This window comes from Lutjanus erythropterus, chromosome 7, assembly GCF_056507025.1.
Source record: "Lutjanus erythropterus isolate fLutEry1 chromosome 7, fLutEry1.hap2, whole genome shotgun sequence".
Classification (NCBI taxonomy): Eukaryota; Metazoa; Chordata; class Actinopteri; order Lutjaniformes; family Lutjanidae; genus Lutjanus; species Lutjanus erythropterus.
The window spans coordinates 34572757-34716935 of NC_139323.1; the positions used below are offsets into that span (position 1 = coordinate 34572757).

The 144179-nt window shown below is 40.7% G+C and overlaps 5 protein-coding genes across 8 annotated transcripts in view; 3 read left to right on the forward strand and 2 right to left on the reverse strand.

The window, feature by feature from the left end:
- Window positions 1-1262: 1262 nt before the first annotated feature.
- On the forward strand, window positions 1263-12072 carry LOC146324294 (retinal Mueller cells isomerohydrolase-like). The gene is made up of 14 exons (XM_084722299.1): window positions 1263-1360; window positions 3356-3438; window positions 4404-4554; window positions 5727-5834; window positions 6950-7091; window positions 7622-7769; window positions 7961-8042; window positions 8199-8331; window positions 9097-9239; window positions 9331-9460; window positions 9550-9664; window positions 10079-10173; window positions 10262-10373; window positions 11693-12072. The coding sequence occupies exons 1-14, from the start codon at window positions 1350-1352 to the stop codon at window positions 11836-11838; spliced, it is 1599 nt and encodes a 532-aa protein (XP_084578425.1). The 5' UTR covers window positions 1263-1349; the 3' UTR covers window positions 11839-12072.
- A 2801-nt stretch (window positions 12073-14873) lies between these two features.
- On the reverse strand, window positions 14874-23283 carry LOC146324295 (uncharacterized). Its single transcript, XM_084723605.1, has 12 exons — window positions 23128-23283; window positions 22336-22500; window positions 21695-21891; window positions 20202-20380; window positions 19993-20073; window positions 19397-19575; window positions 18532-18745; window positions 17498-17589; window positions 16935-17091; window positions 16132-16254; window positions 15248-15481; window positions 14874-15066 (listed from the first exon to the last, which is right to left on the reverse strand). Exons 1-12 carry the CDS (start codon window positions 23145-23147, stop codon window positions 14980-14982), a joined length of 1728 nt encoding a protein of 575 aa, XP_084579731.1. The 5' UTR covers window positions 23148-23283; the 3' UTR covers window positions 14874-14979.
- A 1638-nt stretch (window positions 23284-24921) lies between these two features.
- c7h1orf52 (chromosome 7 C1orf52 homolog) lies at window positions 24922-28819 on the forward strand. Its single transcript, XM_084723606.1, has 3 exons — window positions 24922-25387; window positions 26860-27070; window positions 27599-28819. Exons 1-3 carry the CDS (start codon window positions 25085-25087, stop codon window positions 27751-27753), a joined length of 669 nt encoding a protein of 222 aa, XP_084579732.1. The 5' UTR covers window positions 24922-25084; the 3' UTR covers window positions 27754-28819.
- A 15809-nt stretch (window positions 28820-44628) lies between these two features.
- On the forward strand, window positions 44629-112320 carry syde2 (synapse defective 1, Rho GTPase, homolog 2 (C. elegans)). Of its 2 annotated transcripts, none has more exons than XM_084723608.1 (8): window positions 44629-46831; window positions 60470-60771; window positions 62109-62505; window positions 76001-77136; window positions 86159-86285; window positions 100688-100869; window positions 103408-103639; window positions 111107-112320. In XM_084723608.1, the coding sequence occupies exons 1-8, from the start codon at window positions 44878-44880 to the stop codon at window positions 111793-111795; spliced, it is 5019 nt and encodes a 1672-aa protein (XP_084579734.1). In that variant the 5' UTR covers window positions 44629-44877; the 3' UTR covers window positions 111796-112320. The 2 variants fall into 2 exon arrangements, with proteins under 2 accessions (XP_084579734.1, XP_084579733.1); XM_084723607.1 differs by having other exon boundaries at window positions 44636-45004.
- Window positions 112321-132044: 19724 nt separating this feature from the next.
- dnai3 (dynein axonemal intermediate chain 3) overlaps window positions 132045-144179 on the reverse strand; it is a 34943-nt gene continuing 22808 nt past the window's right edge. Inside the window, exons 16-24 of one of the 3 annotated variants that reach the window (XM_084722302.1) lie at window positions 142386-142539; window positions 141931-142006; window positions 138369-138493; window positions 137404-137464; window positions 136128-136258; window positions 135803-136010; window positions 135255-135346; window positions 134787-134900; window positions 132045-132295 (exon numbers count right to left, since the gene is read on the reverse strand). In XM_084722302.1, coding sequence (XP_084578428.1) covers window positions 132158-132295; window positions 134787-134900; window positions 135255-135346; window positions 135803-136010; window positions 136128-136258; window positions 137404-137464; window positions 138369-138493; window positions 141931-142006; window positions 142386-142539 — 1099 coding nt within the window. In that variant the 3' untranslated portion in view covers window positions 132045-132157. Of the gene's footprint in view, window positions 132296-134786; window positions 134901-135254; window positions 135347-135802; window positions 136011-136127; window positions 136259-137403; window positions 137465-138368; window positions 138494-141906; window positions 142007-142385; window positions 142540-144179 lie in introns of all 3 variants that reach the window. The other 2 variants (XM_084722301.1, XM_084722300.1) reach the window with 2 other exon arrangements.

Genomic DNA, 144179 nt, shown 5'->3' on the forward strand with positions numbered 1-144179 from the left:
ATTTTGGGGTTGTGGACAAAACAAGACCTTTGAGGACGTCATCTTGGACTTTGATCAACATTTTCTCACCAAACAACTAACTGATTAATTGAGGAAAATAATCAGTAGTTGCTGCCTTAAAATCATCATATTTGGCAAAACAATTTTTACCATTTTATAGAGGTAATCCAAAAGTCACATGGTAATTGAGTTATGTTATTTAAATATTGTGATACTTGGATTATATTACTGACTACATTTTTAACAGGTAATGGAAAAGTAGCCCTGATTATAACAGTTCATTCAGAGGAGAACATGAATGTCTGTACGAAATTTGATGGTAATCCACCGAATACTTGATTAGATTTTTCACTCAAAACCCCAATTATTTTTACTTTCTTTTACTTTTATGGTGGTGCCAGATGAAAAGTCAGGACACTGAGGGAGACATTAGTGCTCATCCTCTAGAGACCAGGAATGTTTGTACAAAATTTCAGGTCCATTTATTTATCTGTTGTTCAGATATTTCAGTCTGGACCAAAGCGGCCCCGAAAGTTGATCATTCTGTCAAACAAAAAGTTTGTCCTGTTGTCATTTTTTATTTTTACACGGGCACCAGCATCAGAAGACAGATTACTGCTCCTTTTGTCCTTTACTAATGCAACCATTCATTTAAATTCACCCTTTCATTCTGCTTTTCAGCTCTTCATTTATCAAAATGACATGCGACCAAAAGAAAAAAAAAAGTCGCAGTGAATCGTTCACTCTCTCCAGTCTTTCTTTCTGTTGCTCTTCCTCCCCCTCCAGAGCTGGCAAATTAAAATAGTTTGAGTGTTTGTCGAGGCTGTCTGGAACTAATTAGACAGGATTCTGTCTACATGCATATCCAAGTACAAGCAACACAACCGACACACTGCTTTTAAAAGCTCATTTTATTAGTTTGACCCACATCATCTGTAGGTGAGTGAGTGTTTGTGTTCCCGGGTTGGCAAAGACCTCGTCTCGGGACCTGGAGAACATTCAGCGTGGAGTCGAGGGCCAGACGGCTGAAAGGAGAGGAGACAAAGCTGGCCTGTTCAACTCTGGGTTGAGAGCAGAGGAGGAGGAAGAGTGGAGGAGGAAGAAAAGGGGGAGCAGGGGAGCAACAGTCATGAAAGGAAAACCGAGGAGGAGAGGGAGATGCAGAGGAAAAGAGGAGGAATTGGGAGGGGGGGAGAGAAGAAGGATAGAAAAGGGGAGGAGAAAATGGGGTGGGGGGGTGGGGGTCCAGTTTCCATCCCTCACCACAGGAAATCTGTGTGGTTTAAATGCAAGCCGGAGTCTCTTTTTGCAGGCTGCTTGGTGTGTAAGTGTGCAGAACATACAGCAGTATGGTCAGCCGGTGAGTAAAACCTTCCCTTTTCTTTTTCTTACGCAGTTTTTCATCTTTGAGGATAAAAAACTTAATTTCAAAAAGACCTTCCTAGTCTCAAATGTATTCAGGGATGAAAGAAGAAGAAGCAGCTTGTAGACGCCACTCAGTGACGTTTGTTGTTTTCCTCGTAAAAGTTTTGATAGTGAGTCAGCTTTGTAGGTTCAGTTATGCACTAGATCTTTTTTCTGACTCTAAATGGGAGTAAAACTAAACAATGTTTATTTTCAACATGAGATTCAAGGGAAAAGGGAGGGAAGGCTGAAACCTTGAAAACATTCTTGCTAAGTTTCCACCTTTTAGTCCCAGGAACTACTTTTCAAGATTTCTTCCAGTCTGCTGTTGTCTGCATTTCCACCACAGTCTAAAGACCTGCAAAGATAGTCCAGTATTAGTCTATCACTGTTGCATGGGAAAAGCATTTACATCATTTTCTGTGAGTTGATGTCATAAAAAGTGACAGATCAACAAGACAAGGCAAGTTTATGTATATAGCACCATTCAAACCCATGGCAAATGAAAGTGCTTTACAGGAGCACAGAAATACATTAGAACAAAATGTTAAAGAACATTAAAGTTGCATTTAAGAGACCATAAAAACAGAAGACAAAAAAAGCCAATAAATAGTTAAAACATTGCAGAAATTGTATTTAAAAGATGAGGCCTGGACTTTGCTGTCAGTCCATCTGTCGTTTGTTTCCTTCTGTTGATCCAAGTGTCAAAGAACAGCGAACAAAAACACAAACTGGTTTACGGCTGCAGATTTTTTAAAAAAATGGTGGCACAACTAAAATTCCACAACCAGTCAGAATGTTCAGCACTGAACTCAAACTCCAGAGTGTGTTTTTTCAGAGCAGTGTGTTTTTGTTTTCAGGGTGACGGGCTTAGCGTTACATTGATAGGCAACTGACAGTTATAAACAGCTGATCAACAACAACAACAACAACAACAACAACAAGCTCCTGCAGACTTTTCTCTGAGTCTGGGAACGAGGCGGTGAGGGAAAACACCTCCCTTCAACCATAGCTTCTATAATAACTATAATAATTTGGACTTCTGTGCTCATTTTTCTATGCCCAGTTGCTACAGAGTGCTCCTTTAATTTAGACCCTGGTCCCAGCGGTGGAAACAGGTTCCTGCACAAGCTCCTTGTCCCTGAGGAAAGTTCCTGCATGCATTATGTTTGTTCGCTGCAAAAAGACCTCAAATCTAGTTTTTGTTGTTACCAACCGTTTCAGGTCTAAATTCAAAATAAAGGTCAGGTTTACTGGCTGCTTAAATCCTGTAACTAATTATATTTAGAGGGGTGTTTCACACAAACATTTTGTCAACTGTCTTTTCCTGGACAGTCAGTAGTTTAAGAGGGAAAAAGACAGATGGAAAGAAATAGTAAAAGAATTTCGATCACAGGATAAAATAGAGCGAGGACGATGAAAAACTGGAGTCTCCTGGGAAAATCATGAGGTTTAGTAAGTGTGTGCATAAGTTTTAATTAGTGTATAATCACCTGAAAATAAGAATTGTGTTTTCAATGAGCCCTTTAATATCTACAGGGGGCACAGGTCCTCTTTCATGGAGGCCGCCATGTTGCATCTTCATGTTTCTACAGTAGCCCAGAGCGGACAAACCAAACACTGGCCCTAGAAAGGACCTTTTATGTTTTTCCATAGTTATGGAACCAGTCTTTAGTCTTGAGGGCGGCTCTTCACATTAGGACGGTGACATCGTGTGCTTACTGGAGAGTTGAGGCAGAGCATCACTTCTGATAACCTTGAAAAAAAAATGCAAGGGGTGAACTGTTGGTTTGTTAGCGGCCATTTTCACCGCATTTCAAGCAACTACTTTGCATTTAGAAATCCCCAGATGATCGGTAGGCAGTGAGGTCTCCGTCTGGTATCGCAAGACTTGGAAGGGGAGGTCAGTGAATTGTCCTTTTAGTTATTTAGTTTTCATTTTCCTCTCCAGGGTGGAGCATCCTGCTGGAGGCTACAAGAAGATCTTTGAGACAGTCGAGGAGCTGAATGAACCGATACCTGCGAAGATCACAGGTAGGAATCAAAACAGGCTATTCTGCGTTTTTTGGTATTTTGCATTTATTTCAAACTACTGAACACTAACTCTGCAATTACATCTTCAGACTTCAAACATTTTTACAACATGGTATGTACCTTAGACCACCAGGCCACTGGAAATATAAACTGTATAAAATATGGGCACGGTCTCCGGCTCTGTTTACACCTGACATTAACAACTGTCCTGGATGGTCTGATCACAAGTGGACAGCTCTGAGTATGTGTGTGTTCACACCTGCCATTATAATGCATCTCCAGATGTGTTCTGAGATCAGATCTCACTTCCTCGCTCTATATGCAAATAAAGGGCTTCTGGACACTTATATTGAGGCTTGTTTCAGATCATTCAACCATTGTTCCACTAACCACTGCAAATTTATGTACATTTTTCAACTCTAACTAATCGCACGGTCAAAAGTTCAGCTGACTTCATGAGTGACTTTTTGTCTTCCCCATCGACCAGCCGGAAAAGCATCCTCTCGGTGCGCTGGGACCTCCTTATTTACGACTGAAGCACTGAACATGGCTGTTTTTTTTGTCAGTTTAATGTCCGTTACTGTCCATTAGGCAGTTTATTTGTTCCTTTTTTGTTTTTTAATGCCAAACTCCACTATCAGCCCACAGTGAGCCTCATGTTTTACCTGCATTGTTCGCAGCCTGAAACAACTCGCTTTAACCAGAGACTAGAATTTCAACCTAATATAAAGTCTAATTAATACATTTTTTTAATGTGCAATTGCTACATATTGCTCCTTTATCTTTTTTTCTCATGTACTGTGCTCAAAAGAGGAGTTCATGTGTGGCGTTCATGAGCTCATAAATTGACGAGTTCCATTTGAAGGCTGCGTTCATGTGCATTAGAAACTACAGTATGAGATTATGTGTTTGTGTGTGTGTGCGTGTGTGTGTGTGCGTGTGTGTGTGTGCGTGTGCGCGTGCAGGTGTGATACCGTCATGGCTGGGTGGCAGTCTCCTCAGGATGGGTCCAGGTCTTTTCGAGGTGGGAGGTGAACCTTTTAACCACCTGTTTGACGGACAGGCTCTAATACACAAGTTTGACCTGAAGGATGGTCAGGTGACCTACTACAGGAAGTAAGAATACTACTCATTACCGTACACAATCAGAGCACTTTCTTTTTAATTAAACACGTTTTTCTATGAGTATTGTTTATGTATGTGTGTTTTTACATGTTATCTTTTCTTTTCTTTATGTCTCCTTTGTTGCTGATTTGAAAAGTCCCTTTTTTGTGTTTTCTTGTGAAGTAGTTTTTGACATGGATCTGGATTTGGTGTGGATCCAGGAATTTTTAACTGTCTATCACAGTGCTCTATCATATGCAGGCTTTGGGAGTAACAGATTACATGTAATCATGGGATTATGTAATCTGTATACAAAATAAGGTAACTGTAATCCATTACAGTTACAGATAAAAAAGACAGAATCAGATTACAGATGCATTTAGTAAAAATGGGGATTATAAATAGGATTAGAATTTTAAATGAGTGAGAATAGTGAAAATAGGCTTCAGCCGGTGGAAATTTAATCATTTTTAGTCTTTTATTCAATCAATCAATAAATTGTGCACAACAATGGAAAGAAAAGCTAGAAAAATAATAAACGTAACAACGAACATGAAACATTCAGCTCTGCAACAATTAATCTATTATTAATCAACTATTCAATTAATCTAATAATTTATTTTGATAACCGCTCAATCATTTGAGCCATTTTTGAGGACGTCATCTTGGACTCTAATCAACAGTTTTTACCATTTTCTGACATTTCATGGACCAAACAATTGATTATTTTCTTATTAATCACTCGGCCGGTAAATTGATGATAGTTCCCTCACAGTCCGGCCCCTTTTTTTAAAGTATTGCACCATGATTGAGGATGATCTTGTGAATGTAAAACGCCAAAAAATGGGCATGTTACCTTGAGGCAACACTGTGCCATACTGTTTTTCACTGCTCTCGTCACTTTTGATGTGAAATCCAGAGGCAGATCTTTTATGAGATCTGATTTTTGTTAGTGCAGTGAGGTATGCAGTTCTGCAGCCGAGGGAAAGAGCTGGCATGTTGCAAGAGAGAAAAACAACTCGCACACGCAGCAGCTACAGACCACAAAAATCCTTAAACTCATTTTGAAAAGATGTTTTGGCTCGTGAGCAGAATCAGTAATGTGTCTTTTAAGGAATTCAAAACAACATTGACAGTTTGATTGCTGGTCTCTGGTTTATGATGTGTGTAATCTCTGTGCTCAGGTTCATCAGGACGGATGCATACGTTCGTGCCATGACAGAGAACAGAGTGGTCATCACTGAGTTTGGAACAGCAGCCTACCCAGACCCCTGCAAAAACATCTTCTCCAGGTATCCCCAAAACCCTGACCTTTGCAGCCCAGGTTAGCAGCTGAGGTTTGACTGGTCAAATATTGTCGGTGCTGTGCTTAACGCAGACAGTCGTTGTAGCCGTCTTGCTACCAGCATGAGCTTCCCCAGCCCAGACGTACAGATTCAACTCTCAGACTGTATGCAGCACCTTTATTATAACACTACTGCCCAGAACACAATAACATAAATCATAATACACAACATGTGCCTCTGAGTGCCCGGCTCCTCCAGCACATGTACTCCAGTCTGTTCCATTTAACCCGAAAACTCAGGCAGAGTTCTTCCTCTTTGCCTGGGCGGCGGTCATCTGAGGGCCAGCACACTAAGAGTGGCATGAAAAGGGGAGCGATGCAAACAGGAAAAACCACCAGCAGCTGAGCCAATCAACTCACTACCCTCATGATCCACCCCCGCCTCCACCTCTCTCCCGTGCAGCTGACCACTAACCACACCCACCTCCACGGTCCTGTGGACATTTACACTTATTTGCTTTATTTTTTTGCATTCCCATCTTTCACTGCCATTTGCAATAGTGACATTTTTCATCCATTTTTCTTCTGTAAGATGTGCACATCTACAATGTGCACATCTTACAGAAGTCTGCAAACGTATGATTTTTACAGCCTGCTTTTAAACTCCAGGCCTGATCACTGATTGATCACACCTGCTGCCAATCACCCACGGCAGCTCTTTGTTACCCAGCAGTCTACTGCATGTTTGGCGAGAGACGTGGGACTTTTTGTACTCTGTGTTTGGACACAGGTCAAATCCAGAGCTCTGAAACCAAAAATCCCTGCTTGTCTGCTGCTCTCTTCATTCCTCCATCAGGCTTTATACACCAGGCTCATCCTGTTTGTAGATGTTCACCACCATCAAAACCCTAAAATGGACCAAAAAACAAGAAATCAATTAAAGTTGAAAATAATTTGCAGATTAATCAATAATGAAAGCTGTTTGTTGCAGCTATACATACACCACATTATAATGTGTCAGTTTAATGATGTATTCAGGTTTTCTGCAGGGTCTGTGTTCGCTTTGATAAATCATGTTTTGTTGGATATAAATTGAGCATCTGCTTCCTTGTTTCTGTGCAGATTCTTTACCTACTTCAGAGGCATAGAAGTGACCGATAACTGTATAGTGAACATCTATCCAATCGGTGAGGACTTCTATGCCGTCACGGAGACCAATTACATCACAAAGGTTGATCCTGATTCGCTGGAGACTTTAAAGAAGGTGAGAGCTGATTGGTTTACGTGAGTGATACTCAACCTGGTCCGTTGCCCACCAATGATTTTCTCTTTAAGAACGTTAGTGAATAGTTTTACACTGGGGATTTGTTTGTTTGTTTGTTTGTTTGTTTGTTTACACGTTAGTAAATGTTAATACTCCTTGGCTGCTACTCAGGCAGTTGCATATTATCTCACAGTAAAAGAGCTTCAACATCCTAATTTGTTCTGTTCCTGTAGGAGCAGTTTATGGTTTATGTTATTACAGCTTGACAGATGTGTCAGTCAGACCCATGTTGGCCGAGCACAGCTGTATCAGTCTGTAACAGTTTCTGTGTATATGTGGTTTGATTTTTTTCTTTCTTTTTCAGAATTTAATTTGGATTCCTCTCAATTTTTTATTTTTTATTTTTACTGGCAGCAGTTTTTTTCATATTTGATCCCTTTTCTTTATTCAAATTTTCTTTCTTTCTTTCGTCAGTCTGATTCTTTCTGTGTTCTTTCTCTTTCTTGTGTGCATGTATTTATTTATGTCAGGTGGACTTGTGTAAGTACCTGTCAGTGAATGGGGTGACGGCGCACCCCCACACTGATGCAGATGGTACAGTCTATAACATCGGCAACTGCTTTGGCAAGAACTTGAGTCTGGCTTACAACGTCGTCAAGATCCCACCCGCTCAGACAGGTGGGTTTTGTTCCAAATTTAAACCATCAGCAGATTAAATAAATTGATATTTAAGCAAAAAAGCATTTAAATGTAGAATGAAGAATGAAGAAACTGGTAAAAAAGAGAAAGAGAGAAGAACTTGTCTGTTTTAACAGATGTTGATGTTGCTGATGCTTTCACTCCCACGCCGTCTCTCTGTGTGTTTCCAGACAAGTCAGATCCTCTTGAGAAATCTGAGGTGGTGGTTCAGTTCCCCAGCAGTGAGAGGTTAAAACCCTCCTACGTACACAGGTACTCAGTTATTCTTCTGTTTCTCACAGTGAACTGCTAACTGAATCCAGCTGAATCTATCCTCTGCAGCTAAACAAAGCTTTCTCAAACCAACCAAAAACCCCCTCTGAAGGTTGTTACTGCTGTCTGTCTGTCTGTCTGTCTGTCTGTCTGTAGTTTCGGTTTGACAGACAACTATTTTGTGTTTGTGGAGCAGCCGGTGAAGATCAACCTGCTCAAGTTCCTGTCGGCCTGGAGCATCAGAGGAGCAACATACATGGACTGCTTTGAATCCAACGACAGTATGGGGGTAGGCCGGGGGGACGGGGGACGTTAGAGGTGCCACAGGCCCCTCCCTCCTGGTGTTTATGTGTCAGAGGGTGAAGAGACACAAAATGATCACAAAGAGACAAAAGAGCCACAAAGAGACACAACTCAACCTCAAAGAGACATAAAGTGACCACAAAGAGACAAAAGAAAACACAAGGAGACACAAAACAACCACAAAGAGACACAAAATGGCCACAAGAGACACAAAACATCCATGAAGAGACACAACTCAACCACAAAGAGACATAAATCGACCACAAAGAGACAAAATGGCCACAAGAGACACAAATTACCACAGAGAGACACAAAACAACCACAAAGAGACACAAAATGATCCCAGACAAAAACAAACATGAAGAGACACAAAACAACCACAAAGAGACACAAAATAACAAAACAAGACATAAAACAACCAGAAAGAGACACAAAATGTCCACAGAGAGACACAAAAAAGACTATTACCAAGAGTCTCCTTTCACAGAGTCACACGTTTTGAAGCCTGACAAGGAGCAGAAGTCCAGTTTTCTCTTAGACCACTTCAGTGACATTATGTTTAAGAATATTCTGTAACTTTTGCCCAGTGACACCAAAAATAAAATGCTTACCCCAGCTTTAAATGAGCAGATTTTTACTCACAAAAGTGCTCCACCTCCTTTCTACCCCTGGGTTTAGAAAGTAAAGTGCTTAATTACATGTGACAGCCTTTACGTTTGCTTTCATGTGTGTGTGTATGTGTGTGTTGCAGACATGGTTCCACCTGGCAGCCAAGGACTCCGCAGGTTATTTGAGCAGCCACAAGTTCAGAACGTCAGCTTTTAACATGTTTCACCACATCAACACCTATGAGGACGAGGGATTCATCGTCGTTGACCTCTGCACGTGGAAAGGGTGAGTGCGAGTGACCCCTTGTGTGTCTCTGTGAGTGTTTTATGAACCGTATACTTGTCCCATCCTGACGTCTCCCTCTGTTTTTCTGCAGTCATGACTTTGTGTATAACTACCTGTACCTGGCCAACCTGAGGGGGGAGTGGGAGGAAGTGAAGAAGGCAGCCATGACAGCTCCTCAGCCCGAGGTCAGACGATACGTCCTGCCGCTGGATATACACAGGGTGAGTCAAGCTGTTTGCTAATTAGCCTAAAAGTTAACACATCACATTAATATGTGCTGTAATCTATGTGGGTGTTTGTGTGTTTTCAGGAGGAGCAGGGAAAGAATCTGGTATCTCTGTCCTACACTACAGCAACTGCTGTTCTTCACAGCGATGGCACCATCTGGCTGGAACCTGAAGTTGTCTTCTCTGGACCAAGACAGGGTAATGGCTTTATTCTTTAAGGCTCGATGTGTAATTTATTAAATCCTTCGGTTTGCTTTAATTCTTTTACTTTCTAAATGTCCCAGACAAGAATTCACAACTTAAAACAATTTAAAAATCTAAAATTTACAATAACAGGCCTAAAAATTTGCTATTATAATCATCATTTTAAATAATCAGTTACTCATTTGAATGAATCATTCCTTTATGTAAATGATGGCCCTTTAAAGTTGTGTCTCAAATTGCTGTCAGATTTTTAGAAAAACATGAAATAAGGGTTAGCTGTATCCTAAGGACCCCTGTCTCACTTCCTGGTTTAAAAAAAAAGCAAGAATACAGGTCAAGCACCAGTAAGGTTTCTATTTTTAGACAAATTCATTAAATATTATTGTTGTGTCTCTTTCTCTGTCTCAGCCTTTGAGTTTCCACAGATTAACTACACTCGGTGTCGTGGGAAGAAGTATTCTTTCGCCTACGGCCTGGGACTCAACCACTTCATCCCTGACAGGGTACAAGTGCTTTAATCTCCCCGTACGAAACAGATCCAGGAAGTGTTTGCTGACACTGATGTTGTTGTTTATTGCTGACTTGCTGTAGATCGTCAAGCTGAACGTGCAGACTAAAGAGGCCTGGGTGTGGCAGGAGGAGGAGTGTTATCCATCAGAGCCACTTTTTGTACCAACGCCTGGAGCTACAGAGGAGGACGATGGTAGGACCCACACGCACTCACACATCATTGACCCCCTCCTAAGTCCCGCCCCTTTTTGCACTGTGCTCCAGTAAGAGTTGGGAAAGCTTGACACTTGGTCAAACCTCAACATTCTCCTTTCCTGAAGTACGCCAGTGCTGGTTGATGATTTTATCAGCTTTACATTTCTTGAGGTTGGACAGCAGTTGTATGTTGTATTGAATATCTGCCGTCACTCCAATTCTGAGCTTCTTGTCACAATGTGTTGTTATATTTATTTCTCCACTACCATCTGGTGACCCCTGGAAATTATCTCGGGACCTCCTCTGAGGTCCTGGCCCTCAAGTTGAGAACCACTGTGCTCAGCTCCCCTATGCTGGAAAAAAAAAGAGGATAAATAGAAGATATTGCTAAGAGAATTTGTAAAAGAGACATGTAGCATTACATCTTAAGTTAGCTGTTAGCAATTGACCAGACATAACTAGCTAGCTAACAATTTATCTAGATTAGCTGGCTAGTTAGCTTGCACTTTGCTATTTATTGCTATTTTACACAACCAGCTAGCTACCAATTGATGTAGATCAGCTAGTCAGGTAGCTAACATTTTGCTAACATTACATATTAGATATAACCAGCTAGGTAACGATTAATGTAAATTAGCTAGTAAGTCAGCAATAATTGTAGTAACATTAGCTAACTAAGGTAGTAACAATTGGTGTAGATTAGTTAGAAAATATTTGCTAACATTAGCTATCAGGTGGAACTAGCTAGCTAACGATCAATGTAAATTAACTTGCTAGTTATCCAGCATTTTGCTAAAATAAGCTATCAGATGTAACTACCTAGCTAAAGAGTGGCGTAGATTAGCTAACTAGTTAGTTAGCATTTTGCCAACATTAGCTATCAGATGTTACTAGCTGGCTAACAATTGATGTAGATTAGTTAGATAGTTAGCTAGCATTTTGCTAACATTAGCTATCAGATGTAACTAATGGTTGATGTAGATTAACTAGCTACTTAACCAGCATTTTGCTAACATTAGCTAACTTATTATGTGAGATATGCAGTTGGTAACTTTTTTCAGATTCCTCATCTAATCTTTAAAACTTGCCTTTTTTTTTTTTTTTCCAACAAAGACAAACAACACATAGCAGATCTAAGTTTAGGAAACAGAAAAGGTCTTTATTGTAGTTGTAGCCATAAATTGTTCATATATTAAAAATGGATGGATGGACAACAACCAATAATTCAATAACTCCTTGAGTTTTAAATACCATCATGTATGATTGGACACACACACGCACACACGTGTATTCACCCAGTGTGTGTCGGTGTTGCAGGGGTGCTGCTGAGTGTCGTGGTGAAGCCGGGTGCAGAGAGACCAGGCTTCCTGCTGGTGCTGGACGCCATGAAACTGACGGAGCTGGCCAGGGCAGAGGTCAACGCCATCATCCCTGTGACTCTCCACGGCACGTACAAACCATAAGATACGTCACACTGACTCTCCCGCCAGCAAACTAGACTTTTTAATTAGAAATGGACTCCAAATATGTTTTTTGTTAATGCCAAGCTGCTGCTGAAGTTGAATAACTAAACTGTCTCTGATGCAGATGTGGACCTTTAATGTTCCCAACAGTGACCTTAAACTCACCAAGAGTGAGTCATGGTTTCTGAAGGAGACAAAAGTTTAAAATGTGTAAAACTGACCATTTTCTGTTTATGAGTTTTATCCAATTATGACTTTTTATCTCATAATTATGACTTACGATGGGGATAGTTTTTTCTTTCAGTGGTAGAAATTAGCTTACACACATACAGAAGTCCTAAGAGGGAAGTGAAAAAATAAAATTCTGCTGATCAAGTCTTATCTAATTAGTTTTTTCTCTGTTTATGACTCCAGAACAGGCGGAAAAAAGGTTTTGTCAGGATAATCCTCCTAATTTTTCTTCTGTGAAAAAGATTTTGCGAGGATAATTTCTCTACTTTACTTTCCCCTTTTCCTTGATATTACTTTTACTTTTTTCATCTGTGAAAACAGGTGAAAAGGTGAGTTTTAATCTCTCTATGCACTCTAAACACACACAACTATTCTGTCAAAACCTTTTTTCTCCCCTGTTCTTATGTTATAAAAACAGGAGAAAAAACAGTTTAGATCAGAGAAATGGATCATCAGAATATATTTTCTCACTTGCCTCTCAGGATTTATGTAGTTAATGTAATTCTTTGATCTTTACATTTTGAACTAAAGCATGTTTTCTTTCACCAGGCCCTCAGGGCACATCATAAAAAAGTACATGACATGTTATTAATGTTATTTCTTTTCCTACTTGGGATCAGGCTTGCTGCTTGCTAGCTTGGAATTAGGAGTGTCTGTTGATTGTAATGTAAAAACACCAACAGTGTAAGAACGGTATCTTGTATCTGGTGGAAGAAAGACAGTGCATGTTTCCAGAGAAATAACCTGCAGCATGAGTTTACTTCTTACAAGTTATTTTGCTTTTGATTTCATAATCAAAAAAGCGTCTGTGACGTCATCCTTGAGAAGCAAGGAGCTACATTTAAATACAAACACAATGGTTTTGCAACAGGTATTTTAAGAGATTTTTACTTTTTTTTCCTTCTTTTATAAAAATAAAAATAATTTGACATGCTGTACTTACATTACTTGACTTATAGTGTTGTTTTGACAACAGCTGCTGTAAAATAAATTCTACACATTAATGCTCCCATGAAGAACTACTACTATTTTCTGCTAGAAAGAAAATAGTTCCTACAGGAAACTGCTCACAACACAAAAAAAGTGTTTCCCAAAGATTAAGATGACGTCTTCAAATGTCTTATTTTACTCACAGCCCAAGGATTTCCTTTAGTCATGAAGGAGCAAAGAAACCAAAAAACAGGTGCAGGTATAAATCGTAAATCGGCAGATTTTCCTCTACAGTATTTTATTTATCTGGGGACCCAAATAAAACCACCTGTGACCCACCTGAGGGTCCCGACCCAGGCTTTGGGAATGACTGTCGTAACACAATTAAAACAGCACATTACTTTCGCAGTCTAAAAATTTATTTACATTGTTTTATATTCTTTGACACAAAAAACACATTACAGTGATTAATTTACATTTGTTATTATAAAACATGATTTCCTATAATGTCGTCACTTGGACAAAAATGATGACATTAACTTGATACAGACAGACGTCAACCGAGACATCAGACGGTTTGTTTCTCAGAACAGCCTGGGACGTCGTCCTTAGAAACTGTTTAGAAAAGGGCAGGCACTTAAAAAAAAAAACACGTCTTGCCGAAGCTGGTCGGGAGAAGAGTTAAAATCCTTCAGCGTCGTTCTTTGCTCTTCTTCCAATGATGAAAAACTCTCCAGTTCTGATGTAACTGTCACAGTATCTATGCTAACCTTTTCAGGAGCTGCCATTGCTTGTTTGAAACGAGTCGTTTCCATGGACGCTTCTCGCTGTCGTCACACCTAAAACCACGCCTGCAGCTGTCAGTAGTCCGTCCGAGGACACTGGCTGGCTACACCGCTTTTGGTGCGGACACAAATGGAGAACTTGAAGCCTGGCGAGATGGATTCTGACATGATCTCATGAATCCTTGAGGCATCTCCTGAGCTGGCTGAAACAGGCACTGCTGTATGTAATACAGAGGTGAAAATAGGCACCACCAACTTATGTAACGTACGTGTGGCTTGCCATCAAAAGAAACAGCAGTGTATTAACCAGTCCCTCCAGGAAGCTGCGATCGCAACGATTAACGCAAATTCAGCCAGTCCCCGTGAATTCTGCACGATCTTGCAACTTTGTCCATTCACCGCAACTTTTTCTGCAAATTTGACCAACTATTGTAGCTTCTAGCAAGTTCTAGCAATCATGCTAAAATCCTACAGGTACATCAGAATGAACCGACACGAGGTTCATCATCGTTATTAACATTTTCTTCTGGTTTTGAGTTTGAGCTCCAGAAAGATTTTGCTTCTTTGTGGAACGCTCCCCAAGTGAACGCCTTCATTTACATTTAAAGCCTTTTTTTTGGTAAGGTTAGAACAGTCAGAACACTGTGTTTGCCTTTGATTTTTAATTAATTATACAAAAAAAAAAAGACTTTAACTTGTTCCAGCAATTTCTAAAAACACACCTTAAAACATACGACCACAATTTTTTTTGAGAAAAGCTGCTGTGAAATCATTGGAAATGATTGGAAATCCTGGAGGAACTGTTTCATGAGAATCTTTCATGTGTGTTGCAGCACTGGCTTAACTTTCTGCTGGGCAAGGCACCGAGTACGTTTATGTACCTGAGACATGATGTGAAAGTGACCAAAACCCGATTAGTCACTTTGGCAGGATTAACCAGGACTCCCTCTGGAGTGTCAAGTTTTAACAAGCCAACACGACTGTAAGCCAAACATGGTGCTTTAAAATGGTACTGACCGAATTACATCAGTGCTAACGAGTACTAATTCACATTACATCAGTCTGAGAGCAAAGTTCCCTGCAGCAGCTGCAGCTAACGTCTTAGCAGTGTAACTTAACCCTCAACAGACAATAAAACTTTATGAGAGGCACAGACATCTTCAGGGCAGATGTTCGTAGGTCAAGACTGAAACTTCTACATACGCAGAGGAGCTGACTGAAGTTTCTCTGTGGAAAACTGATACTGCTGCTGTTTGATGATGTCCAGGCAGTCACAGAGAACCTGCAGACAGAATCAAAATTAAAAAAATAAAAATAAACAAATAATATTAAGAAACAGTAATGGGCACCTTCATATCTTTCTGCCTGCTCTAAATGGCCCAAACGAGTGAGAGCTCTTCCATAACAAGTAACAAGTTAAAAACTCCTTTTAGTATCTTTAAACAACATGTTTTTAATTTTACCTTCCTGGTGTCCTGAGGCAGAATGACTCCATCGTCCCAGAGCCTGCCGGAGGAAAAGTAAGCTGAGCTCTCCTCTTCCAGTTTCCTGTTTAACATGTCCTCCTGTATCTTCTTCTCCTCTTCCTCCTGCTCACCATCAGGGGGAAGCAGAGAGCCGCAGTGACCCAGGGCCGTGATTGACACCCTGGCGTTGGGCCACAGGAACAGGAAATTGGGGTCAAAAGCCCGCCCACACTAGAGACAACCAAAAGATAAGGTTCAAATTAATGTTGCGCTCCTACAGTGTTCCTGCAACCTGCCTGAGCTTCCTTGAGTCTTGGGAGGACGGGGCGGGGGGGAACAATTTGCTTCAAACATAGACTGTATATTAAACAGGATTTCAACTCATTTACTAGTTGGACTAGTTGTATCTTTCTCGCTGGATTATGTCAGTTCAGACATGTATCTCTTTTTCCTCTAGCACTGACTGCCTGCTTTGTTTCATAATGGCTGTCCCAGAGAATAGGAAGAGAACTATTAGTGTATTAATGGTTATTGATGCGCTGGAGGAGAAAAAAACATGACAGGCTACTCAAAAGAGAGAGCTTGATCCAGTGAGCCTCCTGTCAGTGCAATGGCTCTTTAATATATAAACAGCTCTTTGTTGCCACCTTCTGACATCAGTATGAAATTGCAGCTTGTTACATGATTGTACTTCAGAGAACTCAAGCAAAGCTACAACTAAGCTAGCAGCAAAGTTTGCCACCTGCTAACTGCAATGTGAACACTCGATCTCACGTTTGACGAAAATAATCAGCAGATTAATTGAAAATAAGCCCAAATTCTAGCTGGTTTTTGTTAAGACGTTATCATATAACTGCAGCAGTGTTTGCTGAGTCTCTCACCATGGCGTAGCTGTCGGCACCATGGCAACCACCGATCACCACGGTGATTTTGGGGACGGAGGCGCACGCTACCGCTGATATCATTGAACCCTGAGCCTTCAGGCGGTTACTGTTCTTCTCTGCCTAGAAGACGCACAGAGGAAAAATGTCATTAAACAAGATTATTTTACCGCGTCCTGCCTTTATTTACAACATTCATAATTTGATTCTACTTCAGTCACACTCTTTTTCAGCGTCACAAAATGTCCATACAAAACTTGATTTCAACATTTTAAAAAACAATAATAATAATAAAATAAGCATGCAGAAAAAAAATATTAAAAAAATAAAACAAAATAAATATTCAACAGACTTTAAATGAGCAACATAAACTACAAATTTATGTCTGTATAGGAAGAAGTAACATGCTCGTGTAATGACCCTGGATCTGTCGTAAATTTGTGTGTCATTTTACTGCAGCTTCAAAGGGTTTGGAAACGGATCAATGGGCGCGACAATCGATCGCGTTATCCCGTGCAGTGTGTCGTAATGGAGTTGTTGCTGTCACAAGGTGGAACTGTGAAACAGAGGAAAGGTTCTGTATGTTTTTACGCTTTTTCGAGCTTCGCCAGTATTATAAACACCACTTTGGACAGCACGTTTGTTGTTTGTTGTACACTGTTTGTGCAGCCTTAATTCTACCAAATGCCTAAATTTAAATGAATGTGACATTAAAGGCAGACTGTTAGTGATGTATTTTGAGATTTGTTCATTAAAACAAGCCCTCTGTGTGAGTGTGTGTGTGTGTAGCTGGGAGTGAATACCTGTGTTGTAGAGAGTGTTGGAGCTGCTGCCGGTGCTGTGTTCTGGAGGAAGATGAGGGGGATGTCTCTCTGGTCACACAGCTGGACAAAATGGCTGCCTTTCAGCGCAGCTTCGTACCTCAGCTCTCCGTTGTTGGCGACTATTCCCACCAGGTGGCTGACATACATACACGCATATACACAGAAAAAAATAGACACTTGATGAGTATCCCACACAAGCTATGTGAAACCCAACACTTATACTCTGACCACACACATTTTCAAATAATGAGCCGTCGCAGTTTGAGGGGTTTTATGCAACAGTTAGTTGTTGGTCAGGGGACAGCGGTGGTCCTTCGTCTGCTAATCTGATTAAAACGTTACAGAGGGCAGCTGTAAATCTCATGAGTTAGTGAGTAATAACAGCACCAGTAAGACCAAAACCAACTTAATTATTAAACCCTAAAAAACAGAAACTACATCTACAGAGATAGCTGTTGACAGCACAGTGCAAATTCACACATTTTGTCCAATTTGTGCTGACAGTCTGCGAATCTAAATCTGTGTGTGTTTGTATCATTTACCCATGGATCTTTGCAAAGCCAGTGATGAGTGTGGTTCCATAGCGAGCTTTGAACTCCTGGAAGCGGCTCCCGTCTGTCAGCCGACTGACTACCTGGACAGTCGGACAGGAAAAAAAACAAAAAAAAAACAAAAAAAAAAAAAACAGCATGTATTTAATTGTGGATTCAGTGGAACGATAACACGGCATGTTGCGTAGAAAAGCCACGTCCATTTACAAAAACAGCCAAAAAAGGCGCAATTTGTGGTAAAACTTACACAAATTTCTGATTTAAATTAAAAACTGGTTACAGCACAGTAATTATACAATATTGACCTTTTTTTGTTTTACTTTTTAGGCCATAATTCGATACAGAAATATCTACGGGAGACTGGGGGTTTAGCTACTTTTTGTTTGCCATGATTTGCCACAAAGTTTGAAATGATCATCTCTATTTAGAATATTTTCATCACTTTGCAAATTAAGAAATATATATTGTAGTAGAATATTTTTATACACTATACTATACTGATTTTCTAACAAAATAGTATAATAGAAATATATTAATTTGTATGTAAGAAAGACAGGCGCCTTGTTGTCTAATCTGCAGCAGTAAATCTGTGCATTTATGTATAAAATACTACTGCTATTACATCACAGAAAAATTAAAGAAAGATTATCTGACACTCAGAGAGGAGTTGTGCAGTTTGATTTGGTTTATTAAAAGGCTGTCTGGCAACAAAGAAAGCTGTGAAAATATTCTAAATATTGCGTACACTTAAACTGACGCTACATTTTTTTAGATGGACCTTTTTTTTAAGTGTTTAAAATGCCTTTTGTTAAAGACCCTGTCCACAGCAGTTCACTGCTTGGTGCTCCTCTCTGCTTCTCCAGACCAGCTTCTACTGTGGCTGATACACTGACTACCTCACACCACTCCACTCCAAATAATCCGAACTGTCCGTTTAAGTCAGAAGGACTGCATTTACTCATCATGTTAACTACTCGGTCTACAGAGGGGATTCCTTTGAGTATTTGTATTACTGCACACTGTACCATTTTAGCATCCAGAGTGTAGTGATAGCTTCTGGGAGCGAGCCCCATAAGCTCCTCTGAACTGTACAGCGGCTCCTCCTCCGCTTTCCTTGTCTTCATCTCATCCTCATCCTCTTCCTCGGGCAGGTGGAAGTTGAGGGTGGATATGATGTTTCTGGTGCATTCGTACGACTCCTTCTCTTCCCAGGCAAAATTGTCCACACAGCCACTCACCCTAAAACGAGAGGGGGGGACCTCATGTGATTTAGAAATAATCCCCTCGCCCTGTGTCTGTGTTTCATGCGGTGCATTCACACAGGATGAATAAAGTCTCCGCTTTACTTGAATTTACTGACATTATCCCCCAGATATGATGTCAAGGCATAATATCCCTGATTTGTCAGATGCTTGATCAGGAAAATACTGGACCCATAATTAAAAAGGATTGCTGTGACAAAATTTCGAACCATGATTAAAATTGAGTCGAACTGCACGTGTGTTAAACTGTTTTAACACACACCTGCCAGCCAATCAGAAAAGAGTATTCCCCCAGATTATAACAGCGCCACACTCAAGCATCTTTGAGAGGCGCCATTGTCGTGATCGACCAAGTGGATACGTCCCATCCCCGACTTCTACAGAAGGGCTGTTTGCATATTTATTCAAACTTAATAAATAACGGAAATGCCGCATGTCGAAACTGCACCAAATTCAACACTGCACTTCCTTGTGTCCCCAGAAATGCACCCGCCATGTTTGAAGTAGATCAGATGAGTGGTTCTTGAGATGGGCAAGTTACATACAGACAGAGATTCCTTACATTATAGATTAACAGTTTCTAAGTAATACTAATACTGTGCAAATTTGATTTAATTTATGGACCTACTCAGCGTGAAGCCTGGCTCCTCCCAGATCCTCTGGTGTCACTTCCTCTCCTGTGGCGGCCTTGACCAGCGGCGGTCCTCCCAGGAATATGGTACCTATCCGGTGCACCATCACTGTCTCTTCTGCCATTGTGGGGACGTAAGCTCCGCCTGCTGTGCATGAGCCGCACACCACTGCCACCTTTACCACCAAAATAACAATTTAAAGCAATAATATTCAACATTTCGACTGCTACAGTCTTAAAACATGGGCATCGTGCTACGTCTATGACCTGAAGCTTCTGATCAATTAAAGAGCGACTCCATTTGTGTTCTTTTCTGGGTTTTTCAAATGGAAACACCCACTTAACCGTGACCTACATACATGAAAATCAGTAGGCACACACATCAGTGGGTTGAAAAATTAAGTATTTTATGGATCTCACACATGAGCTTGCCAATGTGGCTCGATAACACCCCCTACATAATTTCAACAATGTAGCCCCACCAGTACGTTTTACTTAGATGTACAAAAATAGGTTAATTAATTAATTCATAGCCCATTTTACTTTCATCTTGCTCTGTTGAAGCAGGACTGTACTACTTTATATGTCTTTACCTGTGGGATCTTCATTGCAGACATGATGGCTTCGTTATAGAAAATCCTTCCTCCCTGGTTCTTATCAGGAAAAATCTCTGACTGAGAATTAGAGATTAAAATGGCAGTTAGTATAATCCAGCCAACATTTAGAACTCCTGAGAAGACATTAAACACTTACTATGGAGGTGTATGCATGTGCATGTGCGTGCATGTGTGTGTGTTTTAACCTGCAGTGGTAGAAAAGCTCCTCCAGAGTCGACCAGGTAAACACAAGGCAGTCGGTTCTGAATTGCCACTTCCTGTGCACGCAGCTGCTTCTTCACTGTTATTGGAAACGAAGTGCCGCCTTTCACTGTGGCATCCTGCCCGATAAACACACACCACAGGCCATTGATCCTACCGATACCTGAATGGATACACACGCAAAAATGTACAGCAAACAAGTCAGTCATACATTTGTGTGTCACATCTGCAACATCATAAGGCCTATTCCATTACTTCTTAAAAGGGCAAGATCTGAAAAAACTAAACTGCCAAGGGGCTGGATGTTGACATTTCCCATGTCTGTACAGGAATCAAAGGAAATAAAATCAGCATTTTTAGAATGATCAGTCGGCGTACCACAAGGTTAACTTTAAGCCCTCTCTTATACTGTTTTTAAGACCAAAATTAGCACATATGTGCAGTTTTTTTTAAAAAAAACATGGGTGAACCTCCTAACAATGGGCACACTGGAAGGCTGAGCCTCAGCTCGTGTGTGCAGGAGACCAGAGAGAGACCAGAAGTTTTCAGAAGTCTGTGTTGGTTCAACTCCAGGTACGTTTGTGGCTTCTAACTGAATCTCTGTGTTGTGAAGTTTCTCGTCTGTGTCGTTTGTACTTTCAGATGTCTGCCTTCGCTGTCTCATGTTCGCTTTCAGCTGCAGAGGAGTCTTGTTAAGTTCCTGCCAATGAAAGTGCAATACTTCCTGATTTTGCTGCTTCATAGTTAAAGCTGCTTGACTAAATACAAGCGCGTCACAGCTAAATACACTCCTTCAAGGAGCTGCAAAGTCAGCTGTGTTGGGCCGTAACACCAAGTCAAACCAAGTCAAGCAGCACATGCGGATGAATAAGGAACAAAAGGGGGTGCAAGCCTTCACGGCCTCCACAGAAAAGAGATGAAATTAGTGTGTTAATGCAGGTGTCATGTTTCCATTGTTGCTGATTAGATCTAGATTATAAATACCCGTGACTACTGTCAGTTGACCCAGGAATGAGTGCTCAATGTACCCTTTTTCATTGAAGGAAAAAGCCAGATGTTAGCAGGTGCTAGTGGATTTTTTGTCCAGTGTAAAAGGGGCTGTCTGTTAGGGTTGGGCGACTGGACAAAGATACTGACAATCACAGATCGACTGGGATGACGATAGTAGGCTGGAGAATTTTAACATATTGCCCAACCCTACTGTCTGTCCTGAAGTTAATTTTCAAATGTATGTGGACGAAACAATAATTTATTTCTCAGACTGTGTTACAACTTGGTCTCATACAAACAAGACACTGTTGCAACCACCTCGTAGTTTGTATAAGCAAGCCCTGAAAATAAAAAATATAGATTCTTATCATTATTGCAATATAATTAAAAAGTATAATCCTAAAATCTGTATTTGTATACCGTTGTACAAAGAATGTTCCTTCTAATAAAACATTATTGAAAAAAGGTGATTACAGTGGTTTCTGACCAGTGAGGCAGCCAGCTGAAGGGATGTCGCCGTACGGTAGACCCAGACCGGCGAATGGTGACAGCTCCAGAAAGTCCTCGTCATCCAGCAGGTGGCGCAGCCGATCCCTGATCAGCAGCTTCCGGTTTCTCTGAGTGTGTCTGATGATGGCATTTTCCCCTCCCCCTTTCCTTATCTTTTCTTTCAGCTCTACGTACCTTATAGAGAGAAAGAGATAATGATATGGCATGGCATATTAAAAGGATGGTTCACCCACTCACCCTCATGCCAACTGAAGGTCAGGTATAGTCTTTTAAGTCCACAAAACACTGCTGGAGTTTCACAGGAAAACAGCATCGCAGAATCTCCCAAACAGTTTAAGTGAATAGTGACCAGTTTTCAAATGGAAAAACAACTAAAAAAGCCTCTCCTGAAGCCCCAGCAGCAGCAGTATGGAGGCATGTTAGAGGCTTTTTTTGTTATCTTTTCTGTTTGAAAACTGGTCACCCTTCACTTAAATTGTTTGCGAGATTCTGCAATGCTCTTTTCCTGTGAAACTCCAGCAGTGTTTTGTTGTGTGGTTGATACTGCAGTAAATGACTGCATCTTGAATGGTGTGCGTTTACAAAGTTACTTCTCTAACTGAGAAGAGCAGAACCTACTTCTTATGGCAGGCGTTGCTGTTCCGGAGGTTAGCTTCATACACATGTCGGTGGATGGGCTGGAGGGGCTGCTCCAGCACTGGAAAGGCACTGCGCAGAGCTCTCCTCCTCCTGTTCGTGGAGCTCATACAGCGGACTGAACACTGCTGACGCCGCTCAGCGAGTCTGAAACACAAGATTCATACAGTACTAAAAAGTGTTACCACTAAAATGAATGGTCAGCTGTACGTCAGAGATACAAGGTATATCTCAGTTCTTTTATTTGAGGTTTCCTCGCTCCTCGCATGAACCAGCAGTTCGTCTGGATCTGGATCTGGAGTAGTTCGTCTGGATCCATCTTGCAGGCTGTCCCAAAGCTCTAATTTCTGCCCGGAGGAGCAAGGATCGAGGATATACGAGAGCAGCCTTCACGCGAGTCTTTTACCTGCCACAGTAATGTCACTGCAGCAAATATTGTTAATATTTAAGCGGAAAAACTAATAACTCTGCAAGTTTCGAGAGAAAATAATTCTCCAGACAAGTCAGTATTTATACGGCTTGTAGAAGCTAGCCACTGACATGTTTAACCCAGGAGTGACCTGGTTGACTGTTAGAAAAATATGGTGATTTTATACTTTATATACTGTTTGAACTGTATGAACTGAACGGTGAAGATATTTTGTAGAAACTTATGTACAATGCTTGCAATAAGCTTCGTGTCTGGAAAAGGAGATGTATGCCAAAGGTCGTGAAGACGTCTGAGTGCGTTTAAAATGACAAATAAATGTATGGAAAAGACGTAAAGTCTCTTACCTTGTCATGCAGCGGTACATGTCTGTCTGTCTGCTGTATTACAGCTAATCACACAAATTTTAGCAGCTAAGACTGGATTATATACAGACCTAGCTAACTAGTTCATTCCTGTAAAGTCAATAATAAATTCTTCTTCGCGCCTGCACGGCTGTAGATAGTTTGCCGGCCGGCTGTGATGAAGCTACCGCCACCTACAGGAAGAAATGTGGAGCGGCAGCAGGATTAAAGTGAAAGACTTTCTCTGCTTAACAATAATGTGAATGTACGAATTAATGAATTTCTTTATTTCGAACATGAAAATAAGAACAGATAGAAAAACAATCACGATCAACGGTGTCCTGTATGTCCTCAGCAACCCACAAATGCAGTGGTGGACAAAGTACTCGACCCCAGAGTCAAAGTGTAGATACTCCTGGTCAAATATTAATCAGCTACAAGCGGAAGTGGCTCAGTCAAAATTTTACTCAAGTTAAAGTACTAGAGTACTTGCTTTTAAAAATACTTCTGTATTCAAAGGTATAAATTACAAAGCACATTTTCTAATATTGCTAATAAGATTGCTTTATTGTTGTCAGTGCGTTTACAGAATCTTGTAACTCTCTGAAACCACTCTGCTACACAAAGTCTATAGACACACCTTTAACAACCTTCCTAGAAATGTAATGGAGTCAAAAGGACAACATTTGTCTTTGAAATGTAGTAACGTCATAAGTTTCCAAAACGACAAATACTCAAGTAAAGTATAGATACTCAAAAAATGTAGTGAAGTACAGAACTCGTTACTGTCCACCACTGCACAAATGACATCTCACCGTGGAGCTATGGCCTTTATTCAGACGAGGACAATAGTGGAAAAGCAGACTGGAGGAACCTGGGTCCCTCCAGGACTGATTCACAGAGCTGGCACCATATGAACAAATATCTTTCAGCTCTAAGGACAGGACTGAGAAATATATTTGGGTTACGTTGTGAATGTGGACGGATTTGAAATAAAGTACACACTATGTACATAAAATTTACATTCTTAATGGAACTGACAATTACTCTATTTCTTGTGAATTATATTATGGTGCATACAAATGTAGGAATAATAATTCTGCTTATTTGATTTTTGAGTTTGTTTTCTTTTTCATTGGATTGTTTGCTTTTTGGATGCTTATTTTAAATTTAACTTGATATTAGTGTCCTTTTTCTCTATTTTTTATTATTTTCTACACACTCAAAGTTTAGAAAATAAATACATCCTTAATTGAAATTACATGGTGCCATTATGGTAAGGAACGAAAACAAGAAAGTTATTGCTTTAAGATTTGAATAAAGTTATTATAATACTGTTGAAACACCAAGATTTTTTATCACACAGATACAATAAGACTCAGGATATGTGCATACATATTGTGTCACGGAAGGTAATTTAACAGTGAAAAAATAAATAAAAAGTATATTGCACAGGATAATTGCAAATGACACCTTTTATTTTATTGTCAGTCGAGAAAACATTTATTCTCTACAAAATGAAAAAACAACAACCCATAAATAAGGATTAACTGGCATTAGTTTTTGAAACATTCATTCAATTCCAACTAATCTATAAAGGTATTTGGCGTATTTGGAATTTGAATTTCATCATCGTAGCCTATGAAGATGGCGGGGTTTTAATACATTTAGCCTTGTGAATAAAAAATGGGTAAAATATGTAACTTTAATAAACCTTTCTCTGAATTTCCTCGTTTTGTTTTCACTCCGCCTGCTCCTTGGTGCGATAGCTTTGCGACAGTCGTCACGACACCACTTCACTCTGCTTTACGACTATTAAGGAGGCTGATTCAAAATGGAGTAGAGCTCAGAGGAACATACCCAACTGAATCAGTTTCAGCAGATTTATCCTTATCTTTTTTCTTTATCGTTTTTACTTCTAAAGGTTGTTATTCGTCAGGATATTAGTAACTCCTACAAAATGGCAGAAGAAAAGAAGTCGGGCTCGTTAGGTTTCTTCTCGAGCTACGATGATTTGAGCGACAGCAGTGATGGTGGCAGCGACTCGGACGAGGAGGGAGAAAGTCGACAGAAGAGACCGGAGACAGAAGCTCCGGACGGCGGGGCTCAGTCCTCCCAACAGGGGACCAAACGAGCCGCCGGTGGAGCTCCTTTACCCAAACCTGACGAGCTGTTCAGCTCCGTGTCCAAGCCCGCTTTTCTCTACAACCCTCTGAATAAAGAGATAGACTGGGACAGTCTCACGGTCAAAGCTCCAGAAGAGGTACGAATCCAAATATATATACACATACATATATATATATATGTATGTGTGTATATATATATATATATATATATATATATATATATATATATATATATATATATATATATATATGTATGTATATATATATATATATATATATACGTATGTATGTATGTATGTATGTATATATATATATATATATATATATATATATATATATGTATATATGTATATGTATATATGTATATATGTATATATATATATATTTATGTAAAAATATAAAAAATGTCACGATACTATCTACCTTCATATTACATGGTTAATTTTTCATTTTACTTCAATATTATTATTTCATTATATTATTTAATATTGTTTTATTTAATATATATTTTTACATTTCATCTTATTTTATAACAGGATTACTGCTGATTATTATACATAATTCAGACATTATTGCCAAAGCAAATTCACGCCAATTTTTTTGAAGTCATGACTGGTTACTTTTATTTTATTTTATTAAAGAAGAAAAGCATAAGTGGTTAAAAGGAACAACAAATTTTCTACAAACAAAAAAGCTGTACACATCAGATTTATTACTTAATAAAGGATGTTTTTGTAGTTGTCAGTTTTCTTGTTTTGTTTTTTTTTAAATATTGCAATAAATATAATATGGATTTTTTTATTGTCCTGTCCAGCTTTACTGATCTATATTGGTACTGGTGTAAATTATCTGATAAATATCTTCTATATCAATATCTGATTTGACAGATTGTTAAAGTATTTATCATGAATTCTTAGGCAAGTGCTCAATAAAAACCAAGGTAGGTTTGAGAAGTTTTTTTTTAGATTAAGTTTACTTGAAAAACTAAATGAAAATTTGAAGAATCAGAACTGTTATTTGTTTTTGTTGTCATAGTGATATCAGTTGGATTGGTTTGGTCATAACTGCAGATTATTAAATCAGCCATGTTTGCTCACTACATCTGAGCCTTTCTCACAAGTGTGCAGAAACTACAGGTTATATGAACTTAATTTTGATGTGAAATATGTGAAATTATTGGCTATCTTATTGGTATCAATTAGGATGCAGATAATTATGGGTTATCCATATCAGCTTTAAAAAAATCATGGTTGTTCTTGATTTAATGTTGTTTTTAAAGCACCAGTGCGTGGGATTTAGAGGCATCTAATGATGAGCGTGCAAATTGCAACCAACACCTTGCCTCGCCTGCCCCCTCCAACCGTGTGGCAGAAACTACAGTGACTGCAAAAAACTCAAAATGCCGTATCTAGAGCCGGTGTTTGGCATGTCTGTTTTGGCTGACTATAGAAACATGGCGGTGCAACATTGTGGCCTTCATGGAAGGAGGAGGATGTAACAAAAATACAGTGATTCTTATTTTCAGGTGGTTATACACTAATTAATTTTTTACCTTTGTTATTTTCTCTAAGCCAGTGTCTCACATCCTGTCTTTCTCTGTCACTTCAAGCCTGCCAGAGAGTTTAAGCCATGGAAGACAAACGCTGTACCCCCTCCTGAGAGCTACAGCGCCGAGCCAGAAAAGAAGAAGGGACCTCCCCCTGGCATGGACATGGCTATAAAGTGGTCCAACGTGTATGAGGACAATGGGGAAGATGCACCACAGCCTTACACTGGAAACGCCCGGTTTTTACCCACAGAGGAGCAGCCCTCCGACTCAGGTTAGTCCTGCAGTGCAGTGACAGTGGAACATTTTGAAAAACGATGAAATGATCACTGTCTTTGACTTCATTCTCCCCACTATTATTGCACCAGTTCAGTATAACACTATGCTCAGTGAGTAGTACTGATTTTACGATCCTATTCAATGTTGATGTGGATTTAAACACATTCTCAATGAATATCAAGCAAAGCCCAACATGCCATGTAAATAAGATTTGATTTTGAATTATCTGGGAAAGGTCTGCACCCTTTAAAGATAATCTGTTGAATGGACTGAGTAGACAAGAACCCAGGACAAAATGCAAATAAACACATCTGAATCACTCCACCCTTCTTGGAGTTAAATGGATGTTGGAAGACATAAAATTGCCAAGCGCAAGCTAAAGAAATAAGACGCATTTGCTTCACTTTCACTTTGCTTCAATTTATTGTTGAGTAATTAAAAAAAAATCATTATTTCCCTCTATCCCTCCATCCTCATCCCTTAAAATCCCCAACCCAACCACAACCTCGCCTCTGGTGATCAGATGAGGAATCAGAGAAGGGAGCCATGTCTGCCAAGAAACGTCGAGTGGAGACTTTCCAGCAGAAGGAGAAGAGGAAGAGGGACATGGGACAAGCTACCTCGGACAAGAATTTTGTAGAGGAGGAGAAAAGGATCCTCAGGCAAAAGATTGAGTGAGGCCTAAACTGCCTGCAAATAGAAATCTGTTTCTAATTTAATGATCCCCTACACTGAAAATGTGTTTTTCTTCTGTTTATGTCCTTTAAAATGTCTGACCTTCACTATACTGACTGGTATCAGTGCAGAGGTTGTCACTAGGAGATGTTTTCATATTCATCTACTGAAGAGGGAGATGTCTGTTCACTTCCTTAAGATCAAGTCAAACGTACGAGTGAGGCCAGATCCAGAATATAGCATGATGCAGAAAGAGTAGATGTGCTACCATCCCAGAGTTTTCTCTTTACTTTTTATGTGGGAAAAGCAGCATCATAGCAGATTTTCTTTTTTACATACTTTAAAAGTGTCTGGAGGGGAAACATTTTTTGTCAGCTGAGAACATTCACAGATATTGGCACAATGATCCAGTAGGTGCTATGCTGCAAACATAGTCAGGTATTTTACCTGTATGCTGACATAATTTGCAATATTGTAATATTTGTTTTGTTTTTAAGGGACTGTAATCACACTTTAAAAAAAAGTATAGTATATGATAGTCTTGTTGCAAAATTTTCAACTCAAGAACTTAAAATTCAGGTGCTTTACAGTCTGGGTTGTATTTTCATAGTTTTAGCCTTCATCCTCACCAGAGCTCCTCCAAGGACACAGGGATGAAGAATCCCACTGGACACAGCCATACAACATGTACTGCGCATCACCGAAGAAATGATTAGACAGGTTTGATCCCAGTTTGGCACCACCTTCGCTTTACTTCCGAACATGCAGTTTAGACAACAAGGTGAAATGAGACTAGTTTAAACCTGCCTGATTGCTCTTCTTTGAGCCTGTGTCTCTGTGTCTTTGCAAAGAAGATGGCGAATAAAATGTTAATCATAACCAAAAGGAATGAAGGCCAAAACAAAAAAAATATTTAACTCTAAATGAGAGTTCAGCCTGTTGTGACTAGGGCTGTGTCAAATAGTTTAAAGCATCGTTGACATTCATCTGCTGTGCAGCTTTTTTGTTTTTTTGCATGTCTGTTCATTCTGTTTGAACCCATTTGCAAATAAAGATTAGGCTACGCTAATATTATTAGTATTATACTTTTTGTAGAATTACACCCCATTTACACGCGGTATCAAAATGTGATCTGTATCCAGATGAGGAAACGGAAGGTGTAAATGCTTCGTAATCGGAGTGTGATCAGATCTGCCAGCCCATATCTGGAGGTAGTCTGGCTTTCTTTGACTTCAGATCTTAGGCGAGTGTAAACACAATCTGATAACATCTGAATAACGTATCCAGATACGTATCATATTTTAATATCATATTTAAATGGTGTTGGCTATGTAGGATTACTTCCAATTTTCCTAAACGTTTCAAGTCAAAATTTTATTTAAAAAGATGCATATAATCATTTCCAAAATTTGCAACATGTTTTTATCCAACAGAATATTCTTCTTCTGACTTTATTTGTTGGCGTTTAGTCTCTCAAATTCAAGTTTTCAATAACTTTTTCTGCAGCAAATGATTTGCTGTCATTGCACACACAGCGAGGTGTGCACCTGCATTAGCAGGCCATCTAGCAGCACCATAAATTACATTTATGTTGAAGAATTATGTTACAAAATGTCATTCAAAAACCTCGATAGAAGCTTCACATATAAAAGAATGATATTCAGCACAGCCCTAGTTGTGACAGATTGAACTTAATGTGTGGTTACTTGACTTTGCCTCATTTGTTTTAATTTAATGAGCTAAAATAACAGTGACGTCTGGCTGTGGTGGTTTGCTTGGTCAGTGTTTGTCTTGTATTATAGGAAATGTTCAATAACCATTTAAATATGACTGTTTGTGTTGTGTTAATACAGTAAATTTCCTTTAAAAATGTGATTTAAAAAATCTGTAAATCTGTTGAAACTACATTTTTAAAATGTTGCTTGTTTTTCCTGCTTATGGGCACTAGATGTCGCCCTTAAGCTACAGTAGAAAATGCTTCCTCATGTTTGTAGTGAAGTGTGCTGCACTGTGTGTGAACTACAACCAGGGTCTGTGTGTGTAAATACTGTTTGTCAGGGAGGGAGTTCTCTTCTTCGATTTGGAAGTTTGTCTCATCTCAGTTCTCTTGAGATACTTGATGCATCCAGACTGTTTATTCAGTCTCATGTACCTCGTATTATCTTTACATTAGAGCTGCAACGATTAGTCGATTAATCGATTAGTTGTCTACTCTTTAAATAATCACTATTTTGATTTGATTTGAACATTATACACCATTTTCTGACCGAACAGCTAATTGATTAATCGAAACTGAAAATGATCATTTGTTGCAGCCCTACTTCACATCTGTGTGGATTAAAATGTCTCGCATGTTTACTATTAAATCAGAAGATGTTTCTTTTGTTTCTGCCAGCAAATCTGCTCATTCAGTGTAAACAGTTGTACAAATTTTATAGTTGGTTTTCAGTGTTACACTAGTCATCATAAAAATAATTAAGCAATAAAAGGTATTTTACTGGACGGAGCTGTCCTGTCAGTTATTTGAATTATTCAGAGAGAGTTAATTCACTGCTGATTCACTGAAAAAAGACGTAAATAAATACAGAATGCAATGATTTGCAAAAACTTTACAAGCTAAATTCAACTGAATACAGTACAAAGACAAAATATTTAACATTCAAACAGATTAACTTTATTGCTTTTTGTTTTATGCCTGCAACTTGTTCCAAAAAAGTTGGTTCAGGAGCATGTTTGTGAATGTGATACATCAGCTTTTCAGTAAGAGTTTGGGAACTGAGGACACTTAACTGTCGAAGTTTTGAAAGTGAAATTCTTTCTCATTCTTGCTTTATATACGACTTCAGGCGCTCAACAATCAGGAGTCTCTGTTATTGTGTTTTGAGCTTCGTAATTCTGCACAAACTTTCAATGTGAGACAGGTCTGGACTGCAGGCAGGTCAGTCTAATGCCTGAATTCTTTTACTACGAAGCCACGCTGTTGGAACGTGCAGAACGTGTCTTAGCACTGTCTCACTGAAATAAGCAGCGATGTCTCTGAAAAATACATCGTCTAGATGGCAGCATATGTTGCTCCAATGTACCTTTCAGCATCACAGATGTGACGGTTACCCATGATGCCATGAGCACTAACACACCTCCATACCATCACAGATGCTGGCTTTTGAAGTCAGCACTGGTAACAATCTAGATCGTTCTTTTCCTCTTTAGCCCAGAGGTCACAAAATCCACACTTTTCTGCTTTGCGTCAGTCCATCTCAGATGAGCTCAGGCCCAGATAAGTCTGCAGTGTTTCTGGATCTTGTTTATTTATGTCTTTCTCTTTGCACGGTAGAATCTTTACGTGCATTTGTAGATGCAGCTACAAACAAGGGCGCGTTCACTGTTGGTTTTCAGTTTTGCCCCTTACATGCAGTAATTTCTCTGGATTCTCTGAATCTTTTAGAGATGTGGATTTTAGACGATGAACTCTATAAATTCCTGCAGTTTTGTGTCGAAAAACATTGTTCTCAAACTGTTGCCTGGACTGTTTGCCCACACAGTTTTTTTTTCTCAAAGTGGTACACCTCACCCCACCCTTTTGAGGATGTCCCTTTAATACCCGATCAAGAAACTGTCACGTGTTACCAATTAACTCGTTTACCTGTGAAAATATTTTTGAGCATTGCATGACTCTCCCCAGTCTTTTGTTGCTCCTGTCCCAACTTTTTTGAAACAATGCAGTTATCAAATTCAGAATGAGTCCATATTTACAAAAACCCAATAAAGTTTGAACATTAAATTGTATTTTTTGTAAATGTGCTTGTCATTACAGTTATCATTCTTTGTGTGGACACCCCTTTAGACTGAGAAGTCTTAAAAATGTCCTCAGTTATTATAATTAGACTCCAGGTAATAGACTATACATTCCCAAATTCATTCTTTACATTTCTGTGACCATTGGGGCTGATATAATGGTTTTCCGAACACTGAGAAAAGGAAAATTTTCCACTTTGCAACAGCTTAGTGATCAGAGGAATTCCTGGCCTATCTGTCATTGTGGGTTGACATGAAATAGTGGTAAATATGCCTCTGATAAAATTCCAGCCTCCAGGTATGTGCCTGGCCTTGTCTGAAATGCGTACCTGGCCCTGCACAACAGTCAGCAGCAGCAGACAGATCTTATCAGCCATATTTACGAACAAATAAGTCTCCTCTCCGTACTGACTGTATGAGCAATGACCAGCGAGGTCACATGCATCAGTGTTAAAGAGTTACTCATCCTGCTGTCAGAGTTTTAGCCTGAAACTTCCCAGAAAATAGATGTTTTCTATTCCTAGAATCATGTGGAAAGATGACAAATTCCAGAAGAAATTCCAGATAAGTTCCAATGTTTTGTGTTTTATTTTAACAGTGTTGTTGTTACACTCTTGATATGAGATCTACAGCAGTCCTGGACTGCAGCCTGTTTGTGTTTTTAAGATCACGTTACCAGAGGAAAGCATTTTTTCATCCCTGTGGATGTCACACATGGCTGACCTTATCTTTATTTAATAAAAGAGAACATCATGGTCTTGTGTAACACTTGGTACAATCAGAGCATCAGTCACTTAAGTCCCATAATAAGGATCTGATAAATTTCACCTCAACAAAATTCTCAGCGTCCGAATAAGTTCATTCTTTTAACTATTGTCACTTAGTAGATTGCGAGAGGTTTCCAATAACCGTTTCCTGGTGCGGTCGGGGCAGTGAAAAGTGTCAGTCACACTAACCGTTTATCACCGTGACACATTTACTGGAAGGTCGAGACCTCATGATGGCCATTGAGTATTCAGGGGTCTTTACTGAGCTGGCTGCCTACAGCTGATGACATTTTCACACAGTCAGCACAACGTCGCAGCTTGTATGTAAATTTAGTTTGTTGTCTGCTGCTGCGGGGCACCTGCAGCCAATACAGGAAGAGTATTTTACTCCCGTGTTTTTCTTTAATTGAAAAGGGTGACAGTGATGGGCGCATGAGGGTGAGAAGAGAGTTGAATGAGGTGATGCTCCCATCATGCCTAGTGCCTATCGCACAAGCCTGTGGGGGCAGCGTTATGATCTGGGGCTGCTTCATTTGGTCAAGCCGAGTTTCAGCAAAGTTATTTGTCCAAAATATGAGGTCAGCTCACTACCTGAATATACTGAATGAGCTGGTTTTTCCATCAGCGGATTTTTTTTTTCTTCCCTGATGTCACAGGCATGTTCCAAGATGACAATGCCAGAATTCATCGGGCTCAAATTGTGAAAGAGTGGTTCAGGAAGCATGAGACGTCATTTTCACACATGGATTGTCCACCACAGAGTCCAGACCTTAACCCAGATGAGAATCTTTGGGATGTGCAGGAGAAGACTTTACGCAGCCGCCGGACTCTCCCATCACCAATAAAAAAAAAAATGAATACAGCTCTGGACTGAAATAAATGTTGCAACACTGCAAAAGCTTATCAAAATTTCACATTTCCTCCCCTGAAAATACAATAAACATAAAACGTAACTCTCACCTGCAGTATGCTTCTTTATATCACCGAAGGATGCAAGGTTTCTGACTGCGGTGGAAGCCTCAAGTAGATGATCCTGACCTCGCTGAACCAGCTGGACGATCAATGAGAGACGCTCTGGTGAGTTTGGGCTGGGGGATGAGGATTATAACAATAGTTAAAAGTAAAAGGAAGACGGGAAAACTGAGACAAAGTGTACAGACAAAGGTTCTTTTTTATTAATAAATCAAGTGCAAATTAAGTTAATTAATCAATAAAGCAAGCATGCATAACACATGATACACGAAAAGACACTACACTCTGCACTACACTGCAGACACCCAGACTGGAGTCTGCCGAATGGTCCCCTGGCCCTGATCCTGCTGCAGACTCCCTGCCTTTAAACACCAGGCCCTGACTGCTGAATCACTGCAGCTGCAGGGAGGGTGAGGTGCAGAACCTGGGAACAGAAGAGCACAGAAATCAACACACACTGTGGCATGTAACACTGCCATTAGCCAGTTAGCTCAGTTAGCGGTCCTATTAGACTGGGATGCTGCCTCGGATACTGATGGAGATTCAGCAAAGAGGGACAGGAGGTGTGAAGCAGCTGAGGAGTGAATTTGTAACTTTGCAAATAATTTGTAAATATGCGTCGTCCACATGCCTAAACCTAACTGACCCAAACCAACAAAGGTAGTCAGTAGGGATGTGTGTGCTCAGCCGACTACAAGATTAAATGTCACCACCTTCAGTAGTGGGCACCATAATACTAGTCGGTTAATCTATTTATCAATATTTTATTCATGTACATGCCAGTTAAATGTTGCCACAAAGGTGCTGCTGTCCGCGACTAGTATCAGCAAAGTTGGACAGATGACAGCTTATAAAAAATAAAATAAAAAGTAGGAGAATCACCAAAGTCACTGATTTATCATCCACCATGAATGTCTGTGCAAAATTCGATGGCAGTCCATCAGATGGTTGTTGAGATATTTCAGTCTTGGTCAAACTGGTGGACAGACAGACTGATTTGCAGTCCACAAAGCCGTGGCACGAGCGCGGTTAAAGTCTGAATGAAATGGAACCAATTTAGGATGCTGGTTCCATGTCAACACACCCGCTGACTTGTTGACTTCTCTCCACGCATCCTCAGATGTTTTCTAGAGGCAAACAGTTGCTTTTCACACCAGCAGTCACGCTGATCGTGTGAAACAGATGTTCAGCAGAGAAGAAGACTTCTGTGGAGCTGGAGACAAACGGATCCCTCCAACCTGACGTGAGTTTTCACTTAGGAAGAATATTACGATCGGAACGCTCTATGTGTGAGATTACATCGAAGTCATGACAAAAATATCTAAATTCCCGTCTGGCTCAGACGAAACCACGGTCAATAAACCACAGCTTCTTCTCTCTGTCTCATATTGAGCGTGGAGTCAAATTTTCCAAGTGATGGTGAGGCAGTAACATAATATTGTAATTTACAGTAACATTGTGGTACTTGCCACTGATTGCAGCTGAATATTTCCAAAATGATCCCCTTGTTTGAAGAACCTTGCTCTGTACCACCCAAGAACATCTGCATCATCAGCATCAGACAGAAAATACAAGATAGTGATTATAACTGCAAATAACAAATCAGGAGTCAGGAGGAAAAAACACAAAATAATTTAAAATCAATCACAAATTTAGGATCAGAGAAACAAATCTGAAGAAAATCACTTTTAATCACACAGTTGGTTTTGAAACTTCGTGGTTATATATTCTCATCTATACTAATTTGCCTATTTATTATAAGATGACTTAAAAGTCTAATCTTACAGTAGGCAATACTTTTAAACAAACATAATTTCCTGTGTGTGTTATATTTTTTTGACAAATGATGGATTATTTGCCATATCTGTGGGTTTTCCTGCACAAATGGAAACTTTGAGGAACTGTTATATAATCTGGAGAGCAGCACTGGAGAACTATTGCCACAAAAATGCCAGCAAGAGAAAATACGACAAGCTGTTTGAAATGTGGAAAACTTAATATTCAAGCATACAAGACAAAAAAAATCCATGTAGTGAAGTTCAAGTAACTCTTGTCAAATAAATGGAATAGATTTGAGCAGTATCTTGAGGTAAAGCCAATTTGTTTGTACGTTTCAAAAAGGCAATTCAAAGTAAAAAAAAACAAAACAGAAAATGTATCAAGACAAAATGTTAAAGGAACATAAAGAAGTATAAAAAGAGTGAAGAGTGAAAGTGCCAGTTCAGTTTAAGATGTTAATCAAAAGCCTCAGATTTTGTTTAATGAAAAGCAAAAGAAAACAGAAAGTCTTGAGCCTCGATGTAAAAGAAATGAGAGTTGGATCAGGACTGCGGTTTTCTGGGAGTTTGTTTCAGACACTGAATGCTGCCTCTCCATTTTTAATTCTGACTTTGGGGACAGAAAGTAAATGTGTCACAGACGACCCGAGAGGTCTGGATGGTTCATAACGTACAGCGCCAGTCAAAGGTTTGGACACATCTTCTCATTCAAAAGCTTCTCACGCTGTCTTCTGTACTTGCAAACAAAGATTTAATAACATTGATGTTATCAAATCTTTGAATGCCAGTGCAGACTTTTTTGCTTTTTATTGTCAACTCTGCTCATCTGTCAACCAATACGTGTGCAAAACTTTTTTGCTCTTTGATAATTCAGATTCCTCAAAGTAGCCACCTGTTGCTTTGATAACAGCTTTGCACACTTTTGTTATAAAAAGAAAAAAACATTAAATTGAGGATATGGCTTTTCTGCTTAGGCTATAGTAGCCTGAACGCCACACTGACCCTGCGGCAAAAGACATCTTACCTTAGCAGCTCTTCCTTAAGGAACAATCTGGGAAATGTAGGAAAAGAAACTCCTTTGCTAAGGTACACCTTAGAAACCTTTGTAGAACGTTAAGGTACATCTAAACTGGGAAACTGTAACTACCTATAAACACAAAGTGGACCCTGTCCTTTCAGTATTTAACATTCAAACCAGTTTGGTACTGTGCCAGAAAGTCCCACACAGTTTTCCTGTCGGTCTAGTGATATGTTGTGGTCGACTGTGTCAAATGAAGCACTGAGATCCAATAATACCAAGATTGAAACTCTGCCATTGTCTGTGTTGGAGTGGATGTCAGTGAAGACCTTAACAAGAGCAGTCTCAGTGCTGCGGTGTGGACGAAATCCTGACTGGAAGTCGGTGCCAAGAAGTTGGAAAACCATTTTTTTTACAATCATTTTATTTTTTAAAAATGTAGTAAGGCAAATGTGTCATTGAATTTTAGTGGTATCTTAGTGTTAAAGTTAACACTTGCAAGTGAGATAGCAGCAACACAGTGAACTAATTTCCACACAGACTTTATGAGCACGAAGATAAACTTGTAAGGTGGAACACTTTAACCCTGAAGGCACTCAGAGAGAAGGAACGTTCAGAGATGACAGAGAACAGTAGCAACAGACAAGCAGCCTGACCTCTTGTCATGATAAACATGTCAGAGGTTGTCTCTTGATAATGATATGGAACAGACTCCAAGGCTCTCAGCGTGTCAGAAAAGGAGAAATCAGCCAGCGGCGGTCAGCTAACCTGGCCGCTGCTGCTGGTCAATGATGGAGGAGATGCTATCTGTGCGTATTCTGTTATCTCGATCCTTCTCCTGCGGTTTAGCCAATCAGGATTAAGTGGGTGCAGTGAGTTGTGTAAGTTTACTCACAGGGAACAGATCCTGGGTGTGATCTTCACTATTTATTCAGCGGAGATGTGCACAGATGCAGCGATACCAGCGGCAGAACTGCATCCAACACAGCGAGTGTACATGGAAAGAGCGCTAAAAATCTATACTCAAGTACAAGTACTGTCACTTTACTAAAATATTACTCAGTTACAAGTAAAAGAACCGTTAGAAAAATACTATAAAGTACAAAGTATTCTTCTCAAAAACTACTCAGACTTTTTAACCGTTTATGTTTCATACATTATCAATAACAGCAATTCAATCAAAGTGGTTTCTGTTTTTCTTAATCAATGTATCATTGACCCTGAAATATTGATCAGAGTACTTTGCTTTCACTTTCACTATTTACAGCTTCTGCTGAAAGCAGTTTAAGTTGAAGAGTCAATAAAAGGGTAGAAGTGACTCCAGAACGCAGTTTCACTCACATCCCACAAAAACCAAGGATGGATGAAAAATCATTTTCCTGACTTCGACCGCTCAGTTTAGCCTCCATGAGTCATCGTGTGTGCCTCAGAGGAACATTTTAATCTAGATGCTGCAGCTAAGGAGACCTTACTTGGTTTTATTTTTACTTTGCATCTTTATACAAACACTGACAGATGTGTCAGCCAACACGAGCAAACAGAATATTTAGGTTAATATTGCAGCTCTCAGTCGGGTTTATACTGAATGAGATAAGAGCTTATCAGGGTTTGGTTTACACATTGACCTTTTATTACAGTTTCAATATTATGTGGAGGTTGTACACTGTAAAAAAAAAACACAGGAAGGAGGGATTTAGTGGGATCAACTAATCTTTCTCATGAACTTTATTTATTAAAGTTAATTAAATAAATGCATTTTTATTTATTTTCAGAACACTTCAGACTCAATAAACATTAGTTTTTCTAATTTGAAGTCTGAAATCTAATAAAATTGAAATGATGAGTTGAATGAATAAACTGTCCAGAGTTCAATCAACTCATTAAATTAAGTTTCTAACTTCCCAACCTGCATTGTTTTGAGAGTTAATGGCCTGTGGTGCTGTTTATCCATCTAGATCTTTTTGGTGTGAGTTGCAGAGTTTTGGTGATGTCAGCAGTAGAGATGTCTGACTTCTCTCCAATATAAAGGAATTAGATGACACTCAGCTTGTGATGCTCAAAGCACCATTTATGATTTTATGAACTTTCCCTTTAAGAGCCATCATCCTGATCATTACAACAAATTAGTGAAGAACAAAGAGGGAAAAAAATCCATCAGTAGTTTTCTTATTTTGTCCAGTGAATGTGTTCATTTTAAAAAGCAATTTATTTCAGTGTGAAAAACATTGTATTTTATTTTGAAAAGCACTATGTTTTAATTTGAAAAACATATTTTATTTTGAAAAGCATTATCTTTTAATTTGAAAAACATTGTATTTTATTTGGAAAGCATTGTATTTCATGTATGCATCTGCTTGTGGACCATCACAATAAGAGTAGGCAGAATAATGTGTGAATTCCACAACAAGATAGATTTGATACTCTCTGACATAACAAAATCGCAATAAACTGTGGGTTTTTTTCATATTAATTATTTAATTACACCTATGATTAATTTAACCTGGGCTTTTATTAAAGAGTCTTATTGTCCAGTTATTGTCTAAATGGCTTTTCCACCCGATGACTTTCTGTTGGAAAATCTGACTTCTTGTTTTATAGCAAAAAACTGGACAAAAAGTAGCCAATAAAACCTTTACTCCAAAGCTGTCAAGACAAATTGTGCAAATTCTGACTTCCACAAGAAAAGCCACAACTTTAACAAGACACATATGCAGTGAGGCACAATACGAGTAGATTTTCTTCTCCAGTAGTAAAATATGAGTGAATAGCTATGACAATAACGTGACTCTGGAACGTGAAAGCTGCAGGCACTTGGCAACGGTGCTCTGACAGGGATCATCCAGCCTAATTTATACTCTGAGAAAGGCTTGTGTCCAAGGACGTAAATTTAGTTGCGGTGCGCGCTGAGAAAAAGGGAAGGCCCATAAACCGGCCGGGACACAGAGAGAGGGAACAATGGGCAGCCATCAGGAGGAGAGCCCCAACAGCTGCGGAGCCCCGAATCCCAACACACACTCACGTGCACACGCAAACGTGCACCCACATACACATTTGTACTCTTTCTACTTTTCTTCGCTCTCCGGCCGGGCCGTCTGAAAGGGGGCCAGCTAAGCAGATGTTCTGCCACTGGTTTCACAAAGGGCACAAATGACCAGTGGAGGAAAAAAAAAAACAGAGAAAAGGGAGAAAAACTTCCTCATTTTCTGCTCCACTGTTGAGTCAGCACAGAGCAAGTGCTGGTTACATGTATGTTTGTCATTCATGCAAACTTTTGCTTGGTAGTACATAGGGATGCTCCTGATCCAAAATGTGGAAAGCAGAAATAACCCCATGGAAACAGATATTTCTTCTATGCAAAGTTATTTGCAGAATCTCAGTTCCACGATTATCTCGTCATAGTTAAAAAGGGGTTGTTCCCTTTAACTGAAGGATATTTTATGCAGCCTACTACTTACTAGATTTTCTATTTCCAGAGTGAAACATTTTTTTGTTTCTGTTTTTTGCAGAATCCCCCAGTTATAGGGGAGGTGGTGGTAGATTAATACAATTTCGTTTAGCTCAAAATAAAGAGAAAGTAAGAGATGAAAACTACGCTTGCTGTTTAACAATATGCTTGCATTTGCATATGAATAGCGTTAATTTTGGAGGACATGCACAACCATCGCTCTAAATGGATGCAGGGCGCGCGAGGCAGCCATGATGTGTAGGGATGTATAAGGTGTGCATGCAAATGCAGTTAAAAACAAATACATCTGCAGCCTAAGAGAACATGGAAATATATTTCAGAATTAATTATATGCCAATATTAAATCATTTTGATGCTTTGTAGGCACAACTGCATTGCTAATGAATATTAGATTAGAAAATAGAACATTTGCCTGATTTAACAGACTTCTGAATAAACCACACCCACTTATCTGGATACAGAGACAGACAGTTTTGTTGGTTGAACAGATACAGATACAGATACAGATACAGATAATGACGTCTCTGTAGTAGCAGCAGTAGTGGTAGTGAGCTGACAAGAGGTCTGCTGAGGAAAGTCTTATCACAGCGAGATAAAAGAGACTGTTTACACTCTTAAAGTCAAACGTAGTAAAAATACTCCATTACAAGTCCTGCAATCAATGTAAAGATTTACTATCAGCACAATTTGCTTTGGGTAACGCAGGCTGTCAGAGGTGGGAAGTCACAGTTTTTAGGTATTTGTCCTTTACTTGGGTACTTTTACCTCCTACATCCTCCTAGATTTTAGATTTCATAAACAATAGTGGTTGATTAATAATGAAGACAACAACTCCCATGATCCCACACTATTTTGCAATGTCATTAAACTACGTGTTTGGCACAGAAGAATAATAACAAAAAAAAAAAAAAGGTTTCTGCAGATATAGCCACCACCATACACTTCTATTGGGTCATACTGCTTTTTAGGAAAATGCTGCTTGCAAAGGAAATTGTGGATCCATACTAAAAAATAAAAAATAAAAAAATAAAAACACTGAAGACATTTGCCAGCTATACACATTGTCATACATACATCGCTATACATGTGCAAAACATGAGAGCTTTATAGCAACCAGGTTTCTGCAGGGTTTCAACTTAAAAGACTTTTCAAAAACCTGTCAAATGTAACATAGTGTCATATCTCTTAGTACCTGAGGTCACATATAACCTCACAAGACAAGATCACATTTTCAGGAATGCGAGAGACATCTCCAGCATGAAAACTGCTCTAATGGACGTTATTTGTCAAAGACATGTTGCTCATGCCCCGCAGTGACTGTGTTGAAAATATTGCAACCCTTCAGTCTGGTGCAAAGGTTCTTGTCCTCCCTGATGCATCTAGCGTGTTTTCCCTCACAACACCCTCTCCTCTCCCTTTTTCTCTCCTTCACACACAAAGACACACACTCTGCAGCCACTGCAGGTTTTGACCTGTAAATAACTGCCCAGACAGGGTCTAGTCAGTCAGATGGGGAGGCAGGCCGAGGCGTCAGGGCCCACACGGCTCCTGCAGAGCAATAACAGATGCTTATCATGTTTTACTGAGGGCAGTGGAGGCGGTGGGGGGAGGAGGAGGGTGGATGTGGGACGCTGGGGCCCTGTCGATGAATGGCTCTGACAATAAATGCCCTCAATCATGGGTAGATGCATCGCGGCAAAAAAGGGAGACACGGTTGTGCTGGGAGAGTCTGTCGGATTCAGTGTGTGTAAGTCCAAGGTGGCAAAGGTACACACATTTCTTCACTCAAGTAGAAGTACAGATAGTTATGTAAAAAAACTGATCAAAAGAAGTCAAAGTAGAAGTATTGATTCAACTACTTTATTCAAGAAAAAGTTAAAAAGTACCAAATACAGACTCTGAAATGTACTTGAGGTATGAAAGTAAAAAGACACTTTATAACATTTTGTTACATAGTTTTCATCTTGTTAAGTCATTTTTCTTCTTGTGACATCTTTTTGTCTTGTTCCAGATTTTTTTTTTTAACGTATTTTGCGTCTTGTTACGCTATGTCATTTTTACTTTATTACATCTTTTTTCCTTGTTATGTAATTTTTGTTTTGTTGCATATTTTTGTCTTGTTATGCCATTTTTTTGTCTGGTTAGATCATTTTTCATTTTGTGACATATTTTTACCCTGTTACACATTTTTGATTTGTTTTTGGTTTTTTTTACATAATTTTTTGTTCTGTTACGTCATCTTTTCATCTTGTCACGTGATTTTTCATTTGTTAGGTTTTTTTTTTAAATGTAATGTATTTTTTTGTCATGTCATTTTTTATACATCTTTTTGTTACATCTTTTTTTTTGCGTGATTTTTTGTTTCTTACGTGTCAGTTTTCATTTTAGTTACATCTTTTTTTTGTCTTGTTATGTCGTTTTATCTTGTTACATAATTTTTCATTTTGTTATTTATTTTTTGTAATGCTTTTGTTTTGTTACGTCATTTTAGTTTTGTCACATCGTTTTTGTCTTGTTACAACTGCTATGTGTGATATGTATAGATGGATACACCAAGGAATTGACTTTTCTATGTGTTATTGTTCCATTAATTTAGTTTGGACTCAGTCTTTATTTTGGGAAGGCAGCGCACAATGATGCAAAATAAAAATAGTCACTAATTCCCCTCAAATGTATTACAACTAAAGTAACGAGCCTGTTTTGAAAATGTAAGATGTAGAAAGTACAGATATGTGTGTTAAATGTAGGGAGTAAGAGTAAAAAAGTTGTCAAAACAATAGTTAAGTAACTAAGAAGTGGTACTTAGTTACTTCTCACCTTTGGTGTAGGTATTTGAGTGTAAAGAGAGGCAGACAGCACATGTGCATGTCTCTTCCACCCACTGCAGCCTTTCAGCAGCTCATCCTCCTGCACATTCCAAGCAGAGGCAACAGCAAACAAATGGCTTAAGGTTCAAGTGAAGTATGTTTCATTCCTTTCTCTGCTGTCTCCGCCGTTCTTAAAGTCTCGGCCTGTGCTGCGAGCAGAGACAGGGGTTAGATGCAAGGTCAAAGAGGAGAGGATTACTCAAGATACACTTCAGATAAAAGGTGTCAGCTCGATAATCGTCAGCGATCCATCATGTGGCAGGGCCCTGCTTTCGGGCAGGCATTGCCATCGGAGGGTAAAAAATAGCCTTCATGTGTTTGTAATAATGAAGATGAAACTATGAAAAGACAAATGCCTCGTGACACACTCAATCCCACTCATTTGTAAAGGCTAAGATGTGATTCAGGTTATCACCGTCCTCTTTATTGTTTCTTGCTGCATGAGACCAGCATTTTTCTCTGCAGAGGGTCAAAGCACATTTTTACCCCGAGATGATGAGACCTGTTTTCCCCGCTGTTTGCTGAAATGCCTTCACAGCTACCAGTGAAGGTGGTAATTTGAAGTCCTGGCTCGCTGCTCTCCAACTGAATTTAATTCACATTTCGGGGACAAATATGTGTTGAATTTCAATAGAAAGGCTGGAGCTGCATCTCCCATACCATTACCTGAACCTACACTTACAGTCTTATCATGGGTATGAGACTTATAATGATGCATTTATACTTTATCTGTGTTACTAAGAAGAAAACATGCTGATCATACATGAAACCACCCACATCTTTTATATGCATTTGAAATACGCAGTGAAATATTTGGAATACAGTGGCAGAATGTAAATATGTACAACACCTGTGTTTTTCTTGAGGTAGTTTTGCTTTGTAGTATTTCCATTTAATGCCACTTTATACTTTTATTTCACTGCATTTCACTTGGTTAATGTAAGCTACACAGACCAAACACTAACTTACGCGACACAGATGACACAAACTAACTGTTAACATTTGTTACAAAAACTAACTTTAGTTACACAGACCCACTGCCAACTTTAACTACACAGAACAAATGCTAGTTTCACAGGCCAACTGCTAACATTAGCTATTCAGACCAACCATTACCATTTGCTACACAAACTAACTGCTAACTTTAGTTGCACAGACCCACCAACAACTTTAACTACACAGAACAAGCACTAACGTTAGCTACACAGACAAAACACTAACTTTAGCTACACAGACCAACTATTAACATAACACAAACTAACCGCTTATGTTAGCTACACAGGCCAACTGCTAACTTTGGCTATACAGAACAACTGTAAACATTAGCTGCGCAGGCCAACCACCAACTTTAGCTACAAAGATGAAACGCTAACTTTAGCTACCCAGACCAACTGTTAACATAACACAAACTAGCCACTTATGTTCGCTACACAGTCCAACTGTTAACAGTAGCTGCACAGACCAACCACCGACTTTAGCTACACAGGCCAAGTGCTAACTGTAGCTACACAGATCAAATGCTAACTTTAGCTGCACCAGCTAACTGCTACCTTTAGCCATACAGAACAACTATTAACATTATGTCCAGTTAACTAGCTAACCTGTCAATACTACAAAGTACAACTGAAAATATTTTGAGTTTTGGGATCGGTGACCAGCATGGTGTGTGTGTGAATAAGTTTATGTCAGTTTACTTGAAGTTTGAGTGTGAAGTGTGAACAGTAAAATGTGAATAATTGCTGCTATTAATCTAAAAGTGCATTTGCACAGAAGAAAGGAAGGAGTAGCTGGATAAATGTTAAAAAAAAATTGGTTGTATTTGGTACTGAGGCAATCCAAAAGTAACAAAAAGTAATCACGTTACGTGACTTTAATATTGTGATACCTGGATTACTGACTGCATTTTTAACAGGTAATTTAAATATATTTTTAAAGTAACCCTGCAAACCTGTTTTCTTGTCTTTCATTCAATAAATGCATTTTACAGTTTTAAATCAGCAGCAAACCAAACTAAATTGAATATTAGTGTCATTTTAAGTAAGTTTTTTGTGCTATTTTCTCCGAAATATTTACGTGCAAGGTCGCTGAACTTTGAGCCAGGAAAATATTCCAAACATCTGAGCTGCAAACATGAGGAGGAGGTGAGGTGAGGCGCTAGAGAGAAAGGAAGAGGGAGGAGGGCAAAGTGTGTGTGTGTGTGTGTGTGTGTGTGTCTGTGTGTGTGTGTGTGTGTGCAACAGAGAGGGAGGGAGAGTGATGCAGTTACGCAGAGAAATCCAGGCAGCAGTGAGTTTGTGTGAGTGAGGCGACAGAGCGGAGGTGACAGCGGAGAATGGAGAGGAGCTCGTCCGCCCGGCGAGCTTTGACCGCGGCCAGCGAGGAGAACCCACTCGGTCGTTCCCTTCTGGAGCCAGCGTGCTGAAAGACACCGGGAGGAGTTACTAACAGGGGGCAAAGGAAAGGAATGGCTGATCCTCTGCGGAGGACTTTACTAGCGAAACTCCGGGGGAAGAAATCCAAGAAAGGAGCGACGGTCGGCGGTGGATACGGCTCTGCTGCTGCGGCTGCTGCGGTGAATGGGGGCCGAGAAGGTAAAGAAAAAGTTTTGCAGACGCAGCGAGACTCGGTCGAGGCTCGCCCGGTGGTGTTGCTCACGGCAGAGAGAATGAGTACGTACGAGAATTGTGTTGACGGGCCGGTGGTGCAGGCAGGGGGGGTGGTGATAGTCCGGGACAGTCGCGCAGCGGAGTTGTCCGGCGCACGTCCCCAGGAGCGGAGCAGCGGGGGCAGGGTTCGGGTTAATGAGGAGCTCCTGGGGGTCTCACTTCAAAGAGCCGGGCAGTTTGGGGGGCATGCGGCGAGGGAGGGAGATAGGAGCCGCCAGGGCCCCAGATCTGGTGCTAAAATCACATTATCGGCTGGGGTCACGCTCGGAGGACCGCATGTCCAGAGGAAACACTTCGTGTCGGTGCCGCGGCAGTGCAGCGTCGGGGATTCAATCGGGTTTGGGGACAATTCAAACCACGTTTTGTACCAAGCGCACACCGGGGTGGGTAAACCAGCACAGGGGCGGGTTACTACTCCTGATAGTGATGGGACAGAGCCCAGAGACAGAGGACACTCCCGGCACATGGCAGGGACTGTAGTGGCTGTCCATGAACCCAACGCCAACTGGACTTTTGACAACAACCAAACTTTGGAGGCAGACTCGCCAGTTTGCGCGGCTCTTGTGCGCCCAAACTGTGCGGAGGAAAGCATGTTAATCAGGAATGTGGAGAGTTACGAGCCTGAGTTTGCAGGGCAGGACATGAGAGGGACTGCAGGATCTCTGCAGAGCCCGACGTTTTTCCCCACAGAGCTAGAAATCTGCGACATTAACATGTCATCCCTGTGCGCCACAGAGGAGTCACTCAGATACACTTTAGATAGTGAAGATGAGGATTATTATGATAATGAAATTCTGCCTTTTTATGAAACTATCAGAGCTAAAAGTGATGATGATAGAGTGGAGGTTGTGGAGCTGCCCAAACCCGGTCAGAATAACAGTGCACAGGAGACAGACAGGCTTAGAAACCAGCTCAAAGAAGCTTATTACCTTCTTATCAATGCTATGAATGATATCAACATGGATGTACAACAGATTAGCGGCAGTTTGACCGAGCAGCAGGCCACCTCATCCTGTAGTAGCCACTCCAGGGATAGCCTGTGCTCGAGGTTGTCTGCCAAAAACATGGACAGTGATTCCTGGTCCTCAGGAGGCGACCACAGCCCTCAGCAGGTGTCCGACACAGACTCACTGCTGCTTTGCCTCACTGGGAACCTCGAGTCAGGTGGCAAAGAAGGCAGGCTGAACAGTAAGAGTATGGTGAACCTGTCCTTGACCAAGATAAGACCCACTTTACTACGCTCTGCAAGTGACGGAGCTATCAGGTATCCACCCTCAGTCTGTGTGCAGGCCTCTGGAGCTCAAGAAATGATTGTTGAAAGGGAGGCAAAAGAGGGTAAAGTTGCAGAACCTCGGGCACTTTTTGATGCTGTCAGCAGTGATGAGCTGCTGCAAGATGCTGGCAGGGATGAAGACCGTGGCGGGCGGCTCAATGAGAGCAGCGGCTCGGTCAACAGCCTCACCGGTTCGTCCGATACATCGACACATCACGGTCACGACAACAAGCATGAGCTGACCGAAGTCCGAGCACAGGGCGCCGTCAACAAGGGGCACGGCGTCACCGTCAACAAGATGCAAGAGTGGATGCACAAGGGACGTTTGTTGTCCTCGGAGATGAAGCAGCGCATTGAGGGGTCATCTTTGCCCCGCGGCGGAGGAGGAAGCCAGGACCAGACTTCTAGCAGCAGAGCGGTTAAGTCTGTCAAGGCCAAGTCATCTGCAATCAAGTCGCCACGGCAGCAGCAGCATCCAGGTAGGAAGGCTACACGGAGTGGGCCTCAACTCCCGTGGATCCTCTAAAATCAGCCCCTTCCTCCCGTCTGATTGTTACCATCCTCCTCCACTCATAGTAAACTCCGTCTGGTGGCGGTCCACCCTGCACTGCTCCTCCTCCTCTTCTTCTGGATGCAAAGCAAAGGGACGAGACACCTCAGACCTCTTTGCTTTCCCTTTAAGATTCTCTAACCGGTGGCGGGTTCTGTCCTTCACACTAATTTAGGTGCATTTTAACACTGAATTAATTGCACATCAGGTTGTAGGTTGGATCACTCACAGTGTAGTTCAGTAACAACTAACTCACTCTCCTCTGCTAGCTGCCGTGGTGTTTTTTGGTGGTGTTGGTGGTGGGAAATGTGTGTGTGTGTGTGTGTGTGTGTGTGTGTGTGTGTGTGTGTGTATTCTTGAATCTTGATTATGAACAAAATGCTTTTCTTATTGTGATTTGATGTTCTGTTTGTGATGAGGTGCAAAAGCAGGAGAACATCTGTATCATGAAACCACTGACAGTAACAGGTGACACACTTCATGTTGTACCAAATAAGTTTATATATAGATAGATAGATAGATAGATAGATAGATAGATAGATAAAATATAATGGAGCTAGATGGCATTCAGAGCACCAAATTCAACAGCAATGTCTCTTTCCAGAAATCATGACACGATTACTCCAGATAATCCACACATCCACTTGTTGTGAGCAGTTTCATGCAGGAACCACTTAGAATGAGCCTCTCATCTATGATAAGATCCTTCTGTGTGGTGATACAATAGTACACCTGTCACCTGTATGATAGTATAGGTGACAGGTGTAGTTCGGTGGGGTTTCGCAGATGTACAATGCCATCGTTGATTGTTGTTGATAACTGAGCCCTCTACTATCAGACCATTCTGATTAAAAAGCTTTCTTATTGAAGATGCACAGTTTGGGGAACCCACAAAGCTTGATTACATTGATGGCAGTGGTGTTTCTTATCTGAAGGGCTGCTGTTTGTGTGTTTATTATTGAGCTATTGTTTTATTAGTGTTAACAGACATTTTAAACCCAGCACTGGGATGTATGTCAAATGGCCCCCTAGCAACACGATTATCTTCCATCATGATATTTCACTGTGGACATAATTCACCTTGGAGGTTGGACATCAGCGCTTGGAGTGACGTCACACCCGAGTAGCAATGCACCCACAGACAGTACTATTTAATGAGACACAAGCGCTAATAAACAGCTTTGCTACTGTTGATGCATGGAGCAACCACATTGGATTTTGAGGTGGGCGTTGGTGGGGTTCCTCCGACTTCCTGAGTCAGAAATCTGACTTCAGCTGGTGTTCCAGGTGAAATTTCCAACTGGGAACTCGGAAATTCTGACTCCCCAGTTCAAATGGAACACACCAGTAGTTCCTAGGCGAAACTGCTCACAACAAGGTCTGTGGATAAATGCATCATGATTCCTGGAAAGGGACATTGTTTTTTCTCTAGAAAAGACATCTCTAAGGCTGACGGGTAAGAGGAGAAATATGTCGTTTTCATTTTGGGGTGAACTGTCCCTTTGTGTACTCCTTGTCCATGTTGATATAATCATCACAGTCCATTTACCCACAGATTATATACACTTTTAATTGCATTCAAATTAATCTCCCTAGTACATAACATTGCACATAAATTCAGTTGTGTGGTGCATGGTTGTACTAAATGAATTACACTTTCATCCTCGCTGACCTGATTTGACTGCAAACAAGGCAGTTAGCCAGGTCAATCACAGGATTCGGAAACTGGAAATCTTTTTATTGACATTTGTTGCCCGTGGACTCGCTTTGTGTGGATCAAAACATACCAGCAAATCTTTATTCTACCACTCATACATAGTTTTATATGTGTTCGGGTGCATGTGCATGTCTGTTTGCGTGCCAGTGAGCGTGTGTGTTGCTCTGACAGTGTTTTCCAGGGTAAATAGATGACCTGCCATGTGCGCAGGCTGTTGTTGACTGTCAGTGTGCTGTGCTGCTAGAAATAGAGTGTGATGATGATCTCTGAGGCTGCTGAGCGGAAAGGCCTCTGTGTTTGACTTCCAGCCGCCGTCGGCTCACCGCAGATCCAGTTTTTACATCCCATACTCTTTCCTCCTCTACCTTGAATAAAGACAGGACTCTTCCTGATATTAGTTTCCAACTTGATTCACATTTTTTCCCCATTTCGCTCAGCTTTCCCCTCTCTGTCCCCACTGAACTTTTCCACAGATGTGGCCAGAGGAATCTGAAGCAGGAGAGAAGCCACTGCAGTTACTCTCTGTGGTGGTGATGGTGGTGTGTGTGTGTGTGTGTGTTTGTGTGTGTTTGAGAGTATAGAGCGGTGGGGTGGGGGGGGTTGGGCTGTCATGTTGCCTTCCTCCCCAGTCATTTGCTCTGGACAGCTCCATGGTAACTTGCATTTTAAAGAGACTTTGGATTGAATATTTAGGATGCCATTCCTGTTGTTTAACTTGTTTGCGTTGTGTCACTTAATTCCTCGCCATGAATGAACAAAATGAAGGGCGATTAAGTATTTATTAAGGTCAGCTCTGGGCTTATCTTGCCCCTGTGGGCCTCTCAGCGCCTCACAAAGAGCCATTTAAAAAAAGAAGAAGAAATGCCAAAGCTCTCAAAAGCTCCAGTGAATTGCTTGTCTTGGCTTGAAACTCTTCATTGAGTTTATGGCTCTACTCTTGATTTATGCAAATATTTATACTTTTCTGACTTCCTAAAAATAGTCTTGCTCCTCCCCCTGAGTGTTACTTGGAAATTAAACCTCGCTATGAAGTCATAGAGCTAAAGTATTGGCTTAATTAAGCTGCAGCTAATTTATTTCTGTCCTGACTTGTCCCTTAATTATTGTGTAAAAGATCATGTCAGTTATCACCCAAAGCTCCTTATATGTATATGTGTGAGTGAGGGATGTTGTGCACATGAGCATGCATGCACATCTCCGGTCGGTGTGTACATGCATGTTTGTATTTGCAGTCGGAGGATTTATAGTTTTGTTGTGTTGTGGCAGCAGATTGGTTTGCCGGCAGGCAGGCAGTATCCAGGCATCGTGTTTTGGCCAGAGCTGAGCTCAGGAGCGGCGTGTCAGTCAAAGCTGATGTTGAGACTGAGCCATAGACACCACAAACAGATCCTCTCCCAGGAGGCAGATATTCTTTTATTTTATTTTATTTTGAAGCTCTGTGGTTCAAACTAAGAGGAAAATACTGACCGCTTTGTAACACAGCAGTAGTGGGCAAAAAAAAAGGAAGAAAAAAATAAATGTTTTTTTGTATCTCCACAAAACAGCTTTTAAAACAATAGTTTATCAGGCAGAAAATAAGCTGATCTCCTAAAATGTTGTAGACTTAGATGAGAAGATTGACACCGCTCTCGTGTCTGTCTGTTAATTATGAAGCTGCTCGTTAGCTTAGCAATAAAAACTGGAAACGGGGGCGGGGGGGCTAGTTTGGCTTTGTCCAAAATTCAAAATATGTCTAAAGCTTGTTGATTAACATGTTATATCTTGTTTGTTTAATTCATGCAAAATCAAAGTATGAATTTGACAAGTTGTGGTTTTACGAGCAGATATGTGCCAGACTATTTCTTGGCCTGGAGCGCCGTCTTTCTGCACTCTTCGCTTCACAACATGTCAGTTTTACGAGGGATGTGCACGGTTACTTCTCTGGTCAATTAAACTTTGACACGCTCTCTAGTCAGCACCGAAACACTAGTCCGTTAAACTAATTATTATTTTATCAATGTAGAACACTGTTTAACTGTTATGTCTAAGAAAGTAAAGACCTCGTAAAACCAGTGCAGTTTGGCAGTTATTTGATCTAGAAAATGAAAAATAAGGTTGCGTGTTGGCTGTGTCACATAAAGGTATGTGAACGTTAACCTGCAAGGAGAGGAGGCCACTGGTGCTAGCACTGCTAACATTAGCTACATTTGGGAAACCAATTAGAAAACTTAGTATTTTCCAACTTTTAGATGAGTCAGCTACTCTAATTTTAAATTGTCATTTAACTGACAAAGAAATTAGTCACTAGAGGAGCATCCCTAGTGTTAACAATCACGCAAACAATATATAATATTACATCAGTGAGATTTAGAGGTGCTGAGAGGCAGATTTAGTTACCTTCAGACAGACCCATGCCAGCTGTTTACCCCTGTTTTCAGTGTTTGTGCTAAGCTAAGCTAACCATGTACTGGTTGTCGCTTCATATTAGAGTGGAAAGTATAAACAGTATAGACACTATACTGGTATGAATTAGCTCTAAGGAATGAATTTTGACTATATTGTGCTGACCAGAAGAGACAAAAAGCAGACAACAGTGCTTACAAAGGGTGGCAATACTCGATATACTTGAGAAAAGGCTTTTTTTTATGTTATTGTATTTATGTTTTGCACATTAAATGCTCTTAAAATACTTATATACTTAACTCAGATTCATTTTTCCATTTCCGGTGACATTTGTGGGATATTTATGATGTACGTTTGGTGGAAAAAAAATAGTTGTTTGGGTCAAAATAATTTGGCTTCAAGTGGGAATCAAACCCCAGTCTCCAGTGTGAAATCAATGGCTAAAAGCTCCACCACATCATCCTCCCAATGTGGACTTTGTCGCTCTTTGTACTATGTTCATCCTTTCCTTACTGTTACTTAGTGTAACGCAAACCATGATCTTTTCCTAAACCTTGCTAAGTAGTTCTGGTGCCCAGATCTAAACAAACTGTGACCGTTTCACATGGTGGTACGCAACCGTTGTACCAACAAACAAGCTCCATTCATATCGTGTTCTCAGCGGCGTATTGTTCTCTGTAAGAGACATACCTCTGCATTGCTCAACATTTTGATGACATTTATTCCTGCTTGCTCAGTAGATTCAAAGTAGCTACAGAATGAGATGCGAGTGCAGGTGTAATATAATCCTCCTTGGCTGCTGTCAAGTCATGTCAGAACGATATGGCGTCTGGTTTCTGCATTGTGCCAGCAAAGTTGTTACTGAGCTGCAGAGTTTTTTTCTTTTTTTTTTCCCCTTTTACACATAAACACACACGGCCAATGGTTGGAGGTACAATCATTTGTCTTGTCTGATGTGTCTGTACTTGGACAGATTTATGGAGGATGGTAGCTCTAAAGACAGATCAGGTGATGTAGGCGAAACTTGAGGTACCAGGGTTCATACTGGGATGGTTTATGAGTTGTGTGAGTCACATGATGGTGTCTGCAAAGAGTGTAGCAACTTGTTTAGGCAATTTTAAACGATTGATTATCAGTAAAACTAACTGGATTGTTTATTAGGTGGCAGCATTTTATGTGTATCATGATGCAGGGGTTACAATTCAATTTATCACAATATATTGCAAAACTGTCAGTAAGGTGCTATATTTCTACTTTTTTCTAATTTTTGGATAAAATTTCATAGTATAAAGAACATACCAACATATGCATGAAATCTGAGTTAAAAATTTTAACTTTTTTATGCAATCAGAGCAGTAAAGACAGACTCGTACAAAGCGGCTGTTGGGTGTTGCAACCTTTTTCCTGGACCCTCTCCTCCAGCCTCTCCTGATCCCTGTTGACACTGTGGCCCCACCCCTTAAAATATCCTGTGCAAAGGGCACAAGGGTGAATTTGGAAGGCATATGACAGGAGGTGCGTGGTACATGAAAAAGCACACAACTCTCATATTATAGTGCAGCAATAATAATTTTGTATATTTAAGTCATAATGATGCAAACATTGATGTTACTATTCTTCTGCTACATTTAAGGTAGATTACACTCTTTGTAATACAGCTATGGCTTTGTGAAACTGTGGAGAAGTAGTTGCAGGTGATAGTATTTCTGGATTTCAAAATAAATGTTTTTTAGAGCATCAGAGAGCAATAATCTGGCCCTCACAGCCCCACATGTGTCGGGCCGTGCGGTGGCTGCGGCCTCGTTGCCAGGCAAGGACCGGTTGACATGTCTCTGAAGTTTCACGTTTCTTGAACACAGAAGGAAGGGGTTTAATGTCACTTCCTGTCTCCAATACATGGTGTTGTGTCCCAGTATATCAAGTGGAGACGACATCAACAAATGATGACTATCACACAAGGCTTTGAGACATTTGGGGCAGATTTGACCATTTACGCTCAAGTTACAGCAACTTCCTGTTTCACGGTGAAACAATTTGATGCTCTTCCACGAAAAACTGAAGCTTTTAATAAGTTTTCAACGCAAAAGTGTCCAGATTGCACACAGGAGTTTGTTAAAGCACAAAACCTGTAAATAAAAAAAAAAACGGCCACTTAATTCAAAATGGCCGACCTCCTGTTGGGTTTAGGCTGTGGCTCCAGGAGGCTTGTTTGTACATCTAGGCATAATAGACATGTCTATTGATTTTTCATGTATGTAGGTGAAATGTGCTGCAGGGGCTGCTTTCATTCAACTTTTGCCACAACTGACGTGGTTGCTGAGTTTCATCAGTGTTTGAGCACCATTTGGAGGAAACACAACACAAAAATGAACCACTGCTGTGTGTCTTTTCTCACACCCTTACTGTACAGAGCTTTGTTGAAGGGCCTTTCAATGACTTGTCTTACTTTTCTCAGAATTTTGGACCTAATTGGGTCACACTGTGAGTCCATGTCTCTTTTTTTAGATTGTATAGTCCCTCCCCCGAAGTTTTCTTTTGGGCAGACACAATGAGACAGGACAGAAGATGCACTGAAAGAGCTACAACACCGAAAAGAATTTGGGTTGCAAGCCAACATATTGAGGAGGAAATGGCATTAGCAATAGCAGGCTGCGCTGCCAGGACGCCTCAACGGGATGCAAGTGTTGACATGTGATGCAACCCTGGACGACTGCAGCTCTGCACTGGTGCAAAAAGAAAAAAATCGACACTGAGAATCCTCATTACCATATGAATGAGTGTCAGCAGGAATGTATGGCACACAGCAAAAGATTCCCTCTGAAGGAGGGGGAGCATGAAACTCTGTACACACAACAAAGTGTTGTCTGTATGGAGGAGAAAAAAACATAGCTGGTGTGTGTTTTGCACTTATCAAAAGAGGCAAAAGGAATTCAGCAAATAAAAGAAAAGCTGATGGGAAAGTGGATCAAGTGTTTTGTCTCAGAGGAGCAAAAGATCCAAGTCATTCAGAAGATTTAGACATGAATATAATTGGGTTTACTGTTAGGCTCACGTGGCGCAGGTTCACACCAGCACATCCAGGAAATCAGCTTTTTTCTTTACATTCCTTTCAGCACCTCAGACAAACCCACATCGCTCCTCCCCATCCACCTCTCCCTCTCTCTTCTTCTCTACATTTTCTCACACAGACGTGCACCCTTGTATTACGTGCTCTGGCCATCTGTTACCTTCAGGTCAGGGGTGCGAGTTTTCCGTGTCCTGAACACATCGTCTTCATGCCATCGCGGCAGGCACAGGGAGCCGGGCTGTGTTCGCTCCGTTATGGAAATGTTGTTTTGCATTGTGTTTAGAGGAGGTTAGTATGTACCTGTGGAGGAGATGTTGGCTTACTTGTGCCTCCTAGAAAGCTGTCTTGTTTGCGTAGATGAAAAATTAAAGGAATAGTTCACGTTATTTCAAGTGGGTTTGTGTGAGACACTTATCCTTAGTAAGTGTATTGCCTACAATAGATGGCAGCTGGTGTTTTGGAACAACAGTAAGAGTGCACCAGTTTAAGTGTCCCTTATAGTAAGAATATTTTCACTGCTTTACCTGGCTGTCAGACAGCAGACAGAAACAGCTCTCATATAAGCCGAATAGTGCTCTCTCCAAACCAACCAAACTTCATTTGCAAAAGCAGTAATTTTACATGGCTGAAGATGGGAGTTGCTTTTGTATTGCTGCCTTGATTGTGTGACTTTGTTTGTTTAAAGGATTAGTACGGATTCACCTAACTCAATAAATTGCACAAACTGACAGGTGAGGGCTGCAGTAGACCAACAAATCCCAAGGTTTTGCAAGGTAAAAGTACTGTTTTTGCCAAAGGAGTTTGGTTGATCAGGAGAGAGCGAAATTTGGCTCATATAACGGCGGTTTCCGAGCTGAACAGGCTGTCTGACAGCACGGTAAAGCGGTGGAAATATTCTAAATATAGCAGAAAATTAACATACTGATTCTTTTTTTTTTTTTTTTTTTTTTTTTTTTTTTTTTTTTAGGAGGGACTTTTTTAAAATACATTTTGTTGCTGACCCTGTCCACAGCAGATCTTTGATTAGCCTCCTACAACAGAGCTCCTGCTGCCTCTGCAAACTGGGGGTGTACTATAGGTAAACACAAAGATTAGTATCTTATAAAAACCCACATTAAATATCCCAGCTATCCTTTTAAAGTAATAAAAATAAGTAAAAGTTCAGATATTCTGCTTTTTTTAATTTGAGAACATCCTTCCCTGAGTTTTTTTTAAGCAAACCCTTGCAATTTATTCTAATTTTATTATCATTTCATTTGTAGGTAAATGAATTGTGTGATCTTAAAAATGATCACAATTTATCAAAGCCCAAGATGAGGTCTTCTAAACTCTGCAAATCTTCAGTTTACTGTCACATAAGAAAGAAAAGCAGCAAATCCTTAACACTGGGATGCTGAAACAAGATATCAGTTATCAAAATAGTTGCAGATTAATTCTCTGACGATTGATGAATAGATTAATCAACTGATCTTTTTAGCTCAACAGATGTTCTCCATCCACAAGGGTCTAAAACGGACTTAATTATTGGCTGTTTCTATTTCTGTTTGTTTCCTTTGTGTTTTGCCTCTAAGTGTATTTTTAATTGAGTTTTTCAGTGAACACCTTTAGAAATGGTTTATCTTGTAAAAACAATGCCCCTTGAGAACTATATATTATAGTTTAAAGATTATTTTTTTAAGGAAAGCAGACTCAGAGATTCCACTATCTGCTTTTCATCAGGCTGAATGTTCTGCAGCACAGAAACCCTCTGCTAGAATCTTAAGTAGGTTTTCACATCAAAAACAATTTAAGGGAGGCAAACAGAGATGGGCTGGGGTGTGCTGTGGTTTGATATTTGACACCAGTGAAAATGGCTAAAAACCTCACTCATTAAGTCAAACCAGTGTCTTGCAGTCGTTGCTTTGTGTTGCTCCGTGTGAAGGAGTGTGACAGTGGAAGGAGACGGCTGTACGGCGAGGCTGTAAATCTGGAGCTGTGGTCTGGAATGCTGCTCGTGTCGGGACACGCTTCCTCTTCCAGTTATGAAAGACCCCTTAAAGAAGATGGCATGCTGACAACAACTCCATGCATAACCATCTCACCTCTCCTCAGTCTCGTGTTACGGGATTGCGCGTTGGCGGCAGAGTCTGCAGCTTTTGGATCCGTCTTGGTCTAAAAAATCTTTCTCTTCATTCTTTCCTGACACGTATCCCACTCATTTACACTTTTGAATATTCCTCTTTTTCTACAACTTTTCTACAACTTAAAACAAACTTAGTTTTCACCTCTTAAATATTACTTTCTTCATGTCTGTGCCTCTAAGTGACTATAAATCCAGTGCCTTTTTAATTTCTGTCAGCCCTCGTTTGATGTAGCTGGATTGGTGAGATGACAGTTGCTCTTGCTAAATATCAATTACAGGCTAAAGCATCTGCAGTTTTGTAGACTATATTTAGAATATTTTCACCTCTTTGCCTCACCATCAGACAGCCTTTTGTCATGGAAGAACCATCAATATATAAGCCAAATACCACTTTCTCCTGCCCAACCAGACTCCATTAGCAAAAACTGTAATTTTACCTTGTAGAACATGTAGTTGCTGGTCTACTGCTGCCTCAATCAGCTAGTTTGTTTTGGTGAATCCAAACTAACACTTTAAAACACTGAAGTCAAACAATAACACAAAGTAAGGCAGGAGTAGACAGGGAACTCCCATGTTCTGCAATGTAAAGTTACAGTTTTTGCCAATGGAGATGGCTTTGATATCTGGCTTATCTAACAACCGTTTTCCATCTTAGAAATCAGGGTTCCAAAGGGCTTCCTGAAGGACTGAGGTTCTATCCAGAACCATTTGCTTCTGAAAAACCCTTTTTTGAAGAAAGTATTTGTTAAAATTTCTTTGCAAGACTGAGGGTTCCCATTAAGAACCCTTTTCATCCAAACAATCTTTTTAGAAGCAAAAGCTCAGGAAGAAGTTTTTCATCAAGGGTTTGTCAAGGTTTTTTTCTTCTTCTTATTCTGTGTAGAACCCCCTCAGTGTGTTCTAGATAAAACCCTTGGAATATAAAAATGTTCTTGGTAGAACCCCCTGAGTGTGCTCTAGTTCAAATCCTTGGCATATAAAATGGTTCTCTGTAGAGCCCCCTTAGCAGGTTCTAGATAAAAACCCTTTGAATGTAAAATGGTTCTTTCCCCTGAGTGTGTTGTAGATAAAATTCTTGGAATATAAAACAGTTATTGGTAGAACCCCTTGGTTGGGTTCTTGTTGGCACCCTTAGAAGTTTGAAAAGTTCTGTATAGAACCCCCGGAGAGGGCTCTGGGTGGAACTATTACATCTTTGAAGGGTTCTCTGCAGAAACTGCCATACAGAGTTGTGTGTGAAAGTGCTATCCATGATTCTTGGTAGAACTCTCTGAAAGGGCTCCAAGTGGAGCCTTAATCAAAGGTTTTAACAGGAGACAAAAAGTGTTCTCCTATGGGGACAGCCGAAGAACCCTTTATAGTTCTAGAGAACATTATTTTTTAGGGTGGCTCCAGCTGACTATGACTCTAACTATGGATGTGTATCTTTAAAATATCATTAGAAGGAACTCCAGGCCAGAACGTCTGAGAACAAAACAGCAGATTGTTATATCCAGCCAGCCTGTTCCTTCACGTTAACTCATGGGACTCAGTGTATTAAACATGCTGCATGTTTCCCATTCACTCTGTGGCCGGCACATGCTAAAGCTACTGAGCTCCAGGCCCTCAAACACAGCATCAGCCCTAATCCAGGCTAATGCAAACACACTGCCGGCTCAGGTCATACAAACACGTTTCTGGCAGGAACAGAGCAGAGCAGAAAGGAAGGAATACTTAAAGATGTGCTTTATATCCCGGCTGCACGGTGGTTTAAACCCATGACAGAGAAACTGCGGCGGTTTGTGTTTTTGTAGTTCAAGCTATTTGTTTTTTTGGAGATTAGGAATGCCTCAAAAGTGGCCTCTGTTCTTGCCACTGAAAGCTGTTTTATAAACTCACTGGTGCCTTATATAATCAGCTGGAACTCAGAGGAATGGCATCCCTAACACAATCAATTTCATCCCACTTTATATCATACTTGGCATATTTCTCAGGGGGGTAAAAAGTCAAGCAGAACGGCAAGATAAAAGTTCAGGACTTGTTTTGTTTTGTTGTTGTGGTGAGTTGAGAGTTTGTGGTTTTTTGTGGCACTGGAGAACCACTTACCCTTCTCAAGTCCCGCCTCTTTTTCGTCTGTGTTCCAATGACAGTTGAGAAAGCTTGGTGCATGACATTTGTTTCCTGTAGCCCACTGAGATATGATAGCCTAGATATGTGCGAGGCTCGTCTATGTTGAAAAGAAAACCAAAGCTGAAGCTGTAGCTGTTGTTGCTGGGGGACGTGTTAAAGTTACATGTAGTCACATTTTAAGTTAGCTAAGGTTAGCAAACACTGTCACTGAGGTGTATGATTCCTTCTAGAACCATCTCTGGGGGTTCTATCCAGGACTGTTCCACCTTCAAAAGGTGCTGACAGGAATCTGCCCAGGGGGTTCTACTGAGAACCTTTTTATATTCCAAAGGTTTTATCTTGAACCCACCTAGGGAGTTCTACTGAGAACTTTTTGATATTCTGAAGGTTTTATCTTAAACACACACAGGAAGTTCTTCCAAGAAACTTTTTATATTACAAGGGTTTACCTAGAACCCACCAGGCGGACTCTATTGAGAGCCCTTTTTACATGATCTAGAACCCACTCAGGTTCTTCAAGAATTTCAGCAAATCCTTGAAGAATTCGTTCTTCCATAAAGGATTCTTTGGATGAAAAGGCTTCTTGATGGAACCCTTAATCTTCCAGGGAATCCTTGACAAACTCTTTCTTCAAAAAAGGGGTTCTGCAGAAGCGGATGGTTCTGTGTAGAACCTCAGCCCTTCAGGAGGAACCCTTGTGGAACCCTTATTTCTCAGAGCGCTGGAGGCACTTGTGTTAGATTTCGATTTTTTGCGAAGTGAATATATTCCCGGTCTATAATTTGGTGGATGTTCGCCTGGCGTGCGTGAAAATGCATTTCCTTGAGGAAAGGAGAAGTTGTCATTATAGCATGTGGAGGGGCTCGTCTGGGAGCTGCAGAGGATCAAAACAGTCTTTTACACGAGCCTGCTGTACATGTTAGAGCAAGACCCTGCCCTCCCCGTCACACACACACACACACACACACACACACGCTCAGAGGTTGTTTTTCTCTGACTGCATCTGCTCATCAAGCCTTATGAAAATAAAAGCACGTCAGATGATTTGTAAATGCGCTTTTTGATTTCTTGGAAAACAAATTCCTACTATCTGAGTGAAAAAAACATCCTCAAGCACATGAACACGCTTGATGCTACGCAGGAACTTTTTTTAATGCTTTCTTTGGGACATTAACGAACCACGTCACCATCTCTATTATTTGTCCTTCTTCGCTGCACACACCGCCACTGGCTGTACTTAGCGTCTCCCCCTTACACACACACGCCCTCCCCTCTCTGCTCTATTTTCACAGCTGTAATGCCAGCGGTTTCTCGCTTCTTTTTTTTTTTTTTTCCAAGTTGCTGTGATGGAAGATATGTGTGCTAAATCCCTCCATCTCCCTCTGATTTCTTTTGAATTCAAAGCCCACATATTCCCGAAGCGTCACTGAGGAGAAAAGAGGGGGGAAGTGCTCCGAGGGACCGTGGTGGTGTGATTGAAAGTTTGACTTTGGTCGTAAAAACAAAAGTTCATCCAAAAGTTATGAAACAGATCACAATCAAATGAGACAAAAGCAAAGACGTGGCTCTTCTTCTTCTTTTTTGAAAATGTTTTTAAAAGGCAGAGTCAAGAATTAGAGACGGAATGAGAGGCTATAAAATCTTAATTGCATAATTCAGTGTTTCCTCAATTGTGGTTTCTTGATACAGATGTTTTCTTCAACTTGACAGGACATGAATAGTCTGAGATTAAACATCAGATTCAATCTTTCATTTGAATTCAATAATTGATTCTTCCTAAGCCTCACCACTTTTTGCTCCAGTTGAGCAAGTTCGATACCTTGGTCAACTTCCTCTTTTTCTGTTTCCTGTACTTAGAAAAGAAAAGCACATTTGGAAAATGGCTTAACCTTAGCTAACTCAGATGAGACGCTTTTCACTCCTAGCAAAGTCCTTTAACAATTCTCAGAGTTTGGTTTTCTTTTCAAAATAGACAAGACGAGCGTATATAAAACAGAAAAGGAGAAAGTTGACTGAATTCTAAAAGAGGCAGGACTTAGGAAGGGTCATTTGAATCATGTTGATCATGCTGATGATTAGTTGCTTTTTTATGCCTATCAATTGGGTTTTTAGTGTCTCCTTGGATGAAATTATAACTCTCACACTGTTTCTCTTCCCATCACTCCATCAGCTTTCATTGAGAATGTCCAAACTCCCTGTGCTAATGGACGAGAGGTGGGCAGGGCCAGCGAGTCCTCGTCATGGCGGCCACCGCTCACCACCATCACTGTCTCCAAGAAGCGCAACTGGCTGCAGCAGAGCTCCCTTGGGAAGAATCACTGCACCAAGGAGGAGCTGCAGGGAATGCTGGGAGCTGAGGAGGAGGGCAGCCAGGGCTCCCATCAGTCGCCGCCTCCTCCCAGTCCCTCTCCAGACCACCTGAGCCCCTCAGGCGGAGCCCCGTCACGGCCGGTCCGCCTGCACCTGCCTCAGGTTAGCCTCGAGGTCTCTCTGTTAATGATAGGATGATTTTAAAAGAATAGAGCTCAACTGTGACTGCCCACTTTGTGAACAGCTCCGGAAGTGAATTTCCCATTTATTTACCCCACTGATGGTTCAGAAAATCCTTATATGCAGAGTTTTAAGCTTGTAACCAAGCAACCAACTTGAAGATGAATCGTGACTATAAAACATTGTGAGTGGAGGAACTACTTATTCCATAAATAATATAAAAATATTATTATACTTAATTAATAACTTATATTATTATTATAAAATAAAAATATCTCATAATACAACTTATTCTTAATTAATCTTTTGTCATTATTATAGTGTTTTGTGCTGTTAATAACAGTGTTGTAATATATTCAAGTTTGTATTGTGTGTCATCGTAAGTACGCTTCTTGTTCGCTAATTTTATCTACCTAACTAGCTAGCCTGCTAACAGAACTACCCACTCATGGGTATGGTAAACATTTCCATGGTAACGGCGTGCTCCACCAATCAGAGGTGTCCTTGTTACACTTTACGATTGTGGGTAATGTAGTACTTCCTAAATCTGAATGCTGTATTTGGAATATGAATTGGATTTTCACTGCTGAGTTCTGTGGTCAAAGAATATGCTAATGCACTTTTTAGCTAAAAGTAGCAAGAAAAGATGTATACTTAGCTTAGCATAAAGTCTGAAAGCAGGGGTGAACAACTAGTCTTGCTGCCAGAAAGGGCTCACTAAACACACGTAAAAAAAAACTGGAATGCAAAAACTACGTAAAAAGTTGTTTGCAGGGTGTTATGTGTCAGATGAGTTCCTCTGTAACACCACAAGTTGTCCTTTATACATGAAATAAACAAACAGGATGTAAAATGTTCATTCCTGGGCTTAAGAGGTGCTGGTAGCTGGATTTTATGACCTTTGGACAGAGCCGGGGTGGCTGTTATCCCTGTTTCCAGTCTTTATGCTAAGCTAACTGGGTACTGGTTGTAGCTTTATCTTTAACAAACAGGCATAAGAGTGGTATCAGTCTTTCTCATTTAAAGGACGATGTGTATGAATTAGGGGTATATATTAGAAGAATATGTCAGAAACTGAATATTATATTCTTTAGTATATTTTCATGAGCTGTGTTTCTACAGTAGTTCAGTTTGACTGATATAGAACTGCAGCGATTAATCAATTATTAATCAGTTATTTAATTAATCTCCAACTGTTGTGATAATTGATTAATTAGTTCGAGTAATTTTTCAAGAAGAAAAGATAAAATCCTCTAATTTCTGCTTCTTAAATGTGCATAATAAAACAACTGAGAACTTTGTCTTCTGTCTTGATTCAGGTCAGCGTCAGTCAGGCCAAGGGGTGTCCTCAACCTCGGAGCGTGGACCCAGCCGAGGAGAACGACGCTGACGATGAAGGAGAAATCTGGTACAACCCCATCCCTGAGGATGAGGAGCCGGAGTTGTCTCACCGACCCTCCGTTCGGCTGCTGGTTCCCCCTCGAGCGGAGCCCCAGAGGAGGCCCAGCAGGGGCGGGGATGCGGGTCACGGTGGCAGGAGCCTGGGGTGCACGGGGCCGGAGGCGCTCGGGGAAAGCCTCGGCGGCGGTGGTGGCAGTTCAGGAGATGGGAGTCAGGGGAATGCTATACATTCCACAGAGGCTCCACATCTGCACAGACAGATGCTCGCGTGCAAACCTCAGGAGGAGGGGGGGCCTTCCACCAGCAGAGCCACAGGTAAGGCAAAAAAATGCACACAAACACACCTCCTCTCATTCTTACTCTCCTTCCCTTTATGCTTCACTCGGCTTCTTCATTCAGCCTTTCTTTGGTCCGATGCTCGAGGGCCAATTATTGTCTGTCGTCTTGTCTCTCAGCCAGTCACCCTCGGCAGATTTTTGCGGTCGTTAACACCTTGAGCACTAATTATAGCTATTGTTGAAAATGTTCCCAATCAAAGAATCAACGGACTTATTTAGCTCCAAGTAATTCCGGCCTCACTTTAGCTTTACTTAAAAATATACAAAAGTATTTTAAGTCTGAAGTTTAAAGGAGAAATCTGTAATAGAAGGAAGGGCCGGGGGTCACACGCCTCTCTTCAACCATAGACTGCAAATTACACAGGATTTCAACCTATTTAATATACAGTCGATCAGGGAGGAAAAAACACTTCACTTGTACGTATTATGCTTCTGTTTTTGGCAATTCCTGACTTTATTTTTTAATCAGTTAGCTCGATGCTACCACGTTATGGGAATTCTCATTCACATGCTAACAGAAATTAGCATTGCACTCGCAGGACTATTATCCAAACAAATGGCTCCATTTTACTCCACGTGCTGAACATAAAGCAAAATTTGTGCTCAGACTTTCAGGAATATTTTTCCCTCTGATCTGTGGAAACAAGCTAACAGCTGCTGACTTCACATTCACTCAGCTTATGTTACTTTGTCTCCACACCCAGCAGCTACAGCAACCTCAGAGGGTCAAAAGTTAATTTAAAGGCTTCTTGTGCTGTGTGCAGTTTTCAAGGACTGCATTCATTTTGGCCTAATGTCTTATTTTATTCATTATTTTCTTATGGTGATAGCTTGATGAGGAGCAACAGCTAAAGTTAACTTTAGAAAGTATTTAATTTGTTATGTTTTATATGCAGTATGGAAATAATGCTGCTGAAATAAAACTCAAAGACTGACTGACATGATGTTCAGTGTTTTCAGATATATGATTCATGTCTCTAGAAGTGTATGACTCAACTTTTCCCGTGGTTTAGTGTCATAAAAGCAAACAAAAATCAAACAAACATAAGAAAACATAAATCTTAATATTAAATTGTAATATTTGTAGCATCTTAATACTTAATATTTGGAGTACATATTGAATTGCATTTTCCTGGCCTGATTGTCTATGGCTCCCACTCATTACATGGACCGCAGGACTAATTTTTGGACGTATATTTGCTCCTTTAAGATGATATGGCACCAAAAACAGAGTTTAGCTGACTTTAAAATCCAGGTATCATCTTTAAATCTATAACAAATATAGCCCATCTCATTTTGTTCTTGTTCTGTTGTGTTTGGTCGGAGCAGACAGGAGGTGTGGCTGTCTAATCATATCACTCCATATCAGTGTCCCTCATTAGTTAAACTCAGACAGACATTAGCCAGGAGGAATTCAGAACCGGCATTCCTCAGACGAAAGAATATCCATTTTACTTGCGACGGCAGCTCACACAGAGAGAGCTGTAAATTTTTGGTGAATAAATGTTCTCTCGCCTTGAAAGCCTGCTCATTAAAGCTGCACTTATCGTGTGTGCAGACACAAAAAATGATTCATGACCTGCAGAGTTTAGGGAAAATGACTGTAAATGAGCTGGAGTGCTCTCTCCGCACTTTTTTTTATTTACTTGTGTGCTTGGAGATTGTTGACAACTCTGGTCTACAGCGACGGCATAATGATGACAGCCAGCACACGGCTCCCTGTCTCTTAATAAGCTCAGCCTGTTTTTTTCTAACTTCCGACTTTTTGTTCTCTCTGATGTGGCAACATGGTAGTTTCAACCAATTGGCGCATCTTGAGCTGAGCCTATAATTACAACTTTTGACAACACTTTTCTGTGGCACGCAACAGCCATTTCTAGTTGTAGGAGCAAAAAGCGAGGTTTGGGTACACAAAGCAACATCTAATACCCGAGCTCCACAGTTTTACTGCAGGAATGAAGACTTGAGATAATTGTTTTCACCCTAAAATACTAGAGTTTTAAAAGTTGAAACCACAAGTTGTTGAGACCAGTTCGGATAAATGAAAGAATATATTTAAGGCTGCTGTTTTCCCCTGTTTCCTTTAGTTAAATTTAGTTTACTTTAGATAAGTTTGCACAATTAAAAAAAAAACAAAAATGGCAAAAATGGCAAAAAATAACAAATAACACACAAAGCAGGGAGAGGGAAGGGTCCATCTAAATAAGGTTGCAATCACAACAAAATGTTTCTGAAGGACTAAAATGTTGTGGAGACTAGAAGGAGAAGTGCCCGACCAAATTATATCACAATATGAAAGATAAGGATAAATTACACTATAACAGAGAGTGAGGCAGTCCCTCCAGGATTTTACAAGTTTCTTTGAGGGATTGTTGCAGCCTAAAATCCTTTTGTTTTTTGTGGCAGTTTTTCTAAAAAAAAAAAAAAATGTGTTGCATGTTGCAATGTCTTCAGGCATTTTTTACAATGACTTTTTTTTTTCTTAATTGCCCAAAACAAGTTGAGTTTTTGGTATAATTTATTAAAAATAGAAGGCAGCCTGTTCCATTAAGAATAAACCCAAAAAGGGGAGTGGCTGCTATGATTGGTGGAACTCAAGGAAGCTACAATGATTGGCCAAATTTGTGGAAAAGTTGCAGTAATTGGACAAGGTTCCAAAGTTGTGCAGAATTCATGAGGATTGGTTGACTTTGCTGCAGCTGTGACATTGCAATTTCCTGGACTGACTGTTTGGGAGACAGTTTGTATGATAAGATGAGTAACCCTCCTTATTATACCAATAGACTTATGTATTTTCTGCCAGCCAAGTGACTTTATTCTCTCCAACTCAAACTGTCATCAAGAAAAATTCCCAGAAACCTTGTAGTTGATACTTGAGGCATCTTGAGGCTTTTCAACACAACAATCAGTCCACATAAAGAAACTGTCTGTCTGTCTTCATCAGGTGTTGCATTATCTCCCAAAACAAATCTGCCCGTTACAAGGTCACAGGTTTGATTGGCGGCTGATAAACTCCTTGATCCTCACTGACTGGCGTCAAACTCCTGGCTGTCTCTGACATCACGTGTGGCTCAGCAAAAACTCTCCGTCCTGCCTGAGACTTTGCCTGCAGGATTAGGATTAAACCAGTCCCGAATGAGTCTCAGTGTACCAGTACAGGAAAGGCACTAATCATAGCGCAGCGAGCTAATTAAATCTAGGCTATGTCTGCGTGCACCTTTTGAAAGGTTTCAGACCTATTCCTGCAGTCCAGATGAAATTTGCTGCTGTCCTTAGGGCCTTTCATGGCGGGTAAGCAGATGAGTGGACATATTTGGAGGCCGGAGTTGCTTGTTCAGCAGTTTTAACGGAGAACAAATCTTCTCCTGAAAGGCTTCTTTAATTTTCCCTGAGTTGTCGTCCAGTTTTTCAGAAGTGATTCATTGTTACCTTCCAAAGACCTGAGCCTCATTTACATCCTGTAATAAAATTCTGTTTAGCACTAAGTGGGTCTGTGACAGTGTGGGTTTACTGGTGCTCTGACTGGGAGCAGAAGTGTTGTTTTTTTTCTTTTCCCTCTCGCTCCGGAACTGCCCCCCTTTCTGCAGCCTGTTGACTTTGCAATTGATTCCTGTGGGTTTGGCGACGCCATCCCACACTTCACTGCAACAAAAAAAGAGCAACAAGCTCGGCTACGTGTCATCAAAGAGGAAACGCACATTACTGCTTGTTTTTGTTGTGTGTGTGTGTGTGTGTTTTGTGGGTGCAGCGGGCACCTTGGTTTGGAATCAAAAGGCATCGCAGGAAGGTAAAACGCTGCTTCACTGTCTTTCTTCACCTTTAGTTAGAAACCTCCAGAAATGACTCTGTGTGTGTGGTGTGGTTGCTGTTAACTCAGTTTGTATTGGCTGACAGAGTGACACTGCACTCCTCCTGCTCTCACGCTGGTTGGGAGGGTTGCAGGATGGTGGGCAGGAGTGAGAAAGACAACAGCCTGCTGTGGGTGCTCAGTGTGACATCTCTCCACTGCAGTCAAACCAGTCATGTTTGGGGACATGTATAATTACCAAAACAACATTTTTATGAAATCTTTTGCATATTTTTCACTGATTTGTCAGATAAACTGGATCTGTATGGTCTCTTGTAAACTGAAATACCAGAAAGTTGATGAGCTTTACTCTCACAGAATGCAGTTCTCTGTGTCTTATCTGTGAAATAAGTCAATTTTATCATCCTGTAGCACAAATGATCATAAAATATCTGTGGTGCTCTGAAGGTTATTGATCAGAATGATGCTTTGCCATGTTTGTGGATAATGAGTCTGTGGGGGAAACACATCTATGGCTCAAAGCCAGACAAAACTTAACGGTTGTCTCTGTTACGCCACACCTGCTACTGTTGTCATGAAGGGGGGAATTAGTTAGAGGTCTGGATATTCGAGACCATATCCCAGCTAATCAGTTTGAAAACCATGCACTTCAGTTTTAGTTTTTTTTTAATATATATATATATATATATATATATATATATATATATATATATATATATATATATAGAATATATTTTCCCTCTTTTCAGGTAGCCAGTGGCTTCTATTCATTTTAGATTGAAAACCAATTGATAATATCTTCAAACAGATTTTAAATGTTTTTTTGGATTTCAAGTAATGTTAAAGTCATTCTTACTGTAATGCGATGCAGACCTTTCAAATTTGTCTAGACTGCTGTTCCATGCAAACTGATGTTCACCAGAATGGATTACACCAGGCCTGTAACAATGACTAGCTTTGTCGGACGATATATTGTCCTAGAAATAATTGCATAATTGCATTGTCATTTTAAGACCTATTTATGCCATGAACATAAACAGACATGACAGCTACAGTGTGTATTATTGTGGCATAGTTTTTCTGTTCATTCGTCTGAAAAAAATGCTCAGGTGCTGCATTCAAGTCTTACACTGGTAGTTAAACCCTGTTGTTTATTATGGCATCATGTTGGCTAAAGTGACGGTGACATTCATATGCAAACAAACACACAACAGGTAATATTGTACAATATATGGACATGACCTTTTTCATTTTTGCTGATCTTGATAAGTCGATAAAGTAACTACTGTGACAGGCTCAGATGACACAGCAAGAAAATATATATGAAAAATGAATTAAATGCACAACACGCATTTGAAAATAGTCATAAAGCCTTGATTTATGGTTAAAATACTAAAACATGTCATAAGATTGGTTATGTCTTTTATTGCTTCGTGATAGCCTTCACCAAAATAGCAGATTAGGAAAAGCTGCACCAAACTAAAGCTCACTAAACATGTGTTTGTTGGTTGTAACATCGTTGCCACCTCAGAGAGCCGTATCTTCACCACATCTCCTCCATGTGTGTTTAAGATACCACATCATGGGCTGTCTCACCGCATTTTTGTAAATTTACCCGCGCCTCCTCAGGAATAATGGCCTCTGAAGTTTTTTAACTACAGAAAACAAGGAGTACAGCCACGGTGTTGAACTCTGCTATTTCAGTCCCAATCTTTTGTGCCCTCTATTTCAGATTCTTCAGAAATATGAGCCCATACAGACTCCACCTTATCTGCAGGGCTCAAAATGTGACAGGCCGGCCGTTGATTGAGCAGGAATAAGAGCGTCTGTTGAATTAATGAAGCAGTGCAGATGTAGATGACTCTCTGCGACTATAGCTTTCCTCTGTTCGGCTGGCTGGTTCTTTTTCCCTCACCGGATACACTCCAGACTCCTCGTGCGCTGCCTATTGACTGACTTTTTGTCCATCTGAATGCTCTATTTGTATGGAGAATAATGATTGATGGACTTTGGGGGTGGTGACCGCAGTGTGTTCCCAATCTCTTGTTCCCTTTAGCGCCTGTTTGGGGAATCTGACTTGGACGGTGCTCAGAACGGGATCAGAGCTATTTCTGGGGGTTGTTTTGGTCACGCTGGCTGCTGCGTTTGAGATTTGGCCCCGGCTGCTAAAGTTACATGAGAGTTCAAGCCTCCGAGTTCAAACCTGGAATCTAATCTCGGCTGACGAGTGCACAGTTGGGTCTGGAGGAAGTCAACAACTCGGAGGAGCAACGCTGAGAGAGCAGCTCTTCAAACCCTGTGCAGATTCTTTGGCTTGGCGCTAGATGTGAAGTTCGGCCCACATGGTTTTCTCATGGCTCTTTCCTTCTGGTCTGTTTTTCATTTCATCGCCAGTGCAGCTGTAGAAAACTGTTCTCTGTTTTGACGAGTGCAGAAATTTATCTGTTTGGTCATGCATACATTAGGGGTCACAGTAGTATCTGTTCAGTTGGTAGAGAATCTGATCCATATGTTTGATGAGAGGTTTTTCTAAAGCCTTGGTCGCACTGCAGGACTTTCAAAGTTACCAGAACACCGTGCCGTTCACACTACGCATCTGTCTGTTTTGTAATCGTGAGAAGTTGTTGTGGTTTGCACACTACATGACTGATCACACATCACAAGATCTTTCACCCGATGAATCCCTTAAGAGTCTGTCTGCTCTCCAAACTACGTTCTTTAATGCTGGAAGTGTCATTAGATTATTAACACTAAAGTATCAGCGTGCAGCATATTACTGTTGTTGTCTCACATAGTCAGATGACCTCGATATGAAGCATTCATAGTGAATAGTGCAAGTCAAAGCAGAGCTCCTTTCCTCACTGTTCATATCGATACCTTAAAGGTTTTGAGTACTGACGCCCAGCCCATCAAAGGCTGTTTACAGGTCTTGCGGAGTACTGCTGCATGTAAAAAAAAGTTTTTTGTGACTGCCTTAAATCTGAGTTGCCTCAAGTGATGTCACTCGAGGCAGCGTTGGCTGGGGGCTGAAGAAGACGAGCTCGAAAATTTACAAAAAAAATTCTGTTTGGAGTTAAAGAAGTGATCTCACCGGAACTCTGTAGCCCGCTCGTCATTAGGGCTGCAACTCACGACTATTTTTCCCAAAGCCTAAGATGACGTCCTCAGAGGTCTTGTTTCACTCGCAATCCAAAGATAAATCAGAGAATTTTGACAAGAAAATTACTCAAACCAATTAATCAATTATCAAAACATTTGAAAATTAATTGAATGATTGATTGATCGTTGCAACTGTACTCCTCATCTCTGCTAGAGGCCATGTCAGCAGCTACTAGAATAACATCTGAATCTGCGCCTGAGCTCTCAGTGATCAAGTTGCATCGTGGGTAATGTAGGCACCAGGTTTTGACAAGGACTGCATTACTGCATCAATTTTGATCCTTTGTTTCAAGAAAACTGTTTATCTTGAGTCCGACAATGCTGTAAGAGTGCAGTGTTAAATAGGTCTTTGTTTCTTTGCTTCTTTATGACAGTAAACTGAATATCTTCGGGTTGTGGACAAAACAATATTTTGGGATGTGAAATTGGGTTAAACACTGATCAACCATTTTCTGACAACTTATGGACCAAACAATTAATTGATTAATCACGAAATGAATCAACAGATGAGCCAAAAATAAAAATAATTAATTGATGCAGCCCTAGTTGAATTATTTTAGAATAGTGTCTCTCAGCCTCTTTGTACCATTAAACATTACATTCCTTATTAATTCTGTGTAAAGGAGCAAGCAAGTCATTTTTACTGCTGTAGTGATTTTGATTGTTTGGATAAGAAGATAATTAAATTAAGATTTTATCTCATTCATTCATTCATTTTAGGATACGAAACTTGTGTGGAGTTTAAACTTAAAGTTGATTTTTTTTTTTCCTATCTTTCGTACACAGCTCACACACACAAAGCAAAAAAACAGGTTTTAATTTATCCACTTTGGCTTGCGCAAAACAAAGCTGATAAAAATAAAACATTCAGTCCTGAAATGTTGCCATTTGTTTCGGTGCTCTGTTAAAGTCCAAAGATTAATCCACAACTTGTTCCACGACACAGAAGGAAAACTGCTGCACTAGAGACCTCTAACTGCCCAAAGTGTCCATGTGGGCAATTTAATTTCTCACAGTAAGAAATAATGCAATGCAATTGTAACAGCCAAAATAAAAGTAAATATTAAAATGTAAATGCAAAAATCAATCAATGCAATTAAATTGAAAGTTGAATTTGGAATTTTGGTTTGTGTCCAGATAAAAAATAAGTCATTCATCACCACTCATCAGGTAGCTGCTGGAGCCCTGTTGTTTGGACCGTGGCGGTGCGGCGAGGCCGGCGAAGCTGCAGGCCGTCTAGAATTAGCAGCCGCTCTGTCGGTTGAGTTACAGCAGAGCAGGAATGCCTGCAGTGGTAGGCGAGCTGGGCTACATGAGGGCTGCTTTGGCAGGGGGCCATGTTGTGCTAGTGAGAAGGCCTGCATGCTTGGATATATTAGCAGGGGTTTTGTAACCATTGTAATGAAACGGCCGGGCTCCCGCGGCCCCTGAAAGGCCTTCCAGCGCTGAATGATTCAGAGCCAAAAGGAGAGGAAGCAGCACAGAGCCTGGCCCCGGTCACCGAGAGAAGAAACTACAGGACAAGTATGCCATTCACCGGTTTATTTACACTCCTCTTGTTTGTCAGCGCACCCTGCTCCTTTCTGTTTTTAAATTTAACACACACACACACACTCCAGTGAATACAAGTGGTTTTACTTGGTAATCAGGGACAGCAGATTATTGTCTCGCGCCGAGGCTTATCAGTGTGCTCAGTGTCTCGCTCTTGGAAATAAAGGTGCAAAATAAAACCATTTAGGGTTCTTTGGCTTGTCCCAATAAGAGAACCCCTTTTGGCTCTTGGGAGAACCTACCTACCTTTTATAAAGCTTCCACTTGGGGATCTTTCAGAGTTACTCAACATATAGGGTTATATACAGAACCATCTGTGAAAGGTTCCACCCAGAACCCTGAAAAACTCTATAAAGAGAACCGTTCTATAATGTAATGGTTCTGTGATATGTGAGGCAGCCATGATGCATATGGGTGTGTATGCGAAAGTGTAGTTAAAAGTAAATATATCACCCGTCTAAAGGTGCTAACAAGAACCCACCCAGGATGTTTTATTGAGAACCCATTCATAGTTTTGTCTAGTGCCCACCCAGGAGGTTCTACAAATAACCATTTTGCTTTCCAAAAGTTTTATAAAATATATTTTTATATTCCAAAGCTTTTATCTAGAACCTGCCCAGGGTTTTCTACTGAGAACAGTAGAACCCACTCAGGGTGATCTACCAAGAGCCCTTTTGTATTCCAAGAGTTTTATCCAGAACCCACTCAGGAGGTTCGTACATCCCAAGAATCTTATCTAAAGTCCACTCAGGGTCTTCAAAGAACCTGTGACAAAAGAGTTCTTAAAAGAATGTCAACGATTTCTGGTGAACTCTTTCCTCCAGAAAAGGGTTCTTAATGGAAAACTTAGTCTTACAAAAAATCCTTGATCAACCCTTTCTTCAAAAAAGGGTTCTTCAAAAGCAAACGGTTCTGGGTAGAACCGTAGCCCATCAGGACGAACCGTTTTGGAACCCTTATTTCTTAGAGTGTGTCTCTCTTTCGCTCTCTCTCTCTCACACACACACACACGTTGTTGCAGGCCAGGCGTCTAACATCGTTTCATTGGAGGATATTTCACGTTATCAATTTATTGTCTCCAGTGACACTTTGGCTCACGTTAGAGGTGCAGATTGTAGAAACGTATGTGAGACATGTTTGATAATGATCACGCCGTCCCTCCTCCTGCACCTGTCTGGTGCCAGCGCTGTGGAAAAAAAAAAAAAAACCCTGTCGTAAATTCCTGGGCTTTGTTCGGAGGTGTCAGCGGCCGGGTGCCTGAGGAGGTCTGCAGGGTCAGGGAGGGCATGTGAGTGTATGTGTGTTTATGCATGCATATTTACATGCACTCTCTCTTTGTGTCGCAGTAATACAGCGAGTGCATGTGCGTGTTTTAGTGTTGGTGGGGGTGGACACAGTCACTCGGCTCAGGCGTCACCCAGAGAAATGCAGACCTTTTCCCCTTTGACCTGGGGACATGGCCTCGGAGGGTTGGGTGTCAAACTGTTGCCCCTGAACATCAAGCTAGTGAGGTGTTAGGTTACTGACTGATGCTACAAGGCCAAAGCCTGCAGAGGACGCAGCTGCATGTGTGTGTGTTTGTGTGTGTGTGTGTGTGTGTGTGTGTGTGTGTGTGTGTGTTTGGCAACAGTCATTAACTTTGTCAGGGGTAGATCTGCCTTCCAGGGCTGGTGGACGTTGCCCCAGTTCATGATGATTATCAAATAAATGGGACAACAGCAGGACACTGATGGAAGCTGCTGCAGTTCTCACTCTTCGAGTCTCACATGATTATTTTCATTATCAGTGAATCTGTAGATCATTTTCTTGATTAATCGATTAGTTGTTTGGTCTATAAATTGTCAAAAAGGGTTGAAAAATGTTGTTAAAGCCCAAGATGACGTCTTCAAATGTCCTGTTTTGTCCACAACCCAAAGATATTCAGTTTAATGTCGTAAAGGACTAAAGAAAACAGAAAATATTCACCTTGCAGCAGGTAAAGTTGGAGAACCTAAGTATGTTTTCTTAAAAAAATGACAGATGATTGATTGACAGAAATTTGGCAGTTAATTTAATAGCTGACTACTAATTGATTAATCGACTGTTGCAGCTCTGTGAAAGTGGCTTGTAGATTTGCTTCACTCTACAAAAAACAACGGTAATCTTTTGAGTGGCTGGTAAAATTAAAACATTAACAAATCATTTGGCTGCTGAGCAAAAAAGTTAATTTGTACCCCAAACTAAAAACTGAGTGTTTCACGTGTGAGGAATTTCACTCCTGAAAACCTTGTTTCAGACCTGACCAGAGGTCTCTGTGCAGCCGACCCCTCCCCAGATGTTGTTTGGTGAGTTTGCACCTCCAGCGCCCTCCACCCATGTTCTCCCTCCTCAGAGCGCCTCTGTGTCTATTATTGGCAGGAAGCCGTGACAGGGAAGGCTACTCAGCCAGCGGGAAAAGGAGGCTAAACATGGTTTGGTGAGGAATGTGAGAGAACAGCCGCGTTCATTTGTACATTCACCAGAAGGCTTGCCAGCCTCCCAGTCGACCATCCAGACCTCTGAGTGCCTGGACAAGGGGCGCCTTTGTCCCCCATCTGCCGGCTACACCCTGCCCTTCTCCTGCCCCCCATCTTACCCTTCTCTCCATCCTGTTGCACCTCCTCTGCCTCCCTCTTTTCACTGGCGGGCCCTCACCCCAGAATAGCACAGCAGGTCCCCTCTGAAAATAGAGCTGGTGATGTTGGCAGGGTCAAGCTCTCTCTGGCTCGCTTCTTTCTACTTTGTATCTCTGTCGCTCTGTTTTTCTCTCTCTGATAGAACCAGACTTTTGTTTCTGAGGTTTATTCATAAAATAATTAGCTGATAAAAACAACAAAACTTTTATATTTGAAACGAGGAACCGGAATGAATGAATGAATAAGTTCACATCATTAATGTATTAAATGTCTCGATTACTCATCAGCCCCCAGACTTAGTGTCTTGTTTACCACACTATTAGAAATAAAGGTGCTCACTTGACCCATTAAGAGTTCTTTGGCTTGTCCACATCAGAGAACCCTTTTTGGTTCCTGTCAGAACTTTTTTTTTTTTAATAAAAAATGTTCTTAAAGGAAATCATAGTCTCGCATAGAACACTTCTTCAGAACAAAAGGGTTCTTCAGAAGCAAATGGTTCTGGGTGGAACCTCAGCCCTTCGAGAAGAACACTTTTGGAACAGAATGTATCTAGGCCTGTTTTAAAAGGCCTACAGAAGGTAAATTTATCCTTCCGTTAATAAAACTTGAATATTAGCGTGTTCATGAACCTGCTTTCTGCAATAGTCGTTTAACACCAAGAAAACAACTCAGATGTCATATTGTGCATATGGTACATTTAAATATTATGAGATTAATAATCCAGATGCAGAAAAGCTCTTGTTGGGGAAGCGATTTATTGAGAAGCAGATAAAACTTAAAGCCACCGCTCGGTCCTGTAGACTAAACAATGGCTGTCACTCCCGTGTAAAACTCTAGACCCTGAAATTTCACGTTGTAGACGTCTGGTTAGGCGAGAACTGCCTACAAGGTCCAATTCAAGTGGATATTTTTCAACTTGAATAATGACTGAGTAACTCTAGCTCAGCCCTGGAGCAGTTGGTGTCTCGAGACAGACGTTTCCCTGCTTATAGACCCGCTGTTTTTCCTGGAGCTGCAGCTAAAGACATTCCACCTCAATTTCCCTGATGTTTGATTGAACGAAGCCCACTTAAAGCAAAGAGGCCTCATGGAAATACTTTGTGAACAATCGAAGTCTTGATATCGGCGCCATTTCAGCAACATGCTTCTTTTAAAGTGTTAATTATCTAAATCGCTGTCTAGGTTTACATTATATAGACTGTAACTGTATTATATAGTGCTGGAGTGTTTATGAAGCGCTGCCTGCTGAATGTATCTCTGTCAGTGGATTACTGGGTTGCATGTAAACCTAATGACTTGATGATGTGCCATGAAGGTGTAGTGCTTCTCTGAGAGACTGTAAATTATGGCTCATGCACACGTTGCCTTTGGTTTTTAGTCTTCTCTTTCCCGTCTGTCTTCATCGGACATCTGAAGAGTTACTTGTAATCATGGGAACGAGGTGGACTCTCTGGTGAAACCAGCGATTACAGGGACTTTAAGAACTTGGGACTGGTGGTACCCATTTGTTCCTGAGAGTAATTCAAAAATGACTTTCTAAATATTTTTCTTTACTAAGGAATTTGGCAGAGAATGTTTAAACTTGTGCACAAAATGTCAACCAAAGAAAAATCAAAAGTCCACATGCTTCAGGCAGACCTCAGTCACCACAGCCTCTATGACTGAATGCCCCAAAACTTTCTGAAAACTGAGGTGGTTCTCTTTGAACCTCCTGAATCAACCAGCAATCTGTACGGAAAGCTTGGCCAACTGTCATCTCTTGTGAATGTCTTTGTAAAAAACCTTGGGGTGATTTTTGAATAAAGTTTGACAAACACATACATTTCGTGATGAGTGGCAACTTTTTCCAACCAATTCCAAGATGCTCTAAAAGTATTCTAGGTGTTTATTGCCACTCGCCTTGACTAGGGCCGGGCCTTTTAATCCCTTATACCCCACCAAGATCACTCAGGTCCTATGACCTGGCACCTCCTCAGTTGCCAGCCCCAGTCTAGTGGCACAAAGATATTACAGTATACCAGGGTATTAAGAAATCCCGATGGCATGATTGTCAGAAATACAAACGCCGTACAAACGGAGATGCTGTACTGAGGTGGGGTAGGTTAGTCTCTGCTGGTGGACAAGGCAGAAACATGGCATAGAGGGGATAAAGTTACAGAGCTATCTAATAAAAAAGAAAAAGAAAAATGCCTCTGCCCCTGTGTGAAAGTATTTTGGATTGGCTCATGTTGTTTTAAATGTGTTACAGAAATAATTTTGATTTGAGTTAAATTGAATTGCCCTTTTTCTTTCCTCTGCAGATGGTCCTGACCTGCCCAATGCCGTCAGCTCCCCTCCCTCCAGCCCAAACCCGGCCAAGAAGAGCAGCTCCATCAACTGGTCCTTCCCGGACAAGATCAAGTCCCCGCGCACCGTGAGGAAGATCTCCATGAAGATGAAGAAGCTTCCGGAACTCAGCCGGAAACTCAGCGTCAAGGGGACGCCGAGCAGCAGTAACAGCAACAACGGAGGCGGCCAGCTGGAGCCCAGAGCCAACTCTCCCCGAAACAACGGGAGCGGGTCGGAGGCCGTCCCCCAGTCCTCGGGTCCTCCCAGGTTAGCTGCCCCTGGAGGTGGACAGGCCAGTCGCAACGTGATCTCACGCTACCACCTGGACAGCAGCGTGTCCACGCAGCACAGCTTCAGCAAGAAGAAAAGTAACGGCAGCTCAAAGTCCGCCAGTAAAGGGGGCTACCTCAGTGACGGGGACTCACCCGAGCTGGTGGCGAAGTCTGGGAAGCACGGCTCTGCGGAGGCGAAGGCAGGAAAAGGCAAGGAGACGGAAGGAGGCGGCGGAAGCTCCAGGCTCAACGGCACGGAGCTGGACATTGATGCTTTCCGCCATTACAGCTTCACAGAGCAGCCGAAATGCAGCCAGTACATCTCTGGATTGATGAGTCTGCACTTTTACGGCGCCGAGGACCTCAAACCTCCACGTATTGACTCTCGAGACGTCTACTGCGCCATCCAAGTGGACTCCGTTAATAAAGCACGAACGGCTCTCCTCACGTGTCGAACTACCTTCTTGGATATGGACCACACCTTCAACATCGAGCTGGAGAACGCCCAGCACCTGAAGCTGGTGGTGTTCAGCTGGGAGCCCACGCCGAGACGCAACCGCGTCTGCTGCCATGGCACGGTGGTTCTGCCGGCGCTCTTCCGGGTGACGCGTAGCCACCAGCTGGCGGTGAAGCTGGAGCCGCGAGGGCTGATCTACGTCAAGCTGAGCCTGATGGAGCAGTGGCAGAACACGCTGGACGGCGGGCCGGACGGAGACAGGGAGCCACAGGTGTTTGGTGTGGAGGCGTGGCGGGTGGTGGAGAGGGAGAACACGGGACTGATGGTGCCGCTGCTCATAAGCAAGTGCATCAATGAGATTGAAAAGAGAGGCTGCCAGGTGAGTCTGTGTTTGACTTTGGGGTTACAGATAGCAGCTTATTTTCACATTATGTATTAATCTGTCCGTTCTATTTCTGATTAATCGATTAGTTATTGTAAACTCTAAACTGTTAAAATCATGACATTCACTCCCAGGTCGAATGACTCACAGATATTTATCGGCTTCGTTCTTTGTTTCGTTTCGTTTGCGTTTTTTTTTGCATGAAAAATGATTGGAACAATTTAACGCTGCAACTAAGTCGATGAATCTGTCAATTATTTTCTTGATTAAGCATTCGCTGTTTGGTCCATAACATGTCAGAAAGTGGTGAAAAATGTTGTTTGCCAGTGTTTCGAAAAACGCGAGATGACGTTGTCAAATGTCTTGTTTTGCCCAAAACCCACAGATATTCAGTTTACTGTCCTAAAGGAGTAAAGAAATCAGAAAATACTTACATTTAAGAAGCTGGAGACTTTCAGAGAATTTTGACCTTTTCTATCAAAATCAAAATAGGTCGTGATCAATTTAAAAAATTTATTTATAACCGATTAATCATTGTGGCTTTAGAACAATTAATTAATTTTAAGAATAGTTGCTGCTTATAGAACTGCAATTTGTAAATTAATAGATTAGTCAATTGAAAGGAAATTAGTTGCCAGCCTTTTTGAAAATTGATTCATCGTTTCAGTCATTTTTAAATCAGAAATGTCAAAGATTTGCTGGTTCCACCTTCTTAAATGTGATGATTTTCTGCTTTTCTTTGTCGATTATGGTAATAAACGAAGAGTCTTTGGGTTTTCGACTGTTGGTTTGATAAAAGAAGTGATTTGAAGACGTCACTTTGCACTCTGGGAAATAGTAATGAGCAGTTTTTTTGGACATTTAATTGACAGATTAATCGATAATGAAAATAAAAGATAGTTGTTGCTTTAGCTGATAAATTTAATAATCATTTTAGGTCTACATGATATTGTTTGGGGACACATACACACACCACATGAGGATGGAAGATCTTGTTCTGTCAGTTGAAAATAGATAGGAATTCAATTGAAGAGGAGGCTGGTAGGTTACAAAACAAATCATTATATAATTTTATATAATGCTTTTTTGTGTGAGAGTGAGAGAAAAGGGAGAGAAAATAATCCCACCTTCCTTTTGGCTCAGTGTGCTGTATGACGAGTGCTCGCCCTGCAGCCAGTTATAACACTGGATGACTGGCGTGAGCAGAATGGATAGAAGAGATGTAGCGCTCTTCACGATGTCTCTGAGCCTTCCTGAGGCGAACGGCTCTTTTATTCACAGAGGAGAAAGACTTCAGAGCTAAGAGCCTGACGTGGTGGCGGCGGCAGCGGCGGTAATGGTGGAGTGGAGTGTTTCCCTGGATCATGTGATCATCTCTTGTTTTGCACCCCTCCTCCTCCTCCACGTTTCATGCGCTCTTTGAAGCCCAGAGAGGAGAGAGAGAGAGAAGAGAGGCGGCGGAGTTTCTCCTAATTAGAGTTGAGACAGCGGCAGGCAGTAAAAGTGTCTGGCCACTGCTCCTGACTGATCACTCTAGGGGGGCATGCCAGGGGCAGCGGGTGCCTGGGGCCAACAGGCAAACATTAGGGCCTCTCCAAGGAGCCCGTCTGTCAAAGCAGACCCCGCCCTCGGCCACTTGTGCAGTATGCCGGGTTTGCAGTAGAGCTTTTTGTTGAATTTGTTTGATTTCAAAGGGATTTGTACAAAGTCTTGAAAGTTTGGAAAAAGCTTAATTTTAACCGTTATATTATCATGTTTAGAAATTTGCTTGAAGTTGAAAGTAGGCGCCCCTGTGGCTCAGTTAATGGAGCATGCACCCCGTGTCCCATCAGTCCTCTGCAGCGGCCGCTGGTTCGACTCCCGACTGTGGCCTATTCTCTACATGTCATTTCCTCTCTCTCTACCCCCTTTCCTTTCATATCTTCAGCTGTCACCTATTTGCTATTCATAGCTGGACTGTAAAACTCAGTTTAATTATTTATAATAAGTAGTGAAAGCTTTAAATTTGTTTAGAGGTCCTACTAACTTAAATCAAGCCAAGTTCTCATGTCTTCGTTGATCATAAAGGTGGTAAGCTCTGAACTTAGCGACAACTTCGGCTCAGGCTCACTTGAGGTGGACTGACCTTTAAGCTACCAGCTATTCTTATTTAAAGGAGAATAAATCAATATCTAATAATATCTAGTCTAATATCTAGATCTAATAAATCATAAAATGACCACAATATGTCATCAGGAAACAAGTTGAAATACTCACTTCTCTGGCAATGACGCTACAGCCGTGGTTATTCCAGGTGTTATTCCACCTGTTATTGTTTACCCATTTCACATTAATTAGTTCAAATGAATGCCGAATGTTTGCCGAATCAGTAAGTGTCTGTTTAGGAGTCGTAAGAAACCGTTAAGAATTACGTAGAAGGTGTAAATGTTTTTAATTCTTAAATTGAGCAATATGTTAATGGAGTTTGGCAGGCAGTGAGACAAGGAGTCACTTAACTCCAACTCCAGAGTGTGTATTTTCAGAGCAGTGGACTTTTTTTTCGGGATAACAGGCTTAACTTTACATTGACAGACAACTGACAGGTATGAACAGCTGATCGACTTACAGTGTAGGACTCGCCCTCACTTGTTATTGTCAGTTTATAATGTTACACACATCCTGCGCGGCTGCAGTGTTTCTGCAGCCTGCCTGAGCTTCTCCGAGCCTTGGGGAGGTCTGTGGCTCCAACTTGCTATTTCTACTGCAGTACTCTTTTTTTGCACAGAATTGCTCATTTATACTGCCGCCCCCTCAGAGTTTTGCTCAGCTGAGAACGTAGCACTGTAATGTGTGGTGTGTCTACAGTTCAGGCTAAGTTTTTTGCTCAGCACCACTTTGCTACAGCTCTCACTTCACGAATAGTTGTTATTTAGTCTGTTAGCTCAGATTTCTTCACTCTGCTCTGTCTGGCCGTACTGTGATTCTTATCTGCTTCTGTCTCTCCTTGTCTGCCTGTGTTTCTCCTACTGTCTTTGTTTTTGACGATGCTTGTCTCCTGTCCCTCACAATGTTTCTTTAAACACTTTCTCCCCCCCGTTTTACTGCCGTCTTTCATTACAGAGATGCAGAGTAGACTTTGCACAGGATATCAGTCTGAGATCAAGTGTGAGGGCTCCCCCAGGTTGCAGGCAGACAGGGGTTAGGACGAGGTTGACACTGGATCCCGGAGGAATTTTTCAGGTTATGTCACTAAAGCACGCACAGCCAGACGTGCAGCGGTGTGCCTTTACAAATGATTATCTGGATCTTTGATGGAGACCCATTTTCAGAGTCAGAGAGAAATTAGTGTCCTGAGGGCTTCTGCAAGCTTTTAAGACTCTGGATGATTGTGGGTGTTTTGAAAAGACTGCACACAATGTCTGTGTCAGAGCCTGCGGTAAATGTATGTGAGCACTCAGCACCCATTTAAAAAAAAAAAAGAATCTACCCTAGAAACCTACATATTTCCACACATGACAGTAAAAGATGCACACAGATGTGACCTGTGATGAATCGCCATATGGAAGCGCAGCAGACTTCTTAGTATTGTGTTGTTGAAGTTTTGACTTGACACAGATGTGTATGACGGCGTATTAGGGCCATTGTAGTTTAAAAACAATTACAGAAGCTGGTGGATGTGGATAATAATCAGAGAAAAAAGTATTTTTTGAGGTAATAAAGCCATGAATTTGCAAGAGAAAACTAAATTTGGACATTTTATGAGAGCAAAATCACAAATGTACAGCAAAAAAACTAAGGATATTCTCTGTGGTAGAAAGTGGTAAATTCATGAGAAAGACGTGCGTATTGTCTGAGAATATAAAGTCAGAATTTGTGAGAACAAAAAAAAGAAAGAAAGGAAAGAAATCTTGGAAAATAGTGGGGTTTTTCTGTTAAGGAACCACATCACTTCAGCGCGTAAGGTTATATCAGCCTCATCACGCCACAGACGCTGCTGCTTATCATGTGTTATGCCTGCACTGGAGACCTAGTCAAATTATATCTTGTAGTCATGATGCACAATCACCCCATCAAGCTATGCTATACCCAAAACAACACACTGATTTGGATGAGGTGACAGCTTTTGTGCATCAGGAGCTACAACACAACGGACAGATGTGCGGATATCACTGGTTACAACTATGGGCAATTTGTGACTTTATTCTCAGAGATATTTTGCAAATATCTACATTTATAACCTCAGACAATATTGAAGTATTTCTCATAAATTTACCACTTTAATCTCAAAGAATATCCAAGGTTTTTACTTGTAAATTTATTACTTTAATTCTGTTTTTTTCTTGGTGTTTCCTCTTTCTTTCCAGTGGCCCTCGTACACTATCATAGACGTGACTTCCAGACTAAAGCCCTTTTCAGACATTGAATCAGTAACATTGGCTTCATATGCGTGTTAAAGGAATTGCTTTTTAGCTTTCAAACATACTGTAAGTCTCTGTTACATAAATGTTTTGTAATGGCTCTGTAAAACATGACAGAACTGTTAGAAGCAGAGCTCCAGTTATATTTGTCCTGTGGGATCTGGCACACAAGAGCGAGACTGGTGCTACGGCTGGAAAACAGCTGTAAATTTAAGATTTCTCGAAGATTTTTGTCTGTTTTCTCACTCAGTGATGGATAGTAAATTATTAATCGGTTGTCTTGCAGTTGAAGATTTAATGACCACAAGGCTCTGCTGCTCAATAGTGGATCCCTTAATAATTCTTAATTCTCATGAATTAAATCATGAATTATAAAACTATGCTGCTTTTTTAATAATGCAGTTGAACAGAGCTAAAACACTGTTAAAAATCAGAAGATGTTAAGTTGTGACCCCTCTTTTTCTACCCGCTTACATACTGTATGTAGAGATGTTTGGTGCATGTTCATATTGTCAGCAGTTTTCATGGAGATATCCAGTAAATGATTGTAAATGTAGACAGCCAAAGAGCTAAGAGACTGACTGAGAAAGCTAAGTTCTCCTGCAGCAAACATTGTTTTCCTTATGCACCAGTGATGTCACTGATTGGCTAGCACTCGATGCCTTCGTTGGTTGGGTCGGTTAGGTTTTATATGAGCCAAGTAGTGCTCTCTCCAAACCAACCAAACTCCATTGGCAAAATCAATCATTTTACTTCACAGAACATAGGAGTTGTTGGTTTACTACAATGTGCTGCTTCTGCTCTATGTGTTAGTTTGTCTGTGTTTTTGTGTAGCTTCTGTGTTTTAAAAGGATAGTTTAGATTCATCGAAGTCACACAAAAACACAAACACACTAAAAGATCAAGGCAACAGTAGACCAGCAACTTCCGTGTTTTGCATGGTAAATTACTAACTTTGTCAATGGAGTTTGGTTGGTTTAGATAGAGCAATATTTTCTATTAAAATATATTAATCATAATGGATATTTTCCCCCTTACTTCATCATCAGACAGCGTTTTCTGACAGAAAACTGCAGTTATATAGTACAAGCCAAATACTGCTTCTCCAAACCAGCCAAACTCCATAGGCAAAATCAGTAATTTTACCTCACTGAACACAAAGTTGCTGGTTTTCCATTAGCTCAATTGATAAGCTTATTTTTGTTATTGTGTGATCTTGGTGAATCCGAACTGTCCTTGTAAAACACTGAAGTCACACAATAACACAAAATACACTAACTGGCCGAGGCAGAAATAGGCCAGCAACTCCTGTGTTCTGCAGGGTAAAATTACTGATTTTGCCTGTGGAGTTAGGTTGGCTTGGAGAAAGCAATATTTGACTTATATAACAGTGGTCTCCAGTTGGAAAGGCTGTGAAAATATTCTAAATACAGCACACATTTAAACTGATATTGATTGTTATAAAATATTTTTTTTCTACTGACCCTGTCCACAGCAGTACATTCCTTAGTTTCCATGCCAGTGTTTGTCTGTTTCCCAAAACTGGGGGGTGTTGACCAACTACTGTAAGTAATACACAGACTATGGATCATACAACCCCACTTAAAATAATCCGAACTATCCCTTTAATGCGGTCAAATGCACTTTTCCTTTGATGTTTCCATAAAGTCTTTAAGCTAATCCCAGACTTAAAAAAAAAGACTGATCCCATCACTGGTTCTAGAGTCACTGAGCATCCACATTCCTGTCGAGGGAACTCGTTTGGTTTCGTGGTCATTGTGTCAGACTCATTCTGCATATGAGTCTCGGCTGGTGCTGCCTGTTGTGTTGCCCGGCAGCCACAGGGCAGAAGTGCAAGCCCTCTTTTTGCTAACAGCTGTTCCCCGCCTGCGCCGGGCTCTCCCCCACCAAAGAGAGACTCTTTTTTTTTTTTTTTTTTTTTTTTTTCTGAATGGACTTGTTGTTCATTGTGCCCAGTGACTTCTGTTTACTCTCACACAAAGCCAAATCCCTGCCTAATCTGTCCTGCTCTCTCCCTCTCGTGTGAGGTTTAGAAAACACTGCTCGACTCGACTCGACGAGGAGGAGGAGAGCTCGCAAATAGTTGGTCTGGTGGGGAGACATTATAGCGCTCCTACGCTGGAGCCCGGAAAGGCCAGCAGCGTGTGTGTGTACAAATGTGTGTATTTGTGTTTGTGTGGAACCGGACCCGACCCGCCATTCACAGCCCACTGACTTAACACGTTACCGGGGCAACCACACCAGTTGGTCTGCTATGCCACATACCAGACAGACACATGTAGGAGAAATTATGGTATGTCTGTAGCCAGGGCCTAATCCCGACATAACAAGGAGACCACTGGTGCCAAGTTTCAACTATCAGATGTCAACATCCCGAGGAAATTGTTAAGAGTTGCTTTAGGTCACACGCTGGAGGATTAGGTAAAGAAACATTAAAGGTTTATTACGCAGTGCTTTCATTTTTAATGCTGAGCTGTCAGCTGGGTTTTTAGAGGAGCTCGGTGTTTCTACGTTCAGTCGTAAGGATCTGACGTTTTTATCACACCTCTGAGTGCGGTTTGCCAAAACACAGAGGACATTTTCCTTCGTTCACTTTCAAATAAGCCGAGAAACGATGCTGACAGATGTTCTGAAAGTGATGCTGCTTTTTCAGAATAGGTTTTCAGTGCGCAGCAGTGTTTTAAAGTCTGGCTATTCTCGACTTACACAATGTATTGTGATGTATATCTGCTTTACAGACCGCCGGCCACCTGGCTTCTGGTGTCAACTCTGCAATATACAGTGTATGATCATTCCTAGATTATTAAAATACTAAACTTTTTACAGTTTGATTTGTACATATTGTTAATATATTACTGTTTGCTTTATAAACAGTGTGTATAAGTGTTTAATTTGTATTTTTGATCATTTTGATAATCACATAGGTGTTTTTATATAGTGAGGGCAGTTTTGAGGAGGGCAGTCAGCTGCACAGAAGTTCTTTTTACACAGAAATCCAGAGGACTCGCCTTTAAGCCGGCTTTGTGTTTGTGTTTCGTCTGCCTCCCTCTCCCAGCTCAAAACAGTTGACAAAAATGTGGAATAACTTTGTAATTTAACACAAGCGGCAGCTAGCATGTTATGCTCGCTTTCACAATACCGTGTACATCGGCCACTTTCATTTTGGGCAGCTCCTCCAAGCACCCAGTGTAGAAAAGAGCAGTATTTTAATAACTTGGGGACGACAAACTGCTCTGGTGACCATAGATGTACACTGCAGATTTGTCACCGGAGGCTAAGTTGTAGGTGGTTTGTAAAGCGGATATACGTCACTCTACGTTGTGCAATTTCTTTTAACAAAGAAGTAATAACCTAATCTTCCTCTTACAATCAGAAAGCACAGTTCAGAACTAATACAAAAACACACAGCAGCTCTTTTTTTCCTTCCAGCCTCACTTGACTTGTAGCTTATGGTGGCTAATGTTCGCTGATGTTAGCTAACATTTAGATAGACTTCAAATGGGGCTGTATTTACCGTGTTCATGAGATGAAAGACCCCTTTTGTGGTATTCACAACCTCCAAAGGAGAAATGTTAATAAAGCTCCAGTTAAAGTTCTTAGAAAGACTGAAAATCAGAATCAGTCAAAATCAGAATTGGCAGCTCAGACCTTTTAAAAATAATTGGAAATCGGAACCGGCCAAGAAGTATAGCACTTATCATTATCTATTACTGTTAGTCTTGCATTAAAGTATACTAATAAGTTAAGAAATAGTACAATATTTGTGTTACAAATGAAAAGTTAAAGCTTAAGCTTTTGTTGCCACAGATGATCTGGTATTGCTATTAGCTTTATTTGGCTGTGAGCTATGCTTTACCATACATTGAATTATACCGGGTTTGACAATGTGTTAGACCTGCACTGCGTTTTAGCACGCCACATAAACATCTCAGAGGTTTTATCACTTTTGTTCACCAAGATTTATGTACTCTGACCTTAAATGTTTAAAATGAACAAGCTATAACAAAGTATGTTCAGTCTGTCCCTGCTGAGTGGAGGCAGCTGGTTGTCGGTCAAGTCGAGTTTTATTTGTCTGGCCCAAGTTTGTGTCAGAGCTTTAAGATCTGTGAAATCCGTAAACCCTTGTTTTGGATGGAAAAGCCCAGACAAAAATAAATGAAGAATCATCAAGTGGGGCAACAGAGGGGTTATCTCTGTTAGACACAGACAAAAGTAGCAGATTTAAGATAAAGAGGAAAAAGGACAGCAGTAGTAAATACATAAAAACCAATATAAACAGGAAGTAGAATATCTCAGTTCATTCATTGAAATTTGAAGTTGCTGTGAGAAAAACTGTGACCTGGGGTTTATATGTGAAAAGTTTTAAATTACAGTGTGAATTGCTAGTAAAATTAAATATAAAATAAATAAAACTTGTTCAAGTAAGCTGGCATTCAGCAGAGATAAATACAGACACGTGAGTTTTCTGTGACAGTGCTTTTGGCTTCTGTCCAGCACACTGCTTGAGCGCAGACGTAGAACGTGATCGATGGGGTTGTAAAAATGTCCGCCGCTCTGTCCAACGCTCTGCTTACTTGATCTACATGTGTGTGTTCCTCTAGGTGGTGGGTCTCTATCGTCTGTGCGGGTCCGCAGCCGTGAAGAAGGAGCTGCGCGAGGCGTTTGAGAGGGACAGCTACGCCGTGGAGCTGTGTGAAAACACGTATCCCGACGTTAACGTCATCACAGGTAAACTGATCGCCGGTAACAGAGAACTTAAGACGCACACAAAGCACAGGGCCATGTACACACACTCTGTGTAATTAGGAATTGGTTAGATGCCTTGTCCAAAGAGCGCTGGTGTCCCTCTCTGGTTTAGTGCCTTCTTACCTGCACTTCATTAGGATATTACAAAACACACAAAACACGAGGAACGCTCAGGTTTCTCATGAAACAGAAAGAACAACTGATCCCAGATAAAATTTAGGTGCTGCAACTGAAGATTATTTTCTAGATTGATCGTTAAGTCCATCAAATGTCAGAGACTGCTGAAACGCCTGGCACGAGTTCCCAGAGCTCAAATTAAGGTCAGGGATAGTTCAGATGTTTTTGAAGTGGTGTTGTGGGAGGTGCTGGTACGCATAGTCAGTGTAGCAGTCATTCCCCAAAACTGGGTCTGGACCCACAGGTGGGTCACAGGAGATTTTATTTGGGTCCTCAAAAAAATACTACAGAGGTAAATCTGCAAATTAAAGAGAAGTAAACCTTTTACAAAGCATTTAAAACGTGTCTATCGTTTTACTGAGAAAAAAAACAGCCTGTTACTTCCACCTAAATGCATTTATATTGTCTTATTGATAAAGAAGGCTAAAATGTCCCATGTTGTTTTCCTAATAAAAGAAAATAAAACAATGAGATGGCCTGTTAAAGCAAAAGTTAAAGGAGTAGTTCACCCAAAATTTAAAATTTAGTCATTATCTACTCACCCACATACTGACTGAAGGTCAGGTTTAGGTTTTTAGTCTGCAAAACACTGCTGGAGATTCACAGGAAAACCTGAACTATCCCTTTAATATGGGGTGATAATAATGGTAAAAAAAAGGTCAGGAATGATCATTTATGCACAAACTTGGGTCGCAATGGTTTGCCATTTTTAAAAAGTGGAAAAAAGTTTGAGAAACGCTGATCTACAGTAAAGGGCGGTCGGCACGACCCTGGTTTGGCGAAGGAAGCTGAGGAAGGTAGTGACGTGGACAGGCAAATGTTAGATTAATGATTAAAAAGCTTAAGAACAATTTAAAAAAGACTACAACAAAGGGAGGCTTAAAAAACAAGGACTTGTGAGTAAAACACGAGTGAGCAGAGCTGACTAAAATCAGAGTAAGGTGAAGGATTTGAGAAGAAGAAAAATAAGAATAGTTACCTAGAGAGCAAGGCTTTGTAGCACATGTGCATTAATAATTAAACAAACAGGACATTACTCGAGTGCCGGCTGAGGAACTGATTGAGTCTTTGCCCCAGTAAACGTGTCAGAACTGGTGTGTCCGCTGCAGATAGGTCAGCACCTGTATACGTCTGTGAGTCTGCTGTTTGTAGTAAACGCATTCCAGCAGTCAGCTAACAGTAAAGACCAGTGCCTGAGGGAAGGGCCCACACACACACACACACACACACACACACACAGACCATGCTGTACATTCAGGTCATTCTTTCTCCCTCAGGTTTATGGTTGAGACATGCTCTGTGCTGTCCCCTCTGTGTCATGTTTTAGTCAAGTCAGAGGACTTTTTTTTCCCCCCCTAATGTAAAGAACTCTGACAGGAGACTGAGGCCTGGCTGCCTGGCTAAATTATGTTGTGCTAGGCTTTTAAACCAACTAAATTAAAGGAGGATTACATTTAAACCTCAATGTAGGTTTCACTCTAAACTTGGATTAAATTAAGTCTGTTGCAACAAAATGTTTAACTTTTAAAATAGCTAACATAATCAAGTTCCTCGAAGAAAGTGAAGGGACAGACTCAAGTGTCTCTTTTTCACTGCAGTTGATAATTTGGCCAACAAGTTTCCCTCAAAGGAGAAATTAGAGTTTCTCTAATCTGAGCCGTCACGAGTAGGCTAACAAGGCTAACTAATTTTTTAGCTACCTAGCAAACTATGAATTATTTTTGAATTTATATTGAATTGTTTATACTTTTTAGCTAGCTAGCAAACAGGATAATATTTTGTTGATTTTTTAGCTAACTGACAAACTTTTTTTTTTTTTTTACTTTTTAGCCAGCTGGCAAACATAACTTTTTTATTTTTAATTTTTAGCTAGCTATCAAACAATTTAATGTTTTGTTACCTTTTTCTAGCTGGCAGTGTAAAGGTTTTCTTAACTTTTAACTTTTTAGCAAGCTAGAAAACAATGTAGGGTTTTTTGACTTTGACTTTTTGTTAAGGAATACAGAGCAGCTTAAAGTTACCTCCCCCCCTTTTTATACTTACTAGACCCCAGCATTTATTTCAGATTATTTATTAATGTATTTTAATTTGGATAAGCAAGCATCTTTGTATTGATTAAACTTTATTTAAGTTTAAATTACTAAACTCGGATTCACTGCACTGATATTAGTTTTTAATTGTGCAACAGAGCTCTAATATGAAATCTCTTATTAAACATAGTTTTGCTAAACTCTCACCAGAACTAATCTTAGATTAAATTAATCTTTGTTGATGCAATGCAGTTTGAGTGTGTAAGTTGTTTTATTGTCCCACAAGCAGTGAGGAAACTTTTATGACTTATTATTTAAAGCCTTTAATTTAAATGCCACTCAGATTCCTGTGAGTAGCAGCTTCTTTCCGCTCCGTCGCAGTGAAATTAAAAATGGAAACAGTGAGTTACAGCGCATCACACAGAGCCTTCGGCCTACAAAAACAGCCGTGTCATTGGATTGAGTAATGATTCCAGCAGTGCGACAGATGAGGGGGGAGGCGAAGTTGTACAGAAAATGACTTGGTCATGATTTTTTGTTTCTCCCACAAAAAGAGGAAGACCATGGAAACCCCTGGGCATTGTAGGAGCTGCTGTTGGTTTTGGGAAGAGGCCCCGTATAGGCGTCGTCCTATCATGCCTGCTTTGATCCACATGCATTTGCATGGCAGGGCAAAGAACACAGTTAACAGTTGAGCGGGTTAGAAAAAAAGGGCCAGCACCAGCGTGGATTGTTGGTTTTTGCTCGCTGCCTAAATTTGCTCCACCAAGCGAGTTGCTGTTGCAGATGGGCCTGAGTGTGTGGAAGAGGGCAGAGAGAGGGGGAGGGGAGGCAGATGAGGGGTTCATGGTGTGTGCTGCAAAAATGTCCATCTGGGTTATAACCAGAGGTGGGAAGTAACTAAGTACAAATATTTCCTTACGTAAGTGGAGTTTTTACTTACCTGTACATTATTTGAGTATTTATTTTTCTCACAACTTTTTACTTTTGCTTCCTGCATTTATCACAAATATCTGCAATTTCTACTCCTTAAATTTTTTGTTTAAGTTCTAGTTTTAATGTGTTTGAATTATTGATTATTTTTAGTTTGCATCATTCAGCACTGCCTTCCCAACATCAAGACTTCTGTTGGTGATCTTTGGTGCAACCAGCTGTGCATGTCATGCATAACAAGACATGAGACAAAAACAACAACCACAGAAAACAAGTAACAAGATGATATCGATATAAAAGATGTAACACGGTGAAACAGACAGAGAGGGATACTTGAGTGTGGAGAAAAGGTGATGTTCAGTTGTCAGTAGAAATGTCCTTCAGAGGGAAACTTTACTTTTACACTTTTTAAAACCTGTACTTTTTCACTTTTACTTGAGTGAAGAAGTTGAATCAGCGAGTCTTTTCTACTTGGGTAAAGAATGTGTACTTTTACCACCTCTGGTTATAATCATGGGTTTAGTCTTAAAACTTCATGAAGCATTTTGGTAAAAAAAAATCTGCCAGTTGATTGACCTGATTTAACTTTTTCTTGCCAGTATTTTAAAAGTCATCACCTCGGGTTTCAAGAAATACCCTCTAATCTGAATTAATAATTGTTGTGAAATGTGTCCTCATATTATATTGTGTACTTCTTTGAAATATAAAGGCTTATTATTGGATTAAAATGGAGTCTCTGCGGTGTGGAGTCAGACTAGAGGCTAATAAGCGAACAGCAAACGGATGAGCTAAGAGGGCTGGCGTGTCACACGGCTAATTTAAAAGAGGAGGTAGTGAAAGGGATTATCCAGGGATCAGAGTTCAATCCAAAGCCTGGAAAACATGCTCAGAGCGCGGCCCGCCTTTGTTTCAAATCACAAACTTTTGTTTCAAATCACAAGTCAGTCAAAAGAAACCAGAAAGGTGTTATCAACATGAGCAACATGCTGTGAATCCTCAGCAGGTTGTGTTCAGTTGCTCTCTCTCTGCTCTGTAGTTAATCTGTTCGTCACGCTTTCTGTGAACATGTATGACACTTTAGTCATAGAAAGAGTCTGTGTTTGTCTAGAGCAGCTGCAGTGTGTTGGATGATGTGGAGGTGGATCAGAGGGATTCATAACCTCCCATCGACTACTGGCGTTTCACAGCTCACCAGTAGGGACTCACCAATCGACCAGCCAGAGGCCGGAACTGACCGGTTTTCATTGTGACTGGCCCTGACCGGTGACGGTGAAATTCACACACGTACGGACTTCTTCTGTTTTTCTCATTGTGAAGCTTCACTGCAAAAAACTGTTACACCTCGTCTGTCTCCAGTTTGTTTACATCAGCTTCCACAAGATCACATGAAATCACGTCCCGTGAGATCCCGCAGATTGTCCTCCCACTAGTACATAATCCTAATATAGCAAGACCTGGCAGCACTTTTAGTCTGTGTTTTATCATGAAGATCCAGTTTAATCTTACAAGAAGAGTTGCAAAAATGTTTGTGAAGGTTGTCAGTTATAGAAAGACTGAAAATCGGAATCAGCAGGTCAGACCCTTAAAAAAATCAGAACTCGGAATCGGCCAAGAAAATTGGAATCGGTGCATCTCTACTCACCGGGGTTGTGGGTCGGTTCCTTTATCATTTTATTCTATTTAAACTGTAGACAAGGGACAAGATTTTGGTATCAGAAGTGTTCAACGTTAACTCTCGTTTGAGCAGGTTTTGGTTGCATGCTGCTATACAGTCCACATGTGGAGAAAAAGAGACGGAACGTATTGGCTGAAAAGCAATCCAGGAACCCATCAGCTGTAGCCTGACATCATTTTAGCTTTTTATACTTTTAAATACTTTTTGTATTGACGTAGGCTTGATATAATATAGAAAAGTTGTGCGCACCAGGGATTGGCTCCCCGTGCATTTCTTTTATTGTGACAGTGTTTTCGTCATCGAGCCACCAATACATGCATAGGCTTGAACCAACCGATTCCAACCAGTAATATCATGACATCCAGCCATCAATCATAAAACTTTTTTTTAGAGCTAAGACCGATTAGTTAGCTAGCTAGCAACAACTTTATTATTATGTCCTGCCTGCTTCTCCGTTTCACTTGGAATTATGTCACAATGCGAAAGCCAGATGCTCTGGCAATGCCCGTTTCATCCGGATCTATTTTTCACAAATAATCATCAGTAATGTGACTATAATAACTAAGCAGGTAATGGCAAATAATATAACAGCTAGAACAGTTTGGTAAGTTCAGAAAATTACAAAATTTTACTGTAATGCAGCCTTTAAAATCAGAAAAAGACCACACCGATGCCTTATGAGGATATAATGATATATAAAGTCTAACATGATATCATAGTGGTATCAATACATTGCCCAGCCCTTAAAAACATCCACTTGGCTTAATTAATTCCCAGTCATGGAGGTTAATGATTCCTCTCTGTAGCCGTTTGTGTTGTCATATTGTTTTCAATCAGATGATGTTTTTCTACCTGGTCAGGAAAACTTTAGTCAGGAGTTTGAAGTTTAATAGAGGTGAGTCAGTAAAGTCTTACGAGGCTGTTTGGCAGCTTTGTTTGTGCCTTCAGCCACATCAGCGCCAAGTGGCACTCAGCAGTACAACCTCAGACTGTTTACAACGTAACCTTTAAATCAACCTGCCTCGATAAAACAAATGCACAATGAATCACTGTTTTAAAGTTTGGATACTTTAGCGACCTTTTTTTTTTAAATAATTAAGCCCTCAGCTCAACCTTTTTTGTCCTTTATGTGGAAACAAAGGGTCTGAAGTGATCCAGTGATGAGAAACTGGTGGTGATATTTGTCCTCTGTCTCCCAGAAAATGAAACCAGTGTGCCCTGCTGGCTGAAAGCTCAGCGCAGTTATTGATCTGAGTTTGTGGTCTTTAATTTGCCTTGCCTGACTCGTCTTTTCCATAGCCTACTTCCCTACTTTGCCCCCCCCACCCTCGGCAGTACTCCAGTGAAGACATGGAAAGTCATTAACAAGTGCCCCCTTTGTTGCCGAACAAACACAGATGGTATTTGGCTCACGCATGGGGGATTAGCTGAACCCTGGGCCGGCCCGGGGAAGCAGGCAACCACTTTACAAAGAGCTGCAGGCCTGTGTGGGTGTCAGAATATTTCTTAAACTGCAGGTCGGGAATCAGAAACGGCTTCCGGACATGCTTCTGATGAATCCACATGGGAGCAGCGCCGTTTCCACTGTTAGGGACGGGGGTCTGCTCGTTTTAGGGGGGTACGGGGGGAAGCTGTGGAAAAGTTGCAGAAACCACAGTGTACAAGGCAGCAGCACACACATCTCCTCTGGCCCCCCCTAGCGCTGTGGGGGCGTGCAGGACAGCAGGGAGGGGGCCGGACGGAGAACAAACCCCCATTTGTTCTCCGGGCGAGGCGTTGACTGCAGCGCTGACAGGAGGAGTGACCTTCCGCTTTGTTTGAACAACAGGTCAAAGGTAGAGCCGTGCCCCAGTGCATTGTGTGCCTTGTAGTGTTTGGTGGCACATTTGGAGCACTGAAAGTCTGAACTGATTAGAAAAGAAAAAAACATTTACATCAAAATGCTTTTAGTCGTGATCATCAGCAGCTTTAATTGCATGTTTTGAAGAGATGTGTCAGGGGTTGTTTTAGACATTGCTAACTCTCATTCTGCTGCTCTTTCTTAATCAGCCTGATATGTGGATGGAGATGAATCAGGGCTGCACAATATGGTTAAGAAACAAATATTGCGATTATTTTTACACATATCTTTGCGATTAGTGGGAATGATCGTTTTTGCATCCAAGTTTCAGCAACAAAAGGTATTTTTAGCCCCACCTGAAATAAATCATTATAATTTTACTGTACACTATATTAAGAATATTTTCACCTCTTTACTTTGCTGTCAGACAGCCTTTGCTGGCAGGAAATACCTATAATATAAGCCAAATATTGCTCTCTCCAAACCAACCAAACTCCATAGGCAAAATTAGTAATTTTACCTTGCAGAAAACAGGAGCTGCTGGTCTACCGCTGCCTCCGTTGATGAGTGTGTTTGTGTTATTGTGTGACTTTGGTGAATCCGAACTACGCTTTTAAAATACCAAAGTCACACAGTAACACAAACGACCTAAAACATCAACCAGCAACTTTTGTGTTCTGTGAGGTAAAATTACAAATATTTGCCTATGGAGTTTGGTTGGTTTGGAGAGAGCGATATTTGGCTTTTGTAACAGCGCTTTCCCATCAAAAAAAAAAAGGCTGTCTGACAACAAAGTAAGGTGATGAAAATATTCTCAAGTGTACATTTAAACTGATAAAAATTTTTTTATATGGGCCTTTCTTAAACGACTAATATACCTCGTGTCCACACCAGTACATGGCTTCTCCTGTCTGCTTCTCCAGACTGGGCTGTGCTGACCGCCATCTAATCTAACACTGAAATGCGAAATTTCCCTTTAACACCTTGCACACGGTGCTGGTACAGACAAAAGTCTCTGAACACTGGTTTTGCTGCAAGCCAAATTACTGGCAGGACAATAAAGGCTGAGCTGTCTTGAATCAGCGCTTGGATCATTATGTTTTATAGCTTTGGTCCTTTTGACACCCTAATTAACGGATACTGTATCATTTAAAACACGCGGTGATGAAAAAGTATTGAAGTATGAATATTTTTGACAACCTTAATGTCTGCTTTGTAACTCTGCTGGTGTAAAGCCAAACCCCAACAGTTTAAATGTGAGAGAACAGACACTCAGCGTGTGCTTGTTTGTCAGGTTGGCTGTGAAAGAAAGTGAAGCACCTGCAGGGCGAGCACACCTGTTCACCCCTGAGCCCATGACCTTGTGTATGTGTGTGTGTGTGTTTTCACGTCTCACTGAGCACGTGTGTGTTTGTGTGTGTGTGTGTATCAGGCACCGACAGGGGCTAAGACACAAAAGTAAACACAAGCACTGACTCACAGCGGGCTAATGATTTACCTGAATGGCTGTATTCTCCTCACTTCAGGCGGACAAACACGAGCACATGCGCACACACACGTACACACAATTTGACTGACTGACTGACTGACTGCTGCGGTCTGTAAGTACTGACATGGAAAAAGTCCAAACATGTATGTTACATACTTCTATTGTGCAGCATGTGAGGCATAAAGAACATGTTAAGTCTAACAGTCCTGATGTTCTTGTGTTTACGCTTTTAGAAATAAAGGTGTAAACTAGAACAACAGGCTTCTGAGAACCTCTTTATATTCCAGAGGTTTTATCTATAACCCACCCTGGCTTTACATCACAATCTAGAACCCACTTCAGGGGTTCCAACAAGAACAGTTTTATTTTCCAAGGGGTCTATTTAATCTAGAACCCAACTGGGGCGTTCAATTGAGAACCCTTTTATATCCCAGTGGTTTTAATTAGAACCCACCTGGGGGTTCTACTGAGAACCCCTGTATATCTCAAGAGCTTTTTCTGGAACCCACCCAGGGTTTCTAACAAAAACAGATTGTATGTTCCAGAACTCACCCTGGGGGTTCTAACGAGAACACTTTTGTATTCCAAGGGTTTTTTTTTTCTAAAATTCAAGTGGGGAGTTCTATTGAGAACCCCTTTATATCCCAAGGGTTTTATCTAGAACCCACCAGGGGGTTCTATTGATAACCCTTTTATGTTTTAAGGGTTTTATCTGGAACCCACCTGGGGATTCTTCTGAGAACCATTTTATGTTATAACACAAGTAATGCTTGACAAACCGTTAGCAAAAGAGTTCTTCAAGTTTTAACAATCCTCGAGGAACTCTCTCTTTCAGAAAGTGTTCTCTGGAAGAACTGGTTCTTCATAGAACCCATGATTAATTCTTCAAAAGAAGGGTTCCTCAGAAGCAGATGGTTCTTGATAGAAGACTGATTTTGGAACCTTTATTCCTGAGAGTGCAGATGATGTTCCTCGCAGCCCAGCGGGGGTCAGAGGGTTCACCCTGCTTCAGTTTCTTAATGTGAGTGAAGAAAACAGGTCAGACGGTGAAGAGAACCACTCTGCATGTTATTTGCACACTCGCAGAACAAAACGAGCCTTGCTCTGCAGAGATAAGGATAAAAACACATGGCTCATTTTGCTTCCGGGCAGCCCGTTTCCCTACGATGAAACAAGGAGATTATTATTATCTCCGTGGAGTCTCAGTAAAGATTGACAACGAGGAAGCCGGAGGATGTTAAACAAAGCAATTCTGTCTAATCTGTTTCAGAAATCAGGGAGTCTGGAGGAGTGTTAAAGGAGACAGAATGTATCTCGTGTTTGCGCGTCTTTATAGCGTTCTGCTCATACCACGTTTCATACCGAACGTGATGGAGATAAACGATTACAGAAGAATGTGAATCAGAACTGAAAACAAACATGCCGCCACAGATCAGCCACGCCGGCTCACGGGGGTGCGGGGGACATGTTTAAATTGCAGGACTATTTTTTTTGACAAAGTTTTAAGTGCACATTAGCCTGAAGCCGTGTTAAAGTGCGACCCTGTTGACTCTGAGCTGCGCTGCTCTACCTGAGATGGAGGGACGACATAGATGATACACCAGTGTGCTTGTTTTGAGGATGAGTTGTTTTTCTACAGAACCATCACTGACTGCCTCGGGAATGCACAGTATCTCTCTAAATATTTCTGTGTGTGTGTGTGTGTGTGTGTGTGTGTGTCAGGATGTGCTGAATCTTTTTTTGTTTGTTTGTTTTTTAAGATGGCAGCTGCCACAAACTATACATTATTTATTATTCATGTCTTTTCAAGCATTTATTATTTTCGTAAGCACAGATTCCACATACCGTAGCATTTAAAGGGACAGTTCACCCCAAAATCAATAATATACATCTTTTTCCTCTTACTGTAGTGCGATTTATCGATCTAGATCAGTTTTTCCCAAACCCTTTTTCCCAGGGACCCACTTTTTACAAAACACAAATCATTGTGACCCAAGTTTGTGCATAAATGAACATTGCTGACCATTTTTACTGCCATTTCTGCATCACCCTATGTTATCTGGACACTTTATTAAAAACATACATATGTTAAAACTTTAGAAATGAGAAATAAACTAAAATAAATTCGGTAAAACATTAGACATGCGAGCACTTGTGCATGTTTCACTGTCATCCATATTTGAAATATTCTCCAACAAAGATATAGTAAAGTCTAAACTTATTTAAGGAATCTTTTTTATGTATTTTCATTTGAAATGTTGTAGCATTTTGACAGTATTTTATGTCCAATTTAGGACATTTAATTTTTAAAAACTATTGCTGATAGTCCTCCCACTGAGGAGTGCTTGCGTACCACAGTTTGAGAATTAAGGATCTAGATAAGTTTGGTTTGAGTTCGCAGACAGCGATGGTCTACCAATCAGAATGAAGCATTTAACAAAACTATCTAATAAACATATGTAAAAAGGATTGTGTTGAATTGATTGTAAATTTGTTGTTTGCTGTGTTATGATTGATGAGAAACTTGATCATTGTCCCGATGAACTGAACCTCATGCTAACACTGAACTGAATTTAGATCCTTGTTTCACTCTTTAATCCTGTATTCACAAGCTCTCTGTTCACATAGCTGTTGTAAAGGAACACAGGAAATTTAACCGTCATCACCTGAAAATGCTGAAATTTAAGGTTCATTTTTAAACATCTGTGTGTCCAGAGATTAATGTGTGATTGACCAACAGTGCCAGTTAGAAACAGACTGAACAGCTTTAAGCCTCAGGCTCCCTTAGAGAGCAGAGCGAGGACTTACTGGGATTAAGAAGTGAGCGTATTAAGTTGTGCCCTCAGTTCTCCTCACTGGGCCTAAAGGGATGTCAGTGGATTTACAGTGAATCTTATTGTAGTTTGCTGTAAATAGAAGGCAAGAATAACACCTCGGGTGAATGGGACATAATCCAGAGATGTAGAGGTGATAACGTGGGAGCTCTTATTTACAGCAACCCAATGAACAGCAGTTACAAAAGCTCAAGGGATTGTGTCACTGCTTTGGGAATTTCTACGAACAGAGTCAGGGTCAGTGTTGCAAAAGTCATTCTACTTTTGTTTATCTCCTGAATCTGTGCCTTTTCCTCGTCTAGCACAGCGCAGGCGTAAATATGCACGAAAACTATCTGCACAATACGTTGTACTATCAAGCGAAGTGCTGTGTACATTGTCTTAATTGCAATTTGAAGATACACCATGTAAAATCTAAATTACAAAAAGACTTAGAACACTGAAAATATAGGATAGCAATCTGTAATATATTTTATTTTAATAAATCATAAAACAACCATGATATCAAGGATATACTCGCTTTTCTTACATCGGCACTATAGCCGTGATGTTTGCTGAATGAGTAAGTGTCAGTTTATGAGTCATAATCAATCATTAATAATCTTGAAGAAGTCGTAGATGTTACACAGTTAAATTGAGCAGTTTTTTAATGGAGTCTGGCAGGCAGTGAGACAGGTGTGTATTTTCAGTGCAGTGGGCTTTTTTGTTTTCATTACAACAAGCTTAACTTTACATCGACAGACAATTTAGTTATAAACAGCTGACTTGATTTCTGATTTGTTGTGCTTATCTTGAACTCCTGCAGCCTGTCTGAGCTTCCATGAGTCTGAGGAGGAGGGGGCAGGAGGAAACAACTCGCTTGAGCAACTACAGATTAACACAGTCACAGCCTATAGTTTATAAGCTTAATTTTTTTATGCATCAAGATGCATTGATGATCGTTTTATAATCGCATCATAGCCCTCTGAATCAGAATTGAATCATGAGGTGCGAAATATGAAGAATGCGAGAAAATTTTACCATGAAACCAACATTACAGGGAAGAACACATGTGATTGGATCATGTTCACATCCCTTAAACTGATATACAGTCATATCTGCCAGCATAGATCCAAATTTGTTGTGAGACAATAAGAAAACCCCCCAAACCATACAGCACCGAACCTATTCAGCTCCTAAAATCTGAATATTCGTATTTCACCACTGCATGAATCAACAGCATGAATGCATCACAGTGTTTGTGCCAAAAACAACAACTAAAGAAAATAAGCTCAGCCCCAAGAAGAACTTAATCCACAATTGAGAAATGCAAATACTGCACAGAAATAGAAGGAAGAAGCGTCATAAAACACGGATCGTGTCAAATTCACAAAACCCGGACTGACATTTCATGGTAGACATGCGAGCGCAGGTAGGAAAGCAGTGATCTCTGGCATTTCCAGTGGAGAATAAACCTGTTGAGGAACGGTCGTCACGGTCCAAAGCTGGGGACAACGAGGACAGGAAGTCTCTCAATCTGGCCTGTTTAAACCTGAACGGCTGATAAGATACGTGGCCGAAACACAAAGTCGTGGAACAGCAGCAGCTGCAGCAGCGAGACTGTTTCTCAACAATAAAGCCATCCTGAAAGGGCGTGATTGGACTGTTGGCAGGGAAGCTTTCAGCAGTTTGTAAATGTCTGCAGCAGCAGCAGCAGTAAACGCATAACAAAACTGCTTAACTGCAAGCATTGTGCTTTGGATATAGGGTGCAGTGGCCCTATATGGATTCAGAGTGGGTGTATTATATATGTGGATTGCTGCGGCACAACTCAAGGCATCTGCATTAACCGACTCACAGGCGTCACTCCATTTGTAGCTGATTTTCTGTTGAAAGTTGGCCGACGTGAAGTCTGTCAAACCTTTCTCTGCGATCTGTTTAAAGGTCTCGGTCAGTACTAATGGAGCAGACAGTAGTTCATGCGGGCACAGAGGTCATTTTATTGTCACATTGTGCATTCATTCAGTCTGCATCCGACACCAACACTAAGCTCTGCATCCATGCTACCACACTGCCGCCTGTTTTCAGAAATATAACATGTGTTCACTCCTGTTGAATGTTGTGTATCTCGAGCTCCGCTGCAGGGGTTTGCGAGTTTAGGGCTGCAAATCCTTGAAAACACTTGATTGTTAATGTTTTCGAGGTTTGGAAAGTGCTTTGGTTTTGGATAAAAGGGCTTGAAATTGCTCGGAACTGAAACTAATTCCATTACTTTCATAATAAATCTCTCTGAATACGACGCTCTGTAGATAAAGACATAAAAAGTCAGAGAGCCTAATTGCTTTTGCCTTTCACGCGAAATAAAGGCGACTCTGCTTGAGCCTCGCTTGGCGCCCTGCCCTCTGATGGAGCAGTGAGTGGGAGTTTAACAGCATTGACTTGAAAATTAAGAATTAAAAAAAAAGAAATTGATATGTCCAGTAACTTTTCTAGTAATTGATTGCTATAATTTCTGTTTGCTCAGCCAGGTAATATAGGATGCAGGAAGGAAGTACAGGTGACACATTTTGAAACATGAACCTTTAAATGCCATCATGAAACATAATTTTGGTTGTTTATAGCACAATAACATTTGATTTAAATGTGATGAAGAAATGAAATAGGGCCTAGCACCTTGAAAATGCTTGCAATGTTCTTGATTTTGAAAAACTGAGAACCTCTACCTTAAGTCATATAAATTATATTCTTATTACTTTGAGTAAACAGTCAGCATGTATTAGTTTGGAGGATAACCAATATTGCTGATTACACAGCCCCCAGCTGTCTCTGAAAACTGATCCAGCTTCACGCAGAGGGAAAAGAGAGCAGACACTCACCACAAAGAGCTGTCACACTGCCAATAGCCTTTCTTATTCCAGTATTTATTCTTTTTTCTCTCCCCACACCCCCCTTGCCTTTGATGAAAAGACATGCCAGTGATATTTCAGGGGCTTAGTGGAGACAGACAGCGTGGGTTTCATGTTTTCCCGTCGCCTTTGTCTGAAGCGCGGGAGGCTGAAGTCACAGGTGTGAACGGGCCGTCACAGACACCGGGCCCCCTGACACTTTTGGCTGCCGAGTCACGCCCGACTCCGATCGGCCATCTCAGCAGACGCCGCGGGATCACTGCCGCGGAAACAATGGGACCTCAATTTGCAGCCAAGAGAGCGCGCCAGGTTCCGCCGTTTAAAAAAAGAGAGGGGAAATAAAGGCTTATTATTTCTAAATGACACCACCTCATAAAGATATTTTGTTAGTGATTTGTCAGCTGTTAAAGCTGAAGTATTTTTCACGTCACGGGTGGAAAAACTCAGTGACCTTCAATTATGATGCAAAGAACTCGTTGACAGAGATTTTCTCACGTTCTACGTTCTTTCCCTCATCTCAGGAGTTCTGAAGGACTACCTGCGAGAGCTGCCCTACCCTCTGATCACCAAGCAGCTGTATGAGGCGGTTCTGGAGTCCATGGCCACCAGGCCTCTGCGGATAGGAGCGTCGGGCTGCGAGAACGACCAGGCCGACTCGGAGCACACGGTCAGCCTGCTGGACAACCTGCCGGAGGTGGAGAGGGTGAGTAAAACAAACATCCCCTTCTACTGTCTTACAACTAAGGGCTCCTAAGTGGTTCTTTCAGAAGGGCTGAGGGTTCTACCCAGAACTATGTGCTTCTGAAGAAACCTTTTCTGAAGAAAGGGTTTGTGAAGGATTCCATTAAGAATCGTTTTCATCCAAAGAACCCAAGAGTTCTTCAAGGATTGTTGATATTCTTTAAGAACTCTTTCATCAAGGGTTCATCAAGGGTTTTTTGAACCATAATATAAAAGGGTTCCTAGTAGAGCCCCGTGGGTGGGTTCTAGATTAAACCGCTGGAATATGAAAAGGTTCTTTGAAAAACCCTTGTCCACCTTTAGCTCTGGTTCTTGAACTGATTCTGTTCGAGATCCTCAGAACCTTTGTGCTATCAAGTGAACTGGCCTGCATTTCCAAAGAGGTTCTCTCCACACCCCCCCTTGGTGGATTCTAGAACAAACCCTAGGAATATTAAAAAGTTCTCAGTAGAACCCCCTTGGTAGATTCTAGATTAAACTCCTGGAATATAAAGAGGTTTTTGGTAGAACCGCTGGCATGGGGTTCTAGATAAAACCAGTGGAATATAAAAAGGTTCTCCGTAGAACGCCTTGATGGGTTCCAGATAAAACCCTTGGAATATAAAAAGGTTCTAGGAAGAGCCCCCTTGGTGGGTTCTAGATAAAACCATTAGAATATAAAAAGGTTCTCAGTGGAACCCCTTGATGGGTTCTAGATAAAACCCTTGGAATATAAACATGTTTTTGGTAGAACTCCTTGGTGGGGTCCAGATAAAAACATTGGAATATAAAAAGGTTCTCAGTGGAACCCCTTGATGGGTTCTTGTTTGCACCCTCAGAAAGTGGAGAGGTTCTTGATAGTGGGTACTGAGTGGAACCATGGAGGGGATCTCTGTAGAACCTCTCATAAGGGGTTCCGAATGGAACCTTTTGCAGATGGCTGTAGGAACAGTGTAACCCTTGATGTTGGGTTTTAGGTAGAACTCTCAAGGCTTTCCAAGTCAAACCTTTATAAAAAGGTTCTGCCAGGAACCAAAAAGCGGTCGGGAGACAAGCCGGAGAACCCTGTATGGTTCTAGTTATTTGTAAGCGTGCAGCTCTCACAGTCATCACGGCGCAGAATGTCGTCACCGTTGAAAGCGATGATTGCGGTTCAGATAATGACGGTCATGATGATGCAGATCACTGACGTTTTGTTTTACATCAGCTGATTTTAGTCGGTGACTTTAAGTCCACAAGCCTGAACCAGGATCATTTACTCTGCACCTTTTCACCCGTTCAACTGTTTTTTAGATTAAAGTGGAAACAGACGTTTTTGCTTTAATTTAATATTATGAAGTAAATGTTTTGATTGCACAGTGTAACGTTTAAAGACACCACTCACACTAGATCAGTTCTCTATAAGCTTTCACTGTGCAGTTTTATCTATCAGGCACAATATTTCCAAGAGGAAATGATGTCTCCATTATACACTAAATGAACAAATGTTTTCATCTAACGTTGCTCGCCCCTCCATCCTGTGAAACACCTGCTGTAGTTTCTCAGTCCAAGAGATTAGGTGTGTGGAAATGCAGGAAATCTGTTTTAAATTATATTTATAAAGTAGCTTTCCAAGTCTGCTCCCTCATTTTAAAATGCAACCAGGTACTTGCAGTGGGCGTCATTACAACAGCTGTTACCCGCTTCCAAACCAGTTCAGTGCACCTCTTCTTGCTTCTTTCTTCTCTCTTATTTCCAAAGTGGTGCTGATCGACTGGATAGCCATCCGGTTGTTTTTGCAACAGCGGCGCAAACAAAAGTTGAAAAGTTTTCTTTTTCCATTTGAGGATAAATGACACAGAATGGAAACTAAAGTCTGAGTGAGTCTGGATTTTTGAGGCGGATATCAATATTTTAGATTTTAACGATTCAATAATATATCAGCCAATATTCTGTTTTTAACATCACACAAAACAAGAGTCCCATTGTGACTGAGATATTTACTGAGTGGAACAGTTTCAAGTTGAAAAGTGAACCTGTCAGTGCTTTCTGGAGGATAAACTATGTAATACTGACACTGTTTTCAAACTACATCAAACATATCTGCAATTTCTTGTTAGTTATTATACAGTATGCATTTATTAATGTATCTGCTCCACTAATGTTTTGGTCCTAGAGATATCCTGTAATACAAAAGAACTTCAGTAAAAAAAAACATTCAGGGACTCTGCAGAATCCAACATAGTATTTCTGTTAATATCACAGCTGTTGAGCATTTTAGAAAGATGTGCAGCCATGGATAACAATGAAACATTAACTTAAAATATTGCCTTGTTTAGTAAAAGTGTAATTCTCCTTAATTTCTCTGAGAAATAAAGCTTTTTACTGCTACAAATGGCCTGATGAAGTAGATTTTGCAGTGTAGCTCAGCTGCCAGTGGTATTACTACAACTACTAATCATAATAATAACATGTCTTATTTGTCTGTGTGTGTGCACTCTGTGTGTGTGTGTGTGTGTGTGTGTGTGTGTGTGTACAACAGATGACACTGCGGAGGCTTCTCGACCACCTAAAGTTGGTAGCGTCCTATCAGGAGGTGAATAAGATGACGTGTCAGAACCTGGCGGTGTGTTTTGGCCCGGTGCTGCTCAGCCAGCGTCAGGAGGCGTCCTGCCACACCAACCGAGTCTTCATCGACTCCGAGGAGCTCGCCAGCGCGCTGCACTTCAAAAAACACATCGAGGTCCTGCACTACCTGCTCCAGCTCTGGCCAGGTGAGCGACCTCTTTATGTTTCTGTTTTAAATTAGTGAATAAATGTTATTTTTGGATGATATTTTTCCACGTTACGAAGTCAGAGACCCTTCAGTTGATTCTTCCAGTCGAGCAGTCAGTTTTTTTTTCTTTGTCAGTCTGTGTGTATCACAGTAAAAGGATAAAACAGAGAGTGTCAGTCACTTCACTTGAGTGCACCGGCAGGGCGTGCAGGGCAGGTGATATCTGCTTGTTTTTACCGCTGACAGGCTGAGATTATTATTAGACGTGTCTGACAGCAGTATGGAGAGGATCACAACAGTGGGAGACCTCATTCTGAAGAGTAAGATATGTTTTGTTTAACCACGAACAGATGTTTAATTGCTTTCGCCAAACTCAACAGACCCCTTTTGCAAAACATCATCATTGGCAGCTTTTAGTTCAAACTCAACAGAAACAAAATAAAACTCAACCAAAAATGTCCCGGTCTGTTTTTCCTCTGTTCCAACAATTACTAACTCTGGTTTTGTCAAAATACATGCTTAACTCGTGAAGTAGCATGTAGCATGCAGGGCAGGTGGCACGGTGAACTGGGGAAAAAAAACGAATCGTCAAATATTCATATTGATTGGCTAAATCTGATTTGACTGAGAAAAATCTGAGTCGGGGACAGCCGTATTTAGAAAAACATTCTTTTTTACAGCCAGTCAGGTATTATATGTCAGTACGTGTGTGTATCAGCCTCTAACCCTGCCTGAAACCAGTGCCAGCTCTGTGGTTCGGCTCTACAAAGGGCTGTTAGAGGGCTGTGCTGCTTTGATCCCTGAGGTTATCCACCGCTGTATATAAGTACAGCTCTGATAGCCATTGGCCACCATCTGTTGCCTCCTCAGACATGAAACTCTCCACAGAGTGCTTCATCACGGCAGGCTGAGCCAATCACGGCCGAGCCTTTAAGCCCCAGTGTAAACCAAACTTTTTGAGGCGTGGCCGCCCCCCGTCTTAAGATAAATCACCAACCAAGGACAGATACTCAGACGATACCAGTACCAGCTTCCCTCAGAACAGGTCATCTGTCTGTCTGCACAGCTGTTCTCTGCCAGCTGCAGCTGTCGGCTCTCCGTGAGATATGAATGAGCCCAAAGATTACTCAGGAGGGAGGCGAGAATAATGAAAAAGAGCTGCAGGTGGGGGGGAAATTTGTATTGGTCACAGCGACTAATTTGATATTCTTTACCCTCAGGCGTTTCATTTTTTAAATTTTGTGCTCGCCTCGTCTCTAATCAGCGTGTGAGCTGCTCAGTGGCTGCTGTAAGTGCAGTTAAAGTCTCAGCTGCTTTGGAAAATTAAACAAAACCAATGTGCTCCACCAACACACAGGTTGAAAAGATAAGACACTGAAAATTTATTACTGCTATTAGGGCGAAACGTATTGCTGTGTTTGTCTGTTCTAACCTCATTTGAGAATATGCAACAATGAACGGGACAGTTTACATTAGTGTTCATTAAATTTAGAATATTTCCTCAGCTTTATCTTGCTGTCAGACAGCCTTTTTTAAAACAGAAAAACACTTTTTTTATGAGCCAAATATCACTTTCTCCAAACCAACCAAACTCCATAGGCAAAATCAGTAATTTTACCTCACAGAACACAGGAGTTTTGCTGGTCTACCGCTGCCTTGGTAGGTTAATTAGTTTGGGTTTTTGTGTGTGTTTGGTGTTTTAAAAGGTTAGTTTGGGTCCACCAAAGTCACACATTAACACAGACAAACTAATTATTCAAGGCAGCAGTAGACCAGCCACTCCTGTGTTCTGTGAGGTAAAATTACCGATTTTGCCTATGGAGTCTGGTTGGTTTTGAGAAAGCCATTTTTGGCTTTTATAACAGCAGTTTCGTGTTGAAAAATCCTGTCTGACAGCAAGGTAAAGTGGTGAAAATATTCTAAATGTAGTGTAAACTTAAACTGACGTTATTTGTTTTTAGATGGGCTTTTGTTAAAGCTGCTAACATACGTTTATTATCACTACACTGGTACTCCTGCTGCTAAAACAAACTGGGGACGTGTCGACCGCCATCTGCTGTTGGTAATACACTGATTATGAATAAATGCATCATACAGCTTCAAAAAATTCCCTACGCTTCCCTTAAGGTCATAAGCCTGTTTGATAATCTGTTATACAATATAAATATGCACCGTCATCAATCCAAAACAAAGCTCGCTTACTGTGTCTTAAATCAAAGTAAGCTGTTTTTCAGAGTGCGGCGATTTGTCTCATTGTTTCAGTGTGTCTCGAGGCGTGCTGTATTTCCAAAAGTCTTTTCAAAGTGCTCCTAACATCACGCTGGCCTTAAAGATTAAAATCCCCATGAACTCTTCCCTGTAACCTGCAGCTTTAACCAGATCTGCTGATTGATGTCTGAAGAGGAACTGACTCTGTGTCTCGTCTGGCCTCTAAATTTAACTGCATCCTCAGACTCCCACACTGAACCAATTCTGTGTAAACCGCCGAAGTCGAGCTCCCTCCACCCTGCTTTACATCAACTGCAGAGGAAACATGCAGAGACGGAAACTAAGTGTAGCAACTGAATAAGTCAGCATTTGTGAATCCCATAATTGCAGGCAGTGTAGTAAAGTACAAGTGGATTTTCAAAAGATAAACAAAAAGGACTGGGTTGGTCCAACAAAGATTAATTTAATCTAAGTTATGATCAGAGTTTAGCAATACTAGATGTAAATTAGTAAAGGCAGTTTTAAAATTAGTTCTGTTGCACAATTAAAAACAAATATTAGTTTACTAAATACAAGAGTAGTGATGAAAACTAAAATTATTGAGTTTATTCAAAATGAAGATGTTTGCAAATTAAAATAAATTAAAAAAAAGTGCTGTCTGGACCTAGTAAATATAAATGAGGAGGGGAGAGTATTAACTTTCAGCAGCTCTGTATTCGTGAAGGAGCTTTCAGTCCACTGGTATTCACCCTGACAGATCTGCAAGAGCTTCATGCTTTTAAAAGCTGCTGCTGACGCTGCAGTCCGAGGTTGCGATGACCAGCAGGTACTTTCGTGAAAGTCACAGCGCTGGTACAAGCCAACCAAAACCTGACAACACATATACTAGGTTGCAGATGTTAAACTAAAACGTTTACAATAAAGTTAAGGGTGAAAACATGCCTCTGTCGTGTAAATAATTCCCCCAAGAAAGTGAGTTTCAGTCATTGGTTAGCGCCGTGTTGCGCAGCTCTGTGTATTCAGACAATCAGCATCATCAGTTCCTCCATGTTTACTCCTTTCTGACCCGTGATGCCTGATATTTCCACGATGCCCGCCTCCTGCTATTTGATTGGCCAAAGCGCACCTGCCAGGAGTTCAGCATGGTGATCTTTACACATTCACTTGGACAGCAACCGCTTCTTACCCCTGCTGCCGCGGTCGAAGGCGCTTCCTTTCTGCCACCTTCCCCTCAACATTTTTGCTATATTGTTTACTAGCTAGCTAAAAAAGTTAACAAAAAAGTTAATTAGCCAGATAAAAAGCTTAAAAAATTGCTAAGTAGCTAAAAGGTTAAAAAATGTTTGCTCACTAGCTAATTAGCCTTGTTAGGATACTCATGATAGCTTGGCAGAGTAGCTTTAATTTCTCTTTTGTTTGCTTGCTAGCTAAAAGTTAACAAAAAAGTTAATTAATTAATTAAAAATAATTATTTTTTTTAAAAAAAAGGTTATATTATTGGCTAACTAGCTATTGTATTAAGGTATATTGTTGCTAACTAGCTAAAAAGTTAACTAAACATTGTATTGTTTGCTCAAAGTTTAAAGTTAATTAGCCTAGTTAGCCTACTCATGATAGATAGAGAGGCTCTTATTTCTCCTTGTTGTTCAAATTATTAACTGAAGTTCATGAAAGAAGACTTACCTCATTAACTCAGTTGGCTTAAGTCTGTGCCTTAACTTGGTGCAACAGGACTAAATTTAATCAAGGCTTAGAGTAAAAACGTAATGGTAAGGTTTAACAAGAGGTTTAAATTGAATCTTTCTTGATTGTAAGTTAGTTTAAAAGTTTAGTGCAACATGATTTAAAGTTAAACCATGATTTAATTGGATATAAATATGTATCTTTAATCATGCAGACAGTGACGGAGGGCGATGGGGTCAAGTCGTTGAAGAAAATAGTTTTTAATTTTCAGTAGAAGCCTGCACTTGTTCTGCACTCCTGTCTGCAGCTGATGTCACCTGGGTAGCGCCTGTAATGACCTGTAATAACCTTGACGACGCTCTCAGTCCAGGTTCAAGCCTTTGTTTACACCCTCAGTGACATCTCCATTCTGTCCGCTTCCCCCAGCTCAAAGCTCACAGGACGCCTGCACTGTAATTAAAGACATTCCAGGCTTAACCTTAGCCCTCAGCCCCTGAAGCTTCACCCTAACATTTCACAATCATTATGGGATATTTTCAGCTGCCTCTTCACACCTCTCTCTCTCTCACACACACACACACCCGACCCTCCAAGGCGTTGTTGTTGTCGCGCTGGCCTCGAGTGTGCATGTCTTTGGGCAAGTGCAGCAAGGACATCAGACATCTACTGACACTATTTACAGGAAGTGTGAGGGAGCATGAGCATATGTGTGATGAAGAGGCTGAGGGAGTGTGAATTATGATCTTTGCCAGCTGTATCTGTGAGCAGATGGGTTGACAAACAGAATGGCAGGATGTGTGTGTTTGTGGTGTGTGTGCATTTGTTTGTATCATGTTGTTGTGCTTGTGTGCAGATATAACCCTCTTAAAGGGACAGTTCAACCCAAAATCAAAGTTACACGTTTTTCCTCTCACCAGTAGTGCTTTTCATCCATCAGGAGTTCCTGAGTTATTGACCGTAGAGATGTCGGCCTTTTCTCAAATATAATGGAACTAGATGGCATTCGGTTTGTGGCATTCAAAGCATTAAAGGTTCGACATTAATCACAGTGCAAAAATGGTTACTCTGTGGCCACAAAAAATTCCCTGTAGGCCTTCAACATTTTACAAAAACAGCGAGCAATATTGGTTGCCGGATACCATACTACAAGGTTTTTAAGGAGCAGAATTATATTTTTGGTTAAAGCAAATAATTGAGTTATAAAACTGGAAACTTTTAAGTTGATTTGCCCTAAATTTAGGTTGTATTAATGCAAACTATTTGAAAGGAATCACATTAAGTACATCTGACTTGAAGCAGTTGTGTTCATTTGATTTGTTTACTTGATTTGAACAAACTTTAAGTTTCTCAGTTTCTTTCTCAGTTTGAGAAGTCAAACTTACTTTTCATCAGAAGCTACGCCTTCAGGAAATGCGACAACACAGTTCATGAGAAAAGTGTGCAACACAAGCATCACAGTTAAGGAAGGCCGTGTTAAAGTGCCTTTTCTGTGTTGGGTTTTTTTATGTTTACATTCAGGACCAGAAATCTACTTTGGCCACCAAATTCAGGGGCTTGGTGACCAATGGGGCCAGTGCTTAAAAATATTAGCATGCATCCCTGATTTGAAAAACTCATTGTCAGTGTCACTTTCCAGAATTCATGACCCATGACCTAGAGTAAGGACGGTTTTCATCCATTAGTAAATGCATACTTCCTTCTGCACCATGAGACAGTTGATGGGTGTAGCTCGATAGAAAGAAAGAAGTTCCTACATGAAACAGCTCGCAACGAGGTCTGCGGATGATCTTGAGTGATCAGGTCATGATTTCTGGAAAGACACATACAAGACACATGAGTTGTTCAAATTATTTTTTTGTGCTTTGAGCACCACAAGCCAAGTGCCAACAAATCCCATTATATTTGAGAGAAGGCAGTCATCTCCAAAACTCTGCAGCTCTCACAAGAACTATCTAGACAGATGAGTTGCACTACAGGCCAGATGATTTGGGGTGAACTATACCTTTAATTCCATCAGCTGTTGTTAATGCAAAGCACATGAAGCACAAGTTTCCTGTTGTAACACAATAGCCGTATTTCTTTCGGCTTCCTGTCTTCATTCTCTTCGCGGACAGCTAATAACTTTAATCATGTCACCATGAATCATGTCTGAAATTAAATAACACGTTGCCTCTTAAAGGAGGATAATTTCTGTTTGTTTTAGGTGATAATTGCTCGAGTCTTTAGCCTCAGGAGAGTTGCAGAGCATGCAACCACTGTGCACACATACAAACACTGTATCAGCAACTGCCAGTCCTCATGGATGAAGTGGAGTCGACACGGTTCATAATTCATCACTGTTTTTGTTTTAAGGCTTGTAAGGACAACATCTGAAAAGATCTTTCGTAGACAAAATAAAGCCCGGCGTTGTTTTGTATTGAACCTGTTGTACTGTACGTGATTTACAGCCAAGACCTTTAACTCTTTTTGTTTTTTTTTGTTGCAGTGAGGGAGAGCTAGCGGTGTCAACAAGTGTAGGTACACACAGATAAAAGACAGACAGGTAACCGGGCTGTGCTGGTTGTGGTGGAGTGCTCACTGTTCCTGTTCATGGCACAGTCAGATGATTTCTGTCCAAACAAAGTTTCCAGTTTAGTTAATTTTTAAGTTTGGTTTAGTCAACAGTTGATAACAAATAGCACAGGAGGATGGCATCCGAGTCACAGAGTGCGGTGGAGTGACCTCAGCATGTGTTTGTCTGACTTTGAGCACAGCATGGCATGTTCATGTTTGGATGATTTTGGCTCGGCGTGTGTATTCAGGGTCCCACAACAACTTTTTTAAATAGTAGGAATCTCTTGTGTTTCCAAGGCATGATTTTAAATGTCAGTTTGGCCATTAAGTCACCAAAAGCGGATTTAAAGGGATAGTTCACACAAATTGCGAAATTGAAATTAAATAATATCTTGTCATTCGCTCCTCTCGATATGTAGCTTTTGCTTTTTGTGCCAGTGTTTTTAGATTTATGGAATTTTGTTTGTAGCATGAAACAAACAAATGAAAACCACTTTCTTCAGTTAAGGTCATGATTCGATTTGATTTGAACATTCTTTTTCAGCACTGATGGCTGTGCCATTGTTAGCTTATTGAGTTCTCATCTGCACAAATCTATCAGCTTTGTGAGTAACCTGAACCCTCATATGTGACAGAGACTACAGGGCGAGTCTCCTGCTGCTGCAGCCACAGAAAAGTGCGCGCTATTTGGGGCGGTTAAACAAACTACAGAGTTTTTAACACTCAGTTTTATACTGATGCCTCCATATGACCTACATTAGCAAACAATTTCTATGTAGTTATTCTTAATGCCTGCAAAAAAAATGCTTGGAGAATCACAGATCCTCATTTTGATTGATTTTTGATTTAGAATTGAATTTGTGACACCCCTCGTACCCCTCAATCATCTAACTATTTGCAAGAAGGCAAATAAATTTCCCAAGGCGTTGAAACTTGATTTTTTTTACGGCTGTTGGTTCAAATGTTCTCTTTCCATGTGATTAACTCTGTCTTGTGTGTCTCTGTCTGTCTGCTCCTCCAGTTGTGGACCCGTACGGCCAGTCCTCCTCTCAGCCTCCTGCAGCCTCTTTGGCTCCGGCCGCGTCCGACATGCTGTCAGCGCCTCCATTACGGCGGAGAAAAGAGCGCCCCCAGGTCCTGAACCTCTCTGAAGCGGAGATGGCGGGCGTCCTGCGGCCCAGACCGGGGCGCCTGGACAGCCCAAGCAACCGCTACGCCGGCGACTGGAGCGGCTGCGGCGAGAGCTACTTCTCCTCTGACATCCTGCTGCCCCCCAGCAAAGAGGAGGCGGACTACGATGACGTGCCCTCCGAGGACACGGAGGCAGCTGAGGAGGGGCAGGAGGACGCAGAGGAAGACGAAGGGCAGAAGGTGACGGGCCCCGCATCTGATCTTCCTGAGCCACAACAAGAGGAGGCGGTGAAGGAGGAGGAAAAGGAGGAAGAGGAGGAACAGGTAGAGAGTGATAGTTCAGGCAACGGGCAGCCATTAGAGGACAAAGAGGAGGAGGAGGAGGAGAGGGTGTGTGACCACATCCTGCCCCCCCGTCTGCCCAAAGAGCACACCTACCAGGCGTACATGAAGATCCAGGACATCAGCCCGGTGCTGAGCAACAGGGTGAACCTGAGAGACCTGCAGGAGAGCATCGACACGCTGATAGGAAACCTGGAGCGAGAGCTCAACAAGAACAAGCTCAACGTCGGATACTGACTCCACGCACACACACACACACACGCACACACACACACACACACACACACACACACTCATAAAGCCTGATGAGGTTTGACGAAGACCTTCTTTACCGATCAAGGTGCTTCAGGATACAGCCGCAGTGTTTCCATGGAGATCCTGTGATGTCAGCGTGGCACGGTGCTGCTGTAAAACAAAACCTTGGCGATGAAATGAGATGCGAAGAAATGTAATGGGGCACTTCTGGCATTTGTACCTTATCCACAGACATTCCGTAATGTTTTTTATTTTGCTTTTATTTTGTCGTACTTTATGTTGTTGTTGTTTCAGTCCGGTTCTGTGTTCCATGTTGTTATTGTTGCTTCTCTTCTTATTAGAAGAACCCATTGACCCCTCAGGGGTTTAAAAGGTGCCTTAATTGTGTGAAGGTGGTACGTCAAGAGGAAAATCCACCCTTGAGTAAAATGTCTCCCCTCTGATGATCTTGATGCAGCGTCAGCAACCAGCAGGATGTTATGAAGAGTTGTTTTTACATAGAAAAAGGCTACAGTATACATACATATATATGTATATATATATATATATATGTATATATATATATATTAAAAAAAAATAGATAGTCTAAATAGTATCAAATAGTCTTATATTTATCTTGGAGGACCCTGTGGCACCCTGTCACTGAAGCCAACATTTGTCGAGTGAGTTACTGATAGACGATATTTAAAATTGGCCACTTTCATACAAAAACATCCCAGTGTTTCCAGAGTTTCCCCCATAAGTATTTTCTTGGCAGGCTTCTGGAACAGCGTTTGGTCAGTGGACACTTCCACATCTCTGCAGCGGTAGGAAAAAAATCTGGGATGCATTATAGGCCTTTCAATTAAGAACTGGTTTCCAACGAAAATATGTAATTAGGTAATTAAATTAAGAAAAAAAATGTGCAAAGAAAACAAAACCATCCTGTTCTTCCTGTTCTACAGTCAAGGCCGACCCTCTATCGCTTTTGGCAATCGAAGAAATATGTTCCGATATTTTATTGAACCCCGAGGTTATTTAGCAGAACATTAGTCTGTAACTTTCTAGCTTCCATGATGCCTATTTTCGAGTATGTAAACACGGTGTTCAGTAACAGAGCCCGAGATCTCAGGAGGAAGCTGTGTACATTCTGTTTGAGGGTGGATTTCCTTTTTAAGGCAGCAGAGAGCTTTTCTATTGAGGTATGAAACACTAAATGTTGTACAACAATAATGCACTTATGAGGCAGGCAGTAGTGTAGTAGATTGTCATTATAGTTCATGCAGTAAAAAAATAAAATAAATAAATATGGACTGTTTGAGGGAGAAACAGCCATCAGTGAAACCTCCTCTTAAAGATAAATATGAAATGACGTGGCTTGAAATTTATTTACTTTCTGCATTGTGTGATAAGTCAAGACAGCTGTGTACAGGTGAACACACACCTGTCAGATCAGGACACAAGACCAGGGTGATAACAGTCAACAGAAAGCTGCACAGTAGAGGTTCATTTGATCTGAAGCAGGCGACTAAAAAAAAAGAGAAAACGTGTTTCATGTGGCTTCATACTGAGTTTAGATTATAAGAATGAAGAGATGAAACCCCTCCCCTTCCTTCAGCGTCCCCTGTGAGTCCTAATTTCGGAAAATTAAAAAAAAGCTTGCGAGAGGCAAATAATTTTTTGATCTTCTTGTATTTTTCCATGAATTACACATATGACGTTTGTCAATTTAAAAGATTATTTTGCAGGTCAAGCAAGTTGCAAAGTTTGCGGTATACTGTGTGTCACCAGCACCAACATGGCTACCAGCTTCACCCTGTTCTCCAGAACAAGATAAAAAAGTATTGAAAGACGTAAACTTTACTACAAATCTGGGCACGTTCAGAGCAACATATAGTTACAAGTTAAGTGTCACGTTGCGCAAATAAATCTGTCAAAACACTTCCCTGACTTGGCCAGTGTATAAAAAGAATTAGACTATTAAACTATTCTGATATTTGATTAATCATTAAATTTCCTGTTTTTCTTCAGTGACTAACTCTAACTGCTAATAAATAAACAATTTGTACAGAGTCAAGTAAAATTGATTTGGGCAAGTAGATTTCTGCCCAACCGTGCAAAAAAAAAAAAAAATAGTAACAAGGAACACTGACAAATCTTTAACGATATAATGTTAGCTAGCTAACCAGATAGCTAATGATTGATGTACAATAGCTCGCACTAGCTAATGTTAGTGAAACGCTAGCGAGCTAGGTCCCTTGGCAACATCTTTTAACCGTCTTCAAAATTTGTTTTTCTTTTCGACACAGGCGAGCCCAGCGCCTAACATACACAAGTACAGGAAACAGCAAAGCTACCAACCAAGCTTGCTCAGCTTTTATTGGTGCACAGTGTGTCTCTCGCTGTCAACTACGACGCATATTTTTTCTGAAATAAGGTCCCACAGTGGTCCACCGGAAGGGGACGAGCTTCAGCTCTCTTTAGTCAAACATTTTGAGAAGTTTGCTCATTCACTTTGTTGCTGAAAGTTAGACGAGAAGATTGACACCACTCTCACGTCTGTATGCTAAATATTAGGCTAGAGCTACATAGTTAGCTTAGTTTAGCATAGAGGCTGGGATCAGGGGGAAACAGCTAGCTTGGCTCTGTCTGAAAATAAAAACCAAGCTCACAAATTACCACATTATATCCTGCTTATGTAATCTGTGCAGTTGTACAAAGCCTTTATGCTATTACTAAGATTAGCTAACACGAGAGTGCTATCATCTTCTCATCTCAACTTCTCAGCAAAAAAAAAACAAAAAAAAAAAAACGCTAATTTTCTCCTTTAAAAACCACCAACCAGTAACCTTTCTGCTTTTCCCAGCTTTTGGCAAAACCGTGAAATACATCATAAACAGCCCGAATGTGAAGCACAATTTTCAGAGCGACAGTGGAAACTGTTAGCGGAGAGGGCCTCAGTTAGTACGACTTAGCTAGCTGCCTAAATCGACAAAGGACGTTTTCAGCAATCCAGGGATTCAGAATGATCAGTATTTAACCTATATGTATATGTATATAATTATATAAATGTATTCGGAGTATATTATTTTTACAGCTTCTATTTCAATGGCGTATTTAAATACTTCTGATGACCTCGTTAGTGTTGACTTGTAGCAATAGTCGCTTTTCCTCCCTTCAAGCTACCTGTACACATCTTAATGTGCTGGACTAATGGTACAACTTTAGCTGTAAAATATATGATAAAATCGTGCTCTTGCAGAAAAAGTGATATTGTTATTTTTATTGTATTGTGTATATATTTGACATTGTTTCGTGTCTCTGGTGGACTAAGCTGTGTTCATGATTTTTTGGTGTTTTTTTTTTTTTTAAAGGTACTGAACGTTGCATGGTCAAAAGCTTTACTGACATAAACAAGGCTCTCTCTCATCTGCCTTTGTATTTGATATTTATGTGTAAAAAGACTTATTTTGCGATGTATGCTTGTTTGTTCGTCACCCTGTTCCTACAATAGACAGATGACTGCATTGGTCAAACTTTTCTCCAGAGGACTTAAAGGCAGACGGTGATTCTTAGGACGGAAACTAATGATCATTTTCATCATCGATTAATCTGTTGATTATTGTGAACTGAGTGTTTTGTCTATAAAATGTCAGAAAATGTTGAAAAATATCGATCAGTGAGGCCAAAATGACAGTCTAAAGTGTCTTGTGTTGACCAATGTATGTAAGAAACCCTGAAAATATTATAGTTTAGGAAGCTGAAATCAGAGAATTTTGACTTTTATTTCTTAAAAAAATACTCAAACTCAAATAGCTGGCAATTAATTTTTAAAAATCCTATGTTTTCCATACATATTAAGTATATTGACCATTATCATAGAATATGGCTAAGTATTCCCACTGCCATAAATCTCCACATCTCAAACTGCCATCTAGGACAAAATTACCAAATTACCAGTTTCTTTTATCAAATGTTATTTTGTAGAAGGCTGCGTTGCTCTGAAGCAAAAACAACAGAAACTGAACTGACAAGAAGTGAAACCCAGTTGAAGAAAGAGACGTTAGACTGGGCTTACTGGTACAGTAAGATGGACATTTGGTGGAGAGTTTGAGAGTTTTATTTATATATTTTTCATTTTCATGTCAGTCTGAGCGAGTCTGGTGACTTTCAGCAGGGTTAATTCACATAATGTTTTAAAAAATAATTTGGCAGAAATTGCTATTGCAGTATGATTCATGACTAGTGGGAATGATCATTTTTGCATCAAAATGTTTATTTTCACCAGAAATTAAAACAAGTGAACTATTAAATCATGTTGATGTGATGTTTGTAAGGGTCTGCACCAAGCAAACATGTGTTCTTTTGTCTGGAGAGCAAGATTTGTTGGCTAAGACATCTCTGCAGCACTATAGTACTTCATTATAATGTTAATTTTCTTTTCTTTTAAAATGCAGCTTCTGTGATGTGGACATTGCACTTGGTCGTATTGTGATTTTGATAATATTTTAATTAATTGTGCAGCCTTTGACCAACATAAAAAGAGCCAGGGCCTCGTTTACAGCACAGAAACTAACATGCAGTTTGATCTCATTTAGATATTTTTATACATTTGAAATTCTTCAGATGCTGATCTGGATTTCTGCCTGCAAACACTTCAAAGATCCGATTTGACTGAGGAGACTTATGAGGACTCTTTAAGTAGTTTCTCCTTCACACATCCAGTTCTTTAAAGGTATTCCTGCCTGTTTTAGCTTCCTCTCACCTCTCTGCCTGCATCGGTTTTGTGTGTCACTACATCTGATCTGGTTCATCTTCCCGTCTTGTCCTCTTTGTCCTTTGGAGAGAAAGTGTCCCTAAACAAAACAGAAAAAAAGTGCTTTGTATTGATCCTGAGAAATGTATGGTCATAATAAAGTATATTATTTTACATTCATGTGTGGCTGGTGTGTCTTTTATTTTCGAGACAGAGAAATTCACTCTTGGATTCAATTATAATTTGTCACTTGTGTAGAGGAATTGAGTTTTCATGACACATTTCCTTATTTTGGCAGTATAATAATACATTTTTCCACAACATGTTTTTAATTGAATGACCTGAACTGTGGAGTTATAGGAGTGCAATAAAAAAAAAGAATACCTTTGTAAAATAATAATAAAATGTGGGGGAACACCTGTAGCACAGTTAGTCCCATGTACTGAGGCTGTAGGTTCTCTGCCTTGTGTTCAATGATGATATTATTAAGATAAATTATTTTTAAAAAAAATACAGAAAAAATAGTACTTTATATATAATGTAAATAAATACACAAATACATATTTAAAAAAAACAGAAATAAATGAGAAAATTAATAGAAATGCTTTTGTTTTTTGACCCAATATTGTCTCATTTATTTATTCTTTTTACAATTTCTCCCTACATTTCCTCTTTTACAGATTTATTTGTATTTTATTTTTATGACATTGCCTCCTATGACTCTATACTGAACTCTCCAGAATTCTTCACCAACACTGGAGCAGGATGTCACAGATCTGATTATCCAGCTGTCTAAACAAAGAAAAAAACATTTCTGTGCTGAAGAATATCAAAATATCTGAGTTTGCAGTCAGAACGGTTCCTTTTTAGTGCCCAGTTAACATCCTCTCACTCCTACACACACGGACAAGTCTGGAATTCATTCATAAAAAAAAAACTTATAAAAACATGTGGTGTGCTGCATGAGGCCAAGTCATCATATCACTCCTGTTGAAATGACTTGACACTGCAGCCGCACGTTTCCCAAACCGCTCTGAACACGGTCTTTGTTTTATTGGAAACGGCTGGAGAAGAAAAGATTGACCTTAACTTCAAGAAACTGGACTCTTGTGTTTTTGTCTTTTTGTCTTCGCTGTGGGAGCATTGTAACTCAGCCTCAGCAGAAAACAGATAAATAAGTCGGGGAATTGCCCTCGTTGGCTTGTGGGAATCTCCCAGAACGCCTTTTCAGCTTCAGGGACATTCCCAGGATGCAGCTGCATTTAGCCGTCCAGTAAAAATCCACTGCTTGGAGGCTGCACTTTTCACAGCGGCTCCACAAACCAAGATTACCAGCAGCGCTCGTGAGATATAAACACTCTTGGAACAGCATGTACCACAGGTAGAGCCCAGAGCGGTCTGCTGAAATGGCTAAATGTCACATAAACGTGAACTATTTTTCCAAAATGAGATCTAAAATCGGGACCGTGAAAATTGCGCCCAAGCGGCTCCAGCTGAGGTGATACACATCTCTGGCAGTTAGCATGAGAAGTCGGAGCGGCCGCGGGCCTTTCAGCACTAAATGGTTTAAGCCTTGTTTGATGTCACCACTGGAGGTTCATATCATGTTTTTATGGCTGCCTTCAACAGGTATGAGAAAGCTTCAGGGTACAGGATGTACACATACCTGCCTGCAGCCTGCAGACCTGTTTTATATCTCCACTGAAAATAAAAACCATCAACCTGCAACAAACTCAGGCAAACATCCAGACTGGAATTTTGTGGAGATGAAGCCAAATATTTCACTGACGTTGTAGAAATGTATAGAATTTGTCCCTTTCCCTTTTATTTTGGGTCTTTCCTGATGAAAAAGGATTCACTCAGCACCTAATATTTATTTTTAACATGCTGAATGCCATTTTAAAGGGACAGTTCACCCCAATAAAATCCCAAACACTTATTTTCCCTCTTACCTGTAGCGCTATTTCTGCAACCTGAGGCTCTAGAGCTGCATGCGGCTCTTTTGCCCCTTTTTACCTTTCTTTTCTTGTTAACATTTTAATTTTCATGTATCACTGTTGCAGGCTATGGCTCACTGGAAAGTAGCTGCAGCTCCAGACCTTTTTTTTTTTTGGCCAAAGATGGTCATTTTGATTTGAAAGTTGCTGACCAATTACCTAAATTGCCAACAGGGCTGCTTTCCCACGTGATTGGTCTATTTTAGATAGACCAGTTTTGCATAAAAATTACATCAAAGGAGAAACATGTAAGACCCTGGAGTGCAAAAATTAGTACTGCAGTCCAAATAGTGAATTGGAGCCATCGATTGTAGATAAAATTAAACTGTTTGACATTCAATCTGTGCATGAAGCAAGTTGTTCTCCCCTGCCCTCTCCTCCCCAGACTAGACGCTCAGGCTGCAGCAACATTGAACAAGAGTGTAAGACAAGTGCAACATAATAAATAAGGGACAACATGTCCTACACTGTAAGCTGATCAGCTGTTTGTAACTGTCACTTGTCTGTCAATGTAAAGTTACGCTGAAATCAAAAGTCCACAGCTCTGAAAACACACAGTCTGGAGTTTGCGTTCAATGACCACCTGCCTTCTACCTGCCCCTTATAACGTGGTAATTTTATGATTTTTTTTATGACACTTCGCGTACAACTGCTCTCTGACTGCCAGTGTCGCTTTTATTGTCAATAAAAGAGTGTCTCTTTCCAAAACTCACGACCCGGTCACTCAAGTTAATCCACAGACCTTGTTGTGAGCCGTTCCATGTAGGAACTATTTTCTCTCTGCCAAACTACACCCGTAAACTGTATCACTGAATGTCACAGCTCTGTCCAGGAGGACGCCGTTAATGTTTACATCCTGCGCTGACACAAGCAAAAGCCTCTCGTCCATGAGTAGATGCACTGTTACTGCAGGACGTTCCCCAAATTGTTGTTTGATATTTTCTTTTTTTAGTTTTGTTTTTTCCCCTCAAATTAAAATATGCCTAAAAATGCACAATGTTAATTCAACACATTGTTAGCATAGATAACATTAGCTGTAGCAGTTACAGGTAAGTGCAAATGAGAGAAGACCCAAAAATATTCAATGCACTGTATGTACTAGGGGGTCCCCGTTCCGTCTCTCTGTCAGCTAAATAGTCCGTGGCCTGGAGGACGCTGAAGACCCCTGATCTAGATGGATAAAACAGGCAAACTGTCCCTTTAAACATCTGGAAAATAGGATTTATATTTCCATTCAGGTACTGACTCTAAATGTGCCAAGGGCCATTTTAAAAGTACTTTTCATTCATCTGCGTTTGACTTGCAAAGCAGTTTCTCTCAGCCCTAATAAAAGCAGGAGTGAAATCCCATCTGAAGACAGAGGTAGACATAATAACACCGGGCCTGTTTGGACAGTCAGGGTCGCCACTTGATATCACGGCCGTCTGTCGGAGTGAACTGAGCTGAACTTTTGTTCATTTCTAATTTGGGAGAGAGAAGAGATATGGGTCTCTTTAGGTAAACATCCTTGACAGCCACCTGCATGTGAAACCAGACCTTTTTCTTCTTCTTCTTCTCTGCTTCGTTCCCTTAATCTCTGCTGACCTTTGAGTCTGAGCATGGCAGCATGTCAACCAGCCAACCAGCCAACCAGTCAAACAGTCAAACAGTCAACCAGTCAGACACACAAACACACACGTTCTTTATTTCAGACTCTTTTTTTCTCTCGGTCCAGTAAAGTGTTAACTGTGACAGTGAAAACTGAAGTTCTGTGGTGATCGTTCCTTTGGACAGCTGAGTGATGAGAACTAAAGATGCAAACTAGGGTTCTTTGACTTGTCCCCACAGAGGGGAGAACACTTTTTTCGTCCCTGGTAGAACCTTTTTTTGATCATTTCCATTTGAAACACTTTCCAAGAGTTCCACCCAACATGGAAGGCTTTACCTGGAATCATCTGTGAAAGGTTCCACCTAGAACTCCCCTACAGAGAACCCTTCTATGGTGTAATGGTTCCATCTTGAACCCTGCATGAGGGCTCTATCAAGACCCTTTCCACCTTCTAAGGGTGGTAACAAGAACCCATTCAGCCCAGAGGGTTCTACCGAGAACCCTGTATATGCCAAGGGTTTTATCTAGAACCCACCTGGGGGTTTTATTGAAAACCCTCTTAAATCCCAAAAGGTTTCATCTAAAGCCCACCAGTGGGTTCCATTGAGAATATTTTCCAAGGATTTTATCTAGAACCCACCGAGAAGGTTCTACCAAAAACCCTTTAATATCCCAAAGGTTTTAACAAAAACCCACCCAGAGGGTTCTATTGAGAACCCTTATATATTCCAAGGGTTTTATACTGAACATAATCAGGGGGTTCTATCAAGAATGTTTTTATGTCTAAGGGTTTTCTCTAAAACCCACCTGGGGGATTTGATCAGGAAGCCTTTTTTATTTGATTATTATTATTTATTTTTTTTTTTTTATTATTTTATTTTATTATTTGATGGGTTCATTTTATTTGAACCCATCTAGGGATTCTATTGAGAATCCTGTTATTTTCCAAGGACTTTATATAGAAATTTCCCAGATGGCCCTACTGAGAACCCAAGAGTTTTATCAAGAACCCACCCTGGGGGTTCCACTGAGAACCCTTTTATGACACGTTACAAAAAAGCGGGACAAACCTTCTTCAAGGATCAAAAAGGATTCTTTGGATGAATAGGGTTCTTTATGGAACCCTTAGTCGTACAAATAATCCTTGATGCACCCTTTCTTCAAAAAAAAAAGGATCTTCAGAAGCAAACGGTTCTGGGTAGAACCTCAGCCTTTCAAGAAGAACCCTTTTGTCTCTAAGAGTGTAGCAGAGATTTAAAATCATCCGTGTGAGTAAAATCACTGATGAATCCAGATTTCTTTTATTGAACTTCAGTGTTTTAGGAGAGAAACTGCTGCAGTTATCAAGTCCTGAACAAACAGGAAAATCTAAGCAGCAAGTTATTTTCATATTCTCCTCTGTGTTTAAACGTCACTGTTTCTCATGATATTTCACTAACAGATGTGGAAATGTTTGCTCCCTCAGCTCCAGTTTGACCAGTAAGTGGTATCAGGTGTGTGTTGTAGCCAAGGTGACCGGTCTAATCTCATTTAAAAAAACAAACGAGCACCAAAACACTGACAAAGAACCAGACGGCTGTTCAGATAAGAAACAAAGGATCGATTTAATTCATATCTAGAAGGTGGCAAAGTGTAAAAATAAAAAGTGTGTATAAGCAGATATCTTTTTAGTCCTTTTGACCACAGTCAGTTGATGAGCTCATTGAAAACACCTCCTGCCTTTGATTGACCGCCTGCTTCCTGATTGGCCGTTGCATCCTATTTAAGTCTCCAGGGGGAGATGAGCTGTAAACTGATAAGCTTGACAATGGTTGATGACTGGGATACCTCAACTTCACAACTCATTTCTTTCAAAAATCAGAGGTAGAGTTGGACAGATTTGATGCATCAGCCAACATTTTGGGTTGGTGAAGCGCCCAGAGGAAAAACAGACTCAGGACAGGGTCTGTGCAGATACAGACGCTACCACACACTATATTTTCTTCTGATTTTCTAAGACCACGAATATACCCAAATTTTGTCTGCAGAAAAGGCTACTGTCCCAATGCATGCTCTGCATAGGCACCTGTACGCATTTAAAAGTGTAATGAAACAAAAAATATATAACATATAATATATATAAGATGTAGCAAGACATCAGTGCCTAACATGCACAACAGATGTAATGAAACGAAAAAGATGTGACAAGATGAAAAAAATGTAACAAATATGTATCGTAAGATGAAAATGACTTACTTGTCTTAAAAACATAAGACAAAAAAGATGCAACAAGACAAAAAAGACGTTAAAAAAAGAACTAACAAGAAAAAAGATGTAGTAAGACATCAGTGTTCTCACGCAAAACAGATGTAACAAGACAAAAAAGACAAGATGAAAAACCTGCGACAAAAGAAAAATTGCTGTAACATGACTAAAAGATGAGACGAGATAAAAACAAGTTAACAAGACAAACAGACGTAACAAGAGAGTCTTTGTTGTCTCTGGAGGAAGAGATGTGCAAACATGAGAGTCATACTGTGATTCAGTCAAAATCAACGCATGACAAAAACACGGTTGTGCGCTCTGGTCCTGTGATTCGGTCACGGCTTTACGCTCATAACAAGGATTACCATAGTGTACATGTCATTAGGTACAAATTACAAAGTCATCTTCAGCACGTTGAGTCCTTTTGTACGTCTTTCAGTGGACGTGTTCTGAGAGGCTCAGGATGGTCGATGTTCTACAACACGTTTAGTCCTTATAAACACTGGCGAGCTGATCCTGGGTAATTGCTGGGAACCTTTACGCGGTGACCCTGGGCACACATTCCATACATGCAGTGCCCTTCAATAGGAGGGCTATTAAACACATTTTACCAAGGTCCCAGCCTTTCTGATGTGTTTTTTTTTTGAGGAGGGGGGGGGTCTTTTGTTCCCTTACGATCCAGCCCCTGTTCTTGGCAGCCCATCTGAGGGCCTTGGGGCAGATCTCTTGACGCACTGCTGACAGGTCCGCCTGTTCTGGACTGCGGTGATGATGAGAGAGCAGAGGAGAGGTACCGGGGGGTGGGGGGGGGGCGGATGAGGAGAGAGCGAGAGGTGAAAGTGAAGAATGGAGGGAAGGAGAACACAGAGGAGCGGCGCTTCAGATCCTCAGGGGCCGGGCCTCACACAACGTGGGCCCTCTCCTCTGTCCACCCTGCCTCCTCTCCTCCTCCACCTCCATTGCTCTGTCACTCAGGACTAGACTATTTCATTTTAATAAGGCTAATCCCTCCCAGAGGTAAGCTGCTCATCACCTCTCCCCCTCCTGCTCCTCCAGACGAGAGCAATCTCCTTTCAGCGCGAGGACAGGATGAGGGTGAGGGTTTGCTCCGCTTGATAGGAGAGAAAAATGTGAAAGGTGAGACTGAAAAGAGGCCTTGACAGCAGCTGTGCTCGGCTCAATGAGAAGATTTGGGCCTCCGTGGTTTGATAAACTCGCAGGTGGCACACCTATTGTAGCGATTCATCCTCCGACCAGCCTGGAACATCGTGCCGATATGAGGCGCGGTGATAACTTTGTTCTCCACAGAGGAAATGGAGTGACACAGTTGGTATTTTAGTGTATGCTATCACCCCCCCCTCCTGTCAGCACAGCACTCTCCAGCTGTCAGCAGGAAAACTTAGTTTGCCTGCTGCTTCTGAAGTCCCCTTACCAGCCTCTTTTCTTAAAGGAATAGCTCCATATTTTGGAAAATATGCTTGCTTGCTTTCTCGCTGAGAGTTGGATCAGAAAATCGGTAACACTCATGTGCTCGTTAGCATAGCTTAGCACAAAAACTAACAGAGGCAGAAACAGCTAGGTTTTGACTCTGTCCAAAGTCAACAAGTTTTGGGCGCTTGCACTTCTAAAGGTCCCAAATTAGCATGTTATTTAAGTTTAAAAAAACAAAATGGGAGGTTATGCACACGCTGTTTTTACCTCTAAGACTACACTCATACTCAGAGCCAGTCAGAGCATGCTAGTAATAGCCAATCACAGCACAGTCTGACAGGTCGAGGTGGAAAATGCTAGACTTGCTGGCTTGGTTTTCCTGTTTCCAGTCTTTTTGCTAGGCTCAAGTCAGCAAGAAAGTAAATAAATGCATTTCCACTTCCTACATTTGCATGTAGAACTTCCAAAAAAAATCCAAAAAGTCAATTCACACCATATCATTACTGTGACTTTATGCGTAAGAAATCTTTCAAACAAGCCTCAGCCTCGTCTACAAATTTTGCTTTGGTTTCCACCATCTTTCAATCACCGTCTGTTTGTCTGTTGTTGTCATCACCGATGACAGTATGTCAAAAAAAAAAATATGGTTTGGAGTTTCCGTGGTCATAAGAAAAGCCGTGAGGGTTTTCATACGTTTGCTCTGATAGATGCTCTGATAGTTTAGATGACAGATCCCACTCTGGAGAGGCTGCATCCTGGTCTGGGCTCGTGCCAAGATATATTGCACGAAAAAATTCTCAATGTGCAGCGTGAATCATCCCTTAGGATGGCTGCTGATGGACTGAAATTACAGCACTTGAACCTGAATTCCTCTGGTAGAAATATTGTGAATATTTGCTCACTGAAGTGGCTTCTTTTGATGTAGATCTGGCAGCAGAACATCAGTCATTCATGCTGGCAGGGTTGAGTGAGAATGTCCCGCCTGAGAGTCCTTAGAATAATAATAAGCTATATTTTTGTACAAGAGCTTCGGAGGTACTTTGCAGAAGGATAAACATAGCAGGGACATTGAAAATAATTTATTTAAAAGCATGCTCTACCAAATTGTGATTAATTATCTAAAGGAGAGTAGCTACTGGAGCACGAAAGTTCATTTTCTGACCAAAGAAACAGTAGTTTGACTACTTAAGAAATTCCATAAAAGCTTTTTCCAGAGCTCTTAGCTTATTTTTTTTTACCACTAGCAACCCAGTAGCTCACCTAATAGAACGTGTGGTGCATTTAAGACAGTACAGTTTTATGTTAGATACTGATATATCTATGAAAAAAAGTTTTGGTTTCTTTTGTCAAACTATTGTGGATCTTTTAGGCATGATAGCTGCAATGCTAACAAGCTGTACTAATTGCATGCAGCATTCATGCAATAAATGTCATTTACAAATATCAATATTGCTTTTAAAAAAAAGCCCTCAAATGAGGATATTTTAATTAAAAAAACATGACATTATTGCAGCACATGAGAAGGGCATTGAATAGAAATATCTCAAGGTGTCAAAAAAAAAAAACAATAAAATGTTTTATTTTCAAATCTTGAAACATTTTTTTCCCAAATACATGTCTTTTTTCATTGAACATAAACCATCACTCAGCCTAAAATGTGGCCAGGACAGATCATTAGATTACATGCGGTAGAGTTTCAGTTTTTAAAATTTCTGTCCAGCCACAACTTTTCATTTATATATATGTTTTGAACAAGAGCTGTCCAGATCCGGGGTGGCAGCTGTGGTAGCAAGGCATCTTTTAGGGGTGGCAACTGCCGCCCCATGCCACCCGTCTAGATCCGACCCTGATCAATGACCCAACACAGTGGCTGTTCCTGACATCTAGCCTGAATCACCAGGTGGCGTTAGGCTGAATGTTTTTTGGTAGATAACCACTTGTTAATAACGAACGGCACGATCTGGACCCGATCCCACCGAGCACCCGATGTCGTTTCATGTCGGTCCGTCGTGGCCTTTATTTAGCCTAAAAATAGATGCTGTAAACCCTGCTGTGTTTAGTCTGTCTGATTTGGTCCAAATGTAGCCCAAAATTAGACGTTGCAATTTGGTTCTTTTTTTGGTCTGTTCGATTTGGTCCAAATGTAGCCGAAAAAGAGATGCTGAAATTTGGACCATGTTCAGTCTCTCCAGTTTGGTTCAAATGTGGCACAAAAGTAGAAGTTGAAAAAAGCTTTTGAAATTTGGGCAGTGTTTAGTCCATCTGTCTTTTCAATGACTTTCCACCTTTCACATTTAAATAAAGCCAGATATAGATGGAAAACCTTAAATAGTGATATAAGACGTCTTTTCAACTTTCACTTCTTTCATATCTTTCAGTGTCTCTTAGACGCCTGGCAAAGCAGTTTCAGTCTTTATTTTACATGTCCTTAAAGATTCATGTTTGCTTGCAGCACGCAGCCTGTATGAGATTTTATATGACTTTATGTGACTGAATAATTAATCAAAATGTTTAATCAAATGTGTGACATGTTGATACTGTAGCAGCATTTTAGCCAGTTGAAATTAAGGTGAAAAGAGGTCGATGTTCAGACTGAAATCAACGCTGAACTCCTCAGTCGGTGCTCACTGGAAACTGTCACCAGCATTATTCAGCTTTTTACCACCCTGCCAGTATTTATGAGTCTTATGTACTTTGTGAAAACTGTTGTACGGCTGTTTCTAGTTTCGCTGTAGTTTCTCAGGTTAACACATATTAAAGTGTCGGTCTATTTTTTTCCCCTCAAAAGGCAGCGTGTCCTTGGCGCTCGGTGATGTGCTTCCAGACTAATGCATGTTTAGAAAATAATAATTTGACCTCACATAGGTTGACAGACTGACAGTTAACAACATGAGGAAATGTTGCCAAAGATGCGATGTAACACTAAGCTGTCTGGTTAATTAGTATTTCCTGTTAAATTCAACTTAAGGTTCAGTCAACTGTTTTACATAGGTCAGGGGTCTGCGACCTTTATGATAATTTTTTGCCAAAGAGCTCCAACTATTAAATTCTCTCTTTTCCCTGAAGACTTTTATTTGGATTTGGCATCCATAGCTTATGGAGACTCAAGAAGATAAGCCACCTTCAAAATATAGAGGAAAAGGCACCAAGACATAGACGTAAGAGGCATATTTTAGTATTTTGTAGGCCACATATTTTTACAGTTGGCATATGTTCCCACTTTACACTGTAAAAAAAAGGCAACGTAATGAAATAGCTTTGAGTTTTGAGCCCAGAAGATAATTTACTTTTCCTCTTTAGATAAACTTTAATCTTTAAGTTTTAGAAACTCATAACAGTTGCATTTCAAAATTTGGTCACAGTGAACTGTGAACCCGATTTGTCATTATTTCGGTGCCTGAAAATTAAATGATTTTAACTGAAAATATTTGAATTTTAACCATCATTCACATTCACTTCAATCACACATTTTTTAAATACGAGTTTTGTGAGTCTCTAAAACTCAAAGATTCAAGTTTATCTAAAGAACAATGGTAAGTTATCAAAATAAAAGATTAGTAGTTGGTAAAACTTTTTTAAAACTTATGAATTTAATTTGGGCTATGAGTTTAATTGGGTTCGCTTTCTACTCTTGACTGCACACAGGACACACACCCAGTGCCCACCCAGTCTGTTACGAACACACACACACACACACACACACACACACACACACACACACACACACACACACACACACATATGGCGGGTACGTTGGGAGGAGCTGGTAAAATGACAAGAATCCAAACATTTGAGAGCTTTGAAATTAGAAAATGAAAAGGAGTCAAGAAGGGAACATTCCTCAGCAGTGCCCTGGTCACCTGATCTCTAATGAGGTCAGGGGTCAACTAATGAAACCTGCCTCCAGCCTCTCAGAGGTTTTAAAGAGAAACAGCTTCACGGTTTACAGCGATGCAACGTAGCCCGACAACTTTACTGCAGATAATTTTAGCAACTCAGCGGCTGCTTTCAGGTTAGATAATCTCATTCTGACTCGACGAAATTCTAATTAAAGATATTTACAATTCGTTTCTCACTAGTAAAAATATTATTTCTTGATATCAACAATTAATATCTTGCAAGTGAGAATGTCCATTGTAGATAAATGTAACTTAATTTCAACTAGTCAACTTTTACCACAGACTTCTATTAAAACTCAGTTACAGATATCTATAATCGAACTTTCCACCCGTCCAAATGTCGTTGCAGATATCTTCAATCAGTTGCAACAGAATATTTCTCAACATTAATCTGCAGGAATTTTGGGAATGTGTGCAGGAAATCTTTGCTCTTTGGGGCAAGACCAAAAAACAACATTTAATGCCTGTGACCTTTGACCCCTCAGATGGCTCTTCATTAAAAAAAACAGAATTATTACTCCGTGGGCTCAGGAGTACTTTGGAACACCGTTGTCAGTAAACGTAGCTTGTCGCTGCATCTACGAATGCAAGTTAAGACTCTATCGTGCAAAGAGGAAGACAAATATCAACAACATCCGGAAACGCTGCAGACTTCTCTGAGGCCAGAGCTCATCTGAGATGGACTGACACAAAGTGGAAAAGTTTGCTGTGGTCTCACGTGTCAACGTTTCAGAAATCATGGACGTCGTGTCCTCCGAGCTAAACAGGAAACAGACCCTCTAGCACGTGTTCCAACAACATTCATAGTAAAAGAGTTCAGGTGCAATAAAGTTAATCAGAACATAAAATATCTTGTCTATGCACTGCAGTCAGTTGAATATAGGTTGGAAAGTTTTGGAAATCATTGCATTCTATTTTTATTTGTTTAACAACACTTTTTTTGGAATTGGGGTCTGTATATATTAAAATATGCAAAAGTTGTTCAACAGTTATCTTAAATTAGGATTTTCACAAGTGAAAACTAAATCAGCCCTTCTGGTTGAATGTTAAAACGGCTTTCCACGGTAAGAAAACATCGGTTAAACTTCTTTCCTGCCTTGTGCATCAAGGTCCTCCTCCTGCAGGAGTGTGACGTTGTGTGTTTGTGCGACTTGTTCCTCTCCGCCCGCAGCGCCTGTCCGACTCGGATGACTATGTGTGAAATGTGCAGGGTGCCCCCATGTTGGGAGGTTTAGGCAGCAGATCCTCGCTCCACCTCACCCCACCTAACACCCTCCCCAGCAGGAGCAGCTAAGAGGCCAGCCAGAACAATGCCAAGGGAATGGCTTAATTCACCAGGCCAGATTTACAGCCCCTCCTTGCTCAGCACCTGCTCACATTGTTTCCCGGGATTTGACTTGAAAACTTTGACGAATCGTTGATAAGCAAAAAAAAAACTCGACCGCAGGCAATCCATCCTGCGTGGACGCCCCCCTCAGTGAAAGATTTCTTTTTATGTTTGGGAAATCTCTTGGACTTAGATGAAGAAATCAAGTGAGGAAAATCTGACATCATGAATACCCTTCATGCCAGGGGGGGTCACAGGGTTTATGGCTGTGCTGTCGTCCTTTGTCCAAAACATTAAAGACGTGTGAGCGGCAGAGCTTAACCTGCAAACATCTACGCATATGTCTGTGCAAATTCAAATGCCACAAGTATTTACGTTGCATGCAAGCTCACTCAGTTGCACAACATTCTTTGCATCAGCCTTTACAATAATAACTAACCAGGGAGGGTGAAGACACTCCCCGTGTGTGTGTGTGTGTGTGTGTGTGTGTGTGTGTGTGTGTGTGTGTGTGTGTGTGTGTGTGTGTGTGTGTGTGTTGGTTTGCAGAAGGCACATTCCTGAGCTGGCCCGGGAGAAAGTGAGAGGCTCCGTAGAGGAGAGAGGGACAGCAAAACAGAATTCCCAGAGAGGTTTGAGGAGGGGACGACCGGAGAGCAGAGAGGCCCCTTTTGTCACTCGGGCCTTGTTGGTGCCTCAGGGGCCATATGGACGCCTGCCTCTGTGCACCCTCACATCAGCCCATTCTTCACCCTCCTCCTCCTCCCCCCTGCTCTCCGTGACACCACCGTCCACGTGAATGAGTCATGGCCAGAGTGACGTCAACCACACACTCTTAGGAACAAGGGTTCCAAAAGGGTTCTTCCTGAAATGCTGAGGTTCTACTCAGAAGCATTTGTGTTGTGAAGAACCCATTTTTGAAGAAAGAGTTAGTCAGGGGTTATTTGTAAGACAGAGAAAGACTTCTTTAAGGATTGTTGAAGAACTTATAGGACTTTTTCATCAAGGGTTCTTTCTACCATCATGTAAAGGGTTCTTGGTAGAACCACCCAGGTGGGTTCTAGATAAAGCCCTTGGAATATTTGAGTATTCTCTGTGGAACCTGCTGGTGGATTTTAGATAAAACCTTAAGAATTGAAAACGGTGACGATTCTCAGTAGAAGCTCCAGGGTGGGTTCTTGATAAAAACCCTTGGAATACAAAAGGGATCTCAGTAGAACCAAATGAAGGTTGTCCAGAACGAAACATCGGATATTTAATAAATCAGCAGAAAGCGAGACAGTGTGTCTAGTTTTCTCTGTAGAACCGCTCATACAGGGTTCTAGGGTGAAACCTTTGGCGGATGGTTCAAGGTACAACCCTTTATGTTGAAAAGATTCCAAGTCAAACCTTTGTAAAAGCTTTGGGGACAAGCCGGGGCACCTGTTATGGTTCTAGTTAGCACCTTTGTTTTTAAGAGTGCAGCTCACGTCTGCTGAGGGGCATCGGCTCTGTTTTCCATCTCTCGCTGTCTCTCTCTCTCTCTCAGCCAACATTTGTATTGCAGTTCATCTGTTCTCTCTCTTCCCTTTTGAGGCATCTCGGACACAGTGTGAAAACCTGGCAATGGACAGCTGCCCCTATATTATGCAGCCCCCCCCCCCCTTCCTCCCTCCCTCTGTCCCTGCAGCCTCTTTTCTGGCAGGATACCGGCTGTCAGTTGTGACTATAGGTTCTCTGGGCTGCTCTTGACCTGAGGTGGACCCAGCGTCCTTATTTTATCCCCATGAAGGAGCGAAACTAATGGCGTCCAGAGAGCTGCAGGAGAGGAGCTCGCTGCAAAGGAAACAGCCTTCTTATTAATAATGTGAACAGTGTGACAGAAGAAAAAGTTTCCCTTGTGGCCAAAGTAAAAAATTAATGAGGAAACCACACTTTTTTAGCTGCAGAGCCTCTCGTTGGCGTGAACAGTAATCCGCTACTCCTTTGTTCGCTTCGTTCAAACGCCACTCGTTCAGATGCAGCACCCTGCAGTGTCAGACTTGCAAGTCATCGGACAGCAGCTAGCCAGTGCTAAGTCCCTCCCCTTCACACTCTGTGCTCCAATGACAGTTGAGCAAGCTCGGCACTTCCGTCAATTTTCTCCTTTCCTGCTTTTTGTACTTTGATATGCCATATGTGGATGTTGCAGAATCTCAGAAACAATGGAAGTGAAGTTTTAAAACATCAAAAAAAAAAAAAGAAAAATGGAAAAAAAACATAAAATGCCTCCATACTGCTTGTCACTCATGACCCAAGTCCCAGCATGCCATTTACACACCGTCACAACACACAACACACACACCCAGTTCAGACAGTGTGCATGTGCACGTGAATGTGGCTTCAAGCTAAGGATCAACAGTAAAGATTCAGGATAAAAACATGGTGTAAATAAAATTTATTTTAGTCAGCTTGGTATGTTGGGGCTTTAGGAGACTTGGATCATGAGAGACAAGCAGTGTGGAGACATTTTATGTTTTTATCCTGTTATTTTTTTGTTTGAAAACTGGTCACCATTCACTTCCACTGTTTGAAAGATTCTGCAACGCTGTTTTCCTGCAAAACTCCAGCAGTGTTTTGTGTTCTAAAAATGCTAAACCCAACTGACTGCATTTTCATTTTTGAGTGAACTATCCTTTAAGGGTCCTGTGTCTGTGGTCTGCTACTTTTAAATTCCTTCATTTCTTTATCAGCAGCACACGAGACGAGGGCTTGATTTATACACCAGAGGAGTTTTGAACAACAACAGATACATTTCATGAAATCAAAGAGCCATAAAATGACTTCCTGCCAAGGTCAGATCCTTGAGATATTCCATACGCTTTCTTTGGGGATCGGTGGTGAAGAGGGCACTAATGGATGGCATTACCCAGTAACTAGATCTCAAAGGGGTGGATGGAAAAACATCCATCTGTGACCCTGAAGCTCCAACTCACAGACCGTCTGAATGCTGATGGCAGAATTAATTTAAGTAAATGTTCACTCACAAGAAAGATTCAAACCTTTGTATTTTAATTAGAACAGTCAATCATGTTTATTAAAAAATACATTAAAAACTCTTCTATGTTTTACAAAAACCAGGATTGTGTGTGTGAAATGTGTGTGATTTCAGTAATCTTGCGTGTCATCATTAGCTGACCACAGGTTGACGCCCTTCAGGATGTTTTCGTCCAGCGTCAGGTAATCGCCGTACTCCTTGTTCAACTCTTCTTTCTGTTCCAGGGATTTTGCCGCCTTGTCAGGCTCCTGAGGACAAAAAACAGAGAAGAATGAACACAATAAATTACATGTATGAAACCGTAGGGCACTTTGAAACATGTTTGTACCAAAGATCTGACATTTTCTCTTCTTTGAGGCAGAGGACTGTGTTTTTCAGAAGTCTTTTGGGTCCCTTTATGAATCTCTTTCTCGTGCAGAAAATGCTGTGGCCTCAGGAAAGTCCTGACAGAACACTTAAATGGAATACAGCACTGTATTATGCACAGGTAAATGAGTTAAAATCAGTTTGAGAGAATTAATTTCTCGTTCGGAAGTTGCAAATTTGCTGAGGTAAATGAAAAAAACAAATGTAAATTCTGTATTTTAATATAAAATGTTGTTCTATCATTTCCTATTACCAGCGTGGGAAGCTTTTCTTAAAGTACAATTGTTAAACGGTAATTTTCTGTAATCACTTTTGATTTCAATCTAATCATGACCAGACAGACAATCCTGCACTTGCCAACCTACACAGTTTTTGTACATTCACATCACACAGACAGTGAACAAAACCAGTGATCATACAGGTTAGTTTGTACTGAATTCTTGTGATGACAAGGGAAGTGAACATAACAGCCTATGTGGGAAATGCTGCAACCAAATAAAACTCCATCTGCATTCATACTGGCATCATCCAAGTTTAAACATTTAGCCACTAAAAGATTTAGCTTCTATAGTTAGCAGACAGACTGCCGGGCACTGGCTGTCAATAACTTCACTCTCCCCAGCGGCCAGGATCAAATAATGATCTGGATGAATTAAACATGAGGAGAGAGAAGGAAAGAGACTGAAACAGAGGAGACGGAGACAGAGGGATGGTTCACTCCAGCTTTTACACTGTCAACTTTGAACTGGTGAACACACTTTTAACTGGACTAATAAAAACGTCTGTAGGTCTCACTGTGCGTTCAGACGATGCTGAGGTTCAAGTGTAGCCGAGGAGAAAAGTTCTCATTCAAGGTCACTCTAACCTCAGATATTTATGGTTTGGAGAGCGATCATTATGTTCTTAGTCTGTCTAAATTACCTCAGTCTCTATGAGCATCAAAAAACAACAATCCTCCATCAGTGAAAGAATCTAAGTACTTATACTCAAGCACTGTAACTAAATACAAATATGAGGCACCTTTACTTTACTTGACTTCTGTATTTTCCTGCCACTTTGAACTTATACACATACTGTACTTTTCCATTACAATTACTTGTAACTGTTAGTTACTAGTTACTTTACAAATTAAGATTTCTGCATAGAAAACATATGAAGAGCTAACCTAACATTCACGTACAGCTGAAATGAATACTCAATTAATCAAACAGTTGACCGAAAGGAACTCAACTGCCAACTATTCTGATACTCGTTTTGTCATTTCTCATGTTCCAGCTTCTGAAATGTGAAGATATTCTGCTTTTCTTCTTAAGTATTTTAATATTGTCTATGTATTCTTTAATTATTTTGAGGTCTGTCCTGTTGGTTGGACAAAACTCCGGGTCATTGTTTTGTCATTTCTTGCCATTTTCAGAAATATTATAAACTAAACAATCAATCGATTAATCAAGAAAATAATCATAAACGTAATACAAAACAGTCAAAAATTAACTTCACTTCAGCCAGCTACAACTGTAAAATCTTGCTTTTACATTAATATACACAATACAGTATATATACAATAGTATCACAGTGGCGGGGGCATTTTTTGTGCAGTAACTCAGTCCATTAACAAAGTATTTTAACCATGAGATATTGATACTTATCGTTCCCTTTCGAACACGTTTTAAACTCTTCCATGATTACTACACTGTGTAACATGATCCTCCTCATTAAAAGTTTTCCTAAAATTCTGAAAAGGTTCTGGAAGCACATCTATTCTTTCTTTCTCAACGACAAATTCTGGATCTGGCCTCAGGCCCAGCACACCACCGCTCCATTCACCAGGTAGACCAGTGAAAGAGCCGAGTGCATCAAGACGGCTACTGTAGGAGGAAACACCGGAGAGATTCAACCATACATGTTTGAGTCTCCGTCAGACCCAGACTAAGATGAGGACTCTATTGTGCATGAAAATAAGACGTATCAGAATGGTAGGTGTAGTTGGTACAGAGAGATATTTCTAGCTAACAAACATCATAAGCAAATAAAAGATGCTGACAAGTTCACTCTGTGCTGGAAGTTTCAAGTTTCTTTGCCTGCATTTGCATTTTAGACAGCAACTGGCTTTAGATTTTACACATCAAATCTCCCTCTTCAGTAGAGGAATAAGAAAACACCTCTCCAGTGAAAAACTTTGCGTGGATGTAAGTCAGCGCAGTCAAGGACAGACATTTTAAGGGAGATAAACATGATGAAAACACATTTTTGAGTGGAGGGGATCTTTAACTAAAAGATCTGAATACTTCCTCCATAATCAAAATCCCTGCTGTGCTCGGTTACATCTGCACAAAACCCGGTTCACTCTTTCTACGGTCAGAATACGCAGCTCACCATCCTCTTCTTCAGTTCTTCGGCCTCCTTCCTCTGTTTTGCCCACAGCTCCTCCCTCATAAAATCCTTCAACCTGTTTTCCTCCAGCTCAAAGTATTTCTTCATACTCAATCTCTGTGTACAGACAAAAGAGAGGGTTATAAGCTCTGATGGATGGTGTTTAGTGTTCAGGCATCCATGAAATAAACACATGACTAATAACCCACAGTCACAGTGTCTCTGACACTGCTGGAGGTTTGATGAACCTGTTTGTACAATTCCTTATATGTGGACCAGCTGAACATCAACGCAGCAAAGCAGCAAAAAGAAACGTGGCACCAAAGTGAAGTTGGTGTGCCGCGGGGCTGGATTTGTTTTTCAACCTTGACCAAGGGTAAGTCATTGTTTCTTTTTGCAAAATAAGAAGTAAACAGACAAAATCTTCTTAAAAGTGAGCACACAGGAGGTGGCTGGTGGTGACTGTCTTACCTCACTCCTGAGGGGAATGTAGAGTGACTTCGGGATTTCTAACACACGGACGATCCCTCGGTCATCGGTCACAGCCAGGAAGTGCTGCTTGGCTGTATGTTAAATAAATAAATAAATACATAAAATCCGGTATATGAGCTAAAACAAATTCACAACAAAGAACTTATGACCAGGACTGTGAAAAATATAAACAAAACAGGGAGGCAGACACATTCTATTTATCTCAGCAGTTACAGCAGCAAGAGACTATATTAGTATGATTTTTATCTTTTTAAATGATCTCTCAAAAGTTGCTGGATTTGTCTGTTCAGCTCAGAAAATTACACCACTTTCCTGTGATGAAGCTTTTAAAACCAACATTCAAGCCATGTCAGCAATATAACCATGTCCTAAATCTAAGACGATATCACGTTTCATGTCACAATATCAATACAATATTGATATTTTGCTCAGTTCATCTGTTACTGTTGTTTAAATGTTGTTTAAACTAGATCACAGACTTCACCTCTATTTATTGTCATGACAGTAAACATCAGCCTAGAACTCACATGAGGCGATCCAGGGTTTGATGCAGGTAATCTTGGTGGTGGTGACGTGCGCGTGGACGTGTGCAGGTTCACTGGTCTTTACCAGCAGGTTCCACACCTCGATGCTGCCGTCGTCTTTCCCGATGAAGAAAACAGCTGGTCGAGACAGGGACCAGCATCCCACAGAGCACATCTGCTCAGAGCTGGCCAACAGGATGATGGGGCCAGCCTGGTTCACAACAAGTCAAATAGAGTCAGTGGAGTTAAGCCTGGACAGGGACACTGAGACCAAGTTTTTTTTATTTTTTTTTATTGCAACATAAGTTAAAGCGGTGGGTGTTGTTACCATGACTCCCTCCTTCCAGATGGCGAAGTTATAGCCTTGAATTGTCAAAATAATGTCTTTGAAGAAGGGCGACCGCTGTGCTGTATTCACCAACCAGTGATTGATGCTAAAACAGTGGAGAGGCTTGGTACCTGGGAGAGGAAAGAGACAGTAAGAGAAGGCAGACTGTTATATCTGACAGTAAAAAAGAAAGAAAAAACTTCTCTGCAATATGATAGAAGGATTCATTATCCCTCTAGGTCCCTGTAAATGTATTCATTTATTGATTAATAACAGTGATTACTTTCAGCACGGCTGCCAAACCAAAGAACTGACTTACAGTGATAGTGGTTCTTAAAAACTTAATTAATCTATAGCTTATATTGTCTTCAGACTTTGAGGGTACTGTAACGCAAAGGTGTGGTCTCAAACCTTGTGACTTGGACTGGCGTCACAAATTTTACGACTTTAGACTTGACTTGACAAAATCAAAAAACTCAACGTGGACTTTGGACACCAATAAATCCTGACTTTGCGTTTGACTTGAAAATACTTGAGTCTGTCCCCCAGGCCCAGAATCAATTAACATCAACATTATTAATTCTCAGCAAGTCAACACTTAATTCCCCAGATCCAGTTTGAACCAATCCAACAACATCCAATCAAGTTGCAAGAGAGAACCATCAAGAATTTAAGTTAAGTTCATTGCATCCAAGTACACATTGCAATTTGCAGTGTGCAAATGATTAATCTTACAGACGGAGATGCAACAACATTAGCTTACAGTGATAGCTGACCCAGAAATGTAATCATCGTCCACTCACCCTCACGTCGATTGAGGGTCGGGTTTAGTTTTTTAGTCCACAAAACACTAAAAAAAGACTAAAAAACTAAACTCAACCTTCAATCGGCGTGAGGGTGAGTAAATAATGACTACATTTTTGGGTCAAGTATCCCTTTAACAGCTAAGTAACTCTAAATCAATGAGGCTGGAAACTCACTGTTACATTATGACTTGTTTTGGGATTCAAAATTCAAAATTTAGGACTAAATACTTGACATGGGACTTGAATCTGGTCTTGTCTGTCTTGGCTTGGGATTTGAGTGCAAAGACTTGAGACTAATTTGTGACTTGCAAGACAAGGACTTAGTCCCATCTCTGCTATTACTATTGTGGATGACATCAAACGACTAAAACCACATTCTGGTTTGTTTTGGTAAACGTTCAAGAGTACAAGATTTTGCAATTTACTTTCCTTTCAAATCACTTTAATAACGTCAAAGCCAGAATACTTACTGTGCAGCCGTCCAGCGTCGTCTTTCACCAGTTTCCAGTCAGTGTAAACAATCTCCCCATCCTGGCAGTGAAAATATACACATTACAGAACATGTTACAAGGAAACACAGAATAACCCTGCGCATATTTTTTTACATTGCTGTTAATAAAACTGTTACAGATGTGCTGGTCAAGTATAACCTGAACAGAACATCTGCCAGTACATTTATTTTCCTGTGTTTTCGAAATGGGAAATTGCCCAAAATGTGAAATATTTATCTCAAAAATGATATTTGATATTTAGTATTTATAGTAGAATCAAAGTCATAGTTTTAAAAGACATTTTGGTTAAAAAGTGATGGATAAGTCAAAGATAAAACTTAACCTAATGTCTCATTACAACAACATTCAGACATTTATGATGTATAAAGCTTTATAAATAGTTACAATAGTTACAACAAGGCTTTATACCTCCATGTACCAGTAACACACTATAACATGAGCTGACAGGTTATTAGCAACTGTATGGTGTTTATAAGACATTCCATTTCAGAAATGTAATGACATGAGTTTATAACCTTTTATTATATGTTAGAGCTGGTTATAACAGTTATAATGTGCAGATATGAAGCATTATGAATGCTGAACCTAATTTAATATATTATGTCCACCACTTCTAATACTTTATAAACCTTGCTATAATTTGTCATGCACGAACATTTATACATATGTTCATAAACCCTTAAAATGCATTATGTCTTTTGCTCATGATGCATTACAAACATGGCCTTCATAAACAGTGATTTCAGATTTTTTTTCAAGTTCTTCCAATATTTTCAAAGATCTGACTTGGTGTTCCATTATTAATATCTCTAAGCAGAATAACTCTTAGAGACGAATGATTTCCTCAGGGCAGTTTGGTCATCTTATTAAGCTCACTTAAAATACTGCTCGATGTTGTTAATTTTCCTGTTAGGAATATTTACCTCTGTTCCGATATAGAGTTTGGTATTGACGTCATCCAGAGTCGAGAGCATTTTAGCTGAGGGCAGTCTCAGCCGGCTGTAGTCTGGGATCATCTCTGGGCTGTCATCTTTTTCTTTATCATCTTCTGTCAGGGGAAACCGCAAGAGGGGGTGCAGAGATTCAAGCAGAAAGTAAGAGAGGGCTCAAAGTTTAACTCACTTAGATGCCAAAAAATTTTGACAATTTCCAGTAGAAAAATGGTTTGAAAACATTTATCTATAAGGGTAAAGGGATGTCAATGCCAAGAATGATAACTATAACAATAACTGTAATTATACTGTTTTAAAAATCATCTGATTAAAGTGGATGGTGGAGTCCAGACCACAGCTTTCTGGTTGTGGTTGTAGTTATTGTTATAGTTGGTGTGGATGGCTCTTAATACAACATTGACACAGAGTCACAAAGCGCTTGTCTTTTGCAATAGTTAACTGGCTCATGCCTGGCTTTCACACAGCTATTCTGGGTCTTGATTGCAATGACAAGATTACCAAACATGCATTTAAACCAAAGGAAAACACACCACTAAGAGAAGAACAATAGGCAAGAATTTTAAAAACACTGTCATGCGAGAATGACAAGAAACATTATAAACATTGAGTATTTATTTAAAGCAAGGAAATACGAGAGATTGAAGAGTGGCATTGGTGCAGCCTGCTCTGTAATCTGACCATGAACAAGACGACAGAAGGACAAAAGAGCGAGCGGAGGGGGGGGTAAAGCTGAGGTGAACTGGTTGGTAAGAGGGGATATGAGGGGAGTGGGAAATAATGGAAGTGGGAGTGAGGATTGTGGTGAGAAAAAGGGGGACAGTAAGGGAGAAGGGTGGGACGGTGGAGATAGGCAGGACTGGTTGTGATGGAAGAGGCCTTTTTCCATCACAAAAGCCCAACTGTCTGTCAGGGACAGTGCAGGACTATCCGTTCACACCCCCTTATCAGCGGGCAGCTCCCAATCAAGTCTCAGCCTCACTCTGTTAGATTAGCTCTTGAAGGTCAGATCAGATTACCCAATCACACATCTTCTAAGTCCACTTTCCCCCAGTTAAGATGCATGTAAAGATATGAAACAGGCGATGTAGCACAGCTACAGATGTGGACATTGTTTCACTTTTACCACACTGCGGTGCTGCTCAACTGTTGCTTAATTCCCATGAGGGGTTACTTGCAAAGATGTAATTGTGGAAAATTGTGTGGTACTGCTGCAGGACGGGGCAACTACTGCAAGTAAAGGTCAGCTAGCGACAATGCAGATTTAGGCTCTGCTCTTAACCCATCCAGAGAGGAGAACTGACCTAGCATGCGAGATTTATTTGATTGCGGGGGGGGAACCGGTAACATTATTATTTGCAAGATCACGTGGGAATCCATCTTGCCAGGCTTTGAGTTATCCATTTGTGTCTACACCAAAAGTGATGAAGCCCATCAGCGCTCCTGAAGAGCAAAAACAGCACTGAAGGCTTTTCTCTACAGAAAAGATGTTTTCGCTCTCCTCCCAAACGACTTTGGCAAGAGTTTGATCATGAATGGTTGAAGTCAGCCTGTGTTAAACAGACGGTTCATCCAATCACCTGCCAAGTGTCTTTTGAAAGTGCCTGCCCCTTTCCAAACAGATATTTCCAGATATTTCTCTGTACCAAACCATCAGACCTTTTTGCTGTGCGTGACAGTGCTAACCCAAGCCCGAGTTCAAGTGAATCCAGTTGCAGATGAACTTACTTAAATTATTTTTTTAAGAAACATTTATTTTATTTTAAAGAGTTTGTGTGTGGTCTCTTTTTTTTTTATCCTCCCACTGAGCCAGTTTGTGACAAAATGGGAGCTCGTCCCGGTTGCTGGTTCATGAGGATTGGGAGACAGAAACAGGTATTGGGAATGAAAGGTGAATGTTTGTGTATTGATAAAGAGTTGCTGGTATAGTAATAGTAAACTTTATTCCTATAGCACCTTTTAAAACCAGAGTTACAAGGCGCTGTCATATCTATTAAGATTGAGGAGGCAGGATTTACGACCTATACAGCAGTCAGCCACGAGCGGGGAAATCAAGATGCTTTGGCTTCACTTTTGAGGAGCTCTCATGTTGTCCATTTCCAATACATGTCAAAGATTCACACACCCACACACTACATTACTGATGAACTGATTTACATGCATACTTTAGTTTTATTAAATATACTGATTTTACTTTAAAGAGTCATGTGTGGTCTCCATATTTTATCCTTCCTTTGAGCCAGGTCATGACAAATGCAAAATGAACAGAAAAAAAAAACTCAATATGGAAGTCAGAGGCAGACAGCATAAACTAAATCAATATCAGTCAAACATCTTAAGTAGCACCAAAGTATTAATCACACAGAGATTCATTAAAACCTTAATAACAGACTGCTTGAGGGCTGCTGAAGAAAAAACCCCCAGCATATTTATTGCCTCAGTTAGTGAACATATTAATTCTATAACCACCAGTCACCAAAGCTGTGTTTACGGAGGCAGACCTTCAGCCAGACAAAGACAGGTCTCTTCTTGACCAGCCAGGACACACACGATCATCTTCTGGCCCTCGAGGAGCCTGGGCAGCATATTGCAAAGAGCTGACAGTCAGCAAGGCTAATGCTCTGCAACTATGAGGGCCTTGTTTTGGAAGTATCACTTAATAAAGTGCTATGAAACCGGAGGAGAGCAGAGGGAGACAGACGGAGAACAAGAGTAGCTGAGTGGCTGAGTGAACCCTGCCCCACTGATCACTGTGCTCAACCATCCAAAGAAGAATTAAAGAATCCAACATCCGCCTAAAATATATTCAAATAGATTAAGATTTAAGAACTATCAGACATGGGACTGCTATATTCATTGGTTGCTTTTAACACCAAAAGATTCAGAATCCTGAATTTTTTTGAATTGTTCACAATCCCCGAATTAGCTTTCCTCAGCTCTTTTGAAGAGTAAAAACAAAACTGTGACTACTCCTAAAACACATGCAAACCTGGGTGGAATTTGTTTTACATTTTGAGCAAACTGAATTTTGCATCCTTTATCCAAGTTGCTGTGAGTAAAACTGTGACAATGATCAGACAGCCGTCTCTTTCAGATGATCTGTTGCTTTCTAAAAGTGATCGAGGGTGTGTGTGAATGAGTTATAACCCCGACACATTACAGCCAACAACAGATCCAGACAGTACAGAGTGCTGCACAAAGACCTGCAAATGAGTTAGCATATTAGCACCTCTGGTTCCATCAGGTTTTTGAATATGAAGTCCAGTGACTGTAGTGCAGTTAGCCAAATGTTAGCTTTTTGCTACTTGTAAAGATGATCTTACTAAACAAAACAATGCTAACTTCCAGTGTTGCCTACAAAAATGCACTATCACTGCAGCACTCTATTTATTGTACAAGTTATTGTAATTGAGTAATGCTCATTTGTGTGACAGATTGTAGGGAAAGGGAGAGACGATGCAACAGACAGACACAAATAAACCGAGGCAGCCTTAGGGGTGAAATCCCTCACCTGTGGTCCTACCTGTCTTATTACCATTCGAGGTGTAGGGTTCCAGGCTGAACTTCAAAGGGGTGTATTCTCCACTGGTATCGATCTTTGGAAGGGAAACCTGACACACGGCAGAGAAGAAGATAACTTTTCTTATTTGAAAAACTGACAAAGACTGAACATTAAATATAAATATATAATATATAAATATATTCTTATATATATATATATTCTATATATTGAATGCATATGTGTTCATATAGATACATAACATCAACATCAAGCTTAAATAAGTTAAGTTTTTTCAGAAAGTTGTATTTGCAGGTTGAAACAAAAGTCTCTCTCTCTCTCTCTCTCTCTCTCTGTATTTCAGTGAATTTTAAAAGTTTGGATCAACAAAAAAAAAAAATCTCAATATTCATTTCTGTCAAATAAAGTTATGGTTCTACGCAAATCTTTTTTTATTTCTTTTTTGTGTCCACCCCTGAACCCTGTAGTACCCTGAACAGAGGTTTCCATGTCTGGTCCAGGTGTCTGAAAGTGTCAGGGACAGTGTAAGGTGACGGCTGGGTCTTCTGATCCACATTCTGCTTCCTGTCTGGTGCCAACTGGTTCATCAGTCTCTGTACTCGTACATCCCAGAACATTAGAGAGCTTCAGAGTGAGAGGGAGACAAACAGTGGAAAAAAAAAAATGAACGTGAGCCTGAAGATTTCTGACTGATAAAGTTGGAGACCTGTGGGCTTTCTCAATCTATATTCAAAGATAAAAAAAAGCAGATGTGTTGGCGGTACATCCTCTTCAACCCCTTCACCACTAATCTATGGACATTATTTCTATCAAAGCAACAAGCATCTGCTAGAGGCTGACACTTCATAACTTAATTCAGTAACAGCTCCTGCAGACTGCTATCACAAGTATACTCGACTCCCAAACAAAACGCTCTTATCAATAATGAAAAGATCTCTGAAAGATTGTAAAACTAATAATTATTAATTCACAATTCAGACACAGAAAACATGCTGTGAAAATGTTTTGCATTCTTACAGATGTTGAAATAAATTAATACATCACCAACTTTGTCATATCAGTCCTTCATGATATGTGGCAATAAATCACCAACATATTTGCGTGTAAGCGATACAAACAATTATAATTCCTTGTAAACCAGAGAGAAACACTGAGTCGAGTGTGACCTCTAATCTGCCTACAAACAAGACAAAATCTTCATTGACTGCACAGATGTTAACAGTCTAACTGGCACAGTATGTTCAGCATGACAAGGACAAGCCCATCTAGTGTTGATTTTGTTTATGTTGCACTAAGTCCATGCACAACCTCTATGTGGCATATGTTGGTTGTTGAGCATCAAAGTGGCCCTCACACAGCACTCAAGCACCGCGATGACGTATAATTAATTTTGAGGTAGTTTTATTTATTGGTCCACTAATTCACACTTTTTCTCCTCTACAATTCAGAAACAAATGTTGTACTTTTTACTCCGCTGTGCAATGAGTGCATGGGCTGAGTGTGCATGGGTGGGCAGGTATGAAGGTAGAAACGCAGGTCTATTTGGGCCAAAATAAATGATTGAATGAGCTTTTTAATGCCTATGACAGCCACGATTCTCCACTGGACTTTTCTCTTTTTTGTGGGAGCATTTCATTTATTTACTGCTGTTGGGATACAAAGAGAATTTCAACACTTTCTTGAAAAAACATTGCATAGGCTCAGAAACATCCCTTTTGATCAGCACTTATGAGCAACTAGAAGTGTTTGGTGGTGGATATCTGCAGAGATCCTGCCCTCTGCTTGTACTTCTCATTATTTTGCTGCGCTCGGGATGCTTTACAAACCCTGCTGGTATTTGATATGCTAAGAATGACACACAACATCTAAATATTTCTGGTGCATTTACAAACAGCTCAGACTGTTTCTACCTTTAAGAAAAAAAAGATGTGATTACTTCCTCCGTACTGCCCTCAGATGGAAAAAAGGCTTACAAGGTTACAAAATGGTACAGAAAATTCCTGCTGAGGACATAAGCCAGCAGTCAGAATGGCACATATATACAAACACCTCCAACTTTGGCTAAGTAGCTTATACTGGTATCTACAGTGCCAACACCCCACACATGCGCAACTGACGTTTAAATACAAGCAGTCATTCATCATAATGAATTCCACAGAAAGACAAACAGTGAACAGTGAGGGGGAATAGTAATAAAAGCAAGACAGGGGCAGATGTTCTGTACTCTGCGGAGGCTGCCAACCATAATCTTTTGAATCAGGCGG

Coding starts and splice junctions, on each gene's coding strand:
- syde2 (XM_084723608.1), top strand. CDS start 44,878: ATGGCTGATCCTCTGCGGAGGACTTTACTAGCGAAACTCCGGGGGAAG. Junction 46,832..60,469: donor ACGGCAGCAGCAGCATCCAG/GTAGGAAGGCTA, acceptor TCACTCCATCAG/CTTTCATTGAGAATGTCCAA. Junction 77,137..86,158: donor TTGAAAAGAGAGGCTGCCAG/GTGAGTCTGTGT, acceptor GTGTTCCTCTAG/GTGGTGGGTCTCTATCGTCT.
- LOC146324295 (XM_084723605.1), bottom strand. CDS start 23,147: ATGTACCGCTGCATGACAAG. Junction 20,381..21,694: donor TTCAGCTGGCTGCCTCACTG/GTCAGAAACCAC, acceptor GTATCCATTCAG/GTATCGGTAGGATCAATGGC. Junction 20,074..20,201: donor GAGCTTTTCTACCACTGCAG/GTTAAAACACAC, acceptor TCTAATTCTCAG/TCAGAGATTTTTCCTGATAA.
- c7h1orf52 (XM_084723606.1), top strand. CDS start 25,085: ATGGCAGAAGAAAAGAAGTCGGGCTCGTTAGGTTTCTTCTCGAGCTAC. Junction 25,388..26,859: donor CGGTCAAAGCTCCAGAAGAG/GTACGAATCCAA, acceptor TGTCACTTCAAG/CCTGCCAGAGAGTTTAAGCC. Junction 27,071..27,598: donor GGAGCAGCCCTCCGACTCAG/GTTAGTCCTGCA, acceptor TCTGGTGATCAG/ATGAGGAATCAGAGAAGGGA.
- LOC146324294 (XM_084722299.1), top strand. Junction 8,043..8,198: donor AAACCCTCCTACGTACACAG/GTACTCAGTTAT, acceptor GTCTGTCTGTAG/TTTCGGTTTGACAGACAACT. Junction 8,332..9,096: donor AATCCAACGACAGTATGGGG/GTAGGCCGGGGG, acceptor TGTGTGTTGCAG/ACATGGTTCCACCTGGCAGC.